This window comes from Pinus tabuliformis, chromosome 7 (genome assembly GCF_031772625.1).
Source record: "Pinus tabuliformis cultivar Carrire ecotype Pingquan chromosome 7, CPIR1, whole genome shotgun sequence".
Taxonomy (NCBI): Eukaryota; Viridiplantae; Streptophyta; class Pinopsida; order Pinales; family Pinaceae; genus Pinus; species Pinus tabuliformis.
In genome coordinates this window covers 1,606,927,120-1,607,071,298 of record NC_142293.1, presented here as the reverse complement: position 1 = coordinate 1,607,071,298, position 144,179 = coordinate 1,606,927,120, and the positions used below count along the sequence as shown (strand labels likewise).

Here is a 144,179-nt window from a genome sequence, read left to right as displayed (position 1 = left end):
TGCCACTATGCTAAGTAGCCGCTAAAGAAATCTAATGAGAAAGAATTGATGAGCTGCTTAAATTTACAAAGTATGATAATCCTATATATGCAAACAATCAGTGTTTTATTGACAAGACAATAGAGGTTACCTAGAGAAAGATCTACAACACCTTCATGTAGGAGATATTTCCTGAGGACTTAGAAGATGTGCATGCACATATCAATATTAATAAGTCCAAGATACACATGGTCATGTGTATATACCTAGTCATGCCATGTGTTGAAGCTATTAAATGAATAATTACACATATGGATGACCCACACCTTGTGCTATGTAGTGAAAGTGGAAGTCACCTCGCCACCTATTATGGTGAGGGTATGTAGATGTATTATAAGATACTCAAGGCCAATGAATATGAAAATGATGCCTTCTACACAATATGGGATGACCTCAACACGATTGATGTCATCAAGCAATGATGTCGAGAACCTTCCAAGTTTCATCATCGCCCACCAACAGTTTATCCATTAAATATCTTAGGAAACGTATATCGGTATTTGATATCTATGTATTGTTGGTTGTTTGGGTGAAAGAACATTGAGGTTTCCAAGAGAATTAGATATATACGTTCATTCCAATGGTAAACTGTGGGAAAGATTTTAATTGGGTGGATAAATTATCATATGAGATTTAGTGACTTGTGGCTCAAGCCAAAGCATCTTTGCAAGCAAATCAAGCTCCAGAATTTGACATGTTTGCATATCTATTGCATAGTATCTATGCATGATATGTATTCCTGAAGTTGTATTGGAATTGGAATCCTAAAGAGAAGTTCCCATTTTATGTCCATTGCAGGTTGTTATCAGGAGGAAGCTTTAGAGGTGCATACGAGAGATTGGCCGAACATTTATTTGTAATTTTCTTTAGTTTGATATCCGAGACCGATTCGCCATGCATGATAGATCAAGTGAAGAAGTCACTTAAGGATATTATGGACTGGTTTGCATTTCTTGAGGGAACATACATCATATGCTTCAGATGTCAAGTAAATCCTCATCTTATGCCACAATATGTGACAAACAAGGTGGTCATGCATGAGGTGGAAAATCAGCTAGACAAGGGACTGTCGGGAACCCTTCACAAGAGAAAGAAAGTCCCTTGGCCTATATTTCCATTAAGGATCAGATTATACAAATTAAATAGTCACAAGACATTAGCAACTGAAATTGAAGAGCTGAAACGCTTACAATTCACCACCAAATATTTTCATGCATATCATCCCAGATGAATTGTTAGGAAGAATTGTGAAAGGATCATACATAATACAAGGTATTCCTCAATATGATGACCAAAAGATGAAAATATAAAGAACTAGTACAATGCCAGAATGAAGACACATCGAGCCAACACCAGTTCACCTCACGATGCATCAACTAAGAATTTGTTCGAGGAGATCCAGAGAGGAGGGAAGAAGAAGAAGAAGAGGAGAGCAGGAAGCAAAATGAGTTTCTTGAGAAGAAGAGAGGAGACAGATAGAGGAAGAAAAACATAGGTAGTCTCAGGAGGAGGAAGCAACATAAAGGATGGAAGAAGAACAATTGAATCGTGAACTAGAGGAGGAGTAGTATGAGGAAAAAGACACCATCTAGCCCATGGACGATGAGCCCAATACTCCTGGTGAACAACCACTCACAGGAGGTCATCTTCAATTTGTAGAGATGGGGATTACACCTCCATTAGAAAATAGAGTCACATATGTTTGTAGCGTAACATTGATCAACTAAAGAAGAGGATCATGTAGCAAAGGCATAGGTACTTTCCCAATGATCGTCATAACCTAGTTTTAGTAGCAACAAAAAAGGTGATCACCTCCAACATTAGAAGAAGTCCAAGGGTAGTTATGGCAGTGAATGACACATTCACCACAATGACACAACATAACTCATATTATTTACTAAATGAGAATGCCAAGTTGAGAAGAGAACTTGTTGCAACGAAGCAACAAGTAGAGGATCTTATAGCGGAGAATGAGCGGTTGTTATCACAAAATCCAATTCCGCAGAATGGTAGCCAGTCATGCTTGAAGATCTAGGACCAATGGAGGATGCCATGGCACGACTATACGATGAGATGATACTTATACAATAGGTCACAGATCCTCTTATTAACATTCAGAAGAATGCACATGAAGTGATGAAGCTCCTGAAGATATAAAATAGAGCAGTTGACTAGATGTAAGAGTGGACTGCCAAATATCCAAATGCCCAAAGCATTTGGAAAATAAGGATAATATCTTTGCAAAAATACATAAAGTGAAATTGAGACTCCGACCACAAAATTAATCACAGTTGGGAGCATAGTCGGTTAACACTATGGCTTCATATAACCAGCTACATAATGGGTTCGAGTCTCTTATACTGAAGCATGGCATGACCTTCATAGGATCCTATTGATGGTGATAGACCCGCCAACATGTCAGGGGATCTCCCTGGTAAGAAGTCCTAACTAGAAATGAGACCATTTGGTGTAGGAGTCCCAACAGTGGGTCATATGATATCGCCTTAACCACAGTTTTGCACAGAGGCAAGTAATATGTCTGTGTTGGTAGAAAGGGTGTGACATATGTAGTAAGTCAAGGAAGGTGCATGAGCGGTTCTAACACATGGAGGGTGAGGTGAGTGCACCTCTTGGAAACCTGTGAAAGCACAGAGTTAAGAAGGGAACACACGAGGAAATATGCATCACAATATGGAAGGCAAGTAAGCTAGCAATCCAAAGTGATGGTTAAACCAACATCATATTTCTGTAAGATTCATACATACATATACAGAAAATAGCTACACATGCATGCGTAAGAAAACATATACATATATAATTTAGAGTAAACAAGATAGCTGAAATACAATATGACATATGCATGAAACATGTTGACTCTATTATATTAAGAATTGTAAGTTATAGTTATACAATACAACCATGACCAACCACTAGTTCTGACAGTGGAACATTACACTCACTGTCGCCTACTCCTCCAAAGAGATATACTAGCTTTACACATTGGAGAAGCCAAGGCTCATTACAATACTGTCCAATCTTTCTCTAAGATACTCCTATTGGAAGCTTGGCTGACCAAAACCCTTTACAATGCGTTATGAGGCTATATTTATAGCAAAGGGTGGGGTGACCCTTGACATTCCCCTTTCTGACTGTTCAACTATCCTCATGACTCTTCAACTACTCTATGACTGTTACATTCAAATATTGACACTTGAACTTCCACTTGACAAGATGTTAATAAAATAAAAAAAATGTATTGATGTGAGACAAAATGGCTTCAGCAAGCCATGCAAGACATCATTGAAACTCAGACCATTGTGGTGAAACTGACTCTTTGACATCCTTGTGATGGTCGATGGTGATGAACTTATGCCAATATTGGTCGTCCATGATGGTGTATGTGTGCTCAATGGTGACATCCTGCTAAAATCGAACTCTTGCCTCCGTTGCATCTGGGTACACGGATATGGCTCCTCTGTCCAAATCGTTTGATAACATGTGCATCATCAACTTGAGTGTGGCTGGACCAGCAACATACTGATGCATAGTGTCTGTGCTGATCTCCAAGTGTGTGCTGGTGACCATGTGTATCAACTCGTCGAAGTACATGTTCATCTCCAGTCACACTTCCTTCTTTTCTTTTCCTTGGTGAGTGTGCCAAATGGGTGGGATCGCATGTGTGTGCACAATGACATGCATGCTGCTTAATTCCCTTGCATGCGATCAATAACACTTCTCACCTTGTCTGCTCCGTGCTAGCTGCTAGGGTGGATCTATAACTTGTATGTGCACAGTTTCATCTGTCTGTGCATGTTGAGCCCCCTGTTATACATGTTCCTGCTGCAACTCATTCTCTCATCTATGCAACTCCTGTTCTTCCTTGAGTTGTCACTTCAGCACATGAAAGTCCTCCTCGGTTTCTCTCTCTTCCTTGACGTGATATTCATGTTGCACCGTCCCCTCATAGCCTCGGTATTCAGAGTTGCTTTCATCACAAGTGGATCTGCTTGAGCTTGCAACTTTGTTCCACCTCTGTGTTGTCAACAACCATCCTCTTGCATTCATTGCGTGCATGTGTGTTGCCTTCTGCTGCTGCTGATGGTGTTTCTTTTTGTCATGTTGTTTCCATTTCATGTTGATATCCTTGTCCATGAATAACTTCATATCTTCATAGATAGACAATTTCATAGACACTTGATCGACTGCATCCCCAAGTGTGCTATGAACGATGTCTTCGACTCTGCTCTCCTAGAAAGCCATTGTACCTACGCTGTTGAGAGGCAAACGAACACCTGTGATACCTGGAGACATAGAAACACTCATGACAAGAAATATGTCAGTCAAAAACCAAAACAAACTAGAGGACTAACATGCAACATACCTGTGTGAATGTATGTGAAGATTGAGCAATTTCTACCGGGAGGTTGGGAGACTGACTGCCAAAACTACAGAAGGCACAGTCAGGGCTGACAGGAGGCTGACTGACTGCTGGAACTGTGCAATGCATAGTCTAGCGTAGCCTGCTAAGGACTGAAACTGCGCAATGCACAATTTCAGTCAACAGTGACATGCAACCAGCAAACTACATTGCACAGTTTCTGGGGCCAACAGGACACTGCCTCCAAGAATTACACAATGCAAGCCTAGAGGTCAGTGTTGGGCTAGACTTGCACAATTTCTGGAGGGAAGGAAGATCATTCACTTTCGGAAATGCGCAGTGCTAGCTGGGAAAGGCACAATCCGGGCCAAGGCAGCCCATACCAGCCGATAGGTGACTAAAAACATGAGAAGTTAGAATCCATGATGAGATGAGTGCAAACAAGAGTGAATGATCACACATGCAAACAGAAAGTGCAGGATTCATAAAACGGGAAAGCATGCATGCATGTGAAGCAAGTCGTCGCAACAATGATTGTTCGTACAAAAACACTGTCATGCATGCGACAACAGTGAGATGCAGCGATGATTCTAGAAGCTAACATACATCAAAACAATAGCAAGCACTCACTGAAATCAAGCAGACATCACTCACATGGAGCGAAACACAAAAAGTGACAAAAAAGCAATGCAAGACATGAAAAGGGAGCTTACCTCGAAACCACTGAGCTAAATGTGCCGACGAATCCTAGATGTAATTTGGGATGTCAGAGTTGCAAGGTCGATGTGATGAATGAGCTATACAACATCCATTTGATGAATTTTGATCAAATCGAGGTTGTGACGTGCATGCCACAAATTTAGGAAAAGCGACACTTGGCGAGAGATTTCTGAAATGATCCTTGCATGTAACCTGTAGCTGCTAAAAATAAATCCATGAATCAAGGGATGCCTTTGCATGCTGCTTTGGGAGAATAATTTCATGCATGCAAATTAGTTTACCCGGTCCCGAAGGGAACCGGTCAACCTAAAGGCACATGCATCGGTCTGCGAGCCTGGGATGAAAATCTGTGCAGTTTCTGAGTTGAGCAGAGATGGTTGTCCAAAAGGGATTGTACAATTTCTAGGAGGAATAGGTGACTCTCTCCCAGGATTGCGCAATTTCTGGGCTGAGCAGCTGTCCTGGGTCAGACTTCACAATTTTCTCAAGGAAGCCTCTCCGACTGTATTGCACAATTTCTAGGAGGACTAGGTGTTTGTCTCCCAGGATTGTGAAATTTTTGGACTGAGCAACTGTCTTGGGTCAGAGCTTGCAATTTTCTCAAGGAAACCTGTCTAACGGTATTACGCAATTTCTAAGCCCAGCCGACTGCCTGGCTGGATTTGCGCAATTTATGCTAGTTGCTGGGCTGGCTATCCTAGAGGAATTATGCAATTTCAGGGAGCAACAGGTGACTACTACCCAGAATTGCACAATTTCTAGGCTGAGTAGCTGTCCTGGGATGAATTGCGTAATTTTTGAGAGGAAGACTAACAAGAAGAATTGCACAATTCTAGGGCCCAGCTAGGTGTCCAATGAGTTTGCGCAATTTCTAGAGGGAAGGCTGGTCCTCTCTAGAATTATGTAATTCATAGAGGGAGCTATTCAACTAGCAACTGACACTAAGTCTGGAAATCAACCTGTGAAGGAGGTGGAACAAACTTGCATGCACAGGCTGACAAGACTCTATGAAACAACTGAAGCTGATGTGCTTGACAATGCAATACATGTTGTTGAGGATGGTCAGTAGGGAGGCTCCAAAAGGAAGCAAAGGAAAAACTTTATAGGGTGGTTTTAGCTACTACAACACTTGGTGGCACACTGGTAGAACTCCAACTCTCTGAATGGACCTTGTTCATGAAAAGCAAGTCTAACACCTCCAGAAGTATTGTTGAGTTCCTTGGTCATCTTGGTTTCCACACGTGCTTGATTGTAAGATGTAGCATCTACCAAGCCCTTGGTCATTTGACACACATTCCAGGCCAGTCCGACACAGTTGTTTTGATTGGGGATGAGGGGTATATTGGTGCACAAGCAGTATAGTCATTAGAGTTTTAGTTTCATCTCTTGTGTTGCTCTGCTGCAGTAGGCCTAGACAGTACCCCGACGGAGTCACGCAGGAACACAAGAATCTCTCCACTGCCAGCGAGCCTGGTCAGTACCCCAACGGAGTTACTTGCATCACCTCTCTACACAGGAAGCCTTTCTCTTCTTTCACCTTATTCATTTTTCATTTTTTTTCAAAATTTTTCAGTTTTTTATTTTTTCATTTTTTCATTTTTCATTTTCGTAACTGTGCATAGCACTTATTCATTTCAGAGTCGGAAGAGGGATCCCAACTTATTGAGAGCAGAAGAGGTTGTTCCTTGAGAGAAGTAGTTTATATATTCCTCTAATGTGCTTGTTATGGTTCCCCCCTCACCTTACTCTACTTGACTGAACTGACAAGGATTAACCCAAAAACAACCGACTAGAGTATGTGATACTAGTTAGCGCACAAGCGTTGTGTTTTCACAAAGGTTCACTTTGAACAGTACATATTTTCCATTGATGTATCATCACCTGAAGACAACAAGTTCTTTCATAAGAGAGCAAACAACAGATAACCAAATGTTGATAGCTTTACAAGTCCTCTTTTACTTTACCCAACTTGTTTCAAGATTCGCACACGGTCCATGCAGAACTAACCTACGACATAAACAAGAAAACAAACCAAAAATAAAACCAAGAAGCAGAAGAAAATGTGTATGCAAAGTGAGTAAGCAAACAAACAGGCAAGCAAGAAAACACATAAAGAAAGAAGAAATCATGCATTCAAGCAAACAACTCAAGAAGCAAACACTACTCCTACTCCTTACCTAATAGTGCATGGGCTGTCTCATGTGAAGTGATACTTCCAATGCAACCACCGATGCATTGGTTGACCCGTGTTGGTGAAGGAATGGTTTGCGAACAACAGAGTTGTGTGAACCAGTAGATGTGGAAGATACAACAATGAAGACATACACACTCTAAACTTACAAGCGTCCACATAACAAAAATGAGTGAAAGTGGATGACATGCACTCTGTGGACTTGCCATGGTGTTGTGCTACAATGCGTGCAGATGTTGAGTGTGTTATTCCCTTGACCGTGATATGCAAGCAAACATGAGAAAGGTAGACCACTTATGTTGCATAAGTGTGCTTGCTGTGTAAGATTCCTCCAATGCATGAGCAATGGGATTGTGTAGTTTGAGTGGAGGAAGTGAAATTTGGTTGTTAGATTGTTCTTCAATCCATACATATGGGTGATGAGGATCCTTGCATGTTTGAAAATCTTCATGATCAATAGTGAAACCAACCTCAGGACAACGAGAGCCTGACATAACCATCAGCTCGGGATGAAGTGCATCGACAACCTGTGAGGTTTCGACTTCATTGACAGATGGATCATCGTAGACCAGTCGCTTAGATGGATTAACAAAAGTGAATCAACATCGTGATCGAATGATGAGGTAAAGAGATCACGAAAACCAATATTAGAAAACTCAAGATGTTGGTCGGCATCCTCATGATTTGATGAATCACATAGAGGAGTAGGTGAGAAGCAAGAATGTTCGTCCTTTGCGTTTCCGGAAAACATAGATGAAAAATCAATTCGATGTTCAAAGAATGATTGGTCCTCTCCATTTTTAGATGATGGGTTGACATATGGTGTGTCCTGCGAATGATCAACAATTGGTTCATCCGTGGACGAATATACACATGAAAAATCAGGGATGGTAGGACCATCAAGGATGTCAGGAAAAAACAAAAGAGGTATGGACAGACAGGGATGGACCTCTGTTGCCGATGGATGTTCAAGCTCCCAGTCATACTCTTCATGAATGAAAACACATGTTGGTTGTGCAACACCAACTCCGTCGATGTCTTGTTCCTCGTTCACAAGTGTAGATTCTGTAATGGAAGAACACAAGATAGTGTCATATGGATGATCATCCAAGTAAAGATAGAGGTTGAGCTACAAAATACATGTAACGACATATGGGACTCACAACCAAGTCTGCACGAAAATCAGAAGGAGTGATGTCAGGAGGACATGACGGTTCAACAAATGCATGGGCATGTTGTCCCACATCACTCTGCAATGGTGGAGCTGTTTTATGAGGGGACGTCAGACAATCACTTGTGACAGCGACCATGTCCATCCGTGATTATGCAGCTCCATCACCGAGGGTGCACCGAGGTATGCTGAGCGGGGCTTAAGCTTGAACTTCTTCTTGGTATTGATAGATTTGATAAGATAATATTTGTATCTATCAATGAGATACTGAAATTTCATCTGACTCTTCGGAGCTTGAAACCGCAAAACACGGAAGTGCTGCCAAAAATCATCAGGCGATTCTTGCGTAGCCTTCCGTTGCTCTAACTGTTTTTTGTCAAGAGTTTCTAGATCAAAATGATGGAAAGTAGACTATATGAGATCACATAACTTCTCAAGTGAGTGCGCGTTGTCGGCTAGTAGGTTGCAGCACCACTGTAGTGGGGATTCGTGAAGTGTGTATGTAAGCATCAGATTGACCTATTCTACATAGAATTCGTATGCATTCTCAAGGAATGCAGAAGTCTTCTAAGTACTCAGGTTAGGCCACTTTGCCTTCACCATCATATGTAAATTCAGACAAGAGATCTAAAAAATCCGTCGTGATGTTGAGAGGTTCAGCATGCAAAAAGCATCGTGGAGGGCTAAATGTGACATAATCCATGATAGATGTGCAAATGTTCAAAACAGGATGAGAGAACACATCTTGTCATATGGCCCTGCTTCTAGCGCCAAAAATGTTGATGGTGCTGGACCCAACAACATGTCAGGGGATTTCCCTGGTAAGAAGTCCCAACTAGACCTCAGACCGTTTGGTGTAGGAGTCCCATCAGTGCGTCGTACGATATCGCCTTGACTGTGGTTTTGCACAGAGGCAAGTAAGATGTCCCTGTTGGCAGCAAGGGTGTGACATGTGCAATAAGTCAAGGAAGATGCATGAGTGATTCTAACACATAGAGGGTGAGGTGAGTTCACCCCTTTGAAACCTATGAAAGTACGAAGTTAAGAAGGGAACACATGTGAAAAATTTCATCACAACATAGAAGGAAATTAAGATATCAATCCAAAGGGATGTTAAGCCAACAAAACATTTCTATAAGATTCATACATACATATACAGAAAATAGCTACACATGCATGTGTAAGCAAACATATACATATATTATTTAGAGTAAACAGGAGCTGACATATAATATGGCATATGCATGAAACATGATGGCTTTGTTATATTAATAAGTGTAAGTTCCAGTCATACAATACAACCATGACCAACCACTAGTTTCGACAGTGGAACGTTACAGTCACTGCTACCTACTCCTCCAAAGAGATATACTAGCTCTACACAGTGGAGAAGCCAAGGCTCGTTACAATATTGTCCAAGCTTTCTTTAAGATACTCCTATTGGAATCTTGGCTGGCCAAAACCTTTACAATAAGTTATGAGGTTCTATTTATAGAAAAGGGTGGGGTGACCCTTGATATTCCCCTTTGTGACCGTTCGTCTATCCTCATGACTCTTCAACTACTCTATCACTGTTACATTCAACTATTGACACTTGAACTTCCACTTGACAAGAAGTTACATACAATCTGCGCATGTACCCATGTGAGACAAAATGGCTTCAGCAAGCCATGCAAGACATCACTAACACTCAGACCATTGTGGTGAGACTGACTCTTTGACATCCTTGTGATGGTCGATGGTGACGAACTGATGCCAAGCTTGGTCATCCATGATGGTGTCTGTGCGCTCAATGGTGACATCCTATTGAAAGAAAACTCTTGCCTCTGTTGCATATGGGCACACTGATATGGCTCCTTTGTCCAACTCATTTGATAGCATGTGCATCATCATCTTGCGTGTGGTTGGACCAGTAACATACTGATGCATATTGTCTATTCTGATCTCCAAGTGTGTGCTAGTGACTATGCACATCAACTTGTCGAAGTACATGTTCAGCTCCATTCAGACTTGCTTCTTGTCTTCACCTCGGTGAGTGTGCCAAATGGGCGGGATCACATGCCTGTGCACAATGACATGCATGTTGTTGAATTCCCTTGCATGCGATCAACAACACTGCTCACCTTGTCTGATTTGTGCCAGCTTCTGGGGTGGATCTATAACTTGTATGGGCGCAGTTTCATCTGTCTGTGCATGTTGCACCCCCTGTTGTACCTATTCTTGCTGCAACTCATTCTCTCATATGTGAAGCTCTTGTTCTTCCTTGAGTTTCCGCTTTAGCACATGCAAGCATATGGGAAGGTTTAGCAAGGTAGTGCTCTAGGTCAATTTCCAAGAAGTAATTTCAAAATATCAAATCTGCAAAATCAATTGGATCATTCTTTCCCTTGAAGCATGTGTTGAGTATGCTTCATGTAGTATTCTAGTTTTACTTAGATTTAGTTATTCATGCCCTTATAGGGAATACATAAATGTGACCAGTTAGTAGGAAAACACCCTTGTAATTTGTAGGACCAGTCCCAACTCAGCAATACATCATAGGCTTCCAGGATGTCCACAATCACTATGTTTATGCACCAGTGAATTTTTTGATTATATGATAAGAGAATAAGCACATTTTTTAGTTCACCAATAGCTCGGACAAGATTCCTGTCCAGCTGAATACTTTGTGCATCTGTCTTATCCCATTTAGAATTGATTTTCTTAGTTATGGACAATGGCATTATGTTTATAGATGCACCATAATCAACTAAGAAATTGTGTACATTGTAATTAATAATTTCAAACGTTAATAAAAATGGAGCGCAGAGTGTGTTTTCTTCTAATGTTAATGCATTAAGAACATATTCTAGGGAACCAGAAGACTTAACAAATCCCTTCTGCAAAGAATCATTATTGCCTTAAGAAGAATGATCAAGAGCTCGGAAAATAAGATCCCGCTAGATTTCGATCCTTGTAAGTTTGAAGATTGAAATATGGGCACGATCTTTCTTCATGTCTTTGACTTTGTTATAATCAAGCCCGATAGGCATCGCTGAAGTGTCTTGACGAGAAAAATTTATCTGATACTTATGGAATGGTCGACCCACTTTTACCATTGGTGGAAGTATTTTTCGCTATAGCAGATTTATAGACTTATTCAGAGTGTTCTGAGCTTAGTTGACAAGCGGTATTATCTTCCTTAAAAAGTTTTCTTTCAATTTCTGCATCTTCAACTCTTGTTCAGAAATCGGCCCTTGATTTCTCAACTTATATCGACTATTCTTTTTTGGATTCGGGTCCTCACTCAGTGGCAGTTCTTCATCAATTTTATTTTCACCCACACATATACAACTAAAATAATTCATTGTGTGCCCAAAACTTGTAGTTTCTTCAGCTGCAACAATTTCTTTCTCTTCTTCTACCAACTTTGTTTTCTCATCAAAGAGTATTGTGTCAATAATGTGTGCAACCAGAGAATTCATGTTGTGATTCCACTACAGGAATGTTTTTTTATAAATGATATTATTGATGAAAAGAATAATATTGATCCACGCCCATGCTCTCAACATTCAGCATAATGTTCGCGATTTGCGTGAACTTAGCTGGCTAATTTTTGTTGTTGCTGGAGTTGGCAACCCTTCTTGGGAAATTGAATTTTTGGGGCTTGCTACTAATGTCAGTTTCGGTTGACCTATGCTTCAACTCTGCCAGCTCATTGGATAGAGACTTGATGGTCTGAGTCAATCTTTCAAGATCAGTGGCTTCTTTATCCTTGGCCTTACTTGAAGAGGCCTGAGTCCTTTTACCCGTGTCCTTAGAGTCTTTTGATGGTTCATGGTTGACAATGACTTAAATTGTGCACAAGTCCTCTTCAACCACAATGGATTCTTCATAATTCTAAGCCAAGTTTCTTTCGCAATTCTCTTAATGAACTACATGATGCTTGTTTGTAAGCCAGAAGTGTATTAGTCAATGGTCATGAAGTCATGAGGTTTCATATCCGTAGAATCTATTCATTATATGATTGAACCTCTAAAATATTTAACTCTTTCTTTCTTCTCCATCCTCAGATGGCCCAACTCTTTTAATAACATGATTTGGGTTTTATCATTGAAAAGTTTTTCAAGGAACAACTTTTTAAACCCTTCCACTTCTATATTGAGTTCAAAGGAAGATTGTGGTTCCATACAATTTCTCTTTCATCAAAGGTACAAGGAAAAATTCTACACGCAACATCATCGTAACATACCTTGAGAATATGTAGGTGTAATTAGAATTTGTCCAAATGGTCTTCCACTTTGAGTGCTTTTTCAGGGTCATATTTCGTTAACATCTTTTCTTGGTGCCTCGACATCTTGTGTAAAACACCCGATAGAACAAGTGGGCCTTGAGACATCCAATCCATATCTTGGCCTACAATGTCTTCGTCTCTATGCTACTCCTCTTCTTTAGAATCTGAGGGATCTTCCTTCTCCTCTTCATGACTGCCTAACCCGTAAAAGGTGCCATATGAGAATACAACATTGTCTTTGTCATCTCTTTTAAAAAATGGAGTTTGCTCTGGTTTCTTTGCATTTTCTGCAATCTCTGCGAACTCTTCAAGGGTGGTGAGAACAAAATATTCGATTGTAGAGACCACTATCCCAGCAGGAGTGGTTGGGTTCTTATTTGGAAAATAAGGAGTATTATGTACCCTATGGATTAATCCAATTGCCTTTGCAAAGTAACAGGTTATAGGTCAGATGGCGTGATATGATCGTAAGATATTTCACAAGTTTGTCCAAGACCAAGCTGGAAAGATCTATCAAATTCAATAATATGAGAAGGGGAGGTGCTATGAATATTGTTTCCTTGACAAGAAGAAGTATGATGAGGGTGGGTGGAGTTATCAACCATAAAAATATGGTTTCCCTCATTCTAGCGCCATAAATGTTTACAGTGTTGAACCTACCAATATTCAAAGGGGTCTCCCCAATACGTGGTCCCAATTAGACTTCACACTATTTGGGATAGGAGCCCATCTAGAATACAGAACGATTATGATTTTCTTAAAGGTTTATGTCGGCTCTAGCTGTCAGGAAGAGAGAAGATCACATATGTGTCTTTGACAATCAAGTGAGTGTGTTTGGTGAGTGTTAGATTGTAGGTGTGTCAAGGTTATTCTACTACGAAGGGGAAATGAAGTGAGCCCCTAAGAGAGAGGTAATAGTACCACCCTAGTAGAGACACACACAAACAAGAAAGATCCGCCTAACATCCAGTGGAATAGTCCACAAATATGTGACAGTCATTGAAACCAACACAAACAGGAAAGATTTGTCTAACATCCAGCAGAATAGTCCATAAAGATGTGATGGTCATTGCAATTAATACAACACATTCTCAATATGATAAGCACTAAAATAACCGAAATACTTCAACTACTTTAGTACAAGTGAAAAAAAAACATGAATCATAAACATTCACAAGACAGTCTTACAATATTCATAATCCATGCATGAAGAATGTGTTGATCATCATGCTTCATATATTAAGTAAAAGTATTAGGACACATGTATACAATGAACACTGCTAGCCCCAATAGTGGATCGTTGGAGCCACTACTTTCTCCCCAAAAGAACTAACTCATCTCTCTGATGCCTTATGGGAGGAGCCAAGGTGAAAATTATTTTGCTAATACAATGAGGGTTATCTTCCGGAGTCATCGCATTCATGTTTGTTAGAATCGACGTTTCGAACCAACCTTTGTGGTTCATCTTTAGGAATAGATCCAAGAACGAATAAGTCAGAACTCAATAGGGTTGATAAATAAGGTTAGGGTTGGTCTGTAAATGAATACTACATGTCCTTTGGATTTCCACTTTACACTACATTTCAAATAAGAATTTACATAATCCACAAAATGATGTGGCATTTGATGACTCATGACATGACACTGATGACATGGATTGCATGATGATATGCCAATGTCAAGCCATTCTTTTTTGCTACTTGTTGTATGTCTTCATGAGTATGATCTCTTTTCCACTTCCATATGGCTTAGAGAGGAGGAGTCTTCAGTGTTATCAGGTCTTGAGTCGTGGCCACAACTTGATGTCCCTTTTCTTTCTCTTGATCAATTAACTTTCATTCTCAGCTACAGAGGTGTCTTCTAGCATGTTCTCCTTGTCCATATCCTTCTTCATCATCTTGTCATAGCATGATAGAGTACTACATCTGTAATTCACTCATGATGAGATGACATCAGTCTAATAAACCCCTAGTCTAAGATGTTGCATGATGATCCACTAATTGAGCCGAAATCGGGTGGAAGGTTAAGTGAGAGCCTTAGTGACTGCGCAATTGCGTAGTTCAAGCAATCAAGAATCAGGTTTGAGCCTTGAGACTATGCAATTCATTGTTCAAGATGGACTGTGTAAGAATATTGCACAATTAGGGAGCTCAGGGAGCCAAGATGATGGCTTCAGTATTTATTTTTGCCACTACGTAATTTTGGAAGGCAGAGGAGGCCAAGTGATTTCCCAATTGCACAGTTCAGGAGCTCAGGGATGAGGTTTGAGCCTTGAGACTACACAATGTGTAGTTTTCACTGGAAGGAGAGAGAAATTGCATAGTTTTGGAGGTCATACGCTGAGCTTGGGCATTGTGATTACGTAGTTTGGGAGCTCAAGGAGACAGGAACTATGAATTACGCAGTGCCAAGAGGTAGGTTTGCAGCTTGAGGGGTTAGACTACGCAATGCGTAGTTCAAGAGGGCGAGATGAGGCTAGGTTTCTCGTCAAGAAGTTTTACTGATTTGACTAAGTGTGGGAGTCACGAAGCTGATTTGAATAATGTTAAGACTTGATTGTGATCACACACTAATCTAGATATTTTACCTCATGGATGCATACATAATTGCATTTAAAAGAGCATGTAACCAAGTAATATGAACACATGAAAATAAGTGGAAATCAAAAGAAACATGAGATCAAAGGCACAAGACAATTTGATTATGAAGTTCACCTAGTGTGGGCTACGTCTTTGGGCCCTACTCAACGTGGGGAGGCCTCTTTCATGAAATCACAATAGATCAAATTACATAAATGACCCTTATACCTCCATTTTCCAACATGGAATTAAAATGAAAATCTTAGCTGCAAAAACAGACATCACCATTGGATTCGTGGTGTGAAATCATGTCAAATGACTATAAATTTGGCCCCTTTCTGACACCGTCAAAATTTGGACCCTCGAGAATCTCAAAGATTCCTTCATCGAGATGGGCGAACAATCTGTTGCTCGGATCAAAAATTTGAGCACACCACTGCACTCTTTGTGAAATTCTAAGAAAAATGGCTATAAATTCAACATCATTCCACCTCTATCAAAAAATCAACATCCAATAGGATCTAAAGATTCATCAAGCATCAAAGAATATTCCTCCAAGATTTTGTCTCAAAAAGCGAGCCAGGCATGGTTCTACCTTGGCCACTGTGACAAAGTTCCTCCCTGAGTCCTCGTGCTCAATCTCCATTCATTCTCCCCCATCGAATGGTAAAGTTGGCGATATATATAAATTCTTGGGTGGATAAATCAAAATTGCATGGGTTGGCATATTGGTAAGAATGGAAAAAATGTGTTGTCGATGGTATGGGTTCCATCCCATGGCCCAACCATTTCTTGGTATGTATCTCTTATTGGAATCTTGTTATAGCTGGTTGGGGCATTGTTTAAGTGACATGTTATTTTTCTAAGTTGGGCATGGTTTGTTGGTATGGGGTTTCTCGGGGGGTGGTGCCCCGGTGGTATGTCACATGTGGCAGGGTCATTGGCCAATTATTTTGATTAGAGGTTGGTTTGGGGTGGTGAGTCCACCAATGGTAGCCTGCCCCACCTATTTAATATATGAGTCGTTTGGGGGGGTGGCGGGGTTGTTGGCCCGCCACCCCAAAATAATTTATTATTATTATTTAATAAACAACCATTCAAATTCGTCTGGTAGATTTTTAGGGTTATTGGAAAAAGTAACTAAATACCTAGAAATGTCATCTTCCCTTTTAAGTATATGTTGAGTGGGGATTGCTCTCTGTTGGGAACCATAGATTTGTGTATATAGGTGGACAGATGGGGAAAGATCTGTGATCAGCTTGTACAGAGGATTGCTGGTTATAATAAGAAGTAAAAATCCTGGTTATAGAATGACCATCTGATTAATTCCAGAAAATTGTTGGGAGTTAAATTATTCGTCTTCTTCCATTCAGAGACATACCTATTAGACCGTCAACAATTTTATTCAATAATTATCTAACATAATTAATAGGGCCCAACTAAGATTTTGTCATTAGATAGACATTACAGATTTGCAGGTGTCACAGATTTGCAGGTTTCACAGTTTCAATTCATGATCTATACAGAGCGAAACTAAGGATATTAAACTTTTGACATTAAAAATAAAAACCAAATCATTACTTCAATCATTGAAAAATTATTCATCCTAAATTGTTCCTCTAAGCTGCGCAACTGGAAAATGAAACTAGTTGTCTTTCTGCATGCCGTGCATTTTGCGCAATGCTTTTTTGGGACAAGAGTTAACCGGAGTTTCGAAGATGTAACCGAGGACAAACCGGTGATGACTAAACCTCGTGGCATAACACTGTTGTAAGAAAAATTGATCCATTTCATAACGACGTTGGGAACGGTGTTTTCCGTACCGTCTCGTTTCTAATGTGTTTTTCTGCAGAAACGGTGGTCGTCGTCCTGTTTCTGGTAACATAGGAACGCAGTAGTCTAGCGACGCCACAATTTAGCGTGGAAAGCGTGCTTGTCGGAAAACCTAGGTTACCCGGAAAATGGCGATGTCCTTTTCACTTAGGAGGCCGAGAAATTGCCCTGGGACAGTCAAAATAGCTGAAATTTGGGCAAAAAAATTTCAAAAATCTTGTAAAAGCAGTGTTTGAATGTGTTTTAATGGTGGAAATAGATTCAATCTATGACAGCTGAAATGTAACAACTATAACTTACATTTACAAAAATCCTTCCCAAATTTTCTCTAAATATAACTGGAATTTCCATAACTTTGTGAGCAATTCCTCCTGCTAATTAGACTCACTGAGTGCTTAGACTGGATCATCGCGTGACCACGCTGTGAGACCTGAAAGGCTGCGACCAGTGCATTTCGGCGACAGGGTGCATTTCGTTGCAGATTGGGCTACAATGGCGTTGTCAATTCACTACATAATTATATTGTGCACATTAATATTATGCTCTTTCAAATTTTCAATTTTATAATGGCACGCAGGATCCATACGATGCATTCAAATTGGAATTTTAAATTTTTGAGCTCGCCTTGCGATATTTTGTTTTTGTTCGATTAGAAATTTGAAGCACAATGTTGGACCCGGGCGTAGTTAAGATTCGACATCAATGGTGTCTTGCGCTCTGGCGTCTATGCCAGTGTTGTCGCGATAGTTTGTGGCGTTTTGATCCGGCTTCTTGACTCGCGTTGCCTAGGCTTGGTATTTTTAACATCGGCGGCGGTTTCAACGCAAGAAAGCTATTTGCATAGGTCGCGGTTACTGTATAATCGGCCTTGAAGACATATTTCCTGAAAGAAACAATGATTTCCCTGATGGTTGAACTAGGTCGACATTTCTCTGAGACCTCCTTTTGGCTAGCTTCCACTGTGATTAGCAAACAAGTTAGAGGAGAAGTGAGGGAGTTTTGGATTAATGATGGCATATATGGCTCCCTGAGTGGTCATCTCCATGATAATGTTGTCATCATTGTGTTGCCTCTAGCCTGCAAATCCGTCTGATCGAATTCTTCTTGTGTCGGGCTGCCAGGTTTCCATCTACCGTCTTTGGACTAACCTACTCCTCTTCGACACCGGGCTTACCGATTCTTGTTGTCGGAACTGGGCATGGGTGATTGGCTTGTTTTTCTCAACATGGACACTTGCGCTGCTACCACTGGATCTAATTTTAGTGGCTTCTCCATTTCCTCCATTCCCACCTATTGTGTTGCGTATGTGCCTCCCTAGATAACCAAAATCAAATGATCTATTCATCTCTTTATGATTGAGTTTAATTGTATAAGATAAATCTTGTACGCTATTATATCATCCATCCTAAATCTAATCAATTGAAAAGCTTATTCGCGTCCTTACATATGATGATCTACCTATTAGAAATCACATGCATTGCTGAAATGCATTACAATACAGATTCCCACCACCACTTCAGAAATCAGATAATCATGTTGTAACCATAATGTTGTTTTTTCTCCATTTATTATGTCCAACTTAAACTAATGGAATTGGTCAAATAAAAATGAAAAACAAGAACTCTATCTACACTTAAAAAAAATGCAAGAAAAATAATTCTAATTAAAATAAAGAATTTTTATTACCAACATTATTACATAAGGGATGCTTAACAACATGTTCCTTTCATTTATGTAACATGATAGTCGCTCTGGATTTTACCACTCCAGGTTATAATTTTGAGCCTTTTATTTCACCATGTACTTGCATTCATTTGTCCATGTGCGATGACTCGATGCTGTTATTTTCACCCAGACTCTTAATTGATAGTGGAGATGGTCTAAATATGGTTATTTTTTCTTATTGGCTAGAGATAGATTTGTTCTTCTACGTGTTGTTATTGAAAACCTTCAGCCGCTTTGCTCTAAGGTGCAGAGTCATAGATGTCGTAAACAATATTAACAGGAGGTAATTGATAGTGGAGATGGTCTAAATATGGTTATTTTTTCTTATTGGCTAGAGATAGATTTGTTCTTCTACGTGTTGTTATTGAAAACCTTCAGCCGCTTTGCTCTAAGGTGCAGAGTCATAGATGTCGTAAACAATATTAACAGGAGGGAAGGCTGAAGCCATTAGGGACTTATAGGAGTTGTCTATAATGCGATTTTTTGGAGATTTCGGTGACGGAATCTGGCGGAAGAAATTGAGGTTAAATCTTGATTTGTTGCAGTTAAAATGGTTTTTTAACTGCATATTTGGATTCAGCCCCCTGGGACGCTTTGATTGTGCATAAACTAGCTATCAAACTTGTGATTCCAATAAATTACTACCGGATTTTGACCAGAAAAACCCACCAAAAAAACTTCCAAAAAATCTCATAATAAACAACTGCAGGACTCATATGTCATGTACAGTGGAGGAATATTTGTTTTGATCGTTCATGAACAATTAATGCATGGAATCCAGGAATAAGAACTCGAGTCCATCGATTACTCATAGGAATTATATGTTTTTTTATCCATTTATAAAAATAAAAATGTATTATATATTGGTATAGTTGACGGAGGAGATAGTTCATTAAATTTTGAATAAAATTTTTAAAATTGGTTGTTTTTTTAAAAGATATAAGATGAAAATTTCTTAAACTTCACTTCAAATATTTAAGTTCTAATAAAATAAATAAAATTTTAATTATAAATAATCTCCATTCAATTTTTCAAAAATCAAAATATAATTAATTTCATAAAATGTTAAAATATGATTGATTTCTAAAATATAATTAATTTCATAAAATGTTCAAATATGATTGGTTTCTAAACAGGGTTATTTTAGTTTTTTTTTTTTTTTTTCAAGTTAAAATATGATTGGTTTTTAAAAGGTTATTTCATATTTTTTCCATTTTCATGGTTCTTAATTGAACAGGATGTTATTTATGGAAGAGGATGAAGAAAAGTTTAGAGATATGTTAAATGAATGAAACCCTTAAATTTTATTTATAAATAATCTACATTCAAATTTATTTGAATGTAGTGAAATGAGTAAAGTAGGTTAATATTAAGGTGAAATAAGTTATTTATTGAACACTATAGGTTAAGATTAGTTTTTAAAAAATTATTTCATATTTTTTGATTTTTGTGGTTCTTTATTGAATGCCATGGTTATTTATGGAACAAGATGAACAAATGTTTAGATATGCTAAATTAATGAAACATGTAAATTTTATTTATAAATAATCTACATTTAAATTTAGTGAAATGAGTAAAATAGGTTAAGATCAAAGTGAAATAGGTTACACGTGGATGTTAAGGATGTTAAAAATATATACACTACAAATACAAGTATGTATATACATAAAATTAATGAAATAAGTAAACTAGGTTAAAGTTAAGGTATTTGTACAAGAAAATATTAGAAACATTATATATTAGTATTGTTACCAATTTACTCTAGGTAAAAACGCCGCATGAAATCATTAGTTATTATTTTTTTACATTATATTTAGAATTTATCACCTATTTATTTATGTTAATATTTCATTTTTTAAGATGATACCTGGGTACAAGTATTCGATCAGCCAGATTTGTAGGCAGTGATGATAACATTATCATGGAAATGACCACTCAAGGAGCCATATATGTTGTCATTAATCCAAAACTCCCTCACTTCTCCTCTAACTAGTTTTCTAATCACACTGGAAGTTAGCCAAAAGGAGGTCTTGGAGAAATGTCGACTCATTTCACCCATAAGGGAAATCATTGTTTCTTTGGGAAGTATGTCTCCAAGGCCAATAAGACAATACCCGCAACCTCTGCCAATAACTTTCCTACGTTGAAACCGTCGTCGATGTTAAAAATACCACGTTTGGGCAACCCGAGTCGAGAAGTCGAATAAAATATGCCACAAGTTGTCGCGACAACACCGGGGTAGACGCCAGAGTGCGAGACACCATTGATGTCGAATCTCAGCTACGCCTTGTCCAACTTTCTACTTCAATTTTCTAATAAAACAAAAACAAAATAGGGCGGGTTCAAAAATTCAAAATTTCAATTTGAATGCATTGTATGGATCGTGTTGCCATTATAAAATTCAAACTTTGAAAGAGAATAGTAATAATGCGCACACAATAATTATGTGGTGAATTGATAACATTATTGTAACCAAATATGCAACAAAATCCACCCTTTCATCCGAAGAATTAACTGGTCGCCGCCTTTCAGGTCGCAGCGTGGTCATGCAATGATCCCCACACACTCGGCGAAGTGAAAAAGACATCGACATTTTCCGTTGATGAGTAGCTTAAATTTTCCAACGGTCATGATTTCCGAGCTAAATTGTGGCCTCGCTAGATTACTCCATTGTCAATAATTTCGTACTCAACATCCATTACACAACTTTATGTCACGTCAAGAGAGAGTCATTTGTAGTGGACAACTATAAAGATGTTGACACGACGTCAATAGTGTTATTCACATTCAACCGTTGGGAAGCAAGTTGAGTGCTCGCAGGGTCCTTTTTTCAACTGCAACTTACACTAAAGAAAACGACATGACTAAACGTCTCAGAGACCCGTTGGGTCTCAACAGTTGAGAATCAACTTGAGTGCAGGGAGGGTCAGTGCATTTTTATTGGGTATAAGGATGGTTTAAAGGGGTACAAGCTTTGGAACCCAGTGACACGGAAGGTTGTGTACAGGTGAGATGTGGTGTTCAGAGAGGTAAAATATGTTATTAAACATGAAGTCCAACCAAAGCAACCTAAGAAGATAGAGTTTGAGGTTAAGGAGGAAGAATCAGACTCTACAACAGAGGAGGAATCAAAAGATGAAGAGCCACAAACTCCGGGTGTGAGAAGATCAGTTCGAGAAAGAAGCTAGCCAGAAAGGTATAGTCCATCTGCTTTCTGTTCAAATTTTTCTTTATTTATCACTGACGATGATCCCAGAACTATGAAGGAAGCAGTAGATTCAAAGGATGGAAAACTCTGGAAAGAGGCCATGGTTGATGAAATGGCATCTTTGCACAAAAATGAGGCTTGGGATCTGGTGGAGTTGACAGCTGGAAAGAAACCCATTGGTAGCAAATGGGTGTTCAAGAATAAAACAAATGCAAAAGGAAAGGTGGAGAAATACAAATCTCAGTTGGTAGCAAAAGGTTATTCCCAGGTGCCAGGAATTGATTTTGGTGATATTTTTTCTCCTGTTGCCCAGGTAACTTTTATTAGATTACTTTTATTCGTTGTTGTTGCTTTTGATTTTGAGGTAGAACAGATGGATGTGAAGACAACATTTCTTCATGGGGATCTAGAAGAGGAAATATACATGAAGCAACCTGAAGGCTTTGTGGTGAAGGGTAAGAAAGAATGGGTATGCAAGTTAAAGAAGTCTCTATATGGGTTAAAACAGTCACCAAGGATGTGGTATCAGAAATTTGATACATTCATATGGGGACTTGGCTTCACCAGAAGCAAAGCAGATCACTGTGTGTATTTTAAATTAATTGGTGACCGTGTTATTTATCTGGTCTTGTATGTGGATGATATGTTGTTGGTTGGAAATGACAAAGAAATTATCCAGGATTTGAAGACCCAATTGTCCTCCAAATTCGACATGAAAGATCTTGGTGCTGCAAACTATATTTTGGGCATGGAAATTAAAAGAGATCGGGCAAGGAGAAAGCTTTGGTTAAACTAGAGGAAGTATGTCGAGAAAATACTGCAGAGGTTTAATATGCAGGATAGTAAACTGGCGAAGGTTCCTATTCCTATAAGTGTGAGGTTATCTGCTGAACAGTGTCCGAAGACACAAGAAGACAAAGAGGACATGTCCTGTGTTCCATGTGCAAGTGCAGTCGGTAGCCTGATGTATGCAATGGTCTATACTAGACCAGACATTGCACATGCAGTGGGAGTATTGAGCATGTTTATTTCAAAACTATGGAAGGAGCACTAGACAACAATGAAGCAGGTTTTCAGGTATTCGCGTGGCACTAGTAATTATGGTTTGTGCTACCAAGGAAGATCAGGATTGGAAAAAATGTTGAATATTCATGGCTTTGTTGATGTAGACTTGGCTGGAGATCTGGATCAGAGAATATCTACAAGTGGGTATGTGTTTAACCTATTTGGAGGTGCAGTCAATTGCATGAGTAAGAAACAATCTGTAGTGGCACTATCAACTATAGAGGCAGAATACATGGCAGCCACTCATGCAAGCAAGGAAGCAGTTTGGTTGCAGAGATTGAGTTCAAGTATGGGGTTAGTACAGGGAGCTATAAGGATAGATTGTGACAACCAAAGTGCAATTTTCTTGGCAAAGAACCCCGCATATCATTCAAAGACAAAGCACATTGATGTTCAGTATCACTTTATGAGGGATATGATAGAAGATAAAAAGTTGTTGCTGGTAAAGGTGGACACTTTGAAGAATACTATAGTTGCATTGACAAAATATGTGAGCTCTGAGAAGTTCTCTTGGTGTAGAGAGACAATGGGCATTTCAGGGCTCGAAAAATGACTAAGATCTCCTGTGGCCACCTTTGGAAAGAAAACAACAAGTGGGATAATGTTGGGTTGTCTTATATTCTTTCCACGACTAGCCCACGTAGTTAACCACGGGGTTAAAAGGGGAGCGGAGCCCCCCTTCATTGCGCTGACTGTGTAGTGGGGGAGGTCACAGGGTGTTTGAGGTGTACTTGTAACCCCACTTTATGGGGTCTGGGGCAGCGCCCTGGAAAATTTTGGTTTTGGACCCTATGTTAGGATGGGTGGACCCACCTATGGTTTTGTGCATGATTTTCACACATGTTTTTGGATGCGATGGTTTTCGGTCCATGGTATTGGATGCGATGGTTTTTGGTCCATGGTATTGGATGCTTCGGCATGCATAAATATGTATTATAACATTGAAAGGAAAAATTGTTTATCTCAATGTGATGGTAATCCCAGGTCCTTTAGATTACAATTTACTACTTGCTCGTGACTATGTTTATGACATGGGAGCTATTGTTTCAACACTCTTTCGAGTGATGTGTTTCCTACATGAAGGTAGAATTTTCACGGTTGAGTAGCTTTCATTTCCCAGTCCAAATGTGGCTTCCAGTCAACCATCTTCCCTAAGTGGTCCTTTTGTTCTCGTGGTATCTTCCCCGCCATGGGCATGGGGGCCCCATTGGGGGAGTAATACAATACCACGTGGATTCATATTGAGGGATATTTATTGAGGAAAAAATTACATAATATATTGGGGGATATATAGGGGGTAGAGGGTTTTTATATTGGTAGGTATATAAAATGGAGCCTGAAGTTAATAAAAAAATATAAAGGGCTATAAAAAATGTTAATGAAAAAATGAATACCTACAATATTTAGTGAAAATAAGGGTTTTTAAATTGTGAAGGCGTAAGGTGTATTTTCAAAGGGTATTGTTTAATATGCCATGAATGCACGTGATATGTCAGAGGTTAATTAACTAAAACCTTGGTGGCCAAGGGTCAATTATGTGGCAACCTGTTCCATGCCTACATCAACTGACGATCAATTCTGTGATGTTGTACATTATGTACTGGTGACATTGGAACCAAATCTCTATAATGAATTCCTTGCTATAGATCCCTTCTAGAGCATTGTTCTCCCATTTGATGAGAACCTCTTGGAAGTCATGACCTCTTATGGGTCGTGATCAAGGAATATAAGGATAGTTCTTTTACTATGTCAACCTCATTAAAAAATGAAGCAGCTCCCATGAGGATAGTTCCTTGTCTTGTGTCAACCTCGTTAAAAAATGAAACCAAGGATATGAGCAGAGTTCCTTGTCTTCTGTCAAGCTCGTTAAAAAATGAAACAAGGAATATGAGGAAAGTTATTTTACTTTTTCAACCTCATTAGAAAATGAAATAGGTCCCAGAGCATAGTTCCTTGTCTTATGTAAGCTCGTTAAAAAATGAAACAAGGAATTTGAGTAGAGCTCCATCTCTTGTGTCAAGCTCATTAAAAAATGAAACAAGGGCCCCTGGACCACAGTTCTAAGTCGAGTCTTTGATTAGATCTCATAAAATCCCAGTTGAGTCTTTCATTTGATCTCAGAAATGAACCTTCATTCCATATACCTCATAGCCACGAGTAGTCTACTTAGGCGAATGCAATGAAGCCTAGGGGCATGCACCTAGAATCTATTGGGTTGTGTTATATTCTTTCTACGACAAGCCCATGTAGTTAACCGGGCGGTTAGAGGGGAAGCAGAGCCCCGCTTCGTTGCATTGATTGTGTAGCGATGGGGATCACAGAATGTTTGAGGCGTACCCGTAACCCCACTTTATGGGGTTCGAGGCAGCGCCCTGGAAAATTTCGGTTTTGGACCCTATGTTAGGATGGGCGGACCCACCTATGGTTTTGTGCATGATTTTCGCACATGTTTTTGGATGTGATGGTTTTTAGTCCATGGTATTGGATGCGATGGTTTTCATTCCATGGTATTGGATGCTTCGGCAAGTATAAATATGTATTATAACATTGAAAGGAACATAATGAAAAATCAAGCTGGTAGTCCCAATTTGGGATCCAAGGGAAATCTCTACGTATATGTGTTTTATGTGTTATGCTCTCGCATTGTTTATTTTCTGTGTTTTAGAATTCGTATGCAGGTAATTTATGTATGAGGTTAAAACCTACAGAATCGAGTCATCATGCTGGGGGCATGTAAAATAATTCCAAGCATACTTTTTCATTTCAAGCTCGTGTAAAAATGAAACTGAGTCCAAGCATAGTTTTTTGTTTCAAGCTGGTTTGAACATGAAACTCAATCCAAGCATAGTTCCCTATGGTTCAAGGTTGTGTAAAAGTGAACCCCTCTCCATTTTAACCCTTGTGATTTCCATTCTATCAGCCTTTTCCATCAGATGAGCCTTGGTTTTTCTCCTTCCATCATCACTATCTTCTTGGCCGATCATACACTTTCACTTGGTTGTTTTACCCTTTTCTAGGAATATTTGCAATGAATGGTCTTATTAGCCAGCCTCTGCACATAAATCAATGAGAAGTTCCAACATCATCGAAACCATTTGCTATCCTAGACACCACTCGTTCGTTAAAGTGGAGTTCTCTTTAAGCTTGTTTTAGACTCTCGAAATATGAAAAGATTGTTGAGCGCTCGTCCTTTTCAGCTCATTAATGGATTGGAAATGAAATCTACTCAGTATAAGTTTAACCCTTTTTCAGGCTGACATAGATTATTTACGAAAAAGGAATATGTTGACTGAACATAGTCAATAGGTTCTCTCTTGTATTGTTTTATGCTTTTTCAGACTTGAGGGACAAATATAAGAAAGAGAACTTGTGGATTTTTATTTTTGTCCCTTTTCAAACTCTCTAAACATGAAAAGGACCGAGTTATCTTTGTCGTTAAAATCGTTAAAACATCAAAAAGAGACAAAATTTTCGATCATGACAAGACTGAGTTTCACCTTCGCTAGACTTGTTAAAACAATACATAGCAATGTATTCACCCGAAGGGTGAAATTATACAACAAGCATATGTTATCCTCCTCAAGCTTGATAAAAACTAAAGAGGTACTAGTCAGCAATGACTGGAGAAAATGGAAAAAGGGGTAAACCACTTTTGGTAGCACGTCACTCTTGAACATGACACTTTCACCTCATCATTGTAACTGTTTGGGTTGGGTTATCAGCTTGATGGTTATCATACCATTGGTCTATCATACCATCCATCACTTTGTTTTGGGTTAATGCTCCCAATTCATTTCAATGTCACCAACATGTTCAAGAGAAGTCATTCAGTTAAAATTCATCCTTTGCAATACCATAAACCTTCATTTTCATGACAGCCATTACTGAACCTTGTGTCGTCAGTCAAATCCCGTATCCAAAATCATTACACTCGTTTCGTGTCGTTGATGTGGGATACATCAAGGCTCTCCTGTGACAAGTCACTTCTTGTCGACATCAGATCATTATCCAAGAAGTTGACTTAGAAACACCCTTCCAGTACATTGAGGCTTGCATACATCAATAGCAGGTTTCTCGCTTCCAGCGATAGGTTGACATCAATGACCTTCGACTGAAATACTTTGTATGGTGTTCGACATCAAATCATCCATTCACACTATGCAAAATGTACTACAGTACTTTGAGGATCATTATCACTATTGGTGATTTCTCATGCGTCTGTTAGCGGCTCACATCATTGGCTAGTAATCAGATGATGTCTTACCATGTTCGACTTTAGAAGACATATTCACATGGTTAGACTTGTACTTGAGAGAATGATTGAATGAGATAGAAGACTCTAGATCTAGTTTCATCCCTCTAGGTTGTAGTTTCAGGAAATGTACCAAATCATCTGTACAATGGATTTACATTGATGGTCATTCCAATCACGGGTCTATATCTGTAGATGACTGTCTATGTTGAGCATGGGTATGCTTTCCCTCAGTGGTTCATGAGAAAAAAATAAACATATCATGATATTGTATTGTAATCAATGCAGGTCACCAACCACTTGAGAACCTCCTCATCACATCGTAAATCATTTCACTCCACATTACATTTTTGATTTCATGCTTTAGGGGGCAATTGTTACAGATCCATTTGGGCACATCACTCCCATCATCTAGTTCAATGTTTTAGAGCTCATAAAACCCTAATTTCAATTGCTACATGCCCTAAACAAGTCAACGTGTTGAATGCCTCCTTCCTAGACAGTTTCATGGCCTGAAAACATCCTAAAATGACCTCTAGAGGGACCAGCGCAGTTAGGCCCATGTAAGGGTGCACTGCAGAGTAGTTGAGTCCATGCCAAGGTGCTCTGCAGAGAACTTAGGCACTCTTTGACCTGTGTTGGGTGAGTTTGAGCGAAACTCACATAGGGTTTGGGGAATATTCTTATCTTCTAGAGCCTTCTATATGATTCCCACACTTATCATATCCTATGAGCTCAAAAATGGATGAGGAATGAGTTTAGATACATCCTATCCTCTCATCCCTTCCTCCATGGAACTAATTCTAAGTATGGAAGGCCATTCAATACCTTAATTGATGACAAAACCTCCTCCATATTCCTATAAATTGACCACTCATCTAAGTGATCAAGGGCTGGACTTTGATGATTGTAAGGAGATAATGTTAGTTTGAGAATTAAGACTATTGTAAGTGTCATTATGCTTATGGATTTTCATGCTTACGATGTGTTGTGGATGCAACCAAAGCTGGAAGAGTGACTTCAAATCAGGCTTCATGGTTGTAATTCTTCCTTCTATTCAATAAAGTATTTGCACCTTTTTCCATATGCTTATCTTGATATGTGATGCTTATATGTGTGAATGTATCTAATTCCATTTACTTGTAATCAATAGATATTTCGCTTTGATCGGTTCTTTGTCTTTTTTTGATGTTTACAGGTACTTCTGAAGTGCGTTAAGTATGGGAAGGAGTGACAGTGTTGATACAAAGGAGACAAGAGGAAAGCGAAAGTACAAGTAGGTCCTCTCATTCTCTTTGTCCTATCTATTGTTTGTAGATAAAGGTGAAAGTGCTTTAAACTGTTGTTCTAGATATAGCTACTGTCTAGGGAATTAGTATTTATTTGTAGATACCAATTTCTTCAACGCATCAAGTTATACAGCTTTTTCCTTAGGAACGGTTTATTCACCAGAGACTTATATTGGTACAAAGTCTCTAACTTGTCCCACAAATCCTTCGTCGAAGCTTCCCCTAATACATTCAACAATACTGAATCTGATATTCGCAGCCATATTGTGCTCTTTTCCTTCAGATCCAACTTCTTCTAGTCTTCATCGGACATTTCCATTGGTTTAGTACTCATATCTACCACGATCCAATAATCTTTATCCACCAGCAGATCTCCATTTTGAGTTTCCACAACTCAAAACTCTAACCACTAATTTTCTCGATCTCTATCTTTCCACTACTTGTCATAATTTTTCACCACAAGAATCGATCTCACAGATCTCCCACTGAATATGGTCTACCACAGGCTCAAGTAAAACCCCTCAGTAGCAAAGGCATCCCCTTGAAGTCAAAACAACTCTGATACCAAATCTAGGTTTTAACCCCGTACAAAAATTACCTGTATATGAATTCTAAAAAAGGAAAATAAACAATGGCAAGAGCATAAAACATAAAATGGATATACACAAAGATTTTTCCCTTAGATCCTAAAACTAGGACTACCATATTGATTTTCCATTATATTCCTTTCAATGTTACCTTACATATATATGCATGCTGAAGCATCCATTAACCCTAGATTAGAACACAATAGTAGTTCCTTTGACCAGATCTACAAAATACCATGGGAATAAAACCATCATTCCCAAAACATGTGCGAAAACCATGCAGAAAACCATAGGTAGGTCTTCCCACCTAATATAGGGTTAAAAAAAAAAATCCTTGGGGCGCTGCCTCAGAACCCCCGACAAGGGGGCTTCCACCCCCCTGCGACATTCATGTTGTGCCCAACGCAATGAATAGGGGCTTTTGTCACCCCCGTGCGACCCCCCCGCATGTGGGGATAGTGGTGGAAAGAATATAACACACACCCAACATGTGTAACATTGTATCAAGAATATATGTCCACATTGTTGAAGAATTCTTCACAAGTTTCATGACTGATATATTGATAGATCAAGCTCTCTGTCTCCAAAATGTGTTCGTCTAGATCATATTCATCAACAAATGTAGTACATATTTCATGTGGTGATTTAATATCTATGATTAGATAAAGAATATCACAAGACATGACATAATCTTCCATAAGCCATGTGAGATATGTTAAGCCAATCAAACTTCTCATCCTCTAACATTGGTTATGTCTCAATTCCAACGAATATATGACACAAGAATTTGCTCCTAAGATGAAGCAAAATCATCAGCATCATTCACAATAATTGTAGGGAGTGAGAATGATGGAAGATGAGAATTCAATTCTTTCACTAATTCAATTCTCCAACCATTTTCAGCACTTTCAATTATGGAAAATTATGGAACTTTCAATCTCCCAATAGTTTTGAACACTTTGATCTTGAAACCTAGAAAAAAATATTCATGTGGCTTCTCCAAGCGCCTTAGTTCTCTGATACCAAGTTAAATTATTAGATTCTACATAGGTAAGGACCTAGCTAGAGAATAATTTCACAAGCTTGCAAGAATTGAGAAACATTGGAAGAAAATTGAATTTTCTATATTCAATAGTGATAAAAGAATCAATACATAAAGTAGCTAAGTTAATGTTAAGTGCATGCAAACACTAAAACTAAATAAATCTAATTTTGATTTATGTCATGTTAAACTGCATGTATACCACATGCAAGCACTAAAGCTAACTAAAATTAACTAAAGCTAAGTCTTGCTTTATGCTATGTTAATGGGTATGTACACCAATAGTTCCTAATGGGGTAGGATTTCACTATTGTTGAATGCCTTTGGGCCTTGGGAAACTAACTTGTTTACTTACTTGGAGCTCTTAGCAAAGCTTAAGAAATCTTAGAGCATACTCCAAGCCCTTATTCTTCAATAGTATTATGCCATGTTTTCAAATTTGTTATTTCATATTATCATATTAAATTTACAAAGTTTATTGTTATTTTAATATGATATTATGTTTCTTGGTATATTACATTAATCTCTTCGATGACAAATGGTTGGATATTTGGTTCAAAATCAAGGGTCAATTAATGTAAATAGGATATGGAAGGGATTTAAAGACATAACCCTTAAGTAAATTGCATGTAGACATAAGTTACTATTATATTAGGGAGTCACCCATTCATTTATATTTTTTATAAGCCTAGTTTCCATAATGATTAGATCTAAAACACATGCAAATATAGCCTTCTAATCACTCAAATTCCTTATGTATTTTGTCACCGAGAAAGAAAGAATTGTGTTTTTGTGGCAGTGCTTTCTAGTTACTTTCAATGATGCTTCTCCCAAAAAATAAATGTGTTTTAAATTGAAATCATTTGGAAATTTAGAAGAAAAGAAAAACAAAAAAAAGGAAATGGATGGTGGGATTTAATTGTGTGTTAAAAATTGTTACATTTGAAATTTTAACTTAACTAAATATTACATAATATTGATGACAACATATTTCAAATTAATAAATCATTTTTCAAAATTTTAAAAAATAGTAATATTATTAAGTGAATTTTTATGTCGATTGCATATTCAGGGAATATCATGGAATTAGAAGAAAGCTCAATTGTTTTACCTATGTCATACCTCCAGGATTTTCCTAGAATATGCAATTGACATAAGTTCAATAAATACTAAGAGCATTGTCCTTACATGTACCTTTTCCAGCTAAACACAAAGATAATGGCTTTTTTATTAGCATTGAGAAACAAATAAGTTTGTGATTTGTCACAACAACCAGCACACCTATTATGAAGTAGGAGGAATATGTCATCAGTCATACATAGTATAGATGAAAACATCTTTAGATAAATAAATCATTTTTTCAACATTTAAAAAATAATAATACTTCTACCTAAACACAAAGACAAATAAATTTTTTATTCACATTGTGGAACACGTATATTTATAATTCTACACAATAGTCAACACATCTATAATGTAATAGGAGAAAATATTCATCAATCATACGCAATATTAATGACAACATCTTTCAAATAAATATTGTTGACTTTTTTCATTACACCAAAACCTGCGGGCTCTAATACCGTGTTGACATTTTCCATTACACCAAAACTTATATACATTAGTAAACTTCCAAACCATTATCATTACCTTTTTGAATGGTACCAAAATCCAAAAGTGGTATCTATTCCACATGATCAATTGCCAATGAGTTGTGTGGGAAAACCCAACATCCCCCACCCTCAAACAAAAATCAGGGAGTCAAACATGAGCAAAGGCTTTGATACCATGTCAAGGCTTTTTGTTCCAACAAAACCTGCAAGCTTAAGTAAACTTCAAAACCATTATGATGACCTTTTGATTGGTCCCAAGGTGTATCCTACAATGATTATTAATTCACATGGTCAATTCCCAAATTAATGAGGTGAGAGTGAAAATCCAGCAACACCCCCTGCCCTGCCCACCTCCAACACAAATCAGGGAATCGAACTTGGGTCAAAGATCTAATACCATGTTGAGGATTTTCGTTACACCAAAATTTGTAGGCATTAGTAAAATTCCAAACTGTTATTATTACCATTTTGAATGGTACCAGGGTGGATCCTAGAGTGGTGATTAATACGTGTGATCGATTCATAATGAGGTGTGTGTGAAAACCCAACAAATACATCATTTTTTTACCATTTAAAAAAATAGTAATAAAAAAACCTTGACCTTGCATGTACCTTTTCAAGCTAAAAACAAAGACAAATAAGATTTTTTATTAACATTGTGAAATTAGCATATTTATGAGTCTTTGTAGAAACACTAATAATGAAATGGGAGAAAATCACCATCAATCACTTCCCAAAATCCATGTTTTCTGTAATTTTATAATGTCATGTAAAGTTTCCTGTATGAAATTGAAATTTAATAATGAGTAACAAATATACCTTTTAAGGGGATTGAGGATGTTTGAGATCATAGATACCCAATTTGAATTCAAAGTTATTAAAAAAATTGGTTTAAATATTTCTTAATTGGAAAACTATTCACTCAAATTTACCAATAGTTATTATCTTCCAATAATTTGCTTTACTGAAAATTGTATGCTATATATATATATATATATATATATATATATATATATATATATATATATATCCCATTTGATTTACTAAATGATCATGTTCCATCTCAGATACCCAATTTGAATTCAAAGTTGATAAAAAAATTGGTTTAAATATTTTTTAATTGGAAAACTATTCACTCAAATTTACCTATAGTTATTATCTTCCAATAATTTTCTTTACTGAAAATTGTATGCTATCATAATTTTATTCGATTATACATATATATATATATCTATATATCCCATTTGATTTAAAAAATGATCATGTGCCATCTCAGTTGTTATCCTCCCTTACACATTGTTCCAATTTTTCAAGTTTGTAAACTAATGCCTTTTCTATGCAACAACGAACTCATGTGGTATCCATGCAACAATGAATTTTCTATTATTTAAGTGATTGAAATTCACAAATGTGTCATTCAATAATCTGAATCCTGTGTTCTTTCTTCCTCCCAATATTTTCTAATTCAACCAAACTCCCTCCCAGGGAATTAAAAGGAAAAATAACGTATTATTGACGAATTTAGCCCATGTCCCTCCGTTATTTCTAGGGAATTGAAAGGAATAATTACGTATTATTGTTAGGTTACCAAAGTTATCACCTAGAGGAAATCACATGTCTTCTAGTTGTCAAAATATGGGAAAACCAATATTATAAGCGTATAAGAAAATGATGAGTTTCCCTTTACACATTTTATATTCAATTGGATATAATGTTGTGTGAAAAAAGGTCCCATCATATGAAGTAAGGTAGGGGAGATAACCACAACCATATTTGAGCCCAATGAGTTGAACATGCTCATTGTGGGATCCTTTTATTTTAATTCCATTGGCCCATATTCTCCAATTTTGAAGGAATTGTGAACAACTTCATCATGGGATTCCAATTACCTAGCTAAAATATAGGAAAGCCATAAGAAACATCTCCCCCTCACTATCGGAAATACATAGTGTTGGTCAGGTAAATCCCCTCTGCGGACAGAGGCGATCCCACTAGCCTATAACAGAACTAGCCACAAACAAACCACGCTGCTATGCAAGTTCCTAGTTATGCATCAAAGGTGAATCAAGAAGACTAACCTGGAGTCCAACGCTATGATTGAAGCAGAGTTGATATCCTCGCTCCCTTGCTCCAACAGATCACAAACGAACACCTGCACATGCAAAGGAAGAGACAGATACCAACATAAAAACTACCAAGGCACAACTATATTTCAGTCAGAAAGGAAATAAATCAACACATCACCATGATAGATAATGAGATTGGAACTATAATAGCAGTCGCTTATCAATTAATAAACAGGAAAAGTTACAACCATTGTTCTGACGTCGACCCTTCTCCTGGCTGGGCGAATAACTATATGTGTCTTGCCATGCATCTCCTCTCCGGCAGCATAACCTCTCTAGCACTCACTTGCATTCCTCCAAGAACTCAAGAACTCAACATCTAACACTCCATGACCAATAATCATCACTACTATCACTCAATCACTAAATCACTAGCACTAACACTCTAACACTAGCCAACACTAGCTTGTCCAATGCATAATGACAAGCTTATATAGATGAAGAAGGGAGGAGGATACGATGAACCGGGACACTTTTTGCGGATTAGCATTATCCTCAAAAGCCATAAAGATGGATAAAGCTCGACAAAAGACTGATTTTTTATCCTCAGAAAAGCTCCATGTAATGAAGGAAAAAACAGTCGGACGTGCGTTAAGGAAAAAAGCACGACTAAATTTGGTTGGCGCGACTGTTGTTCTAAGGCAGAGCGCCAATGGTCGCGCCCTCTTTTGAGGATCTCCATCATTGGCGCGGGTAGGATACTGTGGACTTGCGCCAATGGAAAAAGAGCACTTTTTAGGGATGATCTGCAGAAGGTGTCTTCAGGGAACATGGAGTACTTACTCAGGGGAACATAATGCAAGTGTTTTTAGCCTTTGTCACTTCTTATAACTCCCGAGATGGGTCCTCCAAGGTACGACAAGAGGAGTAACAGGGATGGTGACAAATTACTGTGTAACAGATGCCCCCTAAAGCATGAAGTCCGAGAGGTGGAGAGGGGTGAAATGCTTTACAAGAACACACAAGAACACATAAGAGCACATAAGAGCACATATAGTTACTGCCGCCGAGGAGCTGTATTAAGAGACATGACTGATAGTTCAATTACATGATGTACGTGGTATGGTCGCAGCCATCCATAAGAGAGTACATAAATAATCTGGATCCATAGTATGGACGCAGCCATCTGGTTAGGATCAATGAATTGACTCAGGTATGGTCGCAGCCATCCAGTGAATGAGTCAAGTATCAAGAATCACGCCTGGATTACAACAGACACAATCCAGGGTCTTGCGCTCCAACTCGACCCGAACAAGAGTACAAGTCCAAGCATGTGAATATATGAGCTGAAGTCGAACATGCATGAACATCGTCTGATTACCAGTCAATAATGGAAACTGTTAACAGACGCAAGAGGTACCACCAATAATGACAATGGCCCTCAAGGTACTATAGGTACAATCTACGGCGTGTGAATCAATGGTCTGAAGTCGAACACCCGTAGAATCATTCGATCGGAGGCCAATGATGAAAACCTCACGTCGAACACGAAGAACCTGCCATTGAGGCATGCAGGCTCCAAGGCACCGGAAAGGAGTCTCTCGATCAATTCCCTGGATAATGAGTTGAAGTCGACAGGGAGTGACCTTGATCGAAGGTGGGCCATAATGTTTCCCACATCATCGACACGAGACAGGGAGATGAAGTTGTGAATCAAGATTGTGCAAACTATCAGAGGGAGGTTGTTTTGCAGAGGTCAACTTCTCTTGAACATATCGGCGGCACATTAACGGAATTGGCAGTATTTGACATCAATGTATCAAAGGTCATGATGACGAGGCAATGAGTGGATGAGAGGTCAAATAAGGTACCCAAGTCCATGGAAGCAAGTGAAAGATATGAGATGAAATATCCCCAGACACGAAAGCAAAAAGTGCCATGTTCAAGAGCGACATACTGCCGTTACAGTAATAATTATGGTTCAAAAATTTTCTTTTCCCCCCACCATTTCTGGTGAGTACCCCAGTTATTTTTAACAAGCTTGATGGGGATAGCATATGCTTGTGTTGTGACAAAATCCGATGTCATTAAGTTTTAACGAGTCTGACAAAGGAAGAACTCGACGTCTTTTCATGTTTAGAGAGTTTGAAAAGACAGCAGAAAAGGAAACTCCAGGGAGGTCCTTTTTCGTAAAGTTGTGTCTCTCGGGCCCGAAAAAGTATAAAATAATACCCGAAAGAACCGCCCGATCATTGCGATCGAGGAGTACTTTTCATAATTAGTGATTTTGACCTGAAAAAGTAAAAAAGCAGTCAAAACCACGTTGTTTCGTAACCACTAACGAGTTTGAAACGACAAAAACCCGGTAATCTTTTTATGTTTTAACAGTGGACAAAAAGAACTTAAAACGACCGCCCCTTATCACCATTTAACGAGTCAAGAGGAGCGACTCGGCAATCTTTTCCTCTTTAAATGGTCAGAAAAGAGCTGAAAGCGGACCTTGAAGTAACCTTTTCTCGTGTTTTACCGAACTCGAAAAACCGAAAAAAAGAGCTCGTTATGTTGCTTCAGTGGCACTAATCCTTGTCAACATACAAAAACAGCGTAAAATCCTACTTTGACATAAAAATATTCACAAAAACATGATTTTAATGTGTTTTTTAAGCCAAAAGAAGTTATAAATAGTGAAATAGTAAAAAATAAAATTACTTTTCACTTTTTACCTTGTAAGTTTACCGTTGGAGGGTTTTGGGTGCAAACTTCAACTGCTAATTGCGATCAATCCAGGAAACCACTCGAGCCGCCATCTGAAGCAGGTAAGGGGCCTCATCCTTAGCTTCATTTTTATTCCATTCTTTTAGTTTTCCATCCACAGAATGATCCTCTGCAAGGGGTATTGCAAAAAATAGGGTTGCGCTCATTGGCGCGAGTTTCCCGCGTGGGTTTGCGCCAATGGGCTATTTTCCTAAAAGGAGTCGCGCCATTTTCGCGACTGTTTGGAAAACAGTCGCGCCAATTGCGCGAACCAATTTTCACATAATTTTGACTGTTGAACCTGCAATTTTCCTTGATTTTTGGTTTCACCATTGATCTTATGATGTCATTTTGGTGTTTTGGTTGTAGGAATTGGTCAAAATGGCTATAACCGTCCATAAAAGAATACATTTCACTGCCGGCACACTCGTCAATGATATGATCAATGAATGGTGTGGGAAAATTATCTTTAGGACAGGCTTTGTTTATATCACGGTAATCGACACAAACCCGGATTGTACCTTGTTTTTTAGTTACAGGGACAATGTTAGAAACCCAATCTGTAAGAGGAATAGGGTAAATAAAACCGGCGTTAAGAAGCTTTTCTACTTCGGCCTTAATCGCCGCAGCCTTCCGAGGGTGTACAGGGCGTAGACGTTGACGAACAGGCTTAGCATCTGGGTACATGATTATTTCATGCATCACTATACTAGAATCAATGCCAGGCATTTCTTCATAGGACCAAGCGAAAACATCACGAAATTCGCGAAAAAGTTCGGAATAAAGTTGAATCTCCGCTGGAGTACAAGTGACTCCGATATGAAGATGCTCGACTATTCCGGGTTTAACAGAGATGTCGAGGGGTTGGGTTCGTGTAATGTTTGCCATATTTCCTTCAGAAAAAACCTGATCAATCTGAATAGGTGTTTGAAGGATTTGTGATGGTAGACAAGGAGCAAACTGCTCGAGGCATGTCAGGAAATGCTGCGAAGCAGGGAGAAATGAGGAACGATGGTGAGAACTATACCAGGGAGGTTCCTCGAGAGACATAGTCTCAATAATAGCTTCGTAGGAGAGGAATATTTCTCCTAGAGAATCCGAAGAAGCCTTATCTAGAAGTCCTGAGGATGGAGTAAGCGTAGAGGAGGGAGCCGAGGCAGCAATGATTTCAACATAATTAAACTCGGCGGGACTCAATGGCATCTGGCCGCCCCAGGAATCTACTTGGTCTGTAGGGGGTACGAGCCACGGATCAGAGCCAATAGCGATCATATTGACAGAGGCGAAATTTAGAGGAGGGAGTGGAAAAACACCCATAAGATCAGGATCTTTGAAAAGTCCAGCTCCCATAGTCTTAGGTAATTTGGAGGTATGGTCCACGAACGGGATGGTGCCTTCGGAAGAAGAAGCAAAAAAGGAGAGCTGGTCAACGGTAACGATCTTCCCTTGATGAGGAAAACGTATGATTCGGAAGAAAGATGAAGCAACAGCTTGCATTGCGTATATCCAGCTACGTCCGAGAAGGAGGTTGTAGGTTAGAGTAGCATCAACGACTTCAACTTCCATCTCGACTGTCTTCCCTTCCAAAGAGATTGGTAAACGTTGGAGTATACCGCAAGGACGGGACGCTCCTCCATCAAAAGCTTCCAAGGTTGTGGGAGATTGCCTCAACGTTGGAGATCCAATAGCTTTCCAACAGGCAACAGACATGATGCAAGTCGAGGCACCTTCATCAATAACTGTACGATGAATCATTTTGGAATCAATAATTACCTGTATGAGGAAGGCGATTTGGGAAGGCAGCCTCTGAGTGTGGTGTTCCAAGTCAAAAGTTATTAAATCCGAATCGGCCGGGTCTATGCCACCGATGGCAGATAGCATGGACTTCCTCTGAGAAGGGCAGCTCTGGAGAACCTCTAAAGCGGACATAGCCGACGGAGTCTGTGCTAAGTCCTCAACGATGTTGTAGTGCTGTGCAGCACGAGCATTCGGATTATACGAGGATTTTCGGAGTACTCCTTTTGGAGGGGGTCGAAGAGACGTTTCAGTGGTAGGTCTCTCGATGTGGAGCGGACCTGAACTGAACGGGGGAGCACTTGGGGGAACCTCAGGCTCCTTCCCGGCAGATGACGAATAATCTTTCATTCGAGTACTAATATTAACTGGTATTGTACCAGCCATAAACACTTGAGAACCAAAGGAAGAGGGAGGCTGAGTAGGGTCAGCCACCATTTGAGTTTTTTGAGTGTGTTGGGTGGGAAAGGGCTCTTTGAGCACTGCAGGAGTCCCAGAGGTGCCTTTTAACAAACGACTAACTTCGGACCGCCTCGGGAAATCCTTGGTGAAGTGATTTTCATCGCAAATAAGACAAGGATATTTGGGTTTGCGTTTAGTCCCGTCCTCAGGTTGAGGTTTTGGGGTTTCCTGCTTAGGTTGCTCCGGCTTATTTTTCGCTTTCCCTTTTTTCTTCTCTTTCGAAGCCTTGTTCGCCGTATTAGATTGGACGGCATTAACCTCAGAAGTAACATTCGAACCAGGCGATGCCTGGGAAGGTTGTCCATTCGAAGCAGATGTTTTTTGCTTTGCAGGGTTCGTCGAATTTTTCTTTGAGGATGAATTAACTGAACCAATGATACCGTCAACAGTGGGTGTTGGCGGGGCTTTAGACGTTCCTTGTCGTGGGACATCAGGCAAATAATCATATAATGTACCTGACTGAGAATAAACCAAGTCAAGGTACTGAGGTCGAGCAATAGCTTGCTCTTTAGTGACACACGCCCCCATGGCGATATCCCGAGCTATCGGAGGCACGAACGAAGTCGTAAACCAATCGGTAAGAAGCTGGTCGGGAATCCAAAATTTGATCATACGTCTACGCCGTCTCCATTCATGGATATGATCAGAGATATGCGTAGCTGTCGTTTGTCTTAAGGAAGTGAGGAGGTGCGTACCCGTTTCGTATCGAATGGGTAACTGGAAGTGAGTGAGAAATGCCATAGCCAAGGAATTGAAATCTTGAAAGGACCCGCGCTGAAGTTCGATATACCACTTAGCGGCAGAGCCAGTGAGAGTCCTTTGAAAAAGGCGAAGCCGAATTGAATCGTCAAGCCATGAATTAGATGAACACCACAAATGATAGGTCATAATATGGGCTTGTGGGTCTTCATTGGCTTTACCATCGAATTTTGGACAGTCACCAGGTATTTTAGTTGGAACTGGAGGCCAATAAGGATTATGAAGAATAGGATCATTGGTTAATTTGGATACATCTGGTAATTCTAAAGTCGCTAAGAATGGTAATTGAGGATTGAAAGGCATCTAGGGCTGTTGGTAGGGTGGAGCACCAGGGTTCCAGCCAGGTGGTGGTTGCCCCATAGAGTTTGTCCGGAAGGATTTGGCCCCATAGTGGATTGGCCGTAGGGATTTGTATAGTGCCCCCCGGCATAAGGATTACCAAATGATGCTGCAGGTGTGCCGTATTGCTATTGATAAGTTTGCGAGGGATTCGCTTGCGGTTGCTGGTAGTTCTGGTACGGGGCAAACGAAAATTGCCCTTGAGGTTGTTGGTAGCCATACAGTGGTGGGGCGCCGAATTGAGTTGAAGGACCAGGCTGGGTTGGATAAAAAGTTTGTGATTGAGACCCAACCTGCATTTGAAGTCCAGATGGGTATTGGGGTCCCATTTGGGGCCATGGACCGGGTTGAGCAGCGCCAATGGACTGTCCTATAGGTTGGGCTATCTGGCCAGAAGGAAAACCTTGTTGATAGTGAGGTTGGCCGATTTGTCCAGAAGGTTGTACCTGCTGATACTGAGGTTGGCCTACCTGTTGGAACTGTTGTTGCGCAGCTGAAGGTTGTCCTAGCAGACTAGATGGCTGAGGAGACTGGGCAGTTGGTTGGCCCAACTGTGTTTGAGGCTGACCAGCCTGCCCAGAGGGTTGTGAATACCAGACAGTAGGTTGACCAAGTGGTTGAGTAACTTGTCCAGACATTGGACTATACTGGACATTGGATTGGTTTGGGTTAATAGTTTGTTGACGACTTTGTCCAACGGGATAGCCCTGCTGGATACCAGGTTGGACTTGTTGAAAAGACGACTGACCTGAGTTACCAGAAGGTTGCATATAAGAAGAGGAAAAAGGAGCAGCAGTAACGAAAGGGTTTCCATGAAAGGATTGCCCTGGTAGGTCTTGAGGGGGTTGTATTGGAGATTGCGCAGATAAAACTTGACCACCATGGAAAGAGGTGGAGGTCCAATCAATTGACAATGGGACCGATACCTCAACAACAGGTTGAGATGACAAATATGGATCATATGGCTCCTGTATTGGGACATTTGTCATGGGGTCAAAGACTCCAAACAAAGAAGCTGAGGGACGACTAGAAATAGGAGTCGAGGGGGCTGCACATATCGTTGGAGCGGTTGTGACGGAGGTAACAGATAGACTGCGACTTGGTGGAGTAAAAGGCTTCGTAGTAGGAAAAGTGTGTGATGACCACATGGGACCTGTGAACGGAGTTCCAGAAGGCATAGCATCTCTTAAAGCTTTATAGCCCAGTGGTAAATTTGTAGTAGTAGGTGTACTACTAACATGTATAGGGTCCGTTGAGGTGGGAATTTCACCGCTCGTTGCAACGGACTCATCGGTCGTCGTAGGGGACAAATCATCCATGTCAGATGAAACAGGTGGGACTGACACACGAGGAGAAGTATGGTCCCAAAAAGGGGCACCGTCCTCAAAAGATTCCCACGTAGGGTTCCAATGAAACTGGTAAGTCTCGTCACCTGGGGCACGAGAACTAAGTGGTTGTATACTTAGAACCACAGGGAGACTCACAACCAACGTTTCGGTAGAAGACGAAACTGGTGATTCCGCCAGGATGAAACTTACGAAATCTACCGAGACAATCCCTACTTCGGACTGACACAAACAAAAGCTAATTGGGTAGATGTTATCGTGGCCAATAAATTTTAAGACACTGAACTTAACCTTTTCATTTTTTAAGAGTCGAGAAAAGGATAAAAGATGACTCTAGTCTCCTTCGAATATTTAATGAGCACGAAGTGACAAGACGCTCACAGGCACCTTTTCGTTTAGGAGTTCGAAAAGGATCAAAAGTGATTGCTCTGGAATTCTAGGTAGAGGGTATGCCAAACTTTTCGCAAAACCACAGAATACTTTTTAGGGTACGGGTGGTCGATCTTCGTGAATGCTGTGTTCACTGCATTGCGAATCGTAGGGCGGCTGACACGAATTCCTATGGATAAAGGCTTTATTCCTATAGGGGTCTCCCAATATATACTCTATGGTACGTGGGAGCGCAGTCCGTATTGGCACCTATCGTTTCACCGTGGAGGAATCACCCAACCACTCGACGATAAACTACCAGGTTTAAAGACGCCGGAACACGTCTCTAATTAGACCTCTAGAGTGTTTGCGTTATGTTCCAATGCGTTGTTATGTTCATTGAGTTCATTTTAAGGTTTATCTTTGGTTATGTTTCAGTTTTTTGGTCCTACCATATGTGATATCTCAAAAACTTTTTACATGCAAACTATATGCCAAAATTAAATCATTTGATTCGATGAATTCTATCTACAGGAGGGTTGAGATCTTTTCACAAACGAAATGATCAATTCAACAAACAACAAAGACCCTAATGCAGCTAATAACAAGAAACGAAATTTTGTCTTTTTCTTTTTAATAGCAACAAATAACAATAAATGCTAACTACTATGATGCAAGAGATTTTTTATTTTTCTTTCCTTTAAGATGGCATGATGCATGTAAACAAATTCTAAGAGATATGCACAATCCAAGTTCAGTTAATGAAATAGAACCAATTCTGAAACACTAAAATGAACCATGCAAGCAAGGAAAAACACAAAGACTAGTGAACCTCAAACCATTCAGAGTATTCAGAGTATAGAAGATCAAGCTTTAACAAAGCACTGGATAGGTGCAGAACACAACCAACAAGTTGACTGGATAATCAAGAGATCGAAACTTCCCACAGAAGGCTAGTCATGCAAAGCCCCTAGATATCCTAGGGCTGAGACGAAAATCAATAGAAATGAGCAAACAGCTGAGGGATACAAGCTAAGACCAGTCAAGTAGCGGTTCAACACAGTTCCAGAGGCTGAAAGAGATATATAAAGAGACTGAATGAGCTTTCCACCCACACACAGGCAAAATTTACAGAGCTGGCGCGACTGTCAGCCGGCAACTTACGCTACCACAGGATTGGCGCGAGCTGCTTTTGAACAACATGCGCCAACTGGGGCGACTGTCAAAGAAATAACCGCGCCAATTAAGCTTGCCAACTAGAAAAATAAATGATACGACCTCAGGTCGGGTTGACAGTGCTCAGATGGGTCAAACAGTAAAGAATAAACTCAAAACTGACTCAGGAAGCTCATTCACTCAAGCAAGCAGAAGAAAATTAACATGCAAGACAGAAATCAAATAGTTCCTCCCCAGCGGAGTCGCCAATTTGTTGGTCAGGTAAATCCCCTCTGCGGACAAAGGCGATCCCACTAGCCTATAACAGAACTAGCCACAAACAAACCACGCTGCTACGCAAGTTCCTAGTTATGCATCAAAGGTGAATCAAGAAGACTAACCTGGAGTCCAACGCTATGATTGAAGCAGAGTTGATATCCTCGCTCCCTTGCTCCAACAGATCACAAATGAACACCTGCACATGCAAAGGAAGAGACAGATACCAACATAAAAACTACCAAGGCACAACTATATTTCAGTCAGAAAGGAAATAAATCAACACATCACCATGATAGATAATGAGATTGGAACTATAATATCAGTCGCTTATCAATTAATAAACAGGAAAAGTTACAACCATTGTTCTGACGTCGACCCTTCTCCTGGCTAGGCGAATAACTATATGTGTCTTGCCATGCATCTCCTCTCCGGCAGCATAACCTCTCTAGCACTCACTAGCATTCCTCCAAGAACTCAAGAACTCAACATCTAACACTCCATGACCAATAATCATCACTACTATCACTCAATCACTAAATCACTAGCACTAACACTCTAACACTAGCCAACACTAGCTTGTCCAATGCATAATGACAAGCTTATATAGATGAAGAAGGGAGGAGGATATGATGAACCGGGACACTTTTTGCGGATTAGCATTATCCTCAAAAGCCATAAAGATGGATAAAGCTCGACAAAAGACTGATTTTTTATCCTCAGAAAAGCTCCATGTAATGAAGGAAAAAACAGTCGGACGTGCATTAAGGCAAAAAGCACGACTAAATTTGGTTGGCGCGACTGTTGTTCTAAGGCAGAGCGCCAATGGTCGCGCCCTCTTTTGAGGATCTCCATCATTGGCGTGGGTAGGATACTGTGGACTTGCGCCAATGGAAAAAGAGCACTTTTTAGGGATGATCTGCAGAAGGTGTCTTCAGGGAACATGGAGTACTTACTCAGGGGAACATAACGCAAGTGTTTTTAGCCTTTGTCACTTCTTATAACTCCCGAGATGGGTCCTCCAAGGTACGACAAGAGGAGTAACAGGGATGGTGACAAATTACTATGTAACACATAGTACTCAATAATGCACTATATATGACCATTATTATCCCCAATATGTAAATGGAAGGAATCAAATAAATTGCTAACATCTTGAAATATATCATGGGCGATCAATTGAGAATTCCTTGAAGATCCTAATAGACCTGTTTTCCTAAAGCTGACAACATATCAATTGTAAGAAAAGACAAAATATATTTCAATTTTATATTGAAAATATCATAAACTCGAGATAAATGTACATCCAATGGTCACTCTACATCTCTCAATTCAATCACATCAACACCTTTGCACCTTGATGAGCTTCAAATCAAGCCGAAAATTGCTACAATTTTCTCTACATGAGACTTTGAGATGGTAATTAAAACTAGAAAAATCTATGACCAATATTAATCTCAATTTGAAAACATAACTAACATTTATTAGAGTTTGAATTACTATACCAAAACTTGTAGGTTTTAACCCTGTACATAAATTACCTGCAACGAATTCTTAAAAACATAAAATATACATTGGAGAGAAACACAAAACAAATACACATAGATTTTCCCCTGGATCCCAAAACCGGGGCTACCAGATTGATTTTTCATTATGTTCATTTCAATGTTGCAATACATATATATACATGCTAAAGCATTATAAACCCCAATCCATTAACCCTGGATTAGAACATAATGGTTGCTTCCTTGACCAGATCTAAAAAATGCCATGGGCAGTAAACCATCATGCCCAAAACCATGTGCAAAACCGATACACAAAACCATAGGTAGGTACATCCACCTAATATAGGGTCCACAATAATTCTCCCCTCCGTGCAAGGCATCTACCACCCTCCTGTGAACCCCCTACTGTGCCTAGCGCAATGAACAAGGGGGCACAAGACAACTTACTCGTTGGTCCAACCCTACAACACCCATTATTTCTCTATGCCAAGAAAACTTCTCAGTTCTCAAACACTTTGTCAATGCATCTGCAACATTCTTTAAAATGTCCACCTTTACCAGCAACACCTTTTTTTCCTTAACTGTATCCCTCACAAACTGATACTAAACATGAATGTTCTTTGTATTTGAATGATAAGCAAGGTTCTTTTGCCAAGAAAATTGCACTTTCTTATCATAATCTATCATTATAGCTCATTGTACTAACCCCATACTTGAACACAATCTCTACAACTAAACTTCTTCCTTGCTTGCATCAATGGCTTCCATGTATTCTTCCTATGTAATTGAAAGTGCCACTACAGACTCTCTCTTGCTCATCTAACTAAATGCACCTCCAAATAGGTTAAAAATATACCCACTTGTAGATCTTCTCTGATCCAGATCTCCATCCGAGTCCGCATAAACAAAGCCACGGATGTCCAAAACTCTGTCCAATACCGATCTTTCTTGGTAGCACAAACCATAATCACTAGTGCAACGCAAATACCTAAAAACCCACTTCACTGTTATCTAATGCTCCTTCCCTAGTTTTGACATAAACCTACTCAATACACCCACTACGTGTGAAATGTCTGATCTAGTACATATTGTTGCATACATCAATCTACCGACTACACTTGTGTATGGCACACGGGACATGTCATCTTCCTCTTCTTGTGTATTAGGACAATGTTTAGCAGATAACTTTACACCTACAGGAATAGGAACCTTCACCGGTTTACTATCCTACATATTAAACCTCTGCAGTATTGTCTCATCATACTTTGTCTTGTTTAACCAGAGTTTCCTCTTTTCCCAATCTCATTTATTTTCCATGCCCAAAATACAGTTTGTAGCACCAAGATCCTTCATGTCGAATTTGGAGGAAAATGAGGTCTCCAAATCATAGATTATTAGTTTGCCACTTCCAGTTAGCAAGATATCATTCACATATAAGACCAGATAAATAACATGGTCACCAATTAATTTAAAATACACACAATGATCTGCATTGCTTATGGTGAAGCCAAGTCCCTGTATATATGTATCAAATTTACCATACGACATTCTTAGTGATTGTTTTAACCCATATAGAGACCTTTTTAACCTGCGTACCAGTTCTTTCTTGCCCTTCACTGCAAAGCCTTCAGGTAGCTTTATGTAGATATATTCTTCCATATCTCTTGAACAAATCATGTCTTCACATCCATCTATTCTACCTCAAAATAAAAAGCAGCAGCAACAGATAAAAGTAATCTAATAGAAGCGACCTTGGCAACAAGAGAAAAAATATCACCAAAATCAATTCTCGACACCTAGGAATAACCTTCTTCTACCAACCTAGCTTTTCTTTCTACACATTGCCTTCTGCATTCATCTTCTTCTTAAACACCCATTTTTCTCAATGGGTTTCCTTCCAGCCAGAAACTCCACGAGATCCCAAGCTTCATTTTTGTCCAAAGATGTCATTCCATCAACCATGGCTTCTTTCCAGAGTTTTCTATCCTCTGAATCTACTGCCTCCCTAATAGTTATGGGATCATCATTAACAGATAAAGCAAAATGTGAAAATAAATCAGATGGATCATACCTTTCTGGCTACCTTCTTTCTCGAATTGATCTTCTCACAGTTGGAGTTTGTGGCTATTCATATTTTGATTCATGTTCTCATGCAGAGTATAATTCTTCCTCCTTTAGCTTAAACTCTATCTTCCCAGGTTCCCTTCATATGAATTCATCTTTAATAAAATATTTCATCTTTGTAAAAACCGCATCTCAGTTGTTCACAACCTTCCTTTTTTCTAGGTTCCAAATTTTATAACCTTTTAAGCCATCCTTATACCCAATAAATATGCACCTTTCAGAATTACTATCCAACTTGGTTCTTTTTGCCTTTGGAACATGTACATATGCATCCCAACCAAATAACATCAGATGTGAAAGAGAGGGTTTCTTACTAGTCTAGACCTCATGCAGAGTCTAATCCTCCAATGCGAATGAAGGTGATCTATTGACCAGGTAACATGTAGTCTCCACCACCTCTGCCCATAGTTCTTGTCCTAACCTGGCACCACTAAGCATGTTTCTTACCTTTTCCATTAGCGTCCTGTTCATTATTTCTGTAACTTTGTTTTGTTACGGTGTGGATGCAGTACTCTTTTGTCATGCTATACCACACTTCTTACAGAACTCTTCAAATTCCTTCTTGCATAACTCTCCACCATTATTAGTCCTCAACACCTTTATCTTCTTTTTTGTTTGGTTTTCCTCTAGAGCCTTAAATTATTTAAACCTGTCAAATACTTTATATTTCTTCCTAAGGAAACATATCCATGTATTGCTTGAGAAGTCATATATAAATGATACATAGTACACAGACTTACCCAGCGGTGGAAGTGACATAGGTCCAAAAACATCATTGTGCACAAGCTCTAATACCCCTTTCGCCCTCTTAGCACCAGAGGGGAAACTCACCCGATTCTTCTTCCCATATACAAAATGTTCATAAAAATAAAAATCTATGTACAAATTAGACATACCTTCTACCATACCAATACCATAAAGTATTTGAAAGCCCTTCTCTCCAATATGTCCAAGCCTTTGATGCCTTAGCATGGTCTTTTCTCTAGAGACCACTATATTTTCTGCTCCATTTTTAGGAACCACATAACTATTGCACCCATCAATAATAGTGATACCTAGAAACTTGTACAAAGTTCCAATCCGAACTCCCCCCAGCAATACCAGTGCTCCCCGAACCATCTTGCATGTATCTTGCTCGAACAAGTTTTTTACACCTACATCATCCATCTTTCTTATAGAAATCTGATTTCTGGTCAATGCACGAATATGAAGAACACATGGAGGTGTTCTAATCCTTCCACCTTGCAACTTTAGCTTGAATTTTACACATTCGACGATTCTAGCCTTCCTATCATCCCCTAAGAAGACATCACCACCATCATATTTCTCATACTCCCATAACCACTCCCTATGAGGAGTGAAGTGAAAGGATGCACCTGATTCAATCCACCATTTCTTGTGATCTACATGTGTACTTGAAGAAGAAGCCAAGTACAAATATCCACATTCATCTGAGGTGGTTTTTGCCTCTAGAGAAGGACAATAATCATATCCCTTTCCTTTCTCAAGAGATTTAGATGTACAATCATTTTTGAGGTGCTCTTCCTTTCTGCATTTCCATCACACCTTTACAGGTTTTCCTGAAGATTTAGATCTCCCTCTAGATTTAGATCTCTCACTCAAGGACTTATTTTTATTTCTATTATGGGACCATCCTTGTACATAAAAGGCATCTCCATTATAGCTATCCATATTTTTCCATCTCATCTCCTTTAACAGTGAGGATGGGACTATTTCATCAAACTTCAAGATAGTTGTATTGCTACCTATTGCAACAATGAGACTATCCCATGAATCTAGTAGAGAACATAGCAAATTGATGCACTTATCTTCATCTAAAATTTTAATATCAACAGATGAAAACTGGCTTACCATAGTATTAAAGGTGTTCAAATGCTCTCTCACCAAGTCTCCATCCTTCATCCTCAGGTTATGCAAATTTTTCCGTAGGAACAATTTGTTCACCAGAGACTTGTATTGGTACAAAGTCCCTAACTTGTCCCATAAAGCCTTCACCCTATCTTTTGCTAATACACTAAAAAATCTTAGATCTAAGACTTTTTTGATCCATAATGTAGATATAAGTTTTTTGGATTAATCACATTGTTAGGATTTGGTGGACATTTCAAACCAAATAATGGAGTTCATCCTCAGGACAAGGTGAGAAGTCAATAGACCTGAGGGAATAAATAGTAAGGATGCATCACTACTATTTTGGAGAATTTGGTATCTAAAGATAAATAATAATTCCCTAAATGAGTAGCCACATCTAGAAGAACAATTTAAAGCACTTTAGCCTTTTCATATAAGAAATAGATAAGATAAAGAAGATGAGAAGACCTACTTGTAGTTCTGATTTCCTCTTATCTCCTTTATATCGATCATGTCGCTCCTTCCTGTACTTAACACACTTGAGAAGTACCTATAAAAACAAACAGAATATGAAAACTGATCAAAGCATACGATCCATTGAATATAAATGAAAGGAATCAGAGGTAATTCATACATATAAGCATTATGAAAGAACACATCATATGGAAAAAGGTTCAAACACTTTATTAGATAGAGGAGGGAATTAAAATCATCAGTGTCTGATTCAAAGTCATTCCTCCAGCTTGTATCCCATCCACATTACATCAAAAGTAAGACAAGCTTACGGCATCACATCATTTGCTCCAAAGTCAAGTCTCATAGCAACATTATCTCCTTACAATTCAACATAATCCAACCCCTGATCACTTAGATGAATGGTCAATTTATATGAATATGAAGGAGGTTTTGTCATTAATGGTGACATTGAATGGCCTTCCATACTTAGAATTAGTTCCATGGAGGAAGGTATGAGAGGATAGGATGCTCCTTAAATCATTCCTCATCCATTTTCGAGCTCATCGGAGTTGATAAGTGAGGGAATCTTCTAGATGACTCCGAAAGATAAGAATATTCCCCAAACCCTATGTGAATTTCACTCAATCTCAACTAGCATAGGTGAAAGGAAGCCTAAGTGCTCTGCAGAGCAACTTGGCAGTGGACTCAACTACTCTTCAGCACACATTGGTAAGAGCTTACCTGCGCTGGTCCTTGTAGAGGCAATTTCTGGATGTCTTCAAGTCATGAAATTATCTAGGAAGGAGGCATTCAAAGAGTTGACATGTTTAGGGCATGAAACAACTGAATTTAGGGTTTGGTGAGCCCTAGAACATTGATCTAAATGTTGAGATTTGATGTGCCCAAATGGATCTGTAACAGTTGCCCCCTAAAGCATGAAGTCAGAAAAATGCCAATGTCGAATGAAATTCTTTACGATGTGATGAGGAGGTATCGAAGTGGAAGGTGAAGTGCATCAATTACAATACATATATCATGATATTTTATTTTACATGAATTTCTTAGGGAAGGCATACCCATGCTTAACTTATAAACTTTTCATTACATATACATAAACAATCGTCTACAGATATAGACCCATGATCGTAATGACTATCAATGTAAAGCCATTGTACATATGATTTAGTACTCCTGATATCGCAAGCCAAATGGATGAAACTAGATCTGGGGACTTCAATCTCGGGAGAAGCACTTAAGTTAGGACCTAATACTGGGTGGATGGGAGATAAGAGCACTGGGTCAGAACTACAGAACAAAGGCAGTAGGTAAGAAAGAAAATCCAATCAGTTAGACACTAAAGAAAGGCTTAGAGAGGCTAAGAGAGACCTTTAGAGAAACCCTAATACTGGCAGATAATAAAAGTCAGACGGCGGGTGAAGCATGGATTAGTGAGCGACTTGGTTGGGACATTCTTTTTTCCATTTGCTCAAGTACGAGTCTAACCATGTGAATATGTGACCTGAAGTCAAACACGGTAAGACACCATCTGGTTACCAGCTGATGATGTAAGTCATTAACAGATGTGAGAGAAATCAACGATAATGATAATGATCCTCAAGGTACTGCAGTACATTATGCATGGTGTGAATAGATGATTTGATGTCGAACACCATACAAAGTCTTTTGGTCAAAGGCCATTGATGTATGCCTATCACCGAAGGTGAGAAACCTGCCATTGGTGCATGCAAGCTTCAAGGTACTGAATGGGTGTTTCTAAGTCAACTTCTTAGATAATGATCTGATGTCAACAAGAAGTGACTCGTCGCAAGAGGGCCTTGATGTATCCCACATCAATGGCATGAAACGAGTGTAGTGATTTTAGAGATGGAATTTGGCTGACAACACAAGGTTCAGGAATGGCGGTGATGAAAATGAAGGTTTATGGCATTGCAAAAGATGGATTTTGACTGGATGACTTCTCTTGAACATGTCAGTGACACTAAAGTGAATTGGTAGCATTGACCCAAAACAAAGCAATGAATGGTATGATAGACCAATGGTGTGATAACCATCAAGCTAATAACCCAACCCAGATAGTCTGAATGAATTGGCAGCATTGACCCAAAAAAAAAGTGATGGATGGTGTGATAGACCATAGGTATGATAACCGTCAAGCAAATAACCTAACCCAAATAGTCATGAAGATGAAGTGAAAGTTTCATGTTCAAGAGTGACCTGCTACCATAAGGTGGTTTTCCCATTTTTCCATTTTCCCCAGTCATTATTGACCAGTACCTCTTTATTTTTATCAAGCTTGAGGAGGATAACATATGCTTGTTGTATAATTTCACCCTTTGGGCAAATCCATGCTATTTGATGTTTTAAAGAGTCTAGCGAAGGTGAAACTCGGTCTTGTCTAGATGGACAAGTTTGTCGCTATTTGATGGTTTTAATGAGTTTAATGACAAAGATAACTCAGTCATTTTCATGTTTAGAGAGTTTGAAAAGGTAAAGAAAGAAAACTCCTCAAGTCCTTTTTCGTAGATTAATCTCTCAAGCCTGAAAAAGCGTAAAATAATACAAGAGAGATATCATTTCCAATCCGTTAACAAGCTAGAAATGACAAGTTCTCGGTAATCTTTTCATATTTAAAGAGTCTGAAAAGAGCTTAAATAGGAATCCACTTTGAGGAATGAGTGGTGTCTAGAATAGCAACTGATTCCGGTGATGTTGGAACTTCTCAAAACATGTTGATTTATGTGAAGAGGATGGCTAATAACACCACTCATTGCAACTATTCCTCAAAAAGCGTAAAACAACCAAGTGAAAGGGTATGATCGACTGAAGGGATGGTGGCAATGTGATGAAAACAACCAAGGCTCATCTAATGAAAGATGTTGATAGAATGGCAATCATGAGGTTTAAAAATGGAAATGGGTTCATTTTTAGACAAGCTTGAACCATAGGGAACTATGCTTGAATTTAGTTTCAAGTTTACACAAGCTTGAAATGAAAAACTATGCTTGGATTCAGTTTCATTTTTACACAAGCTTAAAACAAAGAACTATGCTTGGATTCAGTTTCATTTTTACACAAGCTTAAAATGAAGAACTATGCTTGAATTCAGTTTACATGCCCCCAACATGATGAAAAGAAGATTCTCATGTAACTAGATGGAACTCACTCCGGTGAAGCAAGATGGTTATCCAACACCCTTTTGGCTTCATCTAAATAGGGACAAAGGTGAATGGGGTGATTCCCTTCACATAACCTATAGGGAAACTTAATTTTACATTAGGTGCATGCCCCCCAAGCATCATTACATTTACCTAAGTAGACTACTCACGACTATGAGGTAGATGGAATGAAGATTCACTTATGAGATCAAGTGAAAGACTCGACTAGGATTTTACGAGATCTAATCAAAGACTCGACTTGGAACTTTGATCCAGGGGACCTTGTTTCATTTTTTAATGAGCTTGACACAAGACAAGGAACTCTGCTCATATTCCTTCTTTCATTTTTTAATGAGCTTGACACAAGACAAGGAACTATGCTCATACCCCTTGGTTTCACTTTTTAATGAGGTTGACACAAGGAAAGGAACTATCCTCATGGGAGTTGTTTCATTTTTTAATGAGGTTGACACAGTAAAAGAGCTATCCTCATATCCTTGGTTACAACTCATAAGAGGTCATGAAGGAGAGATTTTTTCCAATGCTCCTAGTACATAATGTACAACATCATGGAATTGATTGTCCGTTGATGTAGGCATGGAACTGGTTGCCACATAATTAACCCATGGCAGGGATGATACCATTGGTACAAAAGGACCATTTAGGGAATATGGTTGGCTGGAAGCCATATTTGGATCGAAAAATGAAAGTTGGTCAAGGGTGATAATTCTGCCTTCATGTGGGAAACAAATCACTCGAAAGAGTGTTGAAACAATAGCTCCCATGTCGTAAACATATTTGTGCCTAATAAGTAAATTGTAATCTAAAGGGCTTGAGACTACCATAATGTTCAGATAAACAATTTTTCCTCCCAAATTGATAGGCAACTGATAAAGGATCCCTAATGGTTGACTGGTTCCTCTGTTAAAATCCAATAGATTATGGGTAACAAGCACAAGTGGTAGCAAACCAAGCATTTGCCAAGCAGATGAGGAAAGGATACTCACAGATGCACCTTCATCTATAATAGTGCCAGATACAATCATATTACGAACCTGTACTATGATCTGGAAAGGCACATAAGAAGGAAGACAGAATCCTGCTAGTCGATTCCAATCAAAGGAAGTGACTAGAATACTTGGAGGGGTTTACTATAGAAATGGGAGTATTAACCCCTTGAGTTACGATAGTGGGAGGATTTTCCTCCTATCTTGATGGAACATGAGGACTGCCCCCAAGCTCATTAGAATCTGAAGAAACAAAAATAAATTGAGTGGTATCATATTCACTCTCTTCAGGAAAGGTATGATTAACTGAAGGTGAAATTGGGTTGACTGTTACCTCGACCTATTGATTTGGGTCAGGTATAGACTCATAGGATTCATTTTTAGAGAGAGTGGATTTGACTGACGGTTGATTTAAGTCAGTCGATTCATCAACTAGTGAAGGATTAAGGGATAGTTTCGTGTAATCAGATGGAAGTCGCTGTGGTGAAGTAGGACGGTTATCCAACACTTTTTTAGCTTCATCCAGATAGGGACAAAGGTGAATGGGATGATTCCCTTCACATAACATACAGGGAAACTTAACTTTACCCTTCTTTCCATGAACTTTACTACCACTAGTTGATGGTGTGTCACCAGCATGATCTCCAAATGTTGATGACACATGATGATGTGAACGAGAAGACCATTCTTCTAAGATCTGAGGAATGTTAGGACAATTTTGAAGAAGATGGTCTCCTGCACAAAGTTTGCATGGATATCGAACTTTGTGAGGCTTGATGGATGGTTTCTCATCAGATGTTGCATTCAAAACAATGGTTCCTTGGTTGCCCCTCTTCTGAATTTTCTTCTTCTTCTTCTTCTTATCCACCTAGTTACTAGTACCAATACTTTCTCTAGGCAAAGACAAAGAAGGGGAGGAAGAAATAACTAAGGAAGAAGGAAAAGGGTGAACTTTAGGATCAACTAGAGGTTGATTTTGTCCAGTCGGAGGAGTACTCGATTGCGAAGAAATCACGACATTTCGAACCAAGGAGGTTGAAAACAACCATACTAGAAAGCCAATGGTAAATCCAGGAAGGGATAATGTACCCATATAAGGAGCACCAATATTTTTGAAAGGAGGAAAAGGACTAGGATTCCCATCAAAAGGAATTCCTTTATTGGTAGACTCCAAATTTGTCGCAATATGTTTCAACCTAAGATCAGCTAAGGAGTGATCATGGAGGATGTTATCTGCGGTCAACTAATTTTATTTTAATCAAATTAACATAACAAAATAAAAGAGGGATAATCTAGGCAAAGAGTTTACCAAGAAATTGTGAACTGCAGAATACCTCCCGACGAACCAAGAAGTACGAGCAGGAAATCTCCTCGAATGTTGTGTTCGGTGTATCACAGTGTAGAAGGGAGCCGACTTAGTTACCTAAGGATGGATAGCAACCTAGTGTTGTCCTCCCATATATACCAGAAAGTACATGGAGGCCCAATCTATATAAGCACTGTCTAAGGCAAAACCGCACAGTGAGAGCATTCCCATATACTTTGCGTACTATAACACTGCCCTATATACTCGAAGGTACGTCGATGAGCTATGATATACTCACGTACGTGGAATGATGTATCGCACTTGGGATGTATTGCAGACAAGTTAGTGACAACTGCTTTGTTTTATGACGCCGGAGCATGTCTCTAGCCTAGACCTCTAGATGTTTTTCGTTAAGTGACGATGCTCAATTAGGTAAATTCAGATAAATTTTAAGTTGATCTTCTTTAGAATTTGCCTTTCAAGGTTCACCACATGATGTATGTTTTCAATTCCTAAAATGAAACTAATATGATAAGCATTCTTTCCATTCAATTTAACAATGAAAATCCTTAGCTGGTAGGCATAGAGCAATCAGATTTTTGACAAAGAGAAAAGAGCACATCTAATGCAATTTCCCTAGCTATTCATTTCAAGCATTCACAAACTACAATATGAATGATGCAAGTTTTTCTTTTTAATTTCCTTAATTTGAATATTAACAAAAGGAAATATGCACATACAATCAATCAATATTTCATAAGAACAAAGACTTTTACGACAGTTCTAATTCAAATGAAGAGAAGACTTTACGACACTTTCTTTCGAATGAAGATTAATAAACTATATTCTAACTTTGACTAAAGACTAATAATGACAAAGAAAACATTAAAGAAACATTAATCAATCAAATCAAAGTAGGGCTAGCAAAGGAGATAAAAATTTGTTCTCCGAGACATGACATTCGTTGATCAATTAGCAAGCAAAAAAACGGAGAAAAATTGGAAAAAACACTTTCCACAGGTGGGAATTTGACCTAAGGTTGATCAACGCAGTTCAAAGAGGGATTAGCTGCGCTGAAGAGCACTGTCTCTCACTCAAGGGTTCTTTGTAGAGAACTGTCCCCTGACCAAGGCTCCGTTGATGTCTGAGAGGCCACTCAACAGTCATCTAACCTCAATTTTTTACCAAAATTCAATGCAAAAGGGCTGAAATATAGTCAATGAACACAAGTAGGGTCTACAAGGATGTCTTAGGAGGTGGATAAGCTACTAGGAATGAGGATTCTTCCCAGTGGTGTCGCCAATTTGTTTTGGAGAATTTGGTATCTATGGATAAATACTAATTCCCTAGATGAGTAGCCACATCTAGAACAACAGTTTAAAGCACTTTAGCCTTTACCTATAAGCAATAGATAAGGTAAAGAAGATGAGAAGACCTAGTTGTAGTTCCACTTTTCTCTTATCTCCTTTGAGAAGTACCTGTAAACACAAACAGAAGACGAAAACTGATCAAAGCATACAATCCATTGAATATAAATGAAAGGAATCAGAAGCAATTCATACATATAAGCATTATGAAAGAACACATCATATGGGAAAGTTTCAAACACTTTATTAGATAGAAAAAGGAATTACAACCATCAGTGTCTAATTCAAAGTCATTCCTCCAGCTTGGATCCCATCCACATCACAACAAAATCAAGACAAGCTTGTGGCATCACATCATTTGCTCCAAAGTCAAGTCTCATAGCAGCATTATCTCCTTACAATTCAACATAATCCAGCCCCTGATCACTTAGATGAGTGGTCAATTTATAGGAGGATGAAGGAGGTTTTGTCATTAATGGTGACATTGAATGGCCTTCCATACTTAGAATTAGTTCCATGGAGGAAGCTATGAGAGGATAAGATGCTCCTTAACTCATTCCTCATCCTTTTTCAAGTTCATAGGAGTTGATAAGTGAGGGAACCTTCTAGATGACTCCAAAATATAAGAATATTTCCCAAACCCTATGTGAATTTTGCTCAATATCGCCCAGTGTAGGTGAAAGGAAGCCTAAGTGCTCTGCAGAGCACCCTGGCAGTGGACTCAACTGCTCTGTAGTGCACCTTCATAAAGGCTTACCTGCGCTGGTCCCTCTAGAGGCAATTTCTGGATGTCTTCAAGTCATGAAACTGTCTAGGAAGGAGGCATTCAAAGGGCTAACTTGTTTAGGGCATGAAACAACTGAATTTAGGGGTTCATGAGCCCTAGAACATTGATCTAAATGTTGGGATTTAATGTGCCCAAATGGATCTGTAACAACTACCCAAAGTTAGCCATTGAAAATTAGCTGTTAGGGAATTTGTTACATTGTGTAATGAATTAGTTAGAAATTCGTTGACATGTAATAAATAATGTTTATTTTTGATATTATAAATTAATAATATTAAATTTAGTTAGGAAATAGTTGTTGGGTAATAAATAAATATTTCATTTCAATATTATAATTAGATTATTAATATTTATTTTAAAATTATCTAGAAATAATTAGTTTCAGATATTATAATAATAATTGATTTTTCTAATATAGTTTGTGAGGTTTTGACTCATAATATTAGAAACTAGCTGTTAGAAGTAGTTGAATATTTTATTTCATAATCATAAGCTAAATGTATTAATAGTAGTGTCGTCTAAAAATAACTAGTTTAAATAAGGTAATTTGTTAGGGTTTGACTAATCCAAGGGTGGGTTAGAGACTAACTTATAATTCAATATTATCAATTCATATAGTAATATTAGAGAAGGACTGCAATTTGTTGGAGGAGAACTAAAGATATTCAATCATATCAATAATATATTGATGGTGTTTATTATTTTTATTGATTTAGAGATTTAATAATATCATTTTAATATTTTAATTCATTAATAATATTATTGCTTTCTATAATAATAAAATATAATAGTATTATTTTATTATTAATTTGTATAGAAGAAGAAAGATTAAAATTGCCTGGCGGAAAACTAATATTAAATAAATAAATAAATAATAAATAAATAAAATTTTAGGGGAATTAAAGGAAAATTAATACAGAAGGGGGAAAAACATGAAGGCGAGAAGGGAGGTCAAATGAAGAATGGAAAGGGAGAGGAGAGGAAAGGGAAGAAGAGTCACAAGGAGAGAGCTGGAATCCAGCTTTTACTCAATTTCCAGCCATCATCCCTATTGAGGTTTTTGGGATGCCTCCCTATTTCAATCGCTTCTCTGAGCTTCCTGTGCTGGAAATGATCAACCCTAGCAATGAGTTTGAATTCTTCAATACAAACATGGTGTTTTGATTTGATAGAGTGTTCGGCAAGGGCTGATGTGTGAAAGCGATTATGTCTAATGTCAGCCACATGTTCACTGATTCTCTGTTTAATAGACCTACCTGTGTCTCCAATGCAGGGGATACCACAGGAGCAGGGAATAAGGTAAACCCCTTTTGTGTCTTTAGGGTCGATAGGGTCCTTAATGGATCTAAGGGAACTTTTAATGGTATTGAGAGGCTTGAATGAAGAAGATACATTACTCTTCTTAAGAATATGGGCAATCCTATCCGTGGTTCCTTGGATATATGGGAGTTGAACCTTAGAGATAGGATCAGAACAAGCAGGTTTAACCCTAGGTGCTTTAATGCATCTGAGAAAGGCCTTAAGGCTCAGAGGCCTACTATACCCATTATTTTTACAAACTTCAAGAAAATGAGATTTCTCATGTTCGAGGTGGATGTCATCAGAGATTCTTAGAGCAAGGGTGGCAAGAGTGGTGAGAACCTCGAATTTATGAGCCGGGAAATGATGGGAGTTGGCATGAAGATACTGTTCAATATGAGTCTTTTTACTAAAGAATTGGTGACAGATAGAACCATCATCTCTCCTAGAGAGGAGGATGTCGAGAAAGGGAAGGAAACCATTCTCCTCAACTTCCATTGTGAACTCGATCGAGTCTGATTGAGAATTGAGGTGATTAGTACTATTATATTTGATTATTATAGAAAGCAATAATATTATTAATGAATTAAAATATTAGAATGATATTATTAAATCTCTAAATCAATAAAAATAATAAACACCATCAATGTATTATTGATATGATTGAATATCTTTAGTTCTCCTCCAACAAATTATAGTCATTTTATAATATTACTATATGAATTGATAATAATGAATTATAAGTTAGTCTCTAACCCACCCTTGGATTAGTCAAACCCTAACAAATTACCTTATTTAAACTAAGTATTTTTAGATGACACGACTATTAATAAATTTAGCTTATGATTATGAAATAAAATATCCAATTACTTATAACAGCTAGTTTCTAATATTATGAGTCAAAACCTAACAAATTATATTAGAAAAATCAATTATTATTATAATATCTGAAACTAATTATTTCTAAATAATTTTAAAATAAATATTAATAATCTAATTATAATATTGAAATGAAATATTTATTTGTTACCCAACAACTACTTCCTAGCTAAATTTAATATTATTAATTTATAATATCGAAAATAAACATTTATTTATTACATATAAGCTAATTTCTAACTAATTCATTAAACAATGTAACAAATTACCTAACGGCTAATTTTCAACAGCTAACTCTGGGTAGTGATGCATCCTTACTATTTATTCCCTCAGATCTATTGATTTCTCACCTTGTATTGAGGATGAACCACATTAGTTGGTTCCAAATATCGACCAAATCCTAACGATGTGATTAATACGAAAGACTTATATCTACACTTAACAATACTGAATCTAAGATACACAACCGTATTGTGCTCTTTGCTTTCTGATCCAAATTCACCTAGTCTTAACCTAACATTATCGTTGGTTTAATACACAAATTTACAACAATCAATTGATCTTTATCCACTAGCAGATACTCCATATTGAGTTTCCACAACTCAAAAATCTCATCATAAAATTCTCGATCTCTATCTTTCCACTTCTCGCCATCTCCTTTCACCACTAGAATCGATCTTGCAAATCTCCCACTGAATAGGGTCTATCACAGGCTTAAGAAAAACCCCTTCACAACAAAGGCGTCCCCTTGAAGTTGAAACAAATTTGATACCAAATGTAGGTTTTAACACTGTAAATAAATTACTTGCAAACAAATTCTTGAAAACAAAACATATACAATGGCGAGAAATACCAAAGAAATGCACAGAGATTTTTCCCTTGGATCCAAAAACCTAGACTACCAGATTGATTTTTTATTATGCTCCTTTTAATTTTACAATACATATATATACATGACGTAGCATTCATTAACCCCAATCCATTAACCCTAGATTAGAACATAATCATAGTTCCCTTAAAAGTATCTACAAAATAGCATTGGTAGAAAACCATCATGCCCAAAACCATGTGCAAAACTCATGCACAAAACCATAGGTAGATCTGCCCACCTAATATAGGGTCAAGAAAAAATTCTTGGGGTGTTTCCCAAACCGTGTGAAACCCCCTGATGAGGAGGGTTGTACCCAACACAATGAACAAGGGTGACTTTTTCCCCCCCATGATCCCCACGCACGTGCAACTAGTCATGGAAAGAATATAACAGACACCCAACAAAACTAATTGTTGGAAATATGTTGCCATTGATGTCCACACATGACAAGGGTGTCAAAGAAGGACTCAAGAGATTAAATTCGAAGCACAGGAAGAAGATTCAACTATCAGCATGGGTTAGGATGATGCAATGACTTTGGCACCAATTTTGGAGACATAGTTCATATCAAATACAGATAAAACCCAACTTAATGGAAAGAGCTAAGAATTTTTTTTCTAGTGATATGCAGAAGTCTCAAACTGGCCTCCTAGTTCAAAAGATAAAGCCAGTAAAAATTTTCGTACTCCCAAAGTAAAATAGCAGAGTTAGAAGAGGTTGGGAACCATTTTTGGCATCACATACATAATTGGTAGAAATGGTGGAGGAGTTGAAAAAAGATGGACAAGGCTAACTTATAGTGACAATAAATCAGTGGGAAGGTTTCCTATTAGCCATAGGCGAGGACCACACTACAGCCTGGCTTGACGAACATACCCCAACGAAGTTGATATTACACTCAAACAAATGAGTGGGATGATGGCACCATATGATACTATATCGGAAGTATGACCCCAGAGTATTTTTATTGTGCACACAGAGGAATTGTTGGGAAACATCCATTGGTTACAACATTCCAACTTGGTTGGAACATTTTCTTGGTGCCTAGGCTATATGAAGACCATATACATCCTAGGGTTCTTAATTTCTACTATGAAATGTATGCAATCTCTCCCTTTGTTTCTATGTTGACCTGTTGGTTAAAGAGATCAATTAAATTGGCTCATTAAACTCCAAATTCATTAATTATCACTTTATCAATGTTACACCTCCAAAACTTACATTTTGGTTGTCTCTTTGGTTTTCTTGTAGAAAACTTTTGGCACACCATTAGTTATTCTCGTTCTCATAATTATTCATTTGTTTCTAGATTAGTAATAGTAATTGGATGTTGGTTTAAAATTAAAATTATATATGTTTTAATGATGGGTGAAATTAACATAAAGGGGATCACTAAAATTCTTTTTCGATGTTGCAGAAAGTTATTATATTTTTTTGTTGATGGATAATGATAAGAAATTGGAACAATTCCTCTCTTAGTAAAATTAAAGAGGATATTATTGTTGATTATCATAACATTATAATAAAAGGTAATAGTTTATATACATATGTACAGAGATACCATATATATATATATATATATATATATAGAGAGAGAGAGAGAGAGAGAGAGAGAGAGAGAGAGAGAGAGGATCTTTGTTAGATATTAAATTGAGTAAATTATATTAAGCATTTCATAATTGTTTAAAAAATCCTATTGTGAGAAGCATGCATGTTTCACTATTACGCCAAGGGCACTTTTAAGACATTTTTTTAAGACAAAAGAATTCTTTTGTCTTAAAAAATCACTTTTTATTTTAATTATTTTACATTAAAATTTAATATCAACTGAATTGTCTTAAATATAAACTTTAAGACAAAAACAGTTTGAGACAAAAATATTTTAAGACAAAAGCAGTTTGAGACAAAAATATTTTAAGATGAAACTTTATATTTAAGACAAAAATAATTTAAGACAAAAATATTTTGAGACAAACATTTAAAGACAAAACTTTATATTTAAGGAAAAAACAATTTAAGACAAAAACAATTTAAGACAAAATTATTTTAAGACAAAACTTTATATTTAAGACAAAAACAGTTTGAGAAAAAAATATTTTAAGACAAAACTTATATTTAAGACAGTGGCCACTTTAGATGAAACCTATTTAACACAATTAACAATTAAGACACAAACATATCAATTTAAGACCATATTATCTAACAACTGCAAAATTGACTCTGACAGTGCACCCTAAGTCAGTCAACTTGCAGGCAACTACTATCTTGCGCCTATACCGAGTTTGTTATTATACTTACCATTCACGTTACCTTATCTAAAGACAACGATTTTTTGGGCTCTTTGTTTTGTAGGGGTAGTCGACTAAGAAGAATTCGACAACTTTTATTGACAAGATTTATTGGACATCAATTCCTCTTTTGTCCCTTTCATAACTACTAATACAATTAGAGACAACTTCTCTATCATTGCATTTGGCACTCCTACATGGAGGGGGATTTTTAGAAAATTTTTGATGAGAAAAGCAATATTTTGTCTTCAAATTTTCAATACGAGGCACTAATAAAAAAGGTAAAGGTAAAGGATTAGGGGTCTGTCTTTACATTGTTATTGGGTTCTTCAAGAAGTGGAGTGATGGAGGTCAACAAAAATCGATGGGATTTAGGGCAATGGAGGCCGACAAAAAAGGTGTGCTTCATGAGAGGAGCGATGGAGGAACTTTTGTTGAACGTGGATAAGTAGTATCATAGTTGGAGAACTTTTCAGGGTCTCCATCAATTTTGTTTTAATATGTGTTTTTTGACTGTTTCTTTTATTTTAATGCTACTTCTATATGTTGGTTGCTATTATCAGCATATTATTGTGCTAGAACTCTTGACTGTCATCGACAACATGGATTAGATTCACGTGAAGGATTGTTGAAAAATGCAGCAATAAATTCTTAATTTGATTTTTCCTTCATTAAATTGAGAAAATATGAATTTCCACATCAGCATACAACTTGGATGTAATTAACTTGTGTGACATGCCTTGTGTCACATAGTTTATTGAGTAAATTCGAGTTAGAGGACTTAGAGTTTAGTTAAGCATTTGTGATTTCTAATTTGTATCAATCAAAGTCAGTTATCTTGAGTTGTATTCAAGTAAACTAGTTCTAGTTGTTGGAGTAACTCATGGAAGTTTAGTTGTGTAGTGGGACTTCAGTAAAACTCAATGATCATCTAGTTAACTGATCAATCATCCCAAAATAACTAGTGCATGCAAATAATACGAGTTCCCCAATTGTGGTGGAGATTCCAAGGTAGTGTAACATCAGTTGTAGACTAGTTTTCAGTGCACAAGTGTTGCATGCAATCAGATGATCAACCTTGGGAATTGCGCAATCCATTTTGGAAAATTTCCTAAATAATAGGGTAATAATTTCTCTAGGAATTGCACAAGGAAATAGGGGCTCAAGAAAAGGCATAAATTGACTAAGTCTGGGCCAGAGCTTCTTAATGAGTAGAGAGAGAGGTTATTCACTTGCAGGTTGTGCTAGTTGAGAAAAGCAATTGTAATACATCTATGTTCATCATATTAATGCAAGCATACATTGGGGTTTTTACCAGACTTCTTTCCCAAAGAAAGATATTGTGTGCATGTGTGTTATTTCTTATTGCATGTCTGGAATTTTTGTTCTAAGTTGGGAATTGACTTCCATTGTTGGGTCCCTATAATAAGAGTGATTACCCCATTACTATTGTAGTTTTACCCCTTATTAATATTGTTGTACCCCTATTATCCCCATATTGTTATTATTGTGCCCCATATAATCCCTCTATTGTTATTTTTGTGGCTTTATATTATTATTGTTAGGTCGGCTGGGTTATATTATGACTCCTTATACTCCTATATATAGAAAGGAGGTTTTGTCATTTGAATCATCCAAGAATTGTTCATTTATGTAATGTAAAGGAGGTTTCCCCCTTGAAGAGGCTGAATTCTAAGGCGTTGATCTATCTTTTCTATCTTTTTCTTGAGCTGGTTTCATAACATTTGGTATCAGAGCTTTGGATTCTAGGGTTTCGCTGCTCCAAACAAGTCATCATGGCATTTTAGCTAGAAATTTTTTTCTACGACGTTTCAGAAGCTAAAAAAAATCCCATTTGAGAAGACGTCGCACTGAATCTCAGGTCTGAATTTCAGAGCTTTTCGAGCTATATTTGTGGAGATATGATCTGAGGAAGTTGGTCTTTTTGCAGACTCCTAAATTACATTCCAAACAGGTGACCTGGGGAAAATAATCATAACTTTCTCTTTGAGCATCAGATTGAAATTTCGTAAAAAGCTGTAGAAAGAGGACGAACTTTAGTTTCTTGTGTATCTTTTTCAGAACCAAAGGTCGAAAAAAGGACACGTGGAACGTCGTACAAGTTAGCTCTACTGAACTAGTCTATAATCAGGTCACTGTGGGAGATTTGACATAACTCTTCCTTGGAGAATCCAATTGGGATCAGACTGGTGGCATTGGAAAGAGGACATATAGGGCTACTACCAGTCAAAGTTTCAGAACTAGATGATCATAAATTACAAAGATACATTAGAGGCAATATCGAGCTCCTACAAAGTGAAAAAAGTGTGTAGATTTCTTTAAATTTTTGCTGAAGCTTGGTTTGAAAAATTATTTTGAAGAAATTCAAAGGGCATAGTAGATCATTGTTATCAGTAACTAATTCCCAAAGGAAATAAAATGCAAACACCTAGTAAGCAACCTGAAAGCAGTAGCATGACTCATGAAGAAGAGGAAGAAATGCTACATGATATATCAAAATTACAAGACCAAGTGCAACAAATGTCAGTCTCACAAAAGCTAACAGAAGCTAAGATAAATGGCATGGAATCTAAGATAAAGGGTATGGAAGCTAAGATGAATGGCATGGAAGCTAAGATGGACGATTGGAAGATAGATTTGAAGACAAACATGGAGAATTGAAGATAAATATGAATAAGTTGCTACAAGAAATGGTCACTAATGGTGAAAGGGTAGTAAAGGAAACTCATGATGAGAACAAAAGAAATGTTAATCATGATTCCATAGACCCTAATGTTGGATCAAAGACCCACCATATTTCAAAAATATATATGAGGAAGTTTGATGGCAAGGATCCCGCAACATGGATATTACAGATGGAGAAATTTTTTGATCTCAATAATGTGCAAAACACACAAAAGGTACGTATTGCAACTTTATATTTGGAACCAAATCAATTTGTATGATATCAATGGCTTTGCTCTTGTAAACAAATTATCACTTGGGCAATTTTTACGGAAGAATTGACAACACATTATGAGGATACAAAAAGCAACACTTTTTTTAGCCAATTGATAAGTCTCAAACAAAAGGGTTCAATAATGGAGCACATTGAGGAGTTCCAAAAATTGAACATAAGGGTAAAAAATATTCCAGAGGAGCATAGGATTGATGTGTTCATAGGGACTTTAAAGGATAATATCGAACATGATGTTCGCCTTTGGGAACCTGATTCATTAGAGAAGGCATTCAGGTTAGCAAGAAAAATGGAAAGCAAAATTATGGCAACCAGGAAGCACACCACTCACAACTATAAAGATGGAAGTGTTGTTGCCCCTAGTCTTCCACAACCTATAAGGTCGACACCACAACAATTGGAAGAAAAAAGAGCAAAAGGGCTTTGTTACAGTTGTGATAGCAAATACACTAAAGGTCATAAGTGTGCTGAGAAGAAATTATTCTACATATATTGTGAAGAGGAAGAAGAAAAGGAGCAAGGAAGGTTAAAAGAAGAGGATATACTCCAGGAACAAAGCCTAGATAAAGAAGAAATGAATCCGACCATATCTTGTAATGCATTGGTGGGAATTACCACTCCTCAAACCATCAAGATAGAAGGACAAATCAAGAAGAAAAAGGTAATAGTGTTGATTGATTCAGGAAGTACCCACAATTTTATTCATTGTAAGGTAGCAAAAGAATTGAATTGCTTCTTATATCCAGTACTAGAGTGTCAAGTGATGGTTGCAAATGGAGGAACAATAAATTGCTCGGGAAAGTGCCATAATATCAAGCTATCCATGGGAGAATATGTATTGACTAGCCCAATGCTTTCCATTCCAATGGGAGGTGCTGATGTTGTACTAGGAGTCCAATGGCTACAATCCTTGGGTACAATATCATTTAATTTTCAGGAACTTTTTATGAAATTTTCTGTGGAAGGAAAGGAAGTTGAATTAAGGGGTATTGCAAGGAAACATGAAAGATAGTAAGCTCTAATAGTATGACAAAGCTTCTAAAAAAGGAACAAAGAGGTGTAATTGCACAATTATGTTCGCTAGATGTTTCCACATTGGAATCATCTATTTCTCCAGATCTACAAAAAGTCTTGGAAAATCATTCCAAGGTATTTGAGACTCCCAAAGGTCTCCCACCTATTCGTGATCATGATCATGCTATTCATTTGATTCTAGGAAGTGTTCCTCCAAACATCAGGCCGTACAAATATCCCTATGCCCAAAAGAGTGAAATTGAACGTATGGTTGCAGAAATGCTAGAGGCTGGTATAATTCAACTGAGTCAAAGTTCTTTCTCTACTCCCGTAGTATTGGTGCACAAGAAGGATGGATCATGGCGCATGTATCCGAATTATAGGGAGCTCAACAAGCTCACTATTAAAGATAAGTTTCCCATTCCTATCATTAATGAATTACTGGATGAATTCCATGGATCAATTTACTTCACCAAGTTGGATCTTCGTTCAGGATATCATCAAATCAGAATGAAGACTGAAGACATTCCGAAAACAACATTTAGAACTCATGAAGGTCATTATGAATTTTTGGTCATGCCTTTTGGCCTTACCAATGCACCTTCAACATTTCAAGGTTTGATGAATTCAATTTTCAAACCATTCCTTAGAAAATTTGTGTTAGTATTTTTTGATTATAAACTAATCTACAACAAGTCTTGGAAGGATCATGTTGAACATGTTGACAGGGTGCTACAACTAGTGGAGGAGAAACAATTATATGCAAAAAGATCCAAATGTTTTTTTGGAGTACAAGAGATGGAATATTTGGGTCATATTGTATCTCATGAAGGAGTTAAGGTAGACCCTAGCAAAATTAAAGCCATTACGGAATGGAGAATTCCCACATCCATAAAGCACTACGAGGATTTCTTGGGTTGACACGGTATTACCGCAAGTTTTTTAAGAATTATGGGAGAATAACAGCACCTATAACAACATTATTGAAGAAAGATGCATTTTCATGGACTCCAGAAGCAACAAAGGCATTCGAACATCTTAAAGAGGCAATGTGCCAAGCACCGGTCTTAGCTACACCGGACTTCACAGAAACCTTTATTGTGGAATGCGATGCTTTAGGAAATGGAATTGGTGTTGTTTTAATGCAAGATGAAATACCCATTGCTTTTGAAAGTCATCCAATCAAGGGAAAGTTTTTACACAAGGCTATTTATGAGAAGGAAATGTTGGTAATACTCCATGCACTTAAGAAATGGCGACCCTACCTAATGGGAAGACACTTCAAGGTAAAAACAGATCATGATAGCCTTAAACTCTTTTTAGAACAAATATTATCCTCTGAAGAGCAACAAAAGTGGGTCACAAAGATGTTGGGTTATGACTTTGAAATCATTTACAAAAAAGGGAAGCAAAATTTGGTGGCAGATGCACTCTCAAGAAAGGATGAGGATGTGGAAGCATTGTTGTGTGCCATTTCTATTATCCAACCAGATTGGATAAACGAAGCAAGGGAGGAATGGAGGAATGACGAAGAAGTGTGGGCACTTATTCGAAAGTTACAACAAGATTCCAGTATATTTGATACATTTAGCTGGCAAAATGATTCGTTATGGTACAAATATCACTTATACCTCTTGGTGGGCTCCAGTATTGTAGCAATAATGCTACAACTCCTGAGCTTCCTAACTCTTAATTTTATCAACCCGGTAGTTCGTACAAACTTGGAAGCGACGGTGCTGTATACACAAGTACTAGCTCTTGTCGCAGCTGTCACTTGGTCAGCTGGCACAAGTCCGCTAGGGCTCAAGCCAACTTCTATAGGCTCACAGAAGAAGCTTTATCAATGATGGATGAAAGCTAACTCAAAGGAGACTAGTCTAATTGCAGAAGGAAACTGAAAACCAATAAAGCATGGAAACCCTAGGAAACCCTAATTTGACTAGCTAGACCCTAACTATGCAAAACTGTGAATGAAACAACTACCAATAATGCCATTACTTGCAGTGAACTGAAATACATGCATCTAAGCTACTTGCATCTGAAAAATCATGTTTTTGTACTTTTTTTTTAAGTGGTTGGACTTATTGTGATGATGCTTTTAATTAGGGTTTGGTTGTGCAGGGGCGGTTGGAATGGAAGGAAAGCATGGGCAAGGTCAGAATGGCTATGGGAGGTCCCAGAGGGTCTCCAACATCAGTCCCCAGAAGTCTACCACGTTCGGATGCTCAGCAACCGAGTTAGCAGACTTCTACAGGAAGTCTGCAGGGGATCCTACAGGAAACTCAGGGGTTTCTACAGGAAGGCTGTGCAATTCTACAGGATTATTGGCCGTGGAAGTTTTGGAAGATGGTGAAGGGTTGGAGTGGTGTGGAAGGGTAGGTGATATGGAGATGGAGCTGGTAATGGCTCAGGAGCAGAGGAATCAGATGGAGGAAGAGTGTATGCAGTGGTTTGATGATTGGAAGGATGGGAACTATGAAAGTTGAAGGAGATGGGGCTATGTGGAAAATGAGAGAGTTGGAGGGTAAATGAGTAAGACAGAGGTTAAATAGGACTTGAGGATAGATCAAGAAGAAGAAGAAGAAAGTGGATTGAGAAGGAGCAGCGTAAATGAAACAAATGACTTATACATCAAAACCAGAAATTTATTAACCTATGATAACTGTGCCATGAAACCTAATAACAGAAATGGAAAACAAGAAATGAAACTTATGCGTGGAAGTGAAATGTGAAAGTATGGTTCGATGTCAAAATTGCGTGGATGGATCTTCAATGAAAACGTTTATGTTGCAGCTTGCATGGAAATGAGAAGAACTGCTTTTCTTTTTGGTGGTTGGTCATGGACTGCACCCCAATCCCTAACAAAGAGATGGCAGTGAGCCTTTACAACCTTTTTGCTGGAGCTCCAAGAGATTATACCTATCCTCCTATCAAACTTAAGCAACTGAAAGCAAATCACCATAAACCAGTCCTATCTATGCTCATGAAAACGACTAAATTAACAAACTGTAAATTCAAATTGCATGTGAAAGTAAACAAACTCAAAGTGCTGGAACGAAATGCAAACACATTACAACACTGAGGAGATCTATTGCTCTCAGGTTGGGCCCTAACCTGAGAGCTATAGCTCCTTGAGAAAACTCAGAACTAGATCAAAATCTGCCTTCTTTATTCATAATCTGATGTCATGCCAAATTGGCTTACAAAAAGGAACAAAACCGAGCTTTAGCTCGTACTTCCAAATTACAAGAGTAATGCCAAGGTTCAAAAAGCTTCTATCCAAGGCTACGGCCTCAGTATTTATGCAAAATGATCATCCAACAGGTGTCCTTGATTTTAGGAGCTCGGCTGTCCAACTAAAGTTTAACTGCTGATCCTGTAGGACAGTCATAACTACTGTTCCTGTAGAACAGTTATAACTGCTGTTCCTGTAGAACAGCTGGCTGCTTCTAAGCTCGGTGGGGAGATGGATTGGAGCTCGGAGTTCTTGGTGGGAATCACGAGGAAGGTCCCCAAGACCGTGGACATCCTCTCCTAAAAACCAGCAGTGCCACCTCATTGTCTCCTTGTCTCCTTTTTCGTTGTCTTTTTCTCCCTTTTAATGCCAAAAACCTGAAAGCATCATGCATTAGTCACGTAGATAAAATGTCTACCCTTCTTCCTACAAACAACACGAATAAACCAAGAAATGCATGCATAAGCAATAAAAAATGAATGGTTTGAGCAGAGCAAGTAGGCCAAATGAGCCCAAATTATACCAAAAATTGGGGCTCATCATCACCCCCCAGCTAAACTATTTGCTCATCCTTGAGCAACTTTGCCCTGGCTCCTTGTCTTTGGCCGAGAACTAGAGCCCGGAGCACGCTTTTCCTCCCCTGATTTTGGTGGTTCTGCCTTTTCTGCTGAGGGTGGCGCTTCTTCCTTTCCCGTTTTTGGCGGCCCTGCCTTTGCTGCCCCTGGTGGTGATGAAGGTGATGCTTCCTTCCCCTTTCCTATTTCCTTGAGCTGGGCTTCGGAAGGCGACTGGCCTATTTTTCGTGTCCAGGAAGTTATTTTTGGGCTCCCCTTTTCGGGGGTGGCTGATGTTTTAGAGGGGGTTCTTGCACTGGGTGAAGCAGGGACATCCCCTGAAGTGGTTTGGCTGCTGGGTGGAGGCTGTGGCTTGCCCGTGGTCATCCTCTTGCTTCTCCTGGCTTCAGATGGTAGAGGGGTCTCCCTCTCCCTTTTCTCCTTCGGTTTTGGAGGTGTACTGAGGGCAGCCAGTGCCGCTGCTGCCTCCTTTTCGAGAATGCCAGCCTTCTCTTTCTTGCGTTTTGCTCTCTCAGAGCTCCTTGTAGAGGGCCCCTCCTTTTCAGATTTCGGGCTTCCTGTGGAAGACCCTGCTTTGCCCACTTCCGGGCCTCCTGTAGACGATTCTTTCTTTCCCGCCGTTGGGCTTCCTGAAGAAGGCCCTCTCTCTGCCCTCAGACTCTCTGTAGGAGGTTGTTTCTCAATGACTTTCGGGCCTCTTGTAGAAGCCCCTTTTTCCAATTTCGGGCTTCCTGCAGAAGCCCTTGTCTCTGTCTTCGGGCTTCCTGTAGAAGCCTGTTCTCCAACGATTTTCGCGCTTCCTGTAGAAGCCTTGGTCTTTGCTTTTGGGCTTCCTGTAGAAGCCTGCTTCTCACGGATCTTCGGGCTTCCTGTAGAAGCCTTTGTCTTTGTTTTCGGGCTTCCTGTAGAAGCCTGTTTTTCAATGATTTTTGGGCTTCCTGTAGAAGCCTGAGTTTGTGTTTTCGGGCTTCCTGTAGAAGCCTGTTTTTGCTTTCCTGTAGACACAGGTGTCTCCACCTCCGCTTGCTCGCCTGCTTGAGTTTTTCTTTTTGTTTTGGTTGCAGGTGCTGTTGAGGTACTTGGGCTGACGTGGACTACCTCAACTTTGTCCATTCTGCTCTTCATCCTCTTTTCCCTTGCCGACAGGAGAGGTGTGCCACCTTTTTCTTGGTCCTTCTTTTTCTCATGCTCCTTCCTCTGTTCTTCGGCCACTGCTTCGTGTTCCTCACTGCTAGAGGAACCCGTTTCTTCGATCAACATTTTAATATCCCCATCTTTGGTCAAATTGCGGAAGGATTCCCATGAGAGGGGGACCTTATATGAGTGCAATGCATCTTCCACAAGCAGCTTGATCAACCCATGATGGGCTATCTGATCAGGTATGCCCTCTCTTAGCTTTGTAGCACACTCCATTAGGGACTGCAGGAGGTAATAAGGGATGCTCAGTTTTTGCTCTACAGGAAGGTCAATTCGGTGCCTCAACTCAGTGAGTAGCCGAAAGTGATATGCATACACGATGCTGAACCGACCTTGACAAGTAATATATTTCATGATTTGCAAACTGACTTCATTCCAAGGTGGCAATAGACTCGTTCTTCTCACCCCGTTCTTATCCTCCGAGAATTCTTCCTCAGCTGGAAAGAATTCCTTCTTTGCTTGCTGGCTCAGCTTTCTTTTGTCCTTGTCCCATGGCAGACCCATAGGGAGTTCTGTGATCCGACTGATATGTTCTGGGGTGAGCTTGAGGCTCAGACCTCTGAAGTTCACTGTGGCCAGTGTCTGGGATTTAGGCTTCAAAGCCTGTAAGAATTCCTCGGCTACTTCATCATCGTAGCCCTGCAGCTTATCACAAAAAGGCATCCATTGTGCTCTGGTGAAGAGCTCTACTACTGCCGGGTTTTCCCTTAATTTAGTGGACTCAGTGGGTTCTCGTCTTATAAAACCACCCGGCATGATGAACACGGTCGTTTTAATTGAAGGTGGCAAATGCAAAAGAGATTTGGTCTATGAAGACAGAGCATGCACATACAAAATTTCAACACAGACTACTTATACCAACATCCTGTAGAACGGTAGCAAAGGTACAACAAACAACAATTCCACCAATATCTTTATGACCCGACTGTGGACGATGGTCTTGCCACTTTTACTAACCAGTTGCATGCAAAGTTCAGGGTTACCTCTTTAATTGGCCACCTTTTTGAGTGAGGCACCCGCTTCCCTGTAGATGACTGTGTTCCTGTAGAATGCGTTCCTGTAGAACTGCGCTCCTGTAGGACTGCGTTCCTGTAGAAACAATGCGCAATTCTCGGGGAGGACTGTAGTTGGCCCGTGCTCACGGTGTGCTTGACCAGCATTCTGGTAGCCAACAACTCGGCGTATCAAAGTGTAGAGGAGATCAGAATAGCTATCCGAGTTGAAGTGTTGGATGATAAATGCATGCGCATGATCTAGCCGATTGGATTTTGAATCGGCGCAATCCGTGGCACGGGGGATGAGCTGTCCCCGCCGGACCGTTGGGTGACGTCATCCATCCTCCGCCTGCGTATTCACTTGATGCCGCATTCATTCCCACAGATTTGCCGCCGCCTTTCCTGTTAAACTCATGCTTCTGACGAGAGTGTTCTCACGTGCATGCCGTTCATTCTCTTTGTCGTGGCCGCCACCCAAACATCCAATTACACTTTAACTAGCCGACGTGGCCAGTCGACTGGCCATACGGCCGCTCAACCATTCAATTTTACGCTTTGCAAACAATTTCAAAGTTAGATTCATGCGATTTGATGGAAGGAAGGGTTGAGACACTTACCTGCGTGGCTGCACACGATTTTTTCAGTTCTCGGACGATGGTGAGCGGATCTACCTGCTGCGTGCGACTTACACAGACCCGGAAGCTCGTGGTTACAGGCTGCCAACGCTGGAGTGGATGGTTTTGCTTGCATGCACCCGCGTTTCATTTCAGATGGCGGTGCTGTGAATGGTATCCACTCGAGCAGGTTGAACTGTCACAGGATCCCCGCGAGGGGTCTCGTAACAGTCCTTTCTCCTTGGGTGCATGCTGCACGATGGCGGTTCTGGCTTCTCGATCACGATCCCGGAGCTCTTGATGCATGTGGTATGAGATCCCATCATTTGTTTAACTTTGGAAATGGCTTTCCCGCGAGAACTCATCGATTTTCTTTGTTTGTGCAGGGACTTGGCCGCATGTCGACACGGGTGGTGGATCATGGTGACAGCAACGTGCAAGGATGCCAACAGAGGCTTGCATGCATCCAAACCAATCCAGGGTCGCGAAATCTCTTTTTAAGATGAATTCTGGCCGTCCAAAACTCCTACAGGAAGTTTCCTGTTGAACACAGAGCTTCCTGTAGAAAGTTCGGCCTTCCTGTAGAAAGTCTGCACTTTCCTGTAGAAAGACTGCGCCTTCCTGTAGAAAGACTGTGCCTTCCTGTAGAAGATTCAAACCACGATAAAATTGCACATACCTTGAAAAAACATGGGTGCTCTTGGAGGAGGTACTGATGAGGTTCCTTGATAGCATGATAAGGACCCTTGGCTGTGAGTTGAAGGGCTTCCTCTTCTCCATAGAGCATCTGCAACCTGCAATTTTTACCATATTTTGCTTATTGTGTTTTCTTCTTTTTTCTTTTTTTTTTTTCTTTTTTTTTTTTTTGAAAGATAACAGGGGCGCCTCAAGGAGGTTTTCACCCGTGCCATCTGCCCTGAGCGCCTCAGAGAGGTTTTCACTCAAGGATCTTTTTCAACCTTTTCTCTTTTTTTTTTTTTTTGAAAAGCAATAGGGGCGCCTCAATGAGGTTTTCACCCCTACTACCTGCCTTGGGCACCTCAGAGAGGTTTTCACCCAAGGATCTTTATTTATTTATTTATTTATTTTTATTTTTTTTTTCAGATATTTTTCCAGGGTGTGCCAGAGGCAGAGGCAGAACCCTTCTCTATGACCAATACAGATTTCTCCATAGTTTTGATAAACTCTTGTCTTGAGAGAGGTCTCCTGTAGATCTTCAATCGATGCCCGTTGACAAGCATGGGAATGGCTTCCTCATCAATGGTTCGAATGAGGACAGATCCATTGCCATGGCATTTCTCCACTGTATATGGTCCTAGCCATCTGGTTCTCAGCTTCCCCTTGAAATCTTTGTATCTGGAATCATACAACAAAGCCCAATCTCCCGGCTGAAATTTCTTGTCATGGAGATGTTGGTCATGCCACACCTTTCTCTGAAGTTGAACCACTTCTGAGTGAAGGAGGGCCTGCATTCGGTGCTCATCCAGGCCATTCAACTGTAGTAGCCTTTCTTGTTGTGCATGGCTGAGATCTAGGTCCAGCTGAGCTGCCATCCTCAAGGTGTTGTATTCAAACTCAATGGACAGCAAAGCTTTCTTCCCATAGACCAACTCATATGGTGTGAAACCGGTGGTGGTCTTCTAAGTGGTGTTGTAGGCCCATGTGGCTTCAACCAGGCGATCTGCCCATTCCTTTCTGCTGCTGCTCACCACTTTAGTCAAGATCCCTTCTAATGCTCTATTGGTGACTTCCACCTGCCCATTTGCTTGAGGGTGATAAGGGGTGGAAGTCCTGTGCTTGATCTTGTGATGAGCTAGGAGATCTTCAACCAGGTTGGAGGTGAACTGGCTCCCTTGATCGATGACCAGCTCTCTTGGATAGCCAAACTTATAGAAGATGTTCTCTCTTAGGAACTCGGCCACCTTTTCTTCTGTTGCTGCTTTGATTGCTTTGGTCTCTGCCCACTTTGTCAAATAGTCAGTACACACAATGATGTAAGTCCTTTGCCTCGAAGAGGGGTTGATTGGGCCCACAAAGTCCATGCCCCACTTCTCAAATGGCTCAAGAGTCACTTGAGGTTGGAGAGGCATCTCATCCCTTTGGGTCGGTTTCCCCATTCTTTGGCATTGGTCACACTGACTGACATATCTTCTGACGTCTTGATGAAGTGTGGGCCAATAGTAGCCTGCCTGCAGGATCTTGAAGGCAGTTCTCTTTGCTGCAAAATGCCCTCCACAAGGCCCATCATGACAAGTGAGGAGGATATCAAAGACTTCCTCCTCCCTTACACAACGCCTTAAGATCTGATCGGGGCCAAGCTTGAACAGATTGCCCCCGATCCAAGTGAATGAGGCACTTTTTCTGATGATTCTGCTCTTCTCTCTGGAAGATAGGTGTGGAGGGAACTGTGCTGAAACAAGATAGTTTGCTATATCAGCAAAACATGGAGAGAGTACTGAAATAGCAAACAGATGTTCATCAGGCATCTGATCGTCCACTGTTCCATCCTCATCTGCAGACAAATCCAATCTAGATAAAAGTCAGCAACAACATTTTCTCTACCTGGTTTATCAACAATGGTTAGATCAAACTGCTGCAATAAAAGTAACCATCTAATAATACGAGCATTCACATCTGGTTTATTCATTAAATATCTAATAGCAGCATGGTCAGTATGTACAAAGGTCTGGTAACCAGTAATATAATGTCGGAACTTGTTCAGTGCATGGACCACAGCCAAGAATTCTTTCTCGGTTACAGTGTAGTTCAACTCAGCTTTGGACAAGTTTTTGCTAACAAAGTAAATGGCATATGGAAGTTTCTGCTCAACTTGTCCTAAAGCTGCACCTATGGCTTTGTTCAAGGCATCAGTGTGGATGTGGAAAGGTAGGGCCCAGTTTGGACCTCTCAGGATTGGGGCTGACACCAACTTGTCCTTCAATTCATTTAAAGCCCTCTGACAATCGTCAGTCCATTTAAACTCCACATCTTTTGCCAACAGGCCAAACAATGGCGAGGCTAGCTTGCTGAAATCTTTAATGAATCTCCGGTAGTATCCTGCTAATCCCAAGAAACTCCGGACATCCCTGACCTTTTGAGGAGGTGGAACCCTCTTGATGAGAGCAATTTTGTTAGGATCCACCTGCAATCCTTGGCAAGAAATGGTATGGCCAAGCACGGTCCCTTCAGTCATTAGGAATTCACATTTTTCAGGACTAAGGGACAAGTTCATCTCGGTGCATTTGGTTAGGACTTTCCCCAGGTTGGACAATGCTTCCTGGAAGTTGGCCCCATAAGGAGTAAAGTCATCCATGTATATTTCTACTGCATCATGGACCAGCTCCGAGAAGATGCTCAAGACAGCTCTCTGAAAGGTAGCAGGAGCATTGCATAGCCCAAAGGGAAGGACTCGATAGGCAAAGGTACCCCAAGGACAAGTGAAGGTGGTCTTATCGTGGTCTTCCGGGCTGATTTGGATTTGATTGTACCCGCTAAACCCATCCAGGAAAGAGAAGAACTTCTTTCCTGCCAGTCCATCCAACACTTGATCTATGAAACGTAGGGGGAAATGGTCCTTCTTGGTAGCTTTGTTCAGTTCTCGGTAGTCCACACAGATTCTCCATTTCCCATTTTTCTTGGGAACCAACACTAGAGGGGACACCCATTCACTATCTGAGATGGGGTAGATGAATCCGGCATCCAACAGTTTCTGCAACTCTTCCTTGACAATGTCCTTAAGGGCTGGATTCATTCTCCTCTGAGGTTGCCTAACCGGTTTACAATCCTCTTTGATGTATATATGATGGGTACAGACCGAAGGATGGACTCCTTTTATTTCCTTATAGCTCCAAGCAAAAGCATCTATGTGGTTGGCCAACAGACTACACAGCTCCTTTTCCTGGGAAGGAGATAGGGAGGAGCTGATCTTCAATGCTTTCTCAGGGCCGAACTCCACATTCTTGACTCTGGGAGTAACAGGGTTGGTTGTACAAAGATCCACTAAGGTGCTAGCTTGGGCATCCTCCACCAATTCCTCTAAGGGTAGTGCACTGGAAGGTGGATTCTGGATCAAGGTCTCGATCAAGTCATCCTCGGTTGGGGGGTCTTTTCTAGTGGTATCTAAGGTGCACAGAGGTGCTGAGTACACCTCATCTTCCTCTCCTTCTTCCAACCAGAGTGGTAAGTCATGCTCCAAGGAGGGTTGGGCAGGAGGGTATAGGACTAGCTGCTTGGACATGGGACCATTTTTGATGGTCATGTTTCCTGCCCGACAACTTATGTAAGCATCTGCAGTAGCTAATCAAGGCCTTCCCAAAATGAGAGGATATCCAGTAAGCTTGGCCTCTGGTTGCAGAACCAGGAAGTCTGCAGGGTATTCCCAAGAATCAATGGAGACCATGACATCCTCCACAATCCCTTCGGGAGTCACGGTGGAGCGATCTGCTAATTGCAGTACTGTCGAAGTCTTCCTCAAGGAACCCTGAAGATTGAGTTTAAGCATGGTATCCCTGGTCATCACATTGATGGCGGCCCCCAGATCAATCAAGGTGTGAGGTATAATAGTGCCATTGATGTGAACATCTACTACAGGACTTCCAGGATCTAGGTACTTTGGGCAGATGACTTGTCCTAGCATAAGGTCAGACAGTTGTCCTATGACATTGATAGTTGAGGCATCTTTCTTCCGTCTGCCTGGGTGTTTGAAACACTTCTCCTTAACCAGCTTGTTATATATTGGCACATCCTTGATGGCTTGGAGAAGTGGGATTTTTACACACAACTGCTTGAGCTCACCCAAAAGCTCATCTTCCTCTGGGTTAGGTTGTGTGGTGGCTGTTAGTCTCTCAGGAAAGGGTGGAATAGCCTTTGGTTCACTTTCCTGTTTATCTTCTTCATCCTCTAGGGGAGGAGGTTGGCGATCTGGTAGAGTCTTCCCAGATCGAAGATTGATCTCCTGGATCTCCACAGCATAGGTAGGGCATGAGGTTTCCCCAGTGTATACCTGCTGGGCCTGTCTATTGTTGGGGTTCGGGTTCGGTTGAGCAGGCATTTGAGGTTGCCTTGGAGGAGCAGGAGGTAATGGTTGAGGTTGAACTGGTGGTGGAGGCAAAATGGCAGGAGGAGTGTTGTATTGGGGCCTCCACCCCGACTGAGGTGCATTCCATTGAGGCTGTGGCTGGGTATGTGAGTGATATGGATGAGAAGTAGGTTGAGTGGGGTACTGAGGTGGGTAAGACCATGGAGGAGGCATGGACCATGAAGGATGAGCAGGGGGACCCCAGGAAGGCATAGGAGTCGATTGGTTGGGGCTGTAATAAGCTTGAGATGCCCCTTGCATCCCCTGCTGATAAGGTCTAGATCCCTGTGGCCTCCTTTGGTTGAGGTAATAGAGAGGCTCTGTGGGAGCTTCGGTCCCTTGGTACATGGCTTTAAACCCAGGTAAGGTTGGACACTGATTTGTGGGATGGTCCTCCTCACAAACGAAACACACTTCAACCGAATGCAATGGACATTCGTTCTTAGGGTGCCTCCTTGTGCACCTAGGACAGAAGACAGCCAAGGCTCTCTCAGCCTCTTCTTTCTTTTGCTGAATCCTGAATGTGTCAAGCTGCATGGCAATGGTTTGTCTCACCTCACTCTTAAGGTCTTCTAATTGGTTTGCAAGCTCATGTTTGGAGAAAGGGACACTAGTTGCGAGGTGGTTTCCTCTGCCTCGTTTCCGAGCTGCCCTGGAGTGGTTTCTAAACACTGTCTTGATGTCCTCATAAGGCAGTTGGTAAATGTCTCCCCCAGCTAACATGTGAAGGGTATCTAAGAGGTCTTCAAGGACTCCTCGGAGTAGGACCAACTTGAGGGATTCAGGGTCAAGTGTGCACCTGGCCCGCTTATAGCTTAGTTGGAACCTCTCCTCATAATCCTCTAAGGACTCATCATTTCCCATGGACATCCGAAAGATTTCCCCCTTTGTTTCCTTGGACCTACAGTAATCCCGGTATTTGGTGTTGAAGGCTTGTTGCATCTGAGCCCAAGTGGTGATACTATTCCCAGGTAAACCCATGAACCAACGTAGTGCTGCATCCTTGAGAGAGGAAGGGAAAAGTTTCAACTTTTGCTCATCTTCAGTATAGTCATAGGTTCTGCAAAGGACATCAAACTCAAACAGGAAGGTATCTGGATCTTCAGTGGCCAGCCCATGGAAGTGAGGTAGGGCGGAGGGGCTAATGTTTTTCATTTTCATCTCTCCATTGGTCTCTCGGATGGGGAAGGCACCCTCTATTCTCTCATCTTCTCTTCTATTATCAGCCATAGCTTCAAATGGAGTAGTCTCTAACTCTTCTTCTACTATAGGATCTTTGGATATCTCAGGATGTTCACCTATAGGTTCTTCTGGGTCACTGTCACCAAAGAAGAGAGAAGGGTGACGCAATGATGTGGTGGGGGTGTTTGGTAGGAATTTGCCTGATCTATCTCGGTTCCTACGAGGCATGAAATGGAAAAGACTTTCTTTTTCTCTTTGATTGCTTTTGCTTTGATTTTCTTTTGGTACCTGCAAAAATGAGACAGATTGATCTGCAACTATCTATGAAAGATGCAAAATTAACTGAAAGCAGGAAAGGACTAATCTACTTTGCTCAAATGAAATTGCAAAAAGGAAATGCTAGTCTACGAAAGCAGAAATGCTAATCTATGAAAGCAGGAAATGCTAATCTATGAAAGCAAGAAATGCTAATCTATGAAAGCAGGAAAAGTCTATGCTACTTTTGCAGAATGGAAATGAAGTAAACTACTTAGCAGAAGGTAAGAGTAAGAAAGTAGAAGAAAAGCAACAATTGCTAATACTCTGACGCTTCCCCGGCAACGGCGCCAAAAAGATGGTGGGCTCCAGTATTGTAGCAATAATGCTACAACTCCTGGAGCTTCCTAACTCTTAATTTTATCAACCCGGTAGTTCGTACAAACTTGGAAGCGACGGTGCTGTATACACAAGTACTAGCTCTTGTCGCAGCTGTCACTTGGTCAGCTGGCACAAGTCCGCTAGGGCTCAAGCCAACTTCTATAGGCTCACAGAAGAAGCTTTATCAATGATGGACAAAAGCTAACTCAAAGGAGACTAGTCTAATTGCAGAAGGAAACTGAAAACCAATAAAGCATGGAAACCCTAGGAAACCCTAATTTGACTAGCTAGACCCTAACTATGCAAAACTGTGAATGAAACAACTACCAATAATGCCATTACTTGTAGTGAACTGAAATACATGCATCTAAGCTACTTGCATCTGAAAAATCATGTTTTTGTACTTTTTCATTAAGTGGTTGGACTTATTGTGATGATGCTTTTAATTAGGGTTTGGTTGTGCAGGGGCGGTTGGAATGGAAGGAAAGCATGGGCAAGGTCAGAATGGCTATGGGAGGTCCCAGAGGGTCTCCAACATCAATCCCCAGAAGTCTACCACGTTCGGATGCTCAGCAACCGAGTTTGCAGACTTCTGCAGGGGATCCTACAGGAAACTCAGGGGTTTCTACAGGAAGGCTGTGCAATTCTACAGGATGATTGGCCGTGGAAGTTTTGGAAGATGGTGAAGGGTTGGAGTGGTGTGGAAGGGTAGGTGAGATGGAGATGGAGCTGGTAATGGCTCAGGAGCAGAGGAATCAGATGGAGGAAGAGTGTATGCAGTGGTTTGATGATTGGAAGGATGGGAAATATGAAAGTTGAAGGAGATGGGGCTATGTGGAAAATGAGAGAGTTGGAGGGTAAATGAGTAAGACAGAGGTTAAATAGGACTTGAGGATAGATCAAGAAGAAGAAGAAGAAAGTGGATTGAGAAGGAGCAGCGTAAATGAAACAAATGACTTATACATCAAAACGAGAAATTTATTAACCTATGATAACTGTGCCATGAAACCTAATAACAGAAATGGAAAACAAGAAATGAAACTTATGCGTGGAAGTGAAATGTGAAAGTATGGTTCGATGTCAAAATTGCATGGATGGATCTTCAATGAAAACGTTTATGTTGCAGCTTGCATGGAAATGAGAAGAACTGCTTTTCTTTTTGGTGGTTGGTCATGGACTGCACCCCAATCCCTAACAGAGAGATGGCAGTGAGCCTTTACAACCTTTTTGCTGGAGCTCCAAGAGATTATACCTATCCTCCTATCAAACTTAAGCAACTGAAAGCAAATCACCATAAACCAGTCCTATCTATGCTCATGAAAACGACTAAATTAACAAACTGTAAATTCGAATTGCATGTGAAAGTAAACAAACTCAAAGTGCTGGAACGAAATGCAAACACATTACAACATTGAGGAGATCTATTGCTCTCAGGTTGGGCCCTAACCTGAGAGCTATAGCTCCTTGAGAAAACTCAGAACTAGATCAAAATCTGCCTTCTTTATTCATAATCTGATGTCATGCCAAATTGGCTTACAAAAAGGAACAAAAATCGAGCTTTAGCTCGTACTTGCAAATTACAAGAGTAATGCCAAGGTTCAAAAAGCTTCTATCCAAGGCTACGGCCTCAGTATTTATGCAAAAACGATCATCCAATAGGTTTCCTTGATTTTAGGAGCTCGACTGTCCAACTAAAGTTTAACTGCTGATCCTGTAGGATAGTCATAACTACTGTTCCTGTAGAACAGTTATAACTGTTGTTCCTGTAGAACAGCTGGCTGCTTCTAAGCTCGGTGGGGAGATGGATTGGAGCTCGGAGTTCTTGGTGGGAATCACGAGGAAGGTCCCCAAGACCGTGGACATCCTCTCCTAAAAACCAGCAGTGCCACCTCATTGTCTCCTTGTCTCCTTTTTCGTTGTCTTTTTCTCCCTTTTAATGCCAAAAACCTGAAAGCATCATGCATTAGTCACGTAGATAAAATGTCTACCCTTCTTCCTACAAACAACATGAATAAACCAAGAAATGCATGCATAAGCAATAAAAAATGAATGGTTTGAGCAGAGCAAGTAGGCCAAATGAGCCCAAATTATACCAAAAATTGGGGCTCATCACCTCTGTAATAATTCCCAGCTAAAACAAAATATTCTTATGGAATTGCACACTTCTCCCTTAGGAGGGCACTCAGGATTTTTAAAAACTTAGCACAGGGTTAAGAAGGAATTTTTTTGGGATGGCCTTAAATCAGATATTCAAAAGTTTGTGGCGGAATGTTTGGTTTTCCAACAAAATAAAGTTGAAACAATTAAGACATCGGGTCTATTACAACCTTTATCCATTCAAAGCCAACATTGGGAGCAGGTTTCAATGGATTTTGTCACAGGTTTACCCAAGTATGAGGGAAAGAGTGTCATCATGGTGGTAGTTGACAAACTTACCAAGTATGCACACTTTTTTGCATTATCACATCCATTTAAAGCCAGTGTAGTTTCTACTGCATTTATGGAAACAACTCAAAAGCTACATGGAAACCCAAAGACTATTGTAAGTGACAGAGATCCCATTTTCACTGGAAATTTTTGGATAGAATTATTTTCTTGTCTTGGTACTCAGTTAGCTCATAGCTCATCTTATCATCCTCAATCTGATGGGCAAACTGAGATAGTAAACAAATGTTTGGAAGGATATCTTCGTTGCTTTGTATCTGATAAACAGGCACAATGGGTCAAATGGGTGCCTCTGGCTGAATGGTGGTATAACACTTCCTTCCATACAACAACAAAAATGACCCCATTTATGGCACTTTATGGGTATCAGCCACCATCCATCACATCATATTTAAGAGAAAATTCTAAGGTTCAAGTAGTGGAACATCACATCGAACATCAACAACAAGTCCTCCAACTCTTAAAGGATAACCTCATGTTGGCATAGAATAGAATGAAACAACGGGCAGATCAACATCGTAGCGAAAGAAGTTTTGATGTAGGTGATTGGGTATTCCTATGGCTACAACCATATAAGCAAATGTCCCTCAAGCAAGCTAAGAAGGATAATAAATTATCACCAAAGTATTATGGTCCATACAAGGTGTTGCAAAGGATTGGTACTATGGCATACAAATTGGAGCTTCCTGCAGCTTCTCGATTGAACCCTGTTTTCCATGTTTCATGTTTAAAGAATGTTATAGGCGACAGCTCCCAGTTCAAATAATATTGCTAGAACTTGACGAGGAAGGAAAAATTATATTGGAACCGGAAGCAGTCACAGAAACAAGAACTCGACAGCTACGAAATCGATCAATTCCGGAGTATCTTATCAAGTGGAAGAACCTATCCGCTGAAGATTCCACATGGGAGGATGAGAATTTTATACATAAACATCCAGAACTTCTCAAGCTTTGAGGACAACACTTTTTTGTAGGAGAGGGGCATGTTGGTTCCCTATAATACTAGTGATTACCCCATTACTGTTGTACTTGTACCCCTTATTAATATTGTTGTGCCCCTATTATCCCCATATTATTATTACTGTGTCCCATAGAATCCCTCTATTGTTATTTTTGTGGCTTTATATTATTATTGTTAGGTCGGCTGGATTATATTGTGACTCCTTATACCCCTCTATATAGAAAGGAGGTTTTGTCATTTGAATCATCCAAGAATTGTTCATTTATGTAATGTAAAGGAGGTTGCCCCCTCGAAGAGGGTCAATTCTATGGCATTGATCTATCTTTTCTATCTTTTTCTTGAGCTGGTTTCATAACATCCATAGTGTAGTAGACTAGGTTTTTGTCTTGTAGTTTTGATTAAAACTTCATGAGCAGTTGAAAATCTACACCATAGCAAGATTCACATTAGAGTAAAAATTTCAAAGTTGTTTCTCAGGAGGTTCAAATTTGTAGTTCAATGTAGTAGGATCTCTTCAGAGCTAAGAAGATGACCTTCAATGGGTTGAGGCTAGAGTATGCCTTGGAATGAAACTCTAATTTCATTGCATGGAAGGATCGCATGGAGGATGTATTCGATGACAATGGCTTTCTAGAATATATTAAGGGAGATATTGCAAAACCAGCGAAATATGATGCCGAAAACCTTTCTCAGTGCAAAAAATATGTAACCAAGGCGAGGAGAATAATATTGGAGGGAGTACGTGCGAGACCTATTAGAGGGAGTAAAAGACCGCATTTTCACCAATATCCATGGGAAAGAAAATACTTATGCAATGTGGTAGACACTGACCAATCTATTCGAGAATAGTAGTGACCATAGGAAGCTGGAGCTCAAGGATAAACTTTGAAATATCAAGATGTAGAAGAATGACACTATCCCGCAGTATCTGAGTAGGTTCACACAATTTTGTTATGAGCTTGCAATAGTTGGTGTTATTGTTTCAAAGGATGACTTGGTAAGCCTAGCCCTTCTGGGTCTTCCCAATTGCTGGCATAACTATCAAGATTTAATGAATAGAAGGAAGAAACTACCGAATTGGGAACACTTATGGTCTGATTTGGTACAGGAGGCAATAAGGTGGAATACCAGAGATGGGACCTCATCCAAGGGTGAGGATAAAGAAAACTTTGGATTGGTTTGAAAGGGAAAGAAGGGAAAGGGGAATAAATCTCAAACCAAACCAGAATCCAGTCAAGGGGGAAAGAAGAAAAATCTGTCAAAAATTAAATGCTTCCATTGTCATGAATGCGAACACTATGCCATGAAGCCTTGTCCACACAAAAATGCAAGAAATAAGAACTTAGGAGGAGCAGCATGTTAAACCTTGGCTTCACAGTTTGAGATTGACTTTACCCTTATCATATGCATGTCCACCACAATGATGGGGAGTGTGTGGTACTTGGACTCAAGTGCATCGTTCCACATGATAAGGTGTAAATATTTTTTCAGTGACTTGGAGGAGAAATATCTCTAGATGCACATTAAGCTAGGGGATGAAAAATGGTACAATGTGACTAGTATTGGTACAGTCACCTTTCAGAGGGAGTCAGGCTCCCCTCTCACGCTCAAGGATGTCATGTTTGTTCTAGGCCTAAAGAAAAATATCATCTTTGTTGTAGTTTTGGAGGACCATGGTTGTGAAGTGATATTCATCAAAGGAAAAGTAATCCTAAGACACATAGCCATGGGACAGGTGAAGCAAATCTGGGTTTGTGTGAAGAGCCTGTGTAAGCTAGATCTAGAAGACGGTGCTGCATTAAGCACTAAGGCAAAGAAAGTGCAGGTCACAATGTCGATGAAATTTGGCACAAAATACTTGGCCATTTCAATCATGGTACCTCAAATATTATACAAAAAATAACCACTGCCCTCCCTAAAGGAGAACGTAAGCAGTAGGATGTATACAAAGGATGTACGTTGTAGAAGTAAAATCCACATTCCATGATCGGGACAACAAAGCACATGCAGTCCTAGAAAGGATCCACTATCCTGTTTATGGACCTTTCTCGACAACCTCCATTATCAAACAAAAATAATTTTTCATTTTTATTGATGACTTCTCACGGAAGTTTTAGACCTTTTTCATGTCGAAGAAAGATGAGACATTCTCAAAGTTCGTAGAATTCAAGACACTGGTTGAAAAATAAGCTAGCAAGAAGGTGAAGGCTTTGTTGTAGCGGCTACAAAACCCTCAAAAATTTTGGCCTACACTTAAATTTCAAAGCCTAGTATGGGTATTGTGATCAATTATTCCTTAGTCACTTATTGGTAAGTTGATGATCTCAAGCTCCCCTTTTCAATATTAAGAGTCATTCATGCTTTTATATTTACATAGAATATGTAATCTTTGGTCTGGGGGTTATCGCTTGTCATGCAAAGGGAGGTTTGTTTTACTTCAAGGGAAAACCTTTATGAGAATGGGTTGTCCTCACCACATAGACATGTTTCAATCTCATTTGACACACTCTTATACAAGTGTCACCTTTATCCTACCAAAGTCTATCATCGGAGCTGCACTTATCGTAAGCTGCCACAAAGGTTGTTCCATTAAGTGAAGTATGTTTTATATGTTCTGGATGGTCTATGTTGTATCGCTAAGTTTTCAAGTGTGTGATCGTAGTCAAGTTTTATCACTTTTCACATCAGTTCTATTGATCCCACACTTAGCCAGATTTCGGAGTTTCCTTAGCAACCTAGCCTCATCCAACTTTCCTAAATTGTTCACTTCACATATGTAACCCTCAATATTTTACCTTGCATGTTGGAACTATGCAATGTGTAGAAATCCCAACTTCCCTTAACATTCAAAACTGCGCAGTGGTTTCCTCCAATCTCCTTCCCTTCGCCGGAACCCACTATCTCCAGAAACTGTGCAGTTTTGTCCCTTGACTACCCAGTCTACCTCGCATCCTAAAACTTCTTAGATGTGTCCTCCTAGGGCCTCATCTTATAGAAGTGCCTTGCATCCTAAAACTATGTAAATGTGTCCTCCTAGGGCCTCATCCCGCAACAATCATTGCCCACTGAAACTACACAATTATGTCTCTCAGGGGCCACGAAGAAGGATGACATGATATGTGACTCTAAAGGAGCTGAGGAGAAAAATAAGTAGATCAAGGAACCCAAGGTATGCTAGAATATTAGTACTGCTTGAAGACTCCATCTGATGGATAACCCTTTGGTGGCTAGGTATGGAAAACAAAGCACATGTTTTTAAATACACCTCTTAGTGTAGCTTAAAAGATTGGTTATCATTGTCATATCATTCTATCTTCAATGGCATGCATGGTTACAAGAACTGAAAGTCATTCCATGTGTTTCCTCTACGTGTCTTGCTCCCTTTCACTTGTTTATTACATATCTTAGAAGATGAAGAGTATTACCACTTGTTTATTTAAGCTACGGAGGTTGTGACCAACATGATCTTATGACTAACCAGGCACGATGCAAGGTGTTATGCTATTGACCTATGAGAAAATCCAAGATACCAGATATGTGAAGAAATACAACCCATAACACATAACGAAATGAGAAAAACAACAAGTATTTTATTATTAAGATATGAAGGCAATGTTCACTTGCCTCTTCTAGGGGGCAACCTGTAGTAGAGAAAAGCTTGATTACAAAATAAGACTCGATATTTCTCAACGGGGACTCTCTATCCTTTATATAGGATTCATACATACAATACCATGGGTCATTACCATGGTTCTCTCAATACCATCTATCTAATACCATGGCCCATTTGCAACTAACTATGGTCCCTTTCTTAAATGCGGGTCAACCATTTACAATTATTAATACGGGCTTTATTGACTCTTTAACTGGCTACAACTATGATTTGAACCTATTACATAAATAAAGGGTTTAGGGTTGGACCCAAACATGCCTTCCCCCATAAAAGGAAGCCTTGTCCTCAAGGCTAAACCTGCGGAAATTGCTGAAGAATAGTGGTTGGTTCCCAGGTCACATCTTCTGGAGAGGTGTCTTTCCACTTGACGAGGACTTCCTTGATCACGCAGTTGTGGAGATGTCATTCTCGTGTATTGAGGACCTGTTTAGTTTGGAGCCAGAGTGAACCTTCTTCATCCAATTCAGGTAGACTGGTTTGAATTCTGCAACTGTTCCCCACCACTTTCTTGAGGCATGATACATGGAAGACTGGATGGGTTTTTGAAGTTGGTGGCAAGGCTAGCTTGTAGGCTACTACTCCAATGTGATGAAGTATTTGATAAGGTCTGTAGAATTTTGGAGCTAATTTTTGATAGCCCTTTTCTTTGAGTGATGCTTGCTTATATGGTTGCAGTTGCAAGAATACCTAATCCCCTTCTTAAAATGTTCGCTTTTAATTATGTTGGTCTTCCTGTTGCTTCATTTGATTCTGAGCTTGATGGAGATTATCTTTGAGATGGGCTAGCATGGTTGCACGGTTCTGTAGTAGTTGATCCACTGTTTCCACCTTAGAGCATCAGGGATATAAGAATTAGGTGAAGGTGGGAGCTCGCCATACACTGCTTCATATGGAGTCATCTTGGTGGCTGCATGATAGTTAGTATTATACCACCATCCAGCTAGACATAGCCACTGTACCCATTGATGTTGCTTTTCTAAATTGAAGCACCTTAGGTATGTCTCCAAACATTTTTTGTCTGCTTCAGTTTGACCATCATTTTGGGGATGATAGGAAGTACTTAGTTGTAGTTGGGTTCCTTATAGCTTGAAAATTTCTTGCCAAAAGTTACTGGTGAAAGTCGGGTCACGATAAGACATAATGGAAGTGGGCATGCCATGCAGTTTGAAGATCTGGTCCATGAAAGATTGAGCCAACAAAGTGGGGGTAAATGGGTGGCGTAGAGCACAAAAAATGAGCATATTTAAAAAGTTTGTCCACAACCACCATGATGACTGATTTGTTGCTTGACTTTAGAAGACCGATAATGAAATCCATAGAAACATCCATCCAAATTGAGGCAAGGATTGGCAATGGTTGTAAGGTGCCTGGTGACTTGACTCTTTCTCCTTTGTGGTGTTGACACCCATCACATTCAACTACAAAAGTAAGAATGACACTTTTCATGCCTATCCAAAAGAAATAACGACGAGTGCAAGCATAAGTCTTCTAAAATCCTGCATGGCCTATAGTGGGAGATGAGAGATGAGTGCAACTTTTCCAAAATGTGTGTTTTTAGGGTGGACGTTGGTGATATAAGTAACTCTATCCTTGTAGTAAAGAATCTCATCCTTCCAAGAGTAGCCAATTGAGGAATTAGGATATGCTCACAAGTTATTAATGAGTTGGGAGAGAGAGGGGTGTGAAAACCATTTCTTGCAAGCTTCTTCAATCCAATCTAGTATGCAAAGAGAGATTGATAGCAGGGTGATTTCATCCTCAAATTGGCATGATAAAGCATCTACTACTAAATTTTCTCACCCTTTCTTGTAAATTATCTCATAATCATATCCCAACATTTTGGCTAGCCATTTATTTTGCTGGGGCGAGGACAGACGTTGGTCCAAAAAATATTTGAGGCTTTGATGGTCTGTGCAGATTTCGAAACGTCGCTCCAATAAGTATGGTCGCTAGGTATCTACTACATGTAAGATGGCCATCATCTCCTTCTCATAGGTAGATTTTCCCAGATGTTTCCCACTCAGTTGTTTGCTAGTGAAAGCCAAGGGTCAACCTTCCTGCATTAAGACAACACCAATACCAATACCTGAAGCATCACATTCAATCAAAAAAGATTTGGTGAAGTCAGGTAGTGCCAATACTGGAGTTGAACACATAGCCTATTTGAGATCCATAAACACCTGTTGTGCTGCATCAGTCTAGAGGAATGAATTTTTCTTGAGAAGGTTAGTGAGGGGTCTAGCAATAAGACCATAATTGTGACCCAAGAATCCCCTCAAACTCTTCAAGGTTTTTGGTTGGGGCCAATCTTGCATTGCCTATATCTCTTTGGGATCCACCTGGACACCTGCACGACCCACAATGTGGCCCAAATACTTGACTTCTTCCATGCCAAAAGAGCACTTGGACAATTTGACAAATAATTTGTGATTCTGAAGTAGTTGCAAGAGCAGGTCTACATGTTGAAGATGTTTTTCCCAGGTTAGGTTGTAGATGAGAATGTCATCAAAGAAAACGGGACAAATTTTCAAAGATATGGTTTCAGCAGGTGATTCATGAGGCTATGAAAAGTGGATGGGACATTAAAGAGACCAAATGGCATGACGAAGAATTCATAATGGCCTTTGTGGGTTCGGAAAGCAATCTTGGTAATCTGTACTTCTTTCATGCATATTTGGTGGCTAGAGCAAAGGTCTAGCTTAGTAAATAATTGAGCACCATGTAGTTCATCAAGTAGATCATCAACAACTGGGATAGGGAATTTGTCTTTGATAGTGAGCTTGCTAAGAGCCTTGAAGTCCGGACACCTACGCCATCCCCCATATTTCTTGAGCACCATGACCACTGGCAATGAATAAGTACTGATGCTAGGACGAATAACACCAACTTCAAGGAGTTCCTTGATGATTTTTTTCAATTTCATTCTTTCAGGTGAAATGATATCTATATTGGCGCACATTCGGCGGTTCTACTCCTGGGACCAAAGTGATGCTATGATTCTGTTCCCTTTTAGAGGGTGGAAGCTCTTTAAGTTTGTCAAATACCTGTTGGTGGCGGTTTAAGACCTATTGCATCTGAGGATGAATATGAAGAGTAATGGGCTTGATGGCCTGGATGGTATTAAACTGGGTGATAACTCCATGATGGCCTTTTTCAACAACTTTTCCATTCTATGCGAGTTGATGATAGAAGGAGCACCTACCTGGAATCCACGGAGGGTATGCATGTGGTCATTATGCTTAAATCTCATATATAACTCTTGGAAATCCATTGTGATTGGGCCTAGTGTGTGAAGCCATTCAGTACCCAAGACAATATCACAACCGCCCATGTTAATTACAAACATGTGGGTCTTTAGGTGGTAGTCTCCCATCTGAAGTTTGATATTTTTACAGGGGCCTTCACATTTCATTGTCCCCCCATCAACAATCAAGACCTGGAAAATAGAGACTACCATGACAAAACAATGAATAGCTTTGGCGACTCTCTGATGGATAAAGTTATGAGTGCTGCCACTATCAATCAACAATACTACAGGGCGATGTTTAATAAAGCCTCTGATTTTGAGAGTTTGGGGCACAGAAATGCCCACCAAAGCATGTAGCGAGATAACTAGTTCTTCTGGCATAGCTGGGAGCTCATTGTCCTACTGTGTGTCCTGAACTTCATCCTCTGGTCCCTCAAGGGGCTGGGCTTCCTCAGATGAGCTGTGATTAGTAACATCAATTTGAAAGAATTTGGGTTCCTTGCATTTATGCCTCGGGGAGTATTTGTCATCACAATAGTAGCACAATCCTTGTTTTCCTTTTTCAGCGATTTCTGCTGGAGACACCTTTTGAACCTTAAGTGTTTGGGTGGGCCCTGAGCCTGGGTGTGGCATCCATTGGCAATGAAATTTGGATGAGGTGACTGGGTAGCTAAAGCATGTTCCACTTCGATAGACTTTGTGCAAGTGTCCATCCATGTGGGTGGGTGGTGCATCCGGACATGGGCTTGGATGGCTTCTTTGAGACCACTTATAAAACATTCTAAGTAGAATTCATCTCCTAGACCTTTTCTGCAGATGGCCAATGTATCAAAGGCTGCAATGTAGTCTTTTACTGTGCTTGTCTGTCAGAGCTTAGTAAGACGACCCAAAAAATTAGATTGTCAGTCAAAGTGGTCATAAGGAGATTTTAATAACACCTGCCAAGTAATGTTCCCAGGATAGCATTTCTGATGCCACTGCCACGATTGCCATCTCTCTTGGTCCAAGTAAAGGGCTCCCACACATCGTTTAGTTTCATCATCTCGGATACATTCAGAATGAAATATTGTTCCATTTGTGCTACCCATATTTCCGGATTAGAGCCATCAAATTTATACATGTCCAGCTTGGGTGGCCAAGGGTGGGAATGTTGGTGATTTCCGTGGAAGTGAATATGATGGCTAGATTCTCCTTCAAGGTCTTCATTAATACCATGTGCCTCCGCATGAAACCCCAACATGCTCATTTTGAATTGTGCCATGAATCGCTTCAACTCTTCTACTAGGCCCTCGAAAGAATCCAACTGTTGTTCAAGGCGCTCGATCTTCTTGCTGGCCATGAATTGAGCTATGGTTTCTACCATACACAAATCTTAGGACCGCCCGAGAACTGAAGCTAAAAAGTGAATGGTACTACCACAATAAGCTCGTCATCCTGCATCTTAAATCAAGGACTTAGGAATGTAGTTTAGAAATCTAGTTTAGAGAAATCTAGTTTAGAAAGAAATATAGTTTAGAAATCTAGTTTAGAGAAAGAAATCTACCTTCACTATGGAAAAGGGGTTAAACAAGAAGTTATTTATTTTTGCAAGGAAATTCCAAATACATTATTACATTATTTTATTGGTTGTTATTTATTAATATGAGCATACAATTGAGGAATGGAAATGGAATCCAAACAAGAGACCATGAAATTAACAAACCTTGGACTTGATGTGAGATCTTTGCATTATACCCTCATTTTCTTAGGAGTTTCTCCTATGATATGGACATGCAAAGAGCCTTTTTTGTGATATATTACATGAACTATAGATGATGAAAATCAATGTCACTCATCGCTTTATCTAGTTTGTCTTGTGCTAAAAATATCAACATACCATTCAATTTTCGATGCAAAATCATTATAGAAGTGACATGCAAAGGGCATATATATTACATGAACTATAGCAATGTCACTCATCGCTTTATCTAGTTTTTCTTGTGCTAAAAATATCAACATACCATTCCATAGGTGAAGATATTATTAAGACCGCCTAGAGGAACCATTAATGAAGATGATCCCAAATAATAAGCACAATACCCTTTGTCAAAAGTATCTTCATCCCAACATGATCTAGTTTAGAAAGAAATCTACTTTATAAATCTAGTTTAGTGAAAGAAATCTACTTTCACTACAGAAAGAGGTCAAACAAGAAGTTATTTTTTTTGCAAGGAAATTCAAAATACATTATCACATTAGTTTATTGGTTGTAATTTATTAATATGAGCATGCAATTGAAGAATGAAAATCGAATCCAAATGAGAGACCATGAAATTAACAAACCTTGGACTTGGTGTGAGATCTCTACCTTATACCCTCATTTTCTTAGGAGTTTCTCCTATGATATGGTGAAACATGTATCCCAACATAGACTAAATTAAATTAACACCCAATTTTACACTATTTTAGATATTATATCTTGTACCAAATGGAAGTAGTCCATAGTTATGGCCGTCCATATCAACATTTTCTTCAATAAATATCTTAGGCCTCACGGTAAATCGACTCTTCCATATAGTTAGGTCTTTAAAAATGACCTACATATTTACATGTATATTAGATCCTTTAGATATATTATGGCAACCAATCATCAATATTTTATGTTTTCCTATGAAAAATCATTAGAGAAGTGGGTGGACATGCAAAGGGCCTTTTTTGTGATAGATTACATGAACTATAGATGATGAAAATCAATGTCACTCATCGCTTTATCTAGGTTGTCTTGTGGTAAAATATCAACATACCATTCCATAGGTGAAGATATTATTAAGATCCCCTAGAGGAACCATTAATGAAGATGATCCCAAATAATAAGCACAACACCCTTTGTCAAAAGTATCTTCATACCAACATGATCTCTCCCACTACTATGTGATATTCCATATATTTTCTTTATTGATGCTTATGGATCTTATGTCACCCCAAACTTAATACATCCTACTAATAATATTTTCACTCCCTATATAGAAATCTTAATAGTAAATATGCATTAACCTTTTCCATAATAGTAATGGATAAAAGAAAATTCAACCAGAAAAAATTTTAATTCTTCTAAATGAGAACCAATTGTAACTCTAACACCCTTTATATATTTTGCATGGTCAAAATTTGTTTTGTTTCAAACTCTTTTTCAATTCGTCTAAATGTTTTTTCCTATATTTTTTCAATAATTTGTGTGTATTATCCTAATATTAAATATTCATTAACCTTTGCCATAATAGTAATGGATATAAAAAATGCAACCAGAAAAATCTAATTCTTCTAAATGAAAACCAATTGTAACTCTAACACCCTTCCTATATTTTGCACGATCAAAAGTTGTTTTGTTTCAATCTATTTTTCAAGTCATCTAAATGCATTTTCCTATAGTTGTTCAATAATTTGTGCATATTATCTTAATATTAAGTATGCATTAACATTTTTTATAATAATACTGGATATCAAAATGCAACCAGAAAAAATCTAATTCTTCTAAATGAAAACCAATTGTAACTCTAAACCCCTTTATATATTTTGCATTATCAAAAATTGTTTTGTTTGAAACTCTTTTTCAAATCATCTAAATGTATTTTCCTGTAGTTATTTACTAATTTTTGTGTAATATAATTCTTCTAAATAAGAACCAATTTTAACTCTAACCCCTTTTTATAAATGAGAACCAATTGTAACTCTATCCCCCTTTATATATTTTGCACAATAAAAAAGTTGTTTTGTTTCAAACTCTTTTTCAAATCGTCTAAATGTCTTTTCCTATAGTAAAACTATAATTTTTGCAAATACACACAACTTTCCCATACCCCTTTGGATTTCCTATTCTTTCTACTCACTCAATTGATTTAGTAGAGGGGAGCCCATAACCAAAGGGTAGATTTCCTATTCATGCTAATCGCTCAATTGATTGAACAGAGGGGAGCTCATAACCAAAGGGAAAAATGGGGAAAAATGGAAAGCAACGTGGAGATTTCCAAAAGCCACAGAGGCCACAGAAGCTACAGTAATTGTTGTCCCTCCTCATCTTGACACTGCTAGCGAGATTGCAACATTTCTTCTCAACATCAATGGTGTGCACAATTCAGAATAAAGTGCTCACACAAAAATACCAAAATCTCAGGTCCAGTGCACTCCTCCTTTCTCTCATTTTTCCTCTTCAAACATGCAATCAAGCACTTAAATATTTCTAAATGTATGGGTCAATTACAGGACCAAGATGTCTAACTGGCCTCAAAATCCCTTAAAAAACTAGTTAGGGAACTCTAACCAACCACAGGAATGTACTTCAAATCAAGGGTTTGTAGGGTTTGTGAACAAATGTACTTTGTTGGAGGTTGTTTCCACTTCCATACCAAATTTGCAAGATTTAGGTATTAATGCCTTGGTGGTGTTGAAGCAGCGATAAGCGGATCAACTTGAATAAAGCCCCTTCATAGGTGAGTAACTGGCATTATATATGATATTTTTCTTTTTTCCAGTTTAGTCAACAGACTCAACAATATTCCACAATCGATTCAACCTTGTAGTCGCACGATGACACCAACCTGTAGGTCCTCAGATTTATGGCAACTCGCTAGAATTTGTAGGCACAAATTTAGGGGACGTCAAGTCCACTTACGGAATGGAATCAAGACTCACAACTCAGTCAAGCTTTCAAGTCACAAATTCCAAGAGTCTTGAGGCCACAATCTTGATTCAAAGATGGAATGAAGGTCGGCACAGGTGAAAATTGAGTTTAGGGTTGTCTTTTAAGATTTTACCTTTCTTTTTGTTAATTATTTTATATTCATGAGTCGAACCCCAATCAAACTCAAATGGATTTTGATTATTTTTTCTGGTTTTCTCACATATTCAAGTTCACCTTGAGGTTCATTGATCTCAAATTTTAATCTAACAAATTTGGGATTAGACAAAATTTGGCAATTTTGAGCTTAAAGAATCAAGTTCACCAAACCCGATGACTTACCTCGGATGACATCCTTGTTTACAATGACACTTAATAAGAGCACCTTTACCGTGTTAGGAAAACATTTCTGTATACTCTTTGGGAGTATATGTTCTATGCATTCCCTAGAAAGTGTGCGTTTGTAACGGAGAAAATTCTATATCTAAATTTTATCATTGATGACTCAAGAATACCTAGGTCTAGAGAAGATCCAAATCATCCAAGATTAGCCTCCTCATAGATTCCTCATATAGCTCCAAAACCTTCTCAGACTTTCTAACTTTATAATAAAGCCTCTGCTTGGTTTTCTACCCATTACTTGGACCCTAAATTAGATACTCAATGGGAATAACAAGAAGATTCCCTTCCCTTCATCTAATAAGAAATAAGGGCTCTTAACAGCCTAACCAACAACTCCAATCCACACCAAACCATATGATTTCTAATCTCAATCAATGATCTCAAATCAGAACAAATGTATCCAACTATGCAAGGGGTTTCATTCTTATGTGGCATTTCTAACATATCTTTCCATTATAAAACTTTCAATGGCATAGTACAATGATATTACACTTTTGAACTGCATGGCATTGAGCAAGCTATTTACAATGGCACCATTAGGTGGGGATGACTCTAATGATATGTAGTTATTTGTGTATCTTGTAGGTTGTAGGTTGTCACTTTATGGTTTTTGGAATCTAGAGGCCATTTAGAACCTTGATGTATATGTATTTTGTTTTGCATATGTATCACACTCAATGCCATTTTTCTATATTCAACCTTACATTCTATATACATGAGAAAACCCGGATATTTGGTGTATAATGTTTTCGATTTACATGGATATACATAAATAAGTATTTGTTAAAATTTGTAATTTAGACAACTAATAATAAACTAGATTCACTAGTTAGTTCTGGTCCGATTCTATTTTAGTCCCAGTCTGACCCTCGGGGTTGGTTCTAGTTCTGGTTCTAATAACTTTAACCAAAATATGAGAATTTCAGAAGAGAACCTAGTCACTAGGTGGGATGAATAAAACAGAGTTGAGATAAATAAAGTATTAGTGAGTTACAGACAGAACTCTAAGGGAAAAAAATCATAGGGATATCCCTGTCATCAAGGACTTAATTTAAGAGTAAAAGAAGAATGATTTTTGGAATGATGAGATGAATGGAAATGGAAATGCATGCACATGAAAGAAATGGCTAACCACACATCATACAAAAGCATAAAACCAACATGATGGCCTTGTCCAAAATTCAGACAATAAAGTGTTGACGTTTTGTAGCTCAAGTAGGTAATTTTGCATATACCTAAGTGTCTAGGCCCATGGAAGTTTCCTAATATACCATTAACCTTAGCAATTACTTTAGTGATTAAATTAATTTCTCTTATAAGACAAGGCAGAGAAAATTCACATAGTTGACTTCGACATTGTGCAGGGTATACAGTGGGCAACTGTATTGCATGCATTCGCAATGAGGCCATGTGGCAATCCCCACAAAATAAATATCACAGGTATCCCTACCTCAACACTAGAAAAAAACCCTACTTCCTCTTTGCTGGCCACAGGCAAGAGGCTCACAAAGTTTGTTAAATTGCTTGACCTAGAGTTTGAGTTTTGTCCAGTGTCAAAACATATGAGTTAGGTGGAATTGTCTACCCTGAAAATTGAGAAAGATGAATGCATTGCAGTAAATTTTATGTTACAATTACATAATCTTTTAGGATATTCCCTTGAACCCCTAGTGAAGATACTTAAATTAGCTCATGCCCTATCCCCCAAAGTCGTAACACTTGGGGAATATGAAGCTCACTTAAATGCTTGCAAGTTCCAAGTTTGATTTCAGAATGCTTTAGAATATTTCTCTGCATTTTTTGAATCTATGGAGCCCAACATGGCAAGGGATAGTGTAGAGCAACTGAATGTGGAGAAGCTCTTCTATGCAGAGAAGTAATGGGAATTGTATCTTTTGAGGGAACCGAAAGAAAAATTAGACTGGAAGGAAGGGATCAGTGGCATATTTTGATGGAATCAACAGGATTCAAATTTACCAATTTAAGTCATTATGCAAGGATCCAAGATCGAATACTTCTCTATAATTATTTTGAAGCGTATCCTCTAGATGAATCCTCGGGTTTCCTCTCTTGGGCATGGAAAAATTGGCCCCTCCTCACCGTCTCAGCCTGGTGTTGTTGCTAGTCTCTAAGAATTTGGCAATCCCTTGTATAGTGCCAATTGATTATTCAGTACACATAGAAAATTTGATGCATCTAGGATGGAAATCAAATTATGCTTTGTGTACATACATACACATTTTGACTGTAAATAAAGGTTATATCATGATCATGTGAATATGTCCATAATTTTTCTCCTGCCTCTTTGCTTCAGTAACTTTAGTTCTAGCACATGTCATGCATCTCTTGGCAAACAACTTTTAGCTGGGTAAACCAAATATTTATTTTAGGCAACAGGCAACAGTGGGATGATTGACCTCTACCATTGTCAGGGGTGCATGACAACTTTGTAACCCTGGATTAAATTAAGGGCTTAGGAAAATAAGGGATTGAGAAAAAGCCTCTTCTCTCATTCTTCCTTGTTTTTCACCCTTCTCGATTCTTCCTAGTTTCTCTTCAATTATATATGCAGAGCAAGCGTTGCAAAGCCTCCATTACCTAAAAATTGAAGTTTATGTTTTATGCAATGTCCCTGAAACCCCTTATGTAGCCAGAATTTTCTATTTTAAATAATAACAGTTCTGAATGCTTTATTTCAAATCAGCAAACTATGTATTGATTGGCTTGCCTTGAAATTTCTTTGTTGTGCGAGATATGCTATATCTTTATCATCAGAATTTTTAGAAGAACTGGTGTCTTGAGAAGCCATGTTGATTGTAAGCTCCGATTAAGTAGCACCTAGACTACAAATTTCATTGAGGCAAACAGAGTATCACTGGGATACATTCTTTATGAAGGCTTATGATGCAGCTTCTCTCATCTTCTAGCAAAAAAAGAATGGTAAAGATGATTCAATATTAAAAGAAATGAAGGGAATATTTTCATAGTTAACTTTAACCATCCATATGAGTTGAACAGTTGAACTGGGATGGTTTGTTCAAAATGCATTAGATATTTCACTATTTAATAAAATACCTCGAGAATTATACGTTATGAAGCCAAATTGCTATCACAGAAGTATCTTACCACTAAAAAGGTAAGAACGACAAGAATTTGACCCCAATAGAGTCCACGTTTTCACTTAATACTAAGACCTCTAATCCCCCCAATGGAATGGTGCTTTAGCTATCTCATGAAAGGACATGCTTGATAACTTTTTTTCCACAAGATGGAGACACCCATCAGTCTCACTAAATCCGTCACGCCTCTAGGATATTCCATTTATCCTAAAAAAGGACCTCTTTTCAATGGAGAGGGACAAAGAGAACACCAAACTCAGCAGCATTTCATGCCCAAAAACTTCTGGGAAGCCTGGAGTTCCACATCATGCTTTGGTAAAACAAAAACCATATGGTAGATCCTTAATGGTTGAAAACAACTATAGTGCTCTAAATATAAAAGTGAAGATTGCGACTTTTATTCAAACCTAAGACCTTGATTTTTGTTAATTGTTTTATATTCATGAGTCAAAATCCAATGAATTTTAATGATTTTTTTCTAGTTCTCTCACATATTCAAATTCGCCTTGAGGTTTAGCGATCTCAAATTTTAATCTAACAAATTTGGTATTAGACAAAATTTGGCAATTGTGAGCTTAAATAATCAATTTCAGCAAACCCGATGACTTAGCTCGGATGACATCCTTGTTTATAGTGACACTTAATAAGAGCACCTTTACCATGTTAGGCAAGTATTTATGTAGACTCTCCGGGAATATATGTTTTATGCTTTCCTTGGAAAGTGTTCATTTGTAACGGAGCAAATTTTTGTATCTAAATTTCATCATTGATGACTAAAGAATACCTGGGTCTAGAGAAGACACAAATCATCCAAGATTAGCCTCCTCATAGATACCTCATATAACTCCACAACCTCCTTAGACTTGCTAACTTTTGAAAAAATATCCTGCTTGGTTTTCTGCCCATTACTTGGACCCTAAATTAGATACTCAAGGGGAATAACAAGAATCTTGCCTTTCCTTCATCTAATAAGAAATAATGGTTTTTAAGAGCCTAAGAAACAACTCCACTCCACACCAGCCCTTGTGATTTCTAATCTCAATCAGTGATCTCATATCATAACAAATGTATCCAACTATGCAAGGGGTGTCATTCTTATGTAGAATTTCTAAGATATCTTTCCATTATAAAACTTTCAGTGGAATAGTAAAATGATATTATACTTTTGGCCTACATGGCATTGAGCAAGTTATTTACAATGGTATCATTAGGTGGGGATGAATCTGATGGTATGTAGTTATTTGTGTAGCCTATAGGTTGTAGGCAGTCGCTTTATGGTTTTTGGAATCTAGAGGCCATTTAGAACCTTGATGTATATGTATTTTGTTTTGCATATGTATCACACTCAGTGCCATTTTTCGATATTCAACATTACATTCTATATACATGAGCAAACTTGGATATTTGGTGTATAATTGTTTCGATTTACATGGATATACATAAATAAGTTTTTGTTAAAATTTGTAACTATTTAGACAACTAATAATAAACCAGATTCACTGGTTGGTTCTGGTCCAGTTCTATTTCATTCCCAGTCTCACCCTTGGGGCTAGTTCCAATTCTGGTTCTGATAAATTTAACTAAAATATGAGAATTTCAGAAGAGAACCTAGTCACGAGGTAGGATGAATAGAATAGAGTTGAGATAAATAAAGTATTAGTGAGTTACAGACAGAACTCTAAGGGAAACAAAATCATAGGGATATCCCTGTCATCAAGGACTTAATTTAAGAGTAAAAGAAGAATGAGTTTTGGAATGATGAGATGAATGGAAATGGAAATGCATGCACATGAAAGAAATGGCTAAGTACAAATCATACAAAAACATAAAACTAGCATGATGGCCTTGTCCAAAATTAAGACAATAAGGTGTTGATGTTTTGTAACTCAGGTAGGTACTTTTACATAGACCTAAGTGTCTAGGCATGCGGAAGTTGCCTAATATACTATTAACCTTAGTAATTACTTTAGTGATCAAAGTAATTTATTTTATAAGACAAGGCAGAGAAAATTCACATAGTTGATTACGGCATTTTGCAGGGCGTACAGTGGGCAGCTTTATTGCATGCATTCACAATGAGGCATGGCGGAAAACCCCACAAAATAAATATCACAGGTATCCCTACCCCAACACTAGGCTGAACCCCTACCTCCTCTTTGCTGGCCACTAGAAAAATTCTCACAGAGTTTTCTAAATCACTTGATCTAGAGTTTGAGTAATGTCCAGTGTTAAAACATATGAGTTAGTTGGAATTGTCTACCCTGAAAATTGAGCAAGATGAATGCATTGCACTAAATTTTATGTTGCAGTTATATAATCTTTTAGGAGGTTCCCCTGAACCCCTAGTAAAAATACTCAAATTAGCTCATGCCCTATCCCCCAAAGTCGTAACACTTTCAGAATATGAAGCTCACTTAAATGCTTACTAATTCCAAGTTCGATTTCAGAATGCTTTAGAATATTTCTCTACATTTTTTGAATCTATGGAGCCCAACATGGTAAGGGATAGAGAAAAGCGGCTGAACAACGAGAAGCTCTTCTTCACAAAGAAAATAATGGGAATTGTAGCTTTTGAGGGAGCCAAAAGAAAAATCAGACTAGAAGGAATCAGTGGGATTCAAATTTACCAATTTAAGTCATTATTCAAGGAACCAAGCTGGAATTCTTCTCTATAATTATTTTGAAGTGCATTCTCTAGATGAATACTTGGGTTTCCTCTCTTTGGCATGGAAAAATTGGCCCCTCCTCATCGTCTGAGCCTGGTATTGTTGCTAGTCTCTAACAATCTGGCAATCCCTTGTATAGTGCCAATTGATTATTCAGTATACATAGGACATTTGCTGCATCTAGGATGGAAATCAAATTACGCTTTGTGTACATACATACACATTGTGACTGTAAATAAAGGTTATATCATGATCATGTGAATATGTCCGTAATTTTTCTCCTCCCTCCTTGCTTCAGTAATTTTAGTTCTAGCACATGTCATGCATCCCTTAGTAAATAATTTTTAGCTGGGTAGACCAATTATTTCTTGTAGGCAACAGGAAATGGTGGGATGATTTACCTCTACCATTGTCGGGAGTGCATGCCAACTCTGTAACCTTGGATTAAATCAAGGGCTTAAGAAAAGAAGGGATTGAGAAAAAGCCTGTTGTCTCATTCTTCCTTATTTTTCACCCCTCTCAGTTCTTCCTAGTTTCTCTTCAAATATATATGGAAAGCAAGTGTTACAAAGCCTCCATTACCTAAAAATCAAAGTCTTTGTTTTATGCAATGTCCTTGAAACCCCTTATGTAGTTAGAATTTTCTATTTTAAATAATAACAACTCTGAATGCTTTCTTTCAAATCTGCAAACTATCTATTGATTGACTTGCCTTACAATTTCTTTGTTGTTCAAGATATGCTATATCTTTATCATCATAATTTTCAGAAGTACTGGTGTTTTGAGAAGCCATGTTGACTGTAAGCTCCTATTAAGTAGCACCCAGACTACAAATTTCGTTGAGGCAAACAGAGTAGCACTTGGATACATTCTTTATGAAGTCTTATGATGCAGCTTCTCTCATCTTCCAGCAAAAAAAAAAAAAATGTTAAAGATGATCCAATATTAAAAGCAATGAAGGGAGGATTGGCATAGTTGAATTTAACCATCCATACAATTTGAACAGTTTGACTGGGCTGGTTTGTTGAAAATGCATTAGATATTTCACTACTTAAAAAAATACCTCGAGAATTATATGTTATGAGGCCAAATTTCCATCAAAAACGTATCCTACCACTAAAAAGGTAAGAAGGGCAAGAATTTGACCCCAAGAGAGTCTGTGTTTTCACTTAATATTAAGACCTCTAATATCCCTAATGGAATGGTGCTTTAGCTGTCTAATGAAAGGACATGCTTGACACCTTTTTTTCCACAAGATGGAGAAACCCATCAGTCTCGTTAAATACTTCACACCTCTGGGATATTCCATTTATCCTGAAAAAGGACCTATTTTCAATGGAGAGGGACAAAGAGAATTCCAAACTTAGCAGCAGTTCATGCCCAAAAACGTTTGTCAAACCCAGAGTTCCACATGATGCTTTGGTAAAACCAAAACCATATGGTAGATCCTTAATGGCTAAAAACAACTCTAATGCTCTAAATATAAAAGTGAAGATTGCAAATTTTATTCAAACCTAAGACCTTTCTTTTTGTTAATTGTTTTATATTCATGAGTCGAACCACAATCAAACTCCAATGAATTTTGACGATTTTTTTCTAGTTCGCCTTGAGGTTCAGCAATCTCAAATTTTAATCTAACAAATTTGGGATCAGACAAAATTTGGCGATTTTGAGTTTAAGGAATCAAGCTCACTAAACCTGATGACTTAGCCTGAATGACATCATTGTTTACAGTGACACTTAATAAGAGCACCTATGCCATGTTAGGCAAGTATTTCTAGATACTCTCCGGGAATATATGTATGCTTTCCCTGGACAGTGTTCATTTGTAACAGAGTAAATTATGTATCTAAATCTCATCATTGATGACTCAAGAATACCTGGGTCTAGAGAAGATACAAATCATCCAATATTAGCCTCCTCATGGATACCTCATATAGCTCCATAACCTCCTCAGACTTTCCAACTTCTGAATAAAGCTCCTGCTTGGTTTCCTGCCCATTACTTGGACCCTAAATTAGATACTCAAGGGCAATAACAAGAAGCTTTCCTTCCCTTCATCTAATAAGAAATAATGGCTTTTAACGTCCCAAGCAATAACTCCACTCCACCAGCCCTTGTGATTTCTAATCTCAATCAGTGATCTCATATCAGAACAAATGTATCCAACAATGCGAGGGGTGTCATTCTTATGTGGCGTTTCCAGCATATCTTCCCATTACAAAAATTTCAATGGCATAGTACAACGATATTACACTTTTGACCTGCATGGCATTGAGAAAGTTATTTACAATGGCACCATTAGGTGGGGATGAATCTAATGGTATGTAGTTATTTTCGTAGCCTGTAGGTTGTAGGTTGCCGCTTTATTTTTTTGGAATATAGAGGCCATTTAGAACCTTGATGTATATGTATTTTGTTTTGCATATGTATCACGCTTAGTGCCATTTTTCTATATTCAACCTTACATGCTATATACATGAGCAAAATTGGATATTTGGTGTATAATTGTTTTGATTTACATGGATATGCATAAATAAGTTTTCATTAAAATTTGTAACTTTTTAAACAACTAATAATAAACCAAGTTCACTAGTTGGTTCTGGTCCAGTTCTATTTCAGTCCCAATCTGACCCTCGGGGCTGGTTCTAGTTCTGGTTCTAATAAATTTAATTAAAATATGAGAATTTCAGAAGAGAACCTAGTCACGAGGTAGGATGAATAGAACAGAGTTGAGATAAATAAAGTATTAGGAGTTATAGACAGAACTCTAAGGGAAACAAAATCACAGGGATATCCCTGTCATCAAAGACTTAATTTAAGAGTAAAAGAACAATGAGTTTTGGAATGATGACATGAATGGAAATGGAAATGCATGCACATGAAAGAAGTGGCTAAGCACAAAGCATACAAAAGAATAAAACCAGCATGATGGCCTTGTCCAAAATTCGAACAATAAAGTGTTGATATTTGTAGCTCAGGTAGGTACTTTTCCATAGACCTAAGTGTCTAGGCGTGCGAAAGTTGCCTAATATACCATTAACCTTAGCAATTACTTTAGTGATTAATGTAATTTCATTTATAAGACAAAAGTGAGTTAATCTAATGAAATGCAAGTTTTTTTGCATTAGTGAATTAGAGGAATCTCAAATGTCGATCTCAAGTGATGTTGAGATCTAATCTCAATTGTCAATCACTTTAGAGATTAGGGTTGTCCATTTGATCATAACTCAAGCTCAAAAAAGAAAGGCTAGGCTACAAGAGAAGACACATTGAGTGATCACAAGACACTGAGATGAGGACATCTCAGTGATTGGGTGGAGGACTTTCCTCCACATGTGCCAGGTTCGAGGAAGGTGCAAGGAGATGCAAGGAGAATCCAATCAACCACAAGAGGTCTCAGGCTTGATCAGCTAGATCATATCTAGGTTAATGTAGTATATGTAATTTCCACAAAGGTCCATTATCCCAATAACAAAGCCATAGTAGGTTTTGAAGATTTAATGAAGAATTGATTTGATTGAGTAGAAAACTTTTGAGTGTAATGTGTGATTGAGATTAATTGTTTATTTCCAATATTTAAGTTTTGTTAAGATCTCAGTCATGCTTTTTATTTAGTAGATATATAACAATCTACTAGATAGTAGATTGCTAGGTTGTTGGGCTCAAGGAAATTTAACATAATGGGTACAAACTCATTGGTAGTGAGAGACTGTAATGTCTAATTTTATCCCTAAAGGTAAAAGACACTATATTGCTACAAGACTTGTTAAGAGTCCAGAAATATGATAAGAAGTTTCAACTGATGGGATAAGAGGATGTTTAATGAATCAAAACAACTTAAGATTAATCAAAGCCTATATACCAAGCAGTGTTGGTTGTATAGTATAAATAAGATAAGATAATTTTATTAATGCCCAATAGCTGACCACAAAAGTAGGTCAATGGGACCAAACAATACAACTAGTATGAATACAATGTGGAAGTGCCAGCACAACTCATAGAAAATGATGAAAATAATACAAAGAAAGGAACTACATAAGTATAACATCACAACATATGTATAAAACTATGAAAAAGATAAAGTGATGAAAAACACTGAGTGTGTCCAATGTTGGAATGGTGAGCAACCAAACCCAAGAACATGTCAAGAGAAAAAGAGTGATAGAGGGAGGTCGGACAATGGGGCCAATGATGTCAAAGTTTCATGAGTCTTGTGGCCAAGGGCAATGGAGGTGAAAAGATGTAAACAATACAATGAATGAAAGCATGAATTACAATAACACTTGGGGAATATAGACATAATGAAAGATAGGCAGGAATTTCATTTCAAATGGATCAGAAGACTAGAGAGACATAACCAATAAAAATAATATGAGTAGGATATAGAAGTTAGCACACAACGTGACAGTGAGATTAACAAGGGAAGTAAATATACAAAAAGTATGACACCATGTAACAGATAAGAAATAAAAATAGAATAGTCTAACTATTATACAGGTTGACTTGTTTTCTTCTTTCAATTCCCCCTTTCTAAAATAGTCCAGGGAGAAAAGTTGATGTGATGCTACATGTGTAACTAGAAGCATAGAATGTAATAATTTGTAGACAAAAGTTAAAACCACACCCCCATTTTATGATAATTCAAATTTTCAAAAGCCAGAAATATATGTTTGATCCATAGTTCAAACTTCAATATAACTTATATTTCTATTCATCAAAGGATGTTTCTGGATAGGTAGAGCCTAGTTATAAATGGTCATAGTAATTTAATTATTATTTGTATGTTCACTATTTATGCCCTATCTAATTATTACCACATAGTTTAAAGTGAACATGATCATTCACATCTAAAGTCCCGTGATTACTTTCCTCCTCATCTTCATCATATTCATATGAACTTCTTCCACCCCATCTTATTTTTGATGGACTTATAACAACATGCAATATATTTTCCATCAATAACCAAAAATAGAAAAATTCCTGAACTCAACAATCTGAACCACTATGAAAATAAAGCATTCAGACAACTAGGAACCTCTAAAATCATCAGCTTTGATGAATAACTAGGACTGAATTATTAGTTTCTTGGACACCAAGCATGTATAAAGCTAAAGCATATCCTGCAAAGTAAAGAAGAAAATAAGAAAAAGGAATCACAAAAATAGTATACCTTATCGTCGTCATCACTTTCATTGGGCTGGCTTTTCCTTCGAATGTGTTTCTAACAATAATCTTTCTTAGATACATTAGATGTTGCAACTATAGCAACTTCATCATCATCATCTGCATCTAAGATTACATCCTCCTTTTTCTTCCTCACAAATGCAGCTGCTACTCTCTCAGCTTGCTGGTAGGCCTATACATAACCACAATCAAGCGTTGATGAAGAAAGTAGCATCTACTAGCCCCTATGCTTTCTCTACACACAAACAAATGCAATGACCCTAGCTCAAGTTTTTGATGCCTCTAAAATAAGAAACTTAATTAGAGGCAAAAAAATAGTTAAAAGAGTATTCTAATTTAAATTTGACAATATGTTTTCTATCCATCTACATAAGATTAAGTGATAACATGATAAAGCCTTTAACACAAAGATGAATGCATATGCTTTATAGGGAAAAGCATAAACTAATAGATAAGTCACAAGAGAACCAAAAAGAGCTAACAAAAATACCAATTGTCTAGTGTTTTCGGGTAACCAAAAGGTTTAGAGCTTGCAGCAGAAAAAGATATGTTTCTGTATTTCTGTAGACCTGAATCAGAGTTGAACCATATAGGATACTAAAGTTTATCTACACAGTTGCAACATATAAGAAGAAATTTTATCTTTCATGGCCTGCCAATGGTGCAAAACCAATACAAGAAGCACTGAAAAGCTTTCCCTTATGCAAAACTCAAGTTAATTATAGCATGTGCTCTAAAACCAGGTAAACATGATTGTGGCCATTTTCTCGTATTCGTAATTAAAAAGGGTGAGTGCATGTCAGTTAATTTTTGGAAAATTTTTGGTGGTGAATTTGTTCATCCTATTACAAAATATTAGAAATAGCTTATCAAGATTGAGACTGTATTTAATTTGGAGAAAAATAATCAAGATAATTCATTCTCTAATAAATTGATGATCAATGATTATTGGCTAATATGTTTTGGTTGATTTGTGACTAAAGGGTTTACACTGCTAACAACAACGAATAAAATTTCAGTTAGTCGCACTTCAACTTTTGTATGGTATTTTTAAAGTTAAGCGGAAATGTAAGTTTTATATTCCATTTAAGAGTGATTCCTAACACTCACACTTCATTGGTTGCAATTTGACTTGTTTATAGTTTTTTTTAATAGAAAATGTTCTCTGCCTTATACGTTTTCCATTTAGAATAAGTTTACAATTTGCCAAATTAATCTCCAATATAAAAATGGGTCATTTGTAGCCAGATTACAATTCTCCTGTAATATGATTTTGGAAACATCAAGTTTATGTTTTTGAAAAATTTATTGCATTCTAGTTCAATAAATTTGTTGGTTTTGTTCATGCTATATTTTTTTTAACATATACACCTTTAGTTTTGAATAGATTGAACAAATTGTGACATAGTTTTTGTTTGTTTCTTTTATAAGTTTTTAAAAAGTTGTGCATTATTGTCTAAAGGTAGGGACTAGTTGCAAATTCTCCTTGTTATTTCTTGAACCATATTTTTTTATGGATTAGAATAGAAACAACTAGATTTTCACTAGTATTCATGACATTTTTGGGCTTTGAAAATCCCCATTAGTTTCCTACTTGCAATCCAAACTCAAGATACAACCTGATAGAAAAAAATATCTAGCTTTTTTCTGCACCTATCAAGTTGAAGTTCAGGAAATCTGTATGTTGATTGACTGAAGGTTGAAGCTGAAGCAATTTCTCTCTTGACCTCACCTATTGGTCCACTGCAGAAGGCTTTAAAGGCTGAACTGAAGTTTGAACAACAACTCAATAGCTGGAAGATTGAACTCTGGACTCGACAAATTGAGGTTTGAACTATAAGAACTTGGTATTTAACTTGTTACTAATTAGAAACATATAGTCGTATTGCTTTATTGGCACATTAGGCAGTAATCATGGTATCTAGATTGTGTGTTTGACACTCAGTAATGATGAGGAGTACACTAAAGAAGTTTTTATTTCTATTTTTAAATTGTTTTGTCTTTGTCGATTTACATTATATAGTTTTCGATTATTTCGTCCTTAAGAAATGTTGTATAGCGGTGGGCTCACATGGAACGCGCCCAACCGTATGTATTTCATCTTCCTTAGAATTTTCAGTAAGTGATTTATTTTGGAAAAAGTAATATAATAATATGATTTTTGGCATATTTGTTTGTAAACTTTGGAAACCTAGAAATATAAATTATGAAGAAAACATTAGACTATTAGCATTTTGTCCACACGGGCTGCAAGGAATAAATTTGGGCTACTAGAGAAACACGAGGACTATGTACTTAGGGCTTGTGATTATCACAAGAAGCAAGAAAACATCCAGGTATGCCATGCAAAATTTCTTTATATATTATTTTTTCGATAAATTATTTTTGGGTTGAAATTGTTTCTCATAATGTTTGCAAATAGGAAAAGCTGCATCCAATCACCCATAATCTTCTTTTTTTGAAATGGCATGGATCCATAGTGGCATCCCTCATTTATGATATAGTTATTTGTGTAATTTATATATATCGACGTGCATTTGCTTATGCATGTTCATATGTTACTTTTTTTGTATGCTTTTCTTCACTGTCTTTCCTTTTGATGGTTTAGATTGTTATTGATAATGTAGAGGCTTCGAGAGAAAGCATCATATAGAAACCCCAACGAATTTTATTTTAAGATGATCAACACTAGGACTGTTGATGGCGTGCACCGTCCAAAGTAAGTAAATTCAAATATTTCATTCATTCTTGCTTTAATTGCACCAAAGTTTAAGATGTTAAAAGTTGATTTTTTTTGTGCTTATGTGTGGTGCAAGGCAATATTCCAATGAGGAACTATTATTAATGAAGACCCAAGACATTCAATATACACAGAGTGAAAAGAAGGTACAAACATTACTAAGTACATTGGACAATGTGAAGGTGGATGGCATTTTTATATTTTTTTTGCAATATTTTAATGGGTTTATTATGAATGATGCAGAAAGTAGAGAAACTTCAGTCTGCACTTCATTGCATTGGTTTCCCTCCTTCAAACATACACACTTATTTTTCCGAAGACAGGTATTATCAACATGCCAAATTTATTCAGTAAGGCATAACACCTTTGGTGGTCAAATGTATGATCACATATATGGCAAAAGAAAATGCATACATCAACGTTAATTTCATTCATGAGGTTCATTTATTTCCCTAACAGTCTCATTGAGAAATATCCATTATCTAACATGTTTGTCAATGATTTGTGTTAACTAACAAGTTATTCATTACGTGCTCTGTCATTGCACCTCTTTGATATTTTAGATTCTCTTTGCTATTAAATTCAGTAAATCATATTGAATTGTGTTCTTTTGTCTAGAAATGGAATAATAGAAGGAATCCTGGGGTGAGCCCTAGAGCAAGGATCCCCTCCACTCTTGCCACTGAATTGATAACTAACCACTCAATGAAGCATGGAGACTAGTACTCTAGATCAAAGGAAATAACCTTTGGCAATGGGCCCTCATAAAATCCACACGCCTCTAGTTCTACGAAGTCTATCCCAACCTCTTGGGCATGGTCTCCTCAAATATCTATTAGAAAGATATCCTGCTAGTCCTTTTATGTCTATCCCAGCCTCTCGTGCAGGGTCTCCTCAAATATCTATCATAAGGATATCTTGTTGGCAGAGGTTGTGGGAAGAGATTTGAGTCCTCACTGCTCTAACATCTAAATGAAATCTAAGTCTTTGGCTGTTGTTTTCTACCAAAACTTGGTTGGACAACAGGGAAGAAAGCATTGATCCCATTGGATAAATCTGGTTGTAGATTCCTATTTTGACAAGTCACAATTCCTCTAACCAGAAACATATTCCCACTCAATTTAATTTATATATACTCCGTGGTAGTGAGAATCTTGTTACCTCCAAAACCTACCTAACACCTCATAAGGGAAAGAACTATATGTAATAGAATACATACACCGTACCCTATATTTGATACCCAAATGCTATTGTCTTAGGAATTGCCAACAATCACATTACTGTTAATATGATCTTCAGTTTTAGTGGTTCTCTTAAAATTATATGGAAATTTAAAATAGTACATAAATTACCTATGTTGGTCATTAATATTATCCTGGCCAATTTTCTTAACGTTCGGAAAGTTTGATAGTGTTCGTGAATAATTTTTAAAACTTTTGCAAAATAAATATTATTTTATATAGCCTATCTAAATGAAAAATGTACATCCATCAGAAACAAAGACTTGTGTCTCGATTAGTTATGTTTTGCCTCTTTATGCATAAATAACCATAAAATATATCCTGTATGCACATATTGCCAATTTTCTATGTAGCATTAAAAGCACTCCTAGAGTATTGGCAACATGTTCATGGTGTTACCTGTTGCAAGGGAACCTGGGGATTGGAGTAGAACAGCCCCAATATGGGTTGAATGCTATCAAGAACGGTCGGTGCATGGGCACATTCCAAATGATCCCCCCATATCTGGGGTAGTTTGGGGAACAATCCCTGAATGTTCCCTCTTGTTGAGGAATGTTCCCTAGATGTGAATGTTTCCACTTGTTGAGGAATGTTCCCTAGATGTTACTTGGCAGTGCCTGTTAGTCGCCAATTGTTTCACAGACATTCCCAACATTCCCTAGAGGTTCCCTAGATAATTTCACTGCTGGGTTGTGTTATATTCTTTCCACGACTAGCCCACATAGTTAACCAGGGGGGTTAGAGGGGGAGCGGAGCCCCCTTCGTTGTGCCGATTGTGTAGCAGGGGGGATCATAGGGGGTTTGAGGCGTACCCGTAACCCCACTTTATGGGGTCCGGGGCAGCGCTACGGAAAATTTTGGTTTTTGGACCCTATGTTAGGTTGGGCGGACCCACCTATGGTTTTGTGCATGGTTTTCACACATGTATTTGGACGCGATGGTTTTCAGTCCATGGTATTGGACGCGATGGTTTTTCAGTCCATGGTATTAGATGCTTCGGCATGTATAAATATGTATTATAACATTGAAAGGAACATAATGAAAAATCAAGCCGGTAGTCCCAGTTTTGGGATCCAGGAGAAAATCTCTGTGTATATGTGTTTTATGTGTTATGCTCTTGCATTGTTTATTTTATGTGTTTTTAGAATTCGTATGCAGGTAATTTCTGTACGGGGTTAAAACCTACATTCACTTGCTCATTGGATTTTTTGTTTCGTTTTGTTTAAATCAATGGCTATAAATGTAGTTTTCAGGATTTCCATAACTCCTCATGTAATTCTTTAAAGTGTGCTAGCTCAATGGAAGAGCACTTGTCTTACAACCAGGAGGTCGGTGGTTCGATTCCATTGTGCGCTAACATGAATTAATCAATGATTTTGTTGTTTATTTTTAACTAAATGTTTTTTATATCGATTTATTTCAATGGTGAGATATTTCTGGATTCATTGTTTTATATTGTCTCTAGAGAAACAAAAGTGATCTTTAAATAAAAAAAATTATTGTCTCTAAAGAGACAATAGCTAGCATTAAAGACATGTTGCTCTAATCCAAGTGTTGTCTCTAGAGAGACAAAAATGAAATTGTCTCGTAAGAGAAAATAATGCTTGTGTTATATATTGTCTTTATAGAGACAATTTTTTAAGACAATAATTTTTTAGACACCCACTTAAAGACAACATTTAGGACGATACACAAGTTTTTTTGTCTCAAGTTAAGACAATCTACCCAAAAATTGTCTCAAATATTGTCTTAAAACCCCCTTTATGTAGTAGTATTTGAATTCCATAATTCATAGCAAACACATCATTTCTTTCGATGAAAAGTCCATTAAACCCAACATTCATAATTTCATTATGATTGTAAGTTAAAATAGATGTACATAATAGTTAACATGCATCATTACTTATACCTTTAAATAATGAGAGTTGAAATGCTTGAATATTTTGGCACAAAATAGTCTCAACTTAATAGTTCACAAACGAGTGGGAGAAGAATCAAGCCCATTGGACATTGTTTCAAGTAATTATATACCAAAAAAAAATTAAAATATAAAATAAAATATAAAATCTATTCTAAACAAAAATGTTTTTATATAATTCTAAGCACAAAGATTGAATTTATGATCTTGCAAAGGATCCATACTAGTGCAGTAAGTCGTAAGTCAATTATAATTTCCTCACTTATGGATTAGTTACAAATCAAATGTGAGAAGCCAAGAAATAGTAGAACAATTTGTTTGCAACATAAATATCCAACATTATTATTATCAAACGGACCAAATTAAGAATTGAATCAGCCCGAAGGATGGTATAATATTAATGATGTTAAAACATTTACATAGAATATTGTATACTATTAATGATGTTAAAACATTTACATAGAATGTGTTCCTGGTCAACAACTCATTAATCTTGGGTTATTGGAAAATGTGTTCCAATCTTGGGTTATTGGAAAATGTTTTCCATTAGATGTTCTTATTTATATAACTGGGAAATAATGGAGAAAACAATTGTTTGGTTGTTTTGATTGTGTATTCTTTTAATACTTAGAGTTTAAGAGGTTGTTTTGATTGTGTATTTTTTTAATACTTAGATTTTATTTCTTAACCGTCTGTTTTCTAATTTTAATTTGGTATCAAAGGAAGGGTCTGTCTTCCAATTTTAATTTGGTATCAAAACCCATATAATGCTGCCCGGCCCTTATCCGGCCAAGGAAATAGAAAGCATATGTATCTGTTTTGAGATGTATCCCTAATGTGTTTTTATTTTAGTTTGTTGTCCATAATATAAACCTTCAGTGTGGACAACTTGAGCTACTAATGCTTATTTGGAGAGTCGTATTGGCTGTAGTTGTTGCCTTCCATGGTGGAGTTATCAAGCAGGTATTGAATCTGCTGTGTTTTTAACAGTTGTTGGGAAAAGCACAAAAGCACACCAGTCCACGAGTTTGTCCGGAGGAGTCTGCACGCAAAGGAGTCTGTGGTGCGTGGAAGACCCATTTTCAGCTGCAACCATAGGTGGAGAGTTGTGCGCATAAGGAGGCCGAGCTTGGCATACGTCTCTGTGGATACACTGTCAATAGTGTCATGGGTGAGTATTTCTAAAGTGTGGGAAGACTTATGTGGAAGAGTCGAACCAGCGTTGTTGAGTTCGTGTGGTCGTGGATCTGTGGTAACCTGTGTGTAGAAAAAAAAAACCTTCGACGGTATGAAGCTGAATAACTCGTTGGATATTTGGATATAGAAGAGAATTTAAGGTATTACGATATTTTAATGGGAGTGCTCTATTCGATGTGGTATTCTTTTGAGGTGCGGTAACCAATTAAGCATACAATCTCTTTAATGGCTATGGTAAAGTATAAGTGATTAGTAATGTGGTTGCCTACTAATAGATTTATGGTAAGAATTTTGGATGGTCGAAGATAATTTTATTCAGTTTAGCTAATTCAAAGTGGTTGCCTACTAATAGATTTATGGTAAGAATTTTGGATGGTCGAAGATAATTTTATTCAGTTTAGCTAATTCAAAGTGGAGTGATTTTGTTAGAGTTAGTTAATTTAGTAAATTACACATATTTGAATATGGAAATCTAAGATAATTATTTGAACAGTGATGTTAAAAATGTTAAAAGATAATGTTGTGGGTGATATGAACAATTTCCGAGGAGGATTTAAATGAGAAGCAATAGCAATTAAAGGATGATGGACAACTAACTGAAAGTTTGTGAGTTTGTGGAATAGAGTTTGTGGAATAGACTCGCGATTGAAGTCTATTATTTATCACATTCGTGTATTAATAGGCAAGTTTATGATGTTTTGTAGTGGTTATTCAAAATTTTGTAATATTATGTAGCTATAATTGTGTGTACCCCCATGAAGTTCATGGTAATCTTAAAACCACTTTGGAAGTGTAGGTTTGTGGTAAGCCAGAAACCACTTGAGAGAGTGTATGTAAGTGCAGGTTTGTGGTAATCCGGAAACCACTTTGTAGTGTAGGTTTGTGGTAACCCAGAAACCACAAGTGTGAGAATGTAGTAGGCACAGATTCTTGTAGCATGGTTTAGGGTCAATAGAGAAAACCATGGGCATGGTTTAGGGTCACCTGACAAAACCATGGGTATGGTTTAACGTAAGACAATAAAACCTAGCCATGGTTATAGGTAATCCGAGAAAACCCAAGTTGACCATGATGGAGGAAGACTTATAAGTAAATGTACAAGAATGAATATATAATGGTTGACTCAACCATGTACATGAAGGACATCCTAGTAGTCTGGTGATTGCAGCAGTTGGTACTCATGCATTCTAGTAGATGGTTGTTGTTTTATATGGACATCAAAATATTATTTTTGTTCATGTTTGTAAACACCAGGACCACAACTAGACTTTGCTAATTGAGATCGAGACAAATATTCATTAAGGGGGACTTAGAAAATATATTTCCTACTTGTCTTGGTTGTGTCGCTTTCTATGTACAAGAGTTTCTTCCGAGTGTTTAGGAGTTTTTTAAGGTTTAGTTGGTGGATAGATCTCTCCAACTAGTTAGCCTCCTTGGTGTGTGGTTGAGATATTCACTCAATCAAAAAATTAGATGTCCAAAATAAATTAACTCCAAACATAACTCCTTGTACTTATAATATATTAATATCAATTGAATTTTTAATGTCTATTGTGAAAATTTAATTATATCTAATCATTTAACAAAATTGTGTGATATGCATGTGATATCTTCATTTTAATGCAAAGGAATCTCCACATCTATATTACATATTATTCTATAATTAAAATTATGTTATATAGAGTAGATAATACTACACAATTTTCTTTACTTACTATTAGCAAATCTTTCTAATTGTTATGAATTTAAGTGATTTCTATATTGTATTATTTGATTTTGTCTCTTATTCGACATCCTATTTTAACATGACATTCTTGAACAAATGCATAGTGGATGAACATTTTGTAATGCAATCCTTAATGCATTTCCTTGAATATGACATACCACTAAGGCATAGACTAGGATATTAAATATGATCATATATTTTTAATTGGAAATTATATTTTTATTAATTTATTAATATAAAGAAAGAAATAGTAGTGAAATATTTTTATAATTTAATTTATAATAATTTTTAAATATTTATTAATAAAAATATTAAAATAATAAAACCAATTCTTAATATTAAACAAAAATATTTGTCATAATTTGGTTGAGAAAAAATTATGTTCATTCTATAGTCCAGTGTAATGTGTAACTTTGTCTGTTCGTCATTAAAGTTGAAATTTTGCTCATGTGGACCCAAATAAAAATAAATAAGTAAATAAATTAGTGGTTTGACTAGGATCATTAGGTCAAATTAGCCGTTAGCAATATAACCGTTGGAATCTCTGCACACTCTATTTAAACAAGCTAAGCCGGATTGGTTCTTCAACTTGTCCTGACGATGAACCACACTGGTTGGTTCGAAACGCGTCGACAAAAGATTGATTATGTGATTTTGCCGAAGATTATTTAAACAATGTTATGGATCACAGAAGTCTAAATTCCCTAAGTAAATAAATAACTATACAAAATATTTAAATAATGTCGGTTAATAAAACAAATTACACATGAAGAAATTGGATCCCTCTCAGCTCATGGTAGATGAATATTTAAAATGGATCTATGCTAGTATTATTAGACAATTATACCTCTCACCTTTCTTCGAAAATATATTAACATCTCTAACATGCTTTCAAAATTAGAATGTGAAGGCGAAATTGCTAGTCATGTTAGGATCATGAAATATTGAGAGAAGTTATAACACCCTCATAATGGCCCTCTTAAACTAGACTCCATAAATTTATCAATAGTTTTTTAGCTTTAAAGTTATGAGAACCCATGATTTGTTAGATGGTATTCATCTCCAATATACTAAACATCATGTTAATTAGTGTGGGTGACCAATAAAATCTTAGTAATAATGTTTTAGACACTACCATTTCTCTTAATAGTTAGGAACACCCAACCATCAATCATATAATTACTAAATATAACTAAAAAAATTCTTAATTACTAAATATAACTAAAAAAATTCTTAAATATTCACAAAAATGATTTAAAATGCAAAATACCCTAGAACTATCATTTTTATTTTTCAAAATCCAAAATATCATTTTCAACTTCAAACTTGCATTGCCATGCCATATGGACTCGGAACCTCAATTACCTGATATAAGGATTGACTTAAAGCCTAATGAAGGTTAAGTTAATTTAACGTGGATTGAATTAACGGATTTGATTAATGTTTAAATGTATTATTAGTATTTTTATTGGGTCATTTTCAGGGAATTTAATAGATTTTTAAATATTTAAAAAATATAAAACAGAAAAATGAATTATTCCACTTGATCTTCCGAATATTTTAACATATTTGGAAATCCACAATCACCTTACGCTCAAGTTTAATATTATTCCTCAAGACATTCGGTGATACTCACGAACCATTAATTGCGCTTCGGATCAAGACCAACAAGAAATTAGACGTCGACTGAGCTGAAAATGAAAATGAGGTTAAACGCTGGAAAATTTAAGCTGCATTGAGTATACAACCACAATTTACAGAGGTGCTGGAAATATTACAGACCAAGTAAATTCAACGAGAAATGCAATGAACTACAAGCCCTTCACATGATACTGCTATCTATCCAAAGTGAATTCAACTTGTTCAGTAAAAACGGTTTGCTCGAGTACTATCATTTAGCTGGATCCTTTTCATGCATATATGGCTTAGTAACTTGTCTATATTGTTATGAGAAGATCCTTTTTCCTGGACTGCTCGCTTGGCAATTTCCTTCAGTTGTCCTATTCTTCTCCTTATAATTCCATTTGCTCCCTCTCCTTTTATAAAATTCCTCACCAACAACGCTAACTCTTTTTTCCTCACCGTCTTTTTCAAGCGCATTCCAATTCCCCACTCTTCACAAACGAATTTCGCATTTGTTTGCTGTTCCGCAAAGAAGGGCCAGCATATCATCGGCACCCCTGCGCTTATGCTCTCCAAAGTGGAGTTCCACCCACTGTGAGTTAGAAATCCCCCAACAGATTGGTGTGATAATACCTTTATCTGGGGCGCCCACTTCACCAGCAGACCTCTATCCTTTGTTTTCTCCAAGAATTCCTCGGGTAAAATGGCAGATTCACCATGAACTATATCTGGCCTGATAACCCACAAGAAGGATTGGTTGCTGGAGGCCAGTCCCCATGCAAATTCCAGGAGTTGTTCATTAGACAAAACTGTCAAGCTCCCCAAACAAACATACATGACGGAGCATGCTTCCGAGTATCCAACCATGTGAGGCAGCTCCTTTCTTCTTTCCAGATAGTCAGTTCATCTGAGAACCCATCCTTAGCCTTACAATGTAACGACTGAGAGAGCAGCAGAGGGCCAATGGCACAAACAGGCTATGTTACCAGAAACGGGACGGTAGCCACCGTTCCCTTAAAAAACGCAATAGAAACGTAACAGCACAGAAAACGCCGTTTTGTACGGCCGTTCTCGTTTTTAGCGGTGAGAAACTGGTTTTCCAGAAACGATTCGTTTCTTAGAGCGGCCTGACACAAAACGTTCTTCCGTTTTCCTGCAAAGTTTTGGTTTCTCCACAGTTTCAGGGTTTCCTATTCAAACTCATACAAAGTCCTGTTAAATAAGAAATTTCTAACTATTGTTCAAAACCAAACTGCATGCAAACTAATTTCATTTTGCGGTAAAGAAATTTTTAACTCTTGTTAAAAAAAAACTGCATGCAAAAGCCAAAAGGCACTGCAAGCAAAACGAGTTTCATTTTCCAGTAAAGCAAGTTCTGGGGGATTTAAGTTGCAAAGAGGAGAGCAGATCCGGTATATGCAGCCGAGCAGAGGAGAGGAGGCAAATCAGATCAGAGCAGAGGAGGAAGTAAGTGCGCCAAGGAGCCCGAGTTAGCTTCTCACCCCATACAGTTTAGCTTCATAAATATTCGGTAAGATAATTAGAAGGCTTGTGATTTATTTCTTTTTCTTTCCGTGATTGAGGTGTTTCTGAATGTAAACAAGTGCATATATTTTAAATGTAATTCCATCTTTCAAATCATGATGCCCAACAGCCAGCACCCATTTCGCTGAATTGCTGATATTTTATCACATCGACATTTTTGCCCACAATTTTCTCGATTTGCATATGAATTTTCCACGCGGGATAAGGGTTTATGGTTTCTGATTTAGAGTTTGTATTACTTGAATGCTTCAATTTTATAGGTTTTATAGCTAATATATTTGTTTTAGAGCTAATACATTTGTAGAACCTGCGTCATTTTGTGTCTTTCAAAGAGAATTGTTAATACTACCCACTGGACCTTGCACAAGGGGAGTTGTTAATACTACCCACTGGACCCTGCACAAGGAGAGTTGTTAATATTGCCTACTCGAACGTGCACATTTTTCTCTTTGAAATTGGTATGCTTCCCTATAAAACTACTACTTTTAATCACTGACCAATGATCAAAAGCATAGTTTTGCAGCTTCATGCCTTTATTAGAATGGTTATATTTCTTATTATAAAATATATTTTTAATACATAATTAAATTCAAAATCATGAAATTTTTTGAAGGCAATTATAAAAGTTTAATCAAATTTATTTAAAAGTTTAAATTCTATGTTCTGTTTGTCATGGGTTATTTATATAATTCAATTTGTGACATTGCAACGTAATTTTTGCAATCCTATAAACAAGCTTGTAATGTGTTTAGATAATGAATGTTTTGTTTTATGTTTTTCATAAAAAAAAATTGTTTTTTCTCTCTCCTCGTTTCTTCAATGGGAAACCTCTAAACATTGTTTCTCGTCCTGTTGTCGTTTCTCGTTTCGTTCCCGTTTCTCGTTTCTGGTAACATAGCAAACAGGGAAGTGAAGTGAGAGTGCCTGCAAGACTGGGCCTTCGAGCTCATCGAAAGTGTTGAGTATTAACCCATCTGCTGCTAACGTGCCTTGGGCTTGATTTATTACATTTTGAAAGAAGAAATCCGAAGGATCAGTAACTAGGCAGAAACTGGGCAGCTCCTTCAACCGCAGCGGGGGCATTCCCGGGATGCAAGTTATTATCACTTCATCAAGAGATTCCTCAGTGAGGCAGCTCTCATCTGTAAAATATGAACAATACTCTGTCTCAATATAAACCAAACATAAGCAATCTTCTATTCCAGTACACAAGCGAGCATATTGTTGTTAATAAAAATGAAGCTGAATACAAATAGGTTTACAGTCTGCGTTAGTAGTAAATGTTCTGCACGTCGTTCTTCCCCGCCTCCATATTCAATGGGTCGAGAAATATGAGAAAGACCTCATTGAAGTTTTGACAGTATCTCATGGAGCACCATGGAAAATTACAAAAAACAGATTAAAGTAAGTGTTTTTTTGGCTTTTCCTCCTTTTAAATAATAAAAAGCAAGTCAATAGCGAATTTGGACGCCGGTGTTTAGAATAGATTTGCAAGTACAGAGTTCAAATCTAAGTAATATAAATTTATCATTAAAAGAAAAAATTCATGAATAATATATATATATATATATATATAAGCACAGGTATATAGACATGAAATAAAGCATGAAGCTACCTTTGAGAGGAAGATATCCTTCCTCTATGAGCTGAGGCATGAAGAAATAAAGCATGAACCCGCAGGCACTGGTCGTCCAGAAGGCTATTCTTGGAACACCATAATCGTTGGCAATATTTTGCAACTTTGATAAAACCCCATCCGACACTATAAAGCTGACCGGAGGAATGTCGGGACGATTCTGGAGCTTCTTCATTAACTGGCGCAAGTGAATATGAGCGATATGTTCCATGGATTTGGCCACGTCGGTAATATCATGAGTACGGCCATGTTGGGCAGGCAGGCCGTCGGGCACTGTTTCGAATCTTATATTCATCGAAGAATCGTAGGTCATAGGTCCACAAGACTCTGCCAGGCGCTCCTGAACAAATTCGGTATTCACAAAAGTGATATAAAAAGCGGGAGGACAAAACTTTCGCCAAGTTCATGAAAGGCTTTATGTGGCCCTGCAAGGGAAATGGAAATAATAGGGCATGGCGGGGGCGCTGCTCATCAACTGAAACTGATTGCCCTAATTCCATATTTAGTTAACAAAGGGAAGACTACCGAGAACGGCTTGAATGTGGATCGATTGTAGAGATGCGCAGGTATTTATAGAGATTTTCGATGTAAATATCAATCTTAGTCAATTCCTTCAAGTTGCGTGCAGATATATGGATCGATTGTAGAGTTGCGCTGGCATTTATAGAGATTTTCGAGATAAATATCAATCTTAGTCAATTCTTTAAAGTTGCGTGCAGATATCTCGTTAAAGTTGCGTGCAGATATACTCTTCACATCATCATGGATAATCCTAACACCATGGTTGATAGTTGATGAGTTAATGATTCATATGTATCAGTAAATATTAAACATTAAGATGTTAATAAATGTAGTTAATATATTCAATAGCTTTCAAATACTTATTTTATTTATCTTACTTACATATTTTCAGGGTTATGTTGCTTTCTTAATGGTGAAGATCAATCACTCATGACACCTCCTCTTTTTAAGAGGTGAATGTGAGGAGTGAAAAAGTCAATACACACCTCTATCTCGAAGTTGAAAACGTAGGTTAAGTACCAAATACTTATTTTATTTATCTTACTTACATATATTCAAGTTTATGTTGCTTTCTTAATGGTGAAGATCAATTACTCTTACATGACACCTCTTTCTAAGAGGTAAGTTTGAGGAGTAGAAAAGTCAATACACACCTGTTGAAAACGTAGGTTAAGTACCAAATACTTATTTTATTTATCTTACTTACATATATTCAAGTTTATGTTGCTTTCTTAATGGTGAAGATCAATTACTCTTACATGACACCTCTTTCTAAGAGGTAAGTTTGAGGAGTAGAAAAGTCAATACACACCTGTATTCCGAAGTTGAAAATGTATATTAAGTATCTATCACAATTATAATGTTAAATTTATATTTTATCATATGAAAATTCATATCTAAATGTGTAAATGAAAACCTTAATTTTATACTTGATTTAGAAAGCTAGAAATGAAATTATACTTTCAAAGTAAAAGTTAACTTCATTGTTTTTTTATATATTAGAAATAATATAAATTTATTTTTAATAAAATAAATAGATAAAATATTTATGATAAAGAAAGTTTTCTATAATTGTTAAAATTACAGATCATTTATATGTCAATCAGATTATAAAATAATTTATTTAAAATTTTATTAAAAAAACCTAAGAACTACTAAATCACTCACTCAAAATGAATTAATTTTATATATGTATATATATATTTGTAATTGTAATTGGAATAATTTTTTTTTCATTTTCTATAAACCTGTAACATCAAACTGTTATAAATCTCTACACTGTCATTTTAATATTTGACCCAACAACATTAGAATAAATAATTCTATGTAAATCCTTATGATCAGAGTAATATTTGACTAGGGACCTCTCTGAAGGTAATCAGAGTAATATTTGACCAGGGACCTCTCTGAAGGTATCTATGTACTTTAGTTTAACACCGCCAACTTATCTGTATGCCTGCTGAATTTCAAGTGATGTTTGGTCTCCAACTACCTCTAAAAAAGATAAATAAAATAATTTAAATAATTTGATATTTACCGCGGCGATCACCTCCTCATTGCTGTCCTTTGAAACGCCGCGATCACCTCCTCATTGCTGTCCTTTGAAACGTTTGGCGGACTATACATAGCTGTGTCGTGGCCGTCCGTGTGAAATTAAACGGACAGGAAGATGTTAACCGTTGTGTTTAAAAAGGTGGTGAAATGAATAATTTTTAAATTAAATTTGTTATTTTTAATTTAAAATTGTTTAATTATTTTTAGATTATTAGTTGGATCATGTATTAGATGAAGAATATTTTCCTGAAATCAAATATTGTTTATTTATTTTTGTAAAAATCAAAATTTTTTAAGCCTAATTCTAATATAGATTAGGTTAAGGCATAACTATATAATAAATTAATAGCTACTTTACATTTTCACATATTATCTATTCAATATTATTTTTTAGAATGATATATTAGATAAGAATATTTAATATTATTTTTTAGAATGAATTCCAAAATAAATAAATTCCAAAATAAATTAGACTAAAACATAACTATCTAATATGTCAATACTAGCTATGTAATATTAATTAAGTAAAGAATAGACCAGATGTAATATTAAGTAAGTAAAAAAGGACACAAAACGTAATATTCTTGAGAATAGACAAGAGGTAAAGAAAAGTAGACCACCATTTAGTGCTTAATACTTTCCAAAATCTGATCTCATCTTGTATTGAAAATTGAAATGGACTGTATTGAAAATTGAAATCAACTTGCAGATTTTATTTTATGTTTTCATATTTTTTTTAAATCTTCAAACAGATATTAATGTTTGAAAGTTTGCAGCACGAGCGTGTCGCAATGCCCTAGAATGACGTTCGAAGATTAGTGATCGATATGCGTCAATGTTTGACGAGCAAATTGAAAGGTCCACCAATCTTAAATTATCTCAAGGCGATGCCTGCGTTTGTGATTTAGGTTATTCTATGGGAAAGGTGTTGTCAATTTTTTGAGTGGACGTTTCAGTCAAGGTTAACGTGATCAACAATCAACGTTTGACGATTGATCAAGCTGTCTCCTCTTCTTAATCTTGAAGTATCAGATTGCATAATGATTTACGTTTCTTAAATTTCAAAGTATTGATTGCATAATTCTTATATATTAAAAAAATATAGTGCTAGTTTGAAATATATTATGTATAATATTTTTGAATTACAATTTCTTTTTAAGAAAATAATTTTAAAAATTTATTTTATTTAAATTAATTAAATTTATATTAATTATATAAAATATTCAATTTTATATTGAATATAAAACAAATTATATCTCTCAAAAACTAAGTACACATTATTAATTTTAAATATTATTAAAATGTTTTAATGGTAGGAAAACGTTTGAGTGAGGATATTGATTTTTTCTATTTATTTGATAAATACTTTGAATAGAAAAGGATAGATGAAAAATTAGAAGATGTGGAATCATCTTTTTCTCTTAAATTTCTTCCATTCATTTGATCTTTACACTTTGTGGCTTTGATTTGTGGCCTTTTTCTTTTGTTTTCTATTTCCTTTTTCTTAATGTGGGTTTTTCTTTTTTGTTTTATAATTTTTGAAATTCTTAGATTCTTTTTTCAATTCTTTGAATATTAATTGTTCAATAATAGTAGTGCTTTTATTCTTTTATCTAATAAAATCCTCTTCTTTATCAATCTTGTTACTAATATAATAATGCTTTTATTCTTTTGTTTGATAAAATACTTTTCTTTATCAATCTTGTTTTATATATATATATAAAAGGTTATACATGTTGATTTTTTGTATATAGATTAATAGTTTCTCATCTAATAATATCTTTTTTCCTTTTCTTTCTTGTTAAGTTATTACTAAGGTTACAAATATTAATTTTTACTCATTCACATATAAAACTATATATTTATTTTTACAAATATTCATATATATTTAAATTTTTACTATAATATTTATCTTACTCCCTTTAGCTATAAGTTATTTTCTTTTAATTTTTCTATATTATATTATATTATTTTTCTATTTTATATATATATATATATATATATATATATATATATACTTTTCTCACTATTTTTAATATTAAAATGTTTTCTTCTTAACCCTGGTTTTTTATTTCATTTTTTTTATTCTTTATTTTATTATATTATTTGGTATTTAATTTTTGTATTCTCCATATTTATTAGTTAATTAATGCTCTAGTTCTTTTTATTGATTTTCTCTTTATTTATATTTTCTAATTATATTAATTATTTTATTTCTTGTTCTTATAGGTTATATTTAAATGTTAAATTAAATTATTTCTATTCATTTTGAATTATTAGCATTAATTTTTGGACTGTTTGAATTTCTTCTCTATATTATATATCTTCATTGTTAGATTAGACTCTTAATTTTAGTGTTGAGGATGAACCACGGTTGATGTTGAGCAAAAATTATAAATGTGATTTTATCAAAAGAAATTTCTCATAGGAAAATAATTATTTATAATTAATATATAGAATAGATATATAAATAAATCTAAGATATTTTTTATTATTAATGTTTTTTTTAATCATTATGTGTCAACTTCATGTTAAATACTCAAATAATTACACCTCTCTTTCATTTTTGTAGGCAGAAAAGTATTAATCAATCTGTTGTATATGTTTCTCGAAGGAAATTCTTGGTTGTGAAAATGCACCGAGAACACGACTCGACCAATCTTTAGGTTCAAGTTGGCCCTTGAACTAGAGGGGTCTCCCTCAAGTGTTACAAGGCTTTTTTTAACGCTATTCAATGTCACTGGACATCAGCCTTTGAATCACAATAGACAAATATATTATTTGTTGTAGGTAGTTACTTATGAGTATCTAATCTCTGCTCATAAATAAAGCCCTCTCTTGTTGAAACTTGATCAAAGTGCCAACCTCTAATTCCAACAAAAAAACATAGCTTAAAAAGTTTGGTGGAGGAAAATAAGAGAAATCAGATAATTAAGTAATCATATTGAATACTTAATCAATCAAATATGTATATGCATGTAGAAGAATTTTACAAACAAACAAATATACATTCAAGACATGACATAAGGTGACAATGAAAGATGCAGAGGAGCTTATTTCAAACAAAATGTTCAATAATCTAATCTCCCTAATGATAATAAGTGTGCAATGGGCTGGAAGGGAGGTCGATTCTCTAACCTACCCTTGCCCTAGCTCCTATGTTACCCAGAACATATGGAAAAATAAAGTATGAAAGCACTGGAAAAACTTATAAAGGAAAAACATTTTTTTTCATGAAATAGAACTAGAATACTTTAATTAATTCCTGTAATAAATGTATTTAAAAAAACGGCAGGGTTCTGGTATCAAAAGCCAAACTTTGTTTATTATAAATGATGGTATCAAAATACAACCTTTGTTTATCTCTCGATAGCCTTCCAGAAACTTGGAACTGTTTGTAACTATTGTGGTTTGATATATGGAAATTAGTTGAATGAGTACTGAATATCCTCCTTTGAATCTTGAACTACTAATTTTTCCTTTGCCAAAAATAGTGAATGAAATCTCATGTTAATCCCTTCAAAACTGGATTTGGTATTTGTATTCCCTTTGACATTGATTTTCTGCCACTTTTCTAATGTGTGCACATGTTCTCTCCTTCAAATTTATATCATTATGTGTTGTATTCGATTTGAAAATAAGAATGTTCTTATGATAATTAACAGAAAAATAAACTAGTACTCCAAGAGAGGGTAAAGAATGTGCCTCTGTCGACTTCAAGTTAAAGAAGTTTGACTATAGTTTTCATAAGAAGTTAACAATCATATTGAGTTTTAAAATTTGAAAATTGAAGACCTTATGTTGTATTGTTGTTGATTATACACTACAACATTTATGCCTGTGATATTCATAGATACTTGTTCCACCTTGAAACTAATCACCCATAATTATTATCAAGGGAAATGAAATGATTCACATCATGATTTGTCATACCATAACCACCAAATTCTACTACATTATTGTCCAATGAAACTTTACATTTTCCATCCCTATGCAACCAAGCTTGTGCCCAAAATAAGTATTCTCAGGATGAAAGATGAAAACAAGCGTTGATTCCCCTCGTTCAAAATACAATCAATTTAAATAAGATGTCAATCATTCCTTTAATACAAAATTGTAACATAGTCAAAATGTTCATGGGTTATCACAATGCTATAGAGTATCAAGTTGAATAGGAATGATTTGTTCTTACCAGCTGTAAAATTCATGTTAAAAGAGCATCCTGAAACATCTTTTCTATTTTCCAACTCCCCCTTCAATTCCCTAGATGACTCCAAATTAGGGGTGAAATAATGGCTTGATCTTTCTGTAGAATATTCCAACCTTACAAATAAGAATCTTGATAGAGCATTGCATTTATCAGTCTCACAAAGGAGTGATTTTGCTAGAAGGTGAGGGTTATTTAATGAAGTATTATCTGTATCAAAATTCAAAGATAATATATTTGAAATAATATTGTTTTCTCCACCATCTAAGTCATTCATATCTACTTGAAATATATATCTTCATCAATGAGTATGCAAGTACTACCTCGAAATTTTGCAAGAAGTAGGGTAGGATTGATAACATATTCAAAATGGTACAACTCTCCTCCATCAAGGAAACAATTAAGGCACAAAAAAATTACACCATTTTTTACTTTTTGATAGTAGCATATCTCCCATGCACGAGTAATGTTATAACGCCTTGTGCTTAATAAAATTAAACCGATAAAAGTGTTAGTTTCCACCTTTTCATCACTTCCTTGAGTAAAGTGAATGACCGCATTGTCTTCAATATACATTCATATAATAAAACCATGATAGAAACATAGCCACCCGTTGCATTGTCCAGAAAAATTAGTCTCTATGGTGTCATGTTGGACCCATGAGAATATTTGCAAGGGGGTAGATAGTTGTAAGTGGTTTTTTACTAGGGGTGTCCCACAATTCGCAGAAGTATGCCATGTCTAACATAGTGGTTTTGGGAAAATGACTATTGCGGACCCCCCTCCCTGTTAAATGTCGGAAAGCACGAGTTTCACAATTGAATCATGGTGGTTTATTTTGAATAGCCAATGTCATTTGTTGAAAACTGGTAGCATTTTAATTATTTTGAAACCCTAGTTCATATCTGCTGAAGGTGCTCGATACTGGAGGATCTTTCACTTCAATAGAGTATTGCCCATCGAATGGTCGAGCCATAGATTTCTTCCTATAGAAAGAAGAACTTCTTCAACTTCCTCTATGCAATAGTGCCCAAGTGTGTTCTTCACATAACGTAGATAATAAAATTGAAAGATTTAAATCGATTCCTGTCCAACTTTAAGAAAAATCACGCTTCTGCTGGAATTATAAGGAACCTAGCGGTAAACAATACACTTGGTGATTATGATTAGCATTGTCCACCTCTGCATATTTGAAGAATTATTCATTTGACATTTGTGCACCCCTTTGATTTATCCACATTATGTATTATTTCAACATCTGAAGCACATCATATGATCAATCAACTTCTCCTTTAGAACATTCAGAATTCACTTAATAATGAAACATGCAGGTGCCTCTGTGTTCTTTAATTAGTGTTTGCTTAGAGAATTTTTAAACAATTAACTTGTATATAATTTGGCATTGTTATATTTTACTTTCCATTATGGGAAATCATCCTACATTTGTAATATAAATACCTCCATTCATCTCTATATATTAGCAATTACACTAACATGACCGATGCATTATACACCATTATATACTCCTGACGGATCTTCACATGATTTGGTACTTTTGTTGAATGATAAGATTGGCTTGCAACTTGACTATCTACAAAATGAGAGGGTGTAAAATGAATGGACCAAGTTTTGGTGGCAGGTAGGTAATGGGATGCCTTCGTTGGCATTATCACATGATTTGTGGTAGTCATAGTTTTTCTTCTCATCGGGACTTCTATTATTCATAATATTTTCAAGCCTGGCCTAACCATACCACTAGTGGAGAGTGTGAAAAGGGTAGAAGACAAAAAATAAGCCCTTGCAGGATCTAAGGGAGAGAATACCTAATTTTTGAACGGAATTCTATTTGGTAAAAGGTTGGGCAAATGATAAACTATAATAGAACTCTTACGAGGAGGGATTCCTAACAGAATGGTTGGATTGGAAATTACATCAATCACTCAATGACCGTTAAATGGAACCCGTTGGTATTCATTAAGTTAACTACCATAAAATATCCCACATCGATTTAGCAAAGGTTCCATTGGTATTTATATACACCAAGCCCTTCACTCTATTCTGTTGGACACCTAATCCTCAATGGGTTAGTGTGGAAGCCGAATAGACAAAAGGAGTCCAAGAGACCTTGGGATGTGGAACCCAATAGTCAAATCATGTACTATAAATGTATATCTCTTGTTAATAAAAATATACTCTCATGTTTTATCCTTCAAATTCTCTTGTTGCCCATGTGTGTTTAACATGGTATCAGAGCGGGCGATCTCTGCCCTGCTCAAATTTGAGCCATTTTTTTTTGGCCTCTATGTGCATATCAGTTATGACATTTCTGTTCACTATCCATAACATTCCATTAATTCACTGACAGTCAGAAATTTGACGCTTTTACTCTGTCGATTACTTGGATTATCTCTCTATTGTGTCTAATCGAAATTCATGCACATCTGCTATAACATATTCTACTTCCACTACCTTTGACTATTTCTTTGTCAAGTCTGTGCCTTCTGTGGTAGTGTCATATATGTGTTTTTCAGTCAAGACTATGCCTTCTGTCTAGACTGTGCCCTTTGACATATGCATTTTTAAGTAAAGGATGAATGTTGGTATATTGAACGCTGGTATTGAATGCTAGTAAGGTGATAGACAGAATTGAAGCCAACCCCAAAGTGACCGGTTTTCCAAGGTTGAACTCTCTTTTGACTGTCACCCAACAAAGAAGACCATGCAGTTTGGCATATCTAGAAACCTGAATGGCATGCTCAACTTTCTCTGGACATTATAGACCTCTATATTAGGTATTTAAAGAGTGGAAATGAAAATCTTGAGAGAGATATTGAGAGAGAGTTCAGCTATGCATTGAGTAGGGAAAATCTTGAAAATGCTATCTTAGGTGGACCATAAAGTAAGCATTTTTAGAGAATGTTCTACTCATGTAAATATCGCAATGGCATACATCTCCTCATTCGATTTAGTTGACCTTAATTTCATGTTTATTCTCTGTTAAGTGAAGGAACTTCAAAGAGCCTACCTCCAACATGTGAAATGCCTTTTTCTACCAAACTCGGGCAGGGTTCTGCTCTTCAGATACCATAAAATCTAGAACTTCAAAGTAACAGATTTTATTATATTTGTAAACATAGGTAGAGCACATTCCTTTTCTCCAACCATTCATAATGTTGTCACTTTAACGCGGAAAATCAGATGTGCCCCGTGATTTATGGCGTGATCTGAATTATCATTTCCAGAGCCAATGGAACAATCTCTTCTTGAAATTCCTGATGATTCTAGATACCTTGTATTTGTATTGCCAGAAATTCCAACCCAGCTATTTCCATCAATTATTGATTTAATGCGTGCTCTAACTACATCCATGAAAGGACCTAGAATAGTGATATGGCCCCTCTTATGCCGCTTTCTCATTTTTGGCTTCTCATACTAGTGAATGTGTAAATCATTGCCATCATTAGCTGGGTAGTGGTAAAATACCATTAGCTACTTGTTAAGAAAACACTATACATTCACTATGGAAAAACGAAGATGAGTACCCAAATATTTGGAGCCTATGCTTTTGAAGAGTGCCTTGCTAGAATATATTATTTGTATGGATGATATATCAGAGCCTCCTTGCTGAAGATAATCCCAAAATGTGTTCATAGTCTTCAAGAGCTGTTCCAGATGGTCCATTGGAATGCTTCCCCTATTCGTTGTCTTGGTGATTTGTAAATTCAAACCCTGTGTTGATTTTAGCACTAGTAGTTCTTTCTCATGGTATCAAATCGCTGCTAGCATCTACAACATCATTGTGTAAATTTTGAACATGTATTTCAGTGAAGAGTGAAGAATTTTGTGGTTGCTACACTTGTTATTAGTATTATTTATACTTGTTGAGTCTAAAGTTGATATTAAATTAATATTTTGAAGTTCTTCCACAAGTATTTTTGCTATCATATTATGTATTTACATGAGCCAGCAACAAGGAATGCCCCTACAGTGTTTGATACACAAATTGTTTGTTAAAATACTACAGTGGACCAAACCATACAAACTCAGGACTCTTTGTGGTTTTATCTTAGTTATTCTGATTGGGTTTCTTACAGTGGACTATTGTTTTCTTTAAAGAAAGTTGCCAGATCAGAGAATATTTTTTCGTACCCTAGTCAAAGCATTTATATATGAGCATTCAAGTATTGTTCATGACATGGTGCTATAGTTGTTGAAGTTTTGATAGCCACCATTTCTGGTTTGAAAGTGAAGGAGTATTTGAAGGATCCAAGCAAGTTTGTAGTTGTTGTTGCCCCAGTGTGGCATTGTATTTAAAAATCGTTATAGTGCATTGATTCCTTGATTTGACTGCTACATAAAGAGTTTGGTGTGCTTATTGTAACCTTTTATGGAGAAAAGTTTTGTCGGTTGTATTGTCAAAACATAATGTTGGTCATGAGTAAACTATTACTTTTTATGTAATGGATTGTAATTGGTGTTTGTTGGTTGCACACTGATCATTTGCTGACATTTATAAAGGATATTTCTGTGTACTGTGAGTGGGTATTACTTTTCTGCATTCAGTAGTTGTTGTGATCAGTTTTTAAGGTGTAAATCTGACATTGAAGAAAAAATGGCTAGAATCAATGAAGTATTAGAGTTCCTCGAAACTCTCATATGGTATAATAATCATGATACATTAAAATTCAGCAAAGTTTCTCTCACAAACATTCAGGTCTGTCTACGAAATGAACAAGAGAAAATTGATTTTTTGCAGCTCAAATCTCAGCTACAGCAAGAAGAACTAAAACAGAGGAGTCATTCTAAACATATTTCTGTTCAAAACATTGAGACTACAACCCATCAGAAGCAAGTCAATAATGTTACAGTTGATTCAAATTTAGTACCCAATAAAGTAGCAGTTGTACATGTAGATGAAAAAACTCAGTCTGCACTTCCCAAGCCCGTCACCATACCTTCGGAACAGCTTGCCCACAACAAGCACAGAACTGGTCTTGGATATGACAAGGACTTGTCCTTTCATATTTCAGACTACTCAAAGCCTATTCAGTTTCAGAGTGTTGGATTCATTCATGACAGTTCACCTCTAGCTATTATAGATTCTTCTCCTCTTCCACAGCAACAACAATAGATTGTGAAATCCCAACACTGTGACCGAGTTTGCCATTTGAAATATCATTGTTTTGATCTTCATCCATGTAAGCACTATCATAAAACCACTCATTCTTCACACAGATGCTTCAAAAACAAACGTACTTCAAGAACAAAGATTCATCTTGGATGGACCGCTTCTTGGCAATGGGGATCAATAGCCAAGAAGGTATTCCAATCACATGTCAGAACTTGTTCCAGAGTATTGAATAGTCTTGCAGTTGCATTTTCTCCATCATCTCACCTTGTATCTGACAGGGGGGGGAAATGATGGTCATCTGCAAGCTTCAAAGTCACATCAAGCGAGCTTGTGCCACAACTTACCACACCAGTTTCAGAGTTGTAGCCAGAAACAAGGATGCCCCTAAGCATGCCTTTAGTTGGTAATCTGGGACACTTCCTCTAGTAGAAGACTTCAGCGTCTTTCCAGTTTCGGAAGAATTCCAGCAACAAAATTGAGAACACTTCCTCTAGCAGAAGACTTCATCTTCTTGCTAGTTTTGGAAGAGTTCGAGGAATTGCATTAAGCATTCCAAAGTTTTTGGGCATCCCTAAACCATCACAGGTTGAGACTTCCCTTTTTAGGTTGAAGTTCTCCCTTTTATGTGGGGTGAGACCTCCCTTTATTGGTTGAAGGTTTCCCTCTTCAAAATAATAGGAGCACTTCCTCTAGTAGAAGACTTCAGATTCTTGCCAGTTTTGGAAGAGTTCTAGGAACTGCACTAAGCGTTCCAGTTTTGGTGGTCATCTTTAAACCACCACCATTTATACCAACATTTCAGAGAGCACATTCAGCTTAGTGTTGCCATGCATTTTTGCACACTTTTTATTACAGCTCTCTTCTTGGACTCATACATAACCCTTCGGATTATGGGGGGAATGTTGGACACCTAATCCTCAATGGGTTAGTGTGGAATTCAAATAGACAAAAGGAGTCCAAGAGACCTTGGGATGTGGAACCCAATGGTCAAATCATGTACTATAAATGTATATCTCTTGTTAATAAAAATATACTCTCATGTTTTATCCTTCAGATTCTCTTGCTACCCATGTGTGTTTAACATATTCCGACACATAGTGCACACATATACTTCCCTGCTCTCTTGGTTGACCGCTTGATATTTTGGCCTTCGACTTGGCTTGTGATTTTGATGAGTTTGTAGACTTCGAAGGTATATGTAACATGAGTTTTCCTTAGAGATGGGTTATGAACGCAATAATTTTACACAAAATTAATATTAATATATATATATATATATATATATCTATATATATATATATATATATATTAATATATATATATATATATATATATATATTAATATATATATATATATATAGATATATCTATATATCTATATATATATATATATATATATATATATATATATATATATATATATATATATATATATATATATATATATCAACCCTTAGAGGATTAGGTGTCCAACATTCCACCCCTTAATCCGAAGGGTTATGTATGAGTCCAAGAAGAGAGCTCTAATACAAAATGTGCAAAAATGCATGGCAGAACTAGGCTGAATGCGCTCTCTGAATGTGCTCTCTCTCTCTCTCTCTCTCTCTCTCTCTCTCTCTCTCTCTATATATATATATATATATATATATATATATAGAGAGAGAGAGAGAGAGAGAGTAAGAATGGTAGGATTCCTCTTTTTGTGTTTTTATATCTCCATCATTCACCCAGCTACGGGGGGAGGGTAGCACGATATTCTAAACCAAGACTTACAGTTCGGTGAGACTTTATTTTCATGGCCAATGCCACTTGAGCTACCCCAGGCGGACAACAAAATTCATATTTTAAATAAAATATATTTTTTTATGTTAAAAACATACATGGCAGAGGCAATGTGAAAGATAAACATTAGATTACTTTTCTTATTCACAATGATACATATTTATAATACATAGGAGTGACCCTTAGTTTCATATTCAAAGTGGTCCCTTGGACTTCTTTTGGTTGTTCAGCTTCCACACCAACCCTTAGAGGATTAGGTGTCCAACATTCCCCCCCTTAATCCGAAGGGTTATGTATGAGTCCAAGAAGAGAGCTCTAATACAAAATGTGCAAAAATGCATGGTAGAACTAGGCTGAATGTGCTCTCTGAAATGTTGGTATAAGGCAGGTGGTTCAAGGATGACCACCAACACTGGAATTCGTAGTGCAGTTCTCAGAACTCTTCCAAGTCTGGCATGAATCTCAGGTCTTCTGCTAGAGGAATTGCTCCTCATGTTTTGAAGGGGTAAAACTTCAACCTTGAAAGGGAGTTATCACCCCACATAAAAGGGAGAACCTCAACCTGAAAAGGGAGGTATCAACCTGTGATGGTTTAAGGATGACCAACAACTTTGGAATGCTTAGTGCAATTCCTGGAACTCTTCCGAAACTGGAAAGAAGCTGAAGTCTTCTACTAGATGAAGTGTCCACAATTCTTTCAAGAGGTATCACTGACTGAAGGCATGCTTAGGGGCATATTTGTCTTTGGCTACAACTCTAAATCTAGTATTGTAAGTTGTGGCTCATGCTCACTTGAAGTGGCTTTGAAGCTTGTAGATGACCATCATTTCCCCCCGTATCAGATACAAGGCGAGAAGATGAAGAGATCTCAACTACAAGGCTTTTCAATATTCGAGAACAAATCCTGTTGTATGTGGTAAATATCTTCTTGGCTATGTTGTGGCCACAACCACCACCCTATTAAGACATGCTTTGGTAGCAAATTTTGAATGGGCCCCCTAGAAGTTTGATCTTTCATATTTCTAAATGATATGTTTTATCCCAGGGATTTTAACTCTTCGTAGAGTCAAAATTTCAATGTCTAATGGCTAAGCCCCTTGAATAAATCTCTGCTGCATGGTTCATTCATGACCCAGCTTAGCCCTTCATTCATTCCCTTCATCGGGACTTTTCAATATTCATAAGCATTCATGGTACATTTAAGCCCGCACCCTTATTATAATCATTTGTGTGCTTAACCCACAAAATCTTCCATCGCGTCTTTATTCCCATTACAACTCCTTATAATGGGAATACTTCACAAAATACAAATAACGCTCCTTTTCACTTATCGCATTCAACATTGACGCGCAACGCGTACCATGACACACCGGACCCGACGACATTATAAAGCATAATTTATATATTTCACGTTCGAAGCCCATCGCATATCGCAATCGACAGTGTCCATGGCATAAACATAAAGCGTAGTCCAATATGGCGAACCCACCGGGGCTATTAACCTCAGCACATATGTATTTTGGGTCCACCTCCCCAGTCTCTTATCACAATCGATGGAACCCGAGGATCATATATAAAATACAATGCGGTTTGGCGGATCCGCCGTGTTATTAAATATAACATATATATATATATATATATATATATATATATATATATATATATATATATATATATATATATATATATATATATATCGGGTCCAGCCTAATCGCATATTGCAATCGGCAGAGCCCTAGGCCTGTGCATATTGCGATATGCGATATGGCGGACACGTCGATCCTATTAAACATAATATATATATTATCGGATCTGCCCCTGCCCCATCGCAAATCGCTATCGGTGAAGTCTAGCACTTATGCATAAGGTGCAACACCATATGGCAGACCCGACGATGGCTATAGATTCGATGCATAATTTGTTAAATCCGCCTTAGGGTCCAGCCATGGTTTTCCCGTGTTTTCCTGTGCATTCGATGAAATGTCATGGTCCAGGTTTTCAAAGGAAATCTAATAGGGGTGATGTTGCATATGGCTTCCCATTGAAATGTGTGATTGCGACTCGGTTGCAACACAACTTTGTTTGAGCCAGGGGCTGATTCTTTCGCACTCGCTCCTTTTGATTTCATTATGCCTTATCATTTTTAAAGTTTCAATGATGGAAAGAGTTGTTCTTGGGCATTTCTATTATACGTTCATAATCATAAATCTAATGTTAATCGTCTCTGCAGGTGAGGAGTAAAAGATGCTTGAGCGGATCTGAAGAGTTCAGGTATGTGGGTATGTTTTGTTTAAAGATCTAGCCTTGGGTGTTCTCGGTTGGGGTTCCACATGTAGCCTGTGTATTCTAAAGGCAAAGCTATCCAGGGTTTCATCATGGGGAGATGACACAGAGTCACCCCCTTTAATTAATGTATGTCCATTTCCCAGGAAATGAAGCGCTCCAGCAGATATGCATTTTACATGTCAGTAGTTACACTGACAGTTCTATCTCTATATATTTTGATTTGTATACCGAAAACACCAGGGAGAAGGGGAAAGTGAAAGAGAAGACTGAAGGTCATCTCCAGAGGCATAAATATTACCTCTGTAGATGAGGGAGGGGCTTTTTGTTTGGAGAGAACAACTTTGATTTATTATGAATAAAGAAGAATGTTTGGTTCAAGAAGGAGCCTTTGGTTTCTGATTTATTTTTCTTTTCTTTTATGTGTTTTGAAACAGGGTATTGTTGCTAGCATAAATACAAATGTGTTTTGTTTTTTGTGCATATTGATAACGATACAGCTTGTGATTAACCTTATTTTTTTGAATGTAATTCTTCATTATAGTTAACTCATGAGCAGTCCTTGATTTGAAACTAAGTTAGACATTAGTTGCAAGCTTTATTTGTATGAAAAGGAATGTGTATTCCTGTATGAGTAATCAGATTTCAATTCAAATTTAATGCAGCCTTGTTCTTATCTAAACCAGTAATTGATTCATTTGGACTTGGAATTTATATATGATGTTTAATCTCTTTTTGCTATGCTCCTACATGATAGATTAGGATAGTTAGGACTAGCTTAAGAAGTTTATATAGGATTTGATACATATAGGTTAGTTGTTTCCTTTTGTTGATTTAATTGAATTCTTCCTCCTAGAAGCCACCCTTCAACACCTTTAACAGTTTATGGGATCATTTGAAACTCATTGGAACTAGCCACTCAAACGAAATAAAATCTAAATGGGGCCTGCAATTGGGTTAGTTCCCCTTGTTGGTATAGCGAACATTCGCCATGTCAACAAATTGGCACTAGAAGGAGGGCCTGAAATGTTGTCCACAGATTTTCAAGATTTCATTTATAAATGCCACGCATGGATTCAAAAAGATTAATGTATGGATCTTAAAGGTCGAAAAGACCATTCCGCCCATTGGGAAAAGCCTCATTTCTAAGAAATAGAGATCCCTCTCAGTCCCGTGTCCGGGTCACCCAAAGAAGAGAGATTGTGGAGTATACTGTCACTCAGGAGAAACCAATCAGAAGACTTACTCGGGCTTACGCTATATCACAGATCCCTATCTTTTAGTCTTTACCTCCGACAGCAAAAAGAAAGCCAAGGGTCTATCATATAAATGAAGAGATAGCTACAGCCCTTCTCTTGAAGATATTGTGCTAGATGATTTGTAAAGTATCGAATCTCCTTGGGAAGAAATTCCTAAGGATTCGCTTTCTGAAGGCAATCCCTGGCCTGATTTGGAAAATCCTAACGACGAAACCCTTAACCATAACCTCCATATCCACAACATGGTTAACGTTCCTCCTCTAGGTGGGAATCAACCTCTACTTCCCTCTCCAGGTGGGAATCAACCTCCACCACCTCCTCCAGGTGGCAATCAACCTCCACCTCCTCTAAGAGCACTCCCTTCCTGGCTTGCACAGGATGTTGTAGCGGTACCTAGGCAGTAGCATCCCTTACCCAAGAATGTAGAAAGAGTATTACCTAACTTTGACCCTGAGCGAGGAAATACTACTGATAACCATATTCACTCTTTCTTCCTAATCGTGTGCATGTTGGGGGTAGCTGACGAGGATGTGGTATGTCGGTTATTCCCTTTTAATCTGTTGGTGTGGCCTCCACATGGTACTTTAGCTTGAGGATAGGATCAATCACCTCATGGGGTGCCTTTTAGCAGGCACTTTTAGACAAGTTTTTTAATGACAAAACACCTGCGGCCTTCGTTTTAGAACTATCCCATTTAAAAATGGAAGCCAAAGAAAAGTTCAAGGATTTCAACATCCGGTTCAACACATTGTTCAATAGAATCCTGGTTAACGCTAGACCTACTAATGAGGTGCCCATGGAATTTTATATCACTGCTCTCCCTATCCCTACTACGATGTGGGTCAAGAGAAGTAATGCACAAACCTTACAAGGTGCTATTGATGAAGCGATAAAAGTTGATAATGAAATGATCAGTCTCACAAGATGTCATCATACAACCAAAGGGAAGAAAACTGCTTATTCATCCAAGAAGAATAATGGGAGTGACAACAAAGCGGCTAAGGGAAAAGAAAGGGACACCACAGATGTGAAAGGTTTGCATCGGATCATTAAGAACTGACAAACAAAGTCATTGATATGAAAAGGAATTCTAGAGAGAGTGGAGGAGAGTACTACAATAGAAAACCCTTCAAACCTTTCTATCATAAGAAGACAAAAGGTGGTCAAGGTCAACTTGCATTGCCTACTCCACCCAATGAAGGGAATCTAAATATGGAAGAGCTGGCTCTTATTGGACCACTTCTTAACAAAGAAGAACCTATAGTGGAGTTGGAGCTAGAATAAGAAAATGAAGAAGAATACTAAGTTGAAGAACCCTTGGACGAAGAATCTCAAATCAATGTACTATGGGATTTCTATGCAAAAGAGAATGATGACGATGAAGACGATAGCATGGCAGAAATCCACACTAATGAAATCCACACACGAAGTAAAGGGCCACTTGCGGGTGTGATGAAGCCCATAGACTAGAAAAAGAAAGATGTTCACCCTTTGAAGGCACCCACTCCTAAAGTTCTTGTTGAGAAGGGTAGACCTAGTGGACAGTCCAAGAATACCCCAGTTGCAAACCATCCAGAGAAAGATAACACATCTCCCACTGCAACAAAGGCGACTCAAAATGGTAATCTCCCACCTAAGAACGGAAAAATTGGTATGTCTACTCTACCCTATCCTGTTTATAACATTGATTACAATATTGTGGATGATCTTAAGAAATCTAGGGCTAATATCACATACTTTCATTTGCTAATGTTAACACAACAAAGAGATACGCTCCTGAAAGCTATGAATGAGAAAAACTGCAAATTTCCCACCATCCCAAGCTACCAAACCAAGAAGTTAGTGTCCAAACCTATCAACACCTCCATTACAGCCCAAATACCATTAGCTATGGAAGCCACTTTGTCTAAAATGAATCGAAAACCCCAAGATCTCACTGTAGCCATGATAGGGAGAAAATCAAAATCCATGACTCCACCTTTCCTTATCACATTTGAAATCCTCAACATGAACGTACACAATTGCTTGGTAGATTTCGGTGCCTCATCCACTATGATGCCTTATGCTGTTGCTAAAAGACTGCATGCGATACCCGAGAAAACTGGGACTCGAATTATGCAATTGGACAGGACAATTGTGAAAGTAATTGGGGAATTGAAAGATGTGTTGATTCGGATGGCTACTAAACTACAATATACACAAGTCATTGATATAGTGGTAGTCGATATACCTGAGGCTTATGGAATGTTGCTTAGTAGGGACTGGTCAACAAAACTGAATGGATATTTCTCAATTGATTGATCCCATCTCTTATTGCCTTAGAAGGGGAAGGGTGATATGTTGAGAGTTGATCGAGAAAGATACATCAAGTATGTGGTGATAGAATTAAATGGCCCCAATGAACCTATAATGTTTACCAATTCTATCCTTGGGAATTATAGTTTCAATGTTTGTGCCACGGAAACCTGTTTTGGAGAATTCCATGCAGAGGCAGTTGAAGAAACTTTGACAAACACACAGTTGGAAGTTCTCCCTCGTAATCCAATAGATGAATTATCATGTATTATAGTAGGTGATAGGACTAATCTCATAGATAGCAGTTCAATTGATGTAACATTAGATTCTATATTTTGGACACTCTATTTTGATGGCTCTAACTGCCTTGAAGGTTCAGGTGTTGGGAGCATTCTCATTGACCCACAAGGGAACCAACATTTTATGGCCAACCGGTTGGAGTTCACATGCGCCAACAACATGGCAGAATATGAAGGCTTGCTGCAAGGCCTGAAGAAAGCCATCGATATGAAGGTAAAAAACCTTAAAGTTTTTTGTCGCTCACAGATAATTGTGGATCAGGTAAGGAAGAGGATGCACTGCAATTCACCACACCTGGTAAGGTACCAGTATGAGGTATGGAGCTTAATTGACAGTTTTGATTCTTTTAATATCACATACATACCTCGAGGGGAAAAACCAAGATACTGATCTGATGGCTGGTATGGCTGCAAAGATTTTTCTTGATTTTAGATTAAAGAAGAATAAATGTTATGTTGAATTGATTTTCAGACCATTTGTGCCTAATAACACCTCAAATTGGCAGGTGTTTGAAGATGACGAACAAACCCTTGAGTTCTTGCACTGCGATAAGACATTCAAGAATGAAGTCATTGATGAAAAGGAGCATGACAGGCTTATGAATGAGAGGGAAGATGAGGAGAAAGATTAGTCCAATATGATTCCCAAGTCAGTTGTCAAGATGGAGCACTTGTATGACCTGCATGATAAATTCAAGAAGCTGACTAACTACAAAATGCATAGCTCATCCATGAAGTATGAATCGGTCAACCTTGGAACAAAAGAAGATCCAGTAAATGTCAATTTGGGCCTGGGGTGCTCTCCACAAGAGAAGGTTGCATTTGTTAAGTTGTTTAAAGAGTATAAGGATGTCTTTGCATGGACATATAGTGACTTAAAAACCTTTGATACTAGCATTATGTAGCATGTAATTACTATGGAAAAGGAGGCTAAGGCCTAACAACAAAAGCTTCTCAAGATGCATCCCAACCTAGAACCATTGGTGAAGAAAGAATTAAAAAAAATGTTGGATGCTAAAATCATTTTTCTAGTCAGACACACCCGTTGGGTAGTTAATATTTTGCCAGTAAGAAAAAAAATGGAGACATCAGGCTGTGTATCGATTTCAGAAACCTGAACAAAGCATCGGAAAAGGATAACTATCCTATCCCTTCTATGGATCACATTCTTCGGTGTGTTTCTGGGTCTGAAATGTTGTCCCTATTAGATGGGTTTACAAGATATAATCAAGTGTTGGTATCTAATGGGGATCAGCTTAAGAAAACCTTCAACACTAAATGGGGCACTTATGCATATCGTCAAATGCATTTTGGACTTATTAATGCGGGTGCCACATTCTAGAGAGCTATGGACATAGATTTTAGAGGTTTGATTAACAGATCAGTAGTGGTTTACATGGATGACATCATTGTGTATTCATATCACAAAAGGGATCACATTTATCACCAGAAACAGATTTTCAAAAGATGTCAAAGGTATGGAATATTGTTGAATCCCAAGAAGAGCGTCTTCGCAGCTATAGAAGGGAAACTATTGGGTCATATCCTCTCTAAAGAAGGGATTGTTATTGATCCTGAAAGAATAAAGACCATCATGAGAATATAGCTCCGTGCAAATAAAATGGCAATGCAATCTTTCTTCGAGAAGATCAATTTTGTTAGGAAATTTGTCTCCGGTCCAATAAAATAGTGCACCCCATGTAGCTAATGATGAAGAAATATGTTGTATATAAGTGGAGTTGAAGCCAAGAAATCATTTCAGCAAATTAAAGAGGCCATCTCAGAAGCCCCTGTGTTAGTCAGTCCCAATTTCAATAAGGAATTCCTCCTATACACTTTCGCTTCTGATGTTTCATATGCCGCGGTCCTCACTCAAAAAAATGATAGTGGCAACGAAGTCCCAATTTCTTATCTAAGCTCCAATATTTAGGGAGTAGAACTGAACTACCCAGATGTGGAGAAACAAGGATTTACAGTTTTTAAAGCCATAAAACACTTCCGCCCTTATTTATTAAAGGCTAGGACTAAAGTAATCGTTCTCCATCCTGCTATAAGAGCCCTCTTCTTGCAGAAAGAAATGGGTGAGCGGAGAGGAAATCGGATAACTCCACTTCAAGAGTTCGACCTTGAGATCAAGACGACAAAGATAGTTCGAGGGAAGAGATTGTGCAGGCTAGTAGCAGAAGCCTTAGCAGATAAAGAAGGGACATCTAAAGAACCAGAAGCGTGGAGCATGTGAAATGAATAAGTAGAACTCAGGGAGGAACCCCTATGGATTAATGAGATGCTTATGTGTGAGTGCAAAACATCGCTGAGTCGTGGTATTATGACATACACTTCTATCTCACACGGGAAGAATTCCCTGAGCACATGGATGCATCACAAAGGAGAGTGCTCAGATTGAAATCTAACAGTATCACTTGGCTAATGACACATTATACAAAAAAAATTAGGATGGAATCTGGCTGAGGTGTTTGGAAAAGGGTGATGTTGATCATGTCTTGAAAGAAATGCACGATGGCCCAGTAGGTGGTCACTACGACGGAGAGACCACTGCTAACAAAATATTAAGAGATGGATATTATTGGCCCATAGTTTTTAGAGACTCACATGCCTACGCTCGCAAATGCAAGGTGTGTCAAACTGTCATAGGACGAGAAAGAAAGCCAGTTGTTCCCCTCAGGCCCATTATGATTGTCTCCCATTCCAGCAATGGGGCCTAGATAGCATAGGCAAGATCACTCCAAACTCTTCACAATAGCATAAGTATATACTCACAACAACCGACTACTTCACCAGATGGACCAAATACATCCCGCTTCGGAAGGTAAACAAAGATGAGGTAATATCATTTATTAAGAAATTCATCATCAACTGGTATGGCATCCCTTACGCTTTCATATTTGATATTGCTTCTTACTTTTCATCACTGAAATTGACTGAATTTGCTATTGATAAATCAATTCACATAAGGTATGCATCAAACTATTACTCCCAGGGAAATGGAGTTGTAGATGCCTCAAATAAGAACCTCATACCCATAATCCGTAAATTTGTCGCTAACAACTAGAGGAACTAGCACAACACTCTAAAAAATTCCCTTTGGGCTAATAGGGTCACCCCAAAAGTGGCCTTAGGAAACTCCTCATACTTCCTCGTCTACAGACAGGAAGCCATCTTGCCTCCCAACATTACCCTTCCCTCTCTACAACTCTCCCAAGCCGCAAGAGGGACCCCTTCGGCCTTACTTCAAGAAAGGATCAAAAAACTAATGAGGTTGGAGGAATTGAGAGATAAAGCCAGAAATAAATTCAGAAATCACCAAATGATTGGGAAGAGATGGTTTGATCGCCATCTGGTAGGAGATAAAGATTACAAATTACGAGAGCTAGTCTTGAAATTGGACAAGTTGAATGAGCCAAAAGGGAAACACACAAAATTCCAAGACTTATGGTTGGGCACATTCCGAGTTGTGGAAAAAATTGGTCGGGGAACTTATAGATTGAAAACTTTACAGGGAGAAACTGAAAAACTCCCTTTTAATGGCCAACATCTAAAGAGATACTTCCAGTAGCCACCACATGGTGGTTACCTCCTAAATAGGTTAGATTTCATTTCATTTTTTCTGTTAGTTTAGTTATATTTCCGTCTTTTCCGTTCTTGTTTTTCTGCAAAGCTTATTTTCCTTTTGTTTGAATTTCAACGCTTTTTAACCAACTGATTCTGGTTCTCCACACTTGTTTTTACCCTTTTTAGATTGCCCTCATCCACCACGTTCAGCTTTTGCACCCCTCATTAACCTACTAATGAGTCTGCTAATTCTAAATCCATCATTACCTTGTAAATCAAATAAATTTTTAATCAACCCATGAGAACTTGAAAATCAGCTGTGGAATTCAAACCAAAGCCACTCATTGGCATCTGTTGGGAACTAGGTAAGATCTGTTGATAATTAGATATTTGGAGCATGTAGGGGCATCTTTATAAAACAAAAAATGTGTAACTACAACTAGATTGGCATGGAGGAATGCTGCATTTTTAAACAAATCCCACTTAGACGTAGCCTATACTTCCTTTTAACGTTTACAGTTATTCTCCATTGGTCCCATCAACCACACTAAATTCTCCAATACTTGTCAGCTACAAGTAACCCTTCTTTCATGGGCTAAGCTCACTATCATATACCGTGTGGCAAATCCAATTGTTCTCTTCTCCTTGTGCCTGAATCTGGAAGGAGTTATTTAAAAGAAAATGAAATTTAAAGTCCTTGTGCCAATCTAGAAGGACATGTTGTTTGGGAAGCAGGTTAGAGTACGGACTGTTGTTGGGCTCAGAGTACTGGTTGACACGGTAAGCCCAACCTCACTTAAGCAGTTTAAAAATATGGCATGACCCATGACTGCACCCCATCCAATCATATGAAAATATAACACTGAAATTCTCATATAAAGTGCAGATGAACATATCTACATCAAGTTTCATGAGCAATAAAGAGTTGAGGTACACACCTGAATAGGTATTGACAGACCAGTGATGGCCTCGAAAGGATTTTGAAAGTATAAAATAGGTAAAGGAATGTCAATAAACCCCATAATATGACCATTGGAGAATTCCTGCCAAAAGCTTATCAGTAAGAAGAAGCTATTTGTCTTTATCCCACCTAAAACAATTAATGTTGAAGTGGAACCCATGCTTGTTCATCTGTACAGTTTGCATTTCCAGTTTATCTTAACACCATGATGTTTTATTGAACCAAGGTTTATTTGGAAACAAAGATAACTGGTTCGCCTAGCAGTTCGCCATTTGTTGTGGCCACAACCACCACCCTATTAAAACACGCTCTAGTAGCAAATTTTGAATCTGTCCCCTAGAAGTTTGATATTTCATCTTTCCAAATGATCTATTTTATCCCAGGGATTTTAACTCTTCGCCGAGTCAAATTTTCAATGCCTGATGGCTAAGCCCCTTGAATAAATCTCTTCTGCATGGTTCATTCATGACCCGGCCTAGCCCTTCATTCATTCCCTTCATCAGGACTTTTCAATCTTCATAAGCATTCATGGTACATTTATGCCCGCACATATAATCATCCCCACCCATATTATAATCATTTGTGTGCTTAACCCAAAAAATCTTCCATC

At 37.8% G+C, this 144,179-nt stretch overlaps 1 protein-coding gene and 1 pseudogene across 2 annotated transcripts; one reads left to right on the top strand and one right to left on the bottom strand.

Moving 5' to 3' along the window:
• The first annotated feature begins 40,656 nt into the window (after positions 1 to 40,656).
• LOC149254301 (putative U3 small nucleolar RNA-associated protein 11) lies at positions 40,657 to 109,174 on the top strand. Its single transcript, XM_089454752.1, has 5 exons — positions 40,657 to 40,739; positions 108,335 to 108,416; positions 108,708 to 108,799; positions 108,897 to 108,966; positions 109,064 to 109,174. The coding sequence occupies exons 1-5, from the start codon at positions 40,657 to 40,659 to the stop codon at positions 109,172 to 109,174; spliced, it is 438 nt and encodes a 145-aa protein (XP_089310878.1).
• A 7,407-nt stretch (positions 109,175 to 116,581) lies between these two features.
• On the bottom strand, positions 116,582 to 120,286 carry LOC149254300 (7-deoxyloganetin glucosyltransferase-like; annotated as a pseudogene). Its single transcript, XR_016267145.1, has 3 exons — positions 119,686 to 120,286; positions 118,974 to 119,212; positions 116,582 to 117,502 (listed from the first exon to the last, which is right to left on the bottom strand). The product of XR_016267145.1 is annotated as a 7-deoxyloganetin glucosyltransferase-like (transcript).
• Between the last annotated feature and the right edge of the window lie 23,893 nt (positions 120,287 to 144,179).

What these genes read in the sequence shown, in the direction of transcription:
- LOC149254301 (XM_089454752.1), top strand. Translation starts at nt 40,657, where the DNA reads ATGGCTGAGGAGACTGGGCAGTTGGTTGGCCCAACTGTGTTTGAGGCT. An exon ending in AGAAGCAAGAAAACATCCAG is followed by an intron (nt 108,417 to 108,707) that starts GTATGCCATGCA and finishes TTGATAATGTAG; the next exon opens with AGGCTTCGAGAGAAAGCATC. An exon ending in ATACACAGAGTGAAAAGAAG is followed by an intron (nt 108,967 to 109,063) that starts GTACAAACATTA and finishes TGAATGATGCAG; the next exon opens with AAAGTAGAGAAACTTCAGTC.